The 144,179-nt window shown below is 45.6% G+C and overlaps 5 protein-coding genes and 2 long non-coding RNA genes across 16 annotated transcripts; 6 read left to right on the forward strand and 1 right to left on the reverse strand.

Moving 5' to 3' along the window:
* Nucleotides 1-2,917: 2,917 nt before the first annotated feature.
* Nucleotides 2,918-3,823, forward strand: LOC135373321 (uncharacterized protein K02A2.6-like). The gene has a single exon (XM_064606544.1). It carries the CDS (start codon nucleotides 2,918-2,920, stop codon nucleotides 3,821-3,823), a length of 906 nt encoding a protein of 301 aa, XP_064462614.1.
* Nucleotides 3,824-9,934: 6,111 nt separating this feature from the next.
* On the forward strand, nucleotides 9,935-11,893 carry LOC135373322 (uncharacterized). Its single transcript, XM_064606545.1, has one exon. It carries the CDS (start codon nucleotides 9,935-9,937, stop codon nucleotides 11,891-11,893), a length of 1,959 nt encoding a protein of 652 aa, XP_064462615.1.
* Nucleotides 11,894-22,100: 10,207 nt separating this feature from the next.
* Nucleotides 22,101-58,894, forward strand: LOC135373278 (arylsulfatase B-like). Of its 3 annotated transcripts, none has more exons than XM_064606506.1 (10): nucleotides 22,101-22,211; nucleotides 35,542-35,701; nucleotides 39,998-40,110; nucleotides 40,167-40,277; nucleotides 40,341-40,472; nucleotides 47,406-47,532; nucleotides 55,846-56,139; nucleotides 57,079-57,344; nucleotides 58,418-58,600; nucleotides 58,657-58,894. In XM_064606506.1, the coding sequence occupies exons 1-10, from the start codon at nucleotides 22,119-22,121 to the stop codon at nucleotides 58,783-58,785; spliced, it is 1,608 nt and encodes a 535-aa protein (XP_064462576.1). In that variant the 5' UTR covers nucleotides 22,101-22,118; the 3' UTR covers nucleotides 58,786-58,894. The 3 variants fall into 3 exon arrangements, with proteins under 3 accessions (XP_064462576.1, XP_064462578.1, XP_064462577.1); XM_064606508.1 differs by lacking the exon at nucleotides 57,079-57,344 and having other exon boundaries at nucleotides 55,846-55,871; nucleotides 55,942-56,139; XM_064606507.1 differs by lacking the exon at nucleotides 35,542-35,701 and having other exon boundaries at nucleotides 22,123-22,211.
* A 7,931-nt stretch (nucleotides 58,895-66,825) lies between these two features.
* On the forward strand, nucleotides 66,826-68,519 carry LOC135373347 (uncharacterized). The gene is made up of 3 exons (XR_010416419.1): nucleotides 66,826-66,890; nucleotides 67,459-67,519; nucleotides 67,928-68,519. It is a non-coding gene; the product is annotated as an uncharacterized LOC135373347 (long non-coding RNA).
* A 9,604-nt stretch (nucleotides 68,520-78,123) lies between these two features.
* LOC135373244 (cathepsin B-like) lies at nucleotides 78,124-114,312 on the forward strand. Of its 4 annotated transcripts, none has more exons than XM_064606472.1 (8): nucleotides 78,124-78,228; nucleotides 96,071-96,265; nucleotides 97,859-98,065; nucleotides 98,135-98,244; nucleotides 101,032-101,261; nucleotides 103,023-103,139; nucleotides 106,565-106,693; nucleotides 113,959-114,312. In XM_064606472.1, the coding sequence occupies exons 2-8, from the start codon at nucleotides 96,089-96,091 to the stop codon at nucleotides 114,033-114,035; spliced, it is 1,047 nt and encodes a 348-aa protein (XP_064462542.1). In that variant the 5' UTR covers nucleotides 78,124-78,228; nucleotides 96,071-96,088; the 3' UTR covers nucleotides 114,036-114,312. The 4 variants fall into 4 exon arrangements, with proteins under 4 accessions (XP_064462542.1, XP_064462544.1, XP_064462543.1 ...); XM_064606474.1 differs by lacking the exon at nucleotides 78,124-78,228 and adding an exon at nucleotides 78,322-78,384; XM_064606473.1 differs by lacking the exon at nucleotides 78,124-78,228 and adding an exon at nucleotides 87,961-88,055.
* Nucleotides 114,313-114,395: 83 nt separating this feature from the next.
* Nucleotides 114,396-130,156, forward strand: LOC135373245 (uncharacterized). Of its 5 annotated transcripts, XM_064606476.1 has the most exons (13): nucleotides 114,396-115,903; nucleotides 115,999-116,114; nucleotides 121,882-122,022; nucleotides 124,132-124,282; nucleotides 124,766-124,860; nucleotides 124,965-125,205; nucleotides 125,515-125,639; nucleotides 125,721-125,803; nucleotides 125,968-126,072; nucleotides 127,098-127,205; nucleotides 128,023-128,038; nucleotides 128,102-128,235; nucleotides 130,015-130,156. In XM_064606476.1, exons 3-8 carry the CDS (start codon nucleotides 121,948-121,950, stop codon nucleotides 125,790-125,792), a joined length of 759 nt encoding a protein of 252 aa, XP_064462546.1. In that variant the 5' UTR covers nucleotides 114,396-115,903; nucleotides 115,999-116,114; nucleotides 121,882-121,947; the 3' UTR covers nucleotides 125,793-125,803; nucleotides 125,968-126,072; nucleotides 127,098-127,205; nucleotides 128,023-128,038; nucleotides 128,102-128,235; nucleotides 130,015-130,156. The 5 variants fall into 5 exon arrangements, with proteins under 5 accessions (XP_064462546.1, XP_064462545.1, XP_064462547.1 ...); XM_064606475.1 differs by having other exon boundaries at nucleotides 128,023-128,235; XM_064606477.1 differs by lacking the exon at nucleotides 128,023-128,038.
* Nucleotides 130,157-140,132: 9,976 nt separating this feature from the next.
* On the reverse strand, nucleotides 140,133-141,685 carry LOC135373280 (uncharacterized). Its single transcript, XR_010416398.1, has 7 exons — nucleotides 141,667-141,685; nucleotides 140,687-140,710; nucleotides 140,559-140,585; nucleotides 140,469-140,502; nucleotides 140,390-140,413; nucleotides 140,277-140,309; nucleotides 140,133-140,225 (listed from the first exon to the last, which is right to left on the reverse strand). It is a non-coding gene; the product is annotated as an uncharacterized LOC135373280 (long non-coding RNA).
* Between the last annotated feature and the right edge of the window lie 2,494 nt (nucleotides 141,686-144,179).

Here is a 144,179-nt window from a genome sequence, read left to right on the forward strand (position 1 = left end):
AAACTTCGGATTGGAGGAACCCTGTGACAACTGGTCCCCAGAACACAATGATATTCTCAGGTCATCCCAGGGATGTTCTATTGGGACAGGAATAACATCCCTCGGACATCCCCGTATGGTCCTCAGTTTGTCAGAAAAGCGTTAAAATGCAACGCCTCGGGCCATCCCCAGAAGCTCCTCAGGAAGTGTCCCAAAAACACCACCAGTAAGGTTTTAAGAGCAAAACAGGATATCTCATTGTGTTGATTTATGTATTTATTTATTAGCGAAATGGGGCCCATTTTGAGTACAAGGCCGTTTTTCTCTTTCCGGCACTTGCTCAACCTTAGTCACCAGCTTTTCGTTTGCTGCTTTTTATTTGTTTAGCGTATTTCTCATAACGGACAAAGAGCGCGGCGGTTTAAAAAAGCAAGCAGAAAGAAATATCAAAGATTTCCAGGAGCAGTATGTCCGAGAAACTCACTTCGAAAGGTACTGACTTTCCCCCCGAACAGAAACAGATACTATTTATTGCTTGTTACGCGTCCTCCCGTAAATTTGAGAGCCTTAGTCACTTCCAAATGAAAAACGAAGGGTGAGCTGCTAAGTTTAATTCGATTATGCAAACAAATAACACAACAAACGAGGAATTGCTTAGAGTATTAACACCCCATCAATGCAAATCCTATGTTTCTTACTCCATTTGGTTTGAGACATTCGGTGAGACCTTGGGAGGTCAAAAACAGTGCAAAAGAATCGCGCATTTTTGTCTTTTTCGCGGTAAATGCTCCATGTGTCGTAGACAGTCACATTTTTCTGGGATGAGGAATCTTACAGAGGACCGCACTTCGTTTATGACAAATGCCATTCAGCCCCAGAGATCGACCCAAAAACAAAACAAATGTATCACTCAGTATTTGGGGAATCTTAGCAGGTAAACTATACAAAATATTTCTCATCCAGTCAGTTGCCCACAGGGACACGCACAGGACGTACTTGAATGACTCTTCGCGGACAGTCCGCGAGTATCGTCCTCGGGACGCTCTGCGGATTCATATCGAAGGACGAGGACACGATGACACTTTGGGGACATCCTCAGGACCGCGTGTGTTCTTTGGGGTAGAGATCTGTTCAGATTCGGTGTAACTGACCTCTTCTGTGACTTGATTCGTGTCTCCTTTGCATTCTGTTTTCTTCTTCTTGCGGCAGGCTCTTTCTAGATGGCCCAGCTTCTTACAGAAGTTGCATTGTCTTGTCTTGTACTTGCAGTCTTTTGCAAAATGTGGCCCATAACATCGATAGCACAGGATTTTGTCAGGCTTTTTCTTCGGCTTCCCGGCGTCAACCTGGTCTTGTGTTTTAAATTTGTGCACTTCTTGTACCGACGCTTTGACACCTTGCTGCTCCGCGGCCGCACTCTCAGCGCGTAGCGCTATATCCAGTGCTTTGCTGAACGTCAAATCTCTCGCCGCGAACAAAAGCTGCTGCAGATTTGCATCCCGTATGCCACAGACGAACCTGTCTCTGAGCATCACGTCGAGCGGCAGCATGGTCGATGTGGCTGTCGTTACTGTTGCAGTAGACGCCAGCGTTGTTGACGCAGCCGTTGTCGGTACAGACGCAACTGTTGTTGTCTGTGCCAGTGCGCCAAAATTGCAATCGGCCGCAAGTTTCCTCAGCGCCGTCACATAGTTGCTGACCGACTCACCCGATTGTTGATTCCGGCGGTGGAATTTTAATCTGCTAAAAATCTCCGACGGCTGTGGATCGTAGTGCTTTCGGAGCAGTTCGACAATTTCTTCGTATGTGACGTCCCGCAGCTGTCGTGCAGCCAACAATGCGCGCAGCGTCGCGAACATTTGGGTTCCACACCGTGTCAACAGTTGTGCACGCTTATTCAAAGGGTCTTCGTTTCCTTGAGCTTCAAAGAACATCAACCGTTCAACCCATATGTGGCCCAGTCTGAACCTGCGCCAGAGCCAACATCGAGACACCATCCGCTCCTTCCTTGGAATGCTAGCGTTCTATGACAGATTTTTAAAGAACAGGGCAACAGTAGCAGCACCCCTCTACCACTTGCTGGAGAAGAACACACCATGGAAATGGATGTCTGAACACAAGCAGGCATTTGAGGAACTCATGCGGCAGATTTGCACAGCATCCGTGTTGGCGCATTATGACCCCCAACGACCGCTAATCCTGTCATGTGATGGTGTTGGTGCTGTGGTGCTGGTTCCAGTCCTAGTGACTGGTCTTCCGCCTCGATGCCAATACACGACTGTGTTGTCACAGCTGGACGATTCAGGCAATGAGCAACCTGTTGCATTCGCCTCCAGGGCACTAGGACAAGCGGAAAAGAACTACTCACAGCTTGATAAAGAAGGTCTTGCAGTGATCTTTGGGGTTGTGCATTTCCACATGTATCTGGCTGGTCGTCAATTCGAAATTTATACTGACCACAGACCACTGTTGTGTATTCTCGGAAATTCAAAGCCAGTTCACCAGGTGATCTCACCAAGAATGCTAAGATGGTGCATCAAGCTTGCAGCGTACGATTATGAACTTCAGTACCGTCCAGGGAAACTGCATGGCAATGCAGACCTCCTCAGCAGATTACCATTACCAGTGACAGAGGAGGAGCCATGCCCCCTGCAGACGTGCTGTTGTTTGAGGCATTGGTACAGCCGCCGCTCACAACACAAGAAGTTGCAGCAGCAACTCAAGAGGACCCTGTGTTGTCACAGGTCTACAAGGCTATCCAGGAGGGAACACTGCACAAGTTAAAAGATACTGAGTTCCGCTTCTTTCGTGCGAAAGCTGCAGAGTTCTCATCACACCGTGGATGCATACTTCGAGGGTCCCGGGTGGTCATACCCCACAGCAAGAGAAAACAAGCTCTGGCACTGGTGCATGCAGGTCACCGTGTCATATAGTGGCTATGAAGGCATGTGCCCGCAGCTATATTTGGTGGAGTGGCTTAGACAGGGACATTGAAGAGATCGCCAGAGAATGTAACATCTGTGGTGAGACGCAGAAGGCACTTGGAAATGCACCGCAGCCTCACTGGGAACACCCCAACAGCCCATGGAGCACCATCCACTTGGACTTTGCTGGGCCTGTGGATGGTCACACATATCTCGCTGTGGTTGATGCCTATAGCAAGTGGGCGGAAGTACGGGAAGTTAAGAATCCAAACTCCGCAACAGTGGTGGAAATCTTACGGAGCCTCTTTGCAGCTTTTGGTATTCCCAAAAAGGTTGTGTCGGACAACGGGACAGCTTTTGTGTCAGAGGAAATAAGGGACTTCAACAACAGGAATGGTATCAAGTACGTTACCTCAGCCACCTATCATCCTGCAACAAATAAGCAGGCAGAAAGGATGGTTGGTGAACTGAAAAGAGCCCTTTCAAGAGGAGGTCCAGGGACATTGGCGTGCCGGATTTCAAGATTTTTGTCCAAGCAACACACAACTTGTCATGCAAAGACCGGAAATACGCCTGCAAGGCTGATGTTTGGACGAGAGCTACCCTCTTTGTTGGACGCCTTGAAACCAGCAAAGGACACACCAAATCGATGTGATGAACTTCCAAAATCGCGAACGCCAGTGGATGGCCAAGTGGTGTTAGTGAAGAACTTCACCGGGAAACCAGCTTGGTTACAAGGACGAGTAGTCAGAAGAGTCGGACAACGTTCATGGATAGTTCAAACAGCCAATGGTGACGTAAGGCGTCACATTGACCACATCAAACTACGTCAGACCATACAGCCAACGTGTGACTACAGCTGCAGACCACTGCTGACATGGGATTTACGTCACTGCCTCGTCGCCAGTGTTAGATCTTGATCATAAGTGTGGGTTGGTGATGGCCGGAATCGATCGTAACGCGGATGTCTTGAGATTACTAGGAATCTTTATTCCCTGTTTAAACTTCGTGCATACAAAACGGGCGCCATGATGATATCGCACTCTCTGAACATAAAGACAGTTTGTTTTGCGTAGAGGGTGGCGCTAGTAGCCGACATATATATCACAAGCCGTATATAACAATATCATTATTATTTTGTCGTGTAGACTAGAACTAGAAAAGACTTGAACATATGGTTGCTGTACATACTGGTTATCCTCATTATCATGAAAGTGGTAAACAAAGGCTGTGTGTGTGCATCGTAAGGTACATCGGCTATTACACGAACAGCACGTTTCTGTAAGGTCAGTAAGCTAGTTATGTCCATTAGCGTTCCAGTTCCCCAGACTAAAAGGCAATAGCTCAAGACAGAAGAAATTAGTGAATTGTATACAAGTAATTTCACCCTCAAAGGCAAGACATGACGCAGACGGTTCAGAAGTCCTATCGACCTTGATATTTTGACCTTTACATGGGCTATGTGGCACTCACAGGACAAGACTTCGGAAAAATATACACCAAGCGTCTTAACAACCTTTACAATTTCAATCTGATCATGGCCCAGATATACATCAACTAAGTTATTTACAACTTTATTGTTTGGCTTATATAGCACAGCTTTCGTTTTGTTATAGTATGTATAAGTAAATGGTTAATTTCTGTCCACTGACTTATTGCCTGAGGGGCGGTGTTTGCCGTACGAGTTACTGCCTCAACTGTGGCACCAGCGAAAAATATGGCAGTATCATCTGCATAAATAAAAAACGTACCATCGGATGCCACATTAACAATGTCGTTAATGTACAGGTTAAACAGCAAGGGCCCTAGGATGCTGCCCTGCGGAACACCGGTCAGGATTTTAAGTTTATCGGAGCAATATCCCTCTATTAAGACATATTGCTCACGTGAAGTTAAATACGAATAAAGAAGCAAAATATATATTATATTACATTACCGGTGTCTATCGCGTGCTCCACCAAATGCGTCCGACGAATAGGGTTGTCCTTTCTTGTGAACAGGTGGGAGAATTTTGAAAGCAGTCTGTGTAGCGCGACTTGATCCTGGGCAGATACGTGGGGTCCAAACCGAATGTTTCCGTCGCTTTTTCGCGTTCCTTCTTGGGGTGCGAGTACTCAGAGCTGGGTATTCAATATGGAGGTGGCCAATCCAATTTTGCTATGGGCGTGAACAGAGCCGTAGCGAGGCAAGTTTGCGCCCAGGGCAGAGTAAATCTGAAGCCCCCCCCCCCCCCCCCCCCTCACCAACTGCCCTCAGAAGCCCTGCGATGAAAGGAAATGAAATGAACAGCTTATTTGCACTCCCGAGATCGTAAATTCAAATTTTCTTCGTTTCCGCTTTATCATGTCCAAACAACATGCCAGGGCCTGCCGTTCGGTACCCTCTCTCGCGAAGGCACCTGGGGCGGCTGCTGCCCCTCTCGCACCCCCCTCGCTATACGGCTCTGGGCGTGAATGATGATGGGCGAGGAGGTTGAATTTGCAACGCGTACGAATCCCTTTTGCTGTTGCACGTTCGTGATAGGACGTGTTACTGATAAACCGTTGGACAGTTTAGGGTACGACTCGACAAGTTGTACACTCTAAATCGTTTCACACCTTTAAAGGTGTAAAATAGGTGTATTAACAAAGATCACACCCCTTTCACACCCTACAACTTTGTTTTGGAAGTTCCTGAGGGTGTAACAATGGTGTACTACACCCTCAGGTCAAATATGGTCATAAGTGTGTCGCCTGGGTGTATAAAGGGAGTATGTTTATTTTCGTTCACATGAACAAAAGTAAATATATACAACAACAGGGAACGGGAAATTACATTACAAAAGTGCATGGCGTGGATTTACAACACGTCTACCATCAGATAATATATGCAGATTTAGAAGGTCTGTTGAGATAGTGCTTCCATTTCTTAAAACACGTTGCTGCTCATTGCAAGACAGAACAAATACATGACAGTGCTCATCATACATAACTGCAGTTAATGTTTGTATGAGAAAAATGGTATCAGAGTTAATAACATATATGCCTGCAATCTCAACGAACACGGGTAAGCCCTCGGAAGGTTCTTCTGCAACAACACAGCCAAGAGCAAATGTGTTATTACCAACTGCACTTTTCACATAGATTCTGCGTGTATATCACGGTCATGAATGTAACTCTGAATTGCTTCTGGGGCATGTTGAAGTAGTATCTTCTTGGAACCATCAGTAGATGTGGCATTTCTGATGAAGGGTTGCGACCACACATACATTTGATAAAATTTATGTCTTCTTGCTAATGAAAGGGTTATGTTGCTAAATTTATGTTTCTATGTTTTTCTAGCAACATCTTTAAAATGCTAGTGTTTCCCATCGAAACGCATACACGATAGAGCTAGGAGAGGACCAAACATCCTGATGAGTTGTGGTTAATGAACAATGTAATGCATTTTACAGGGGTTAGATACTTGTAGGTACCACACTGCAAATCCTTGAAGAAACGAATAAATGCAACGTTCTAAGTAATTAACATGCACATGGGGGAGGTGCCTGCTCATGAGAAGGTCTACAATTTCACCAAAGGCTGCATACAGCTGACATGCTTCATTGCCGATGCACAGCTGCCATGCCATACAGGATTTGTCTGTTTGTCGGCTGTGCATGTTTACACACATTTAATCACCTTGATGTGCATACATACATGGACCTCAATGTGATTATATGCAATATGCTGGTAATTGTGAATACACAGTTACCAGCATATTGCCACGAACCAAGCAGTTTTACCAGCGTTACACCCTTTACACCCCAATTGCCATGAGGGTGTTAAAATACACCTTAAAAGGTGTGCGCCATGAACATTTTGATTTACACCCTTTAAGGTGTAAGACGATTTAGAGTGTAGCCCATCATTTTGAACCTTTACTTGCAGAACCACTTCCGTTCCCGGTTCGCAGTGCCGGATTTAAGGGGGGGGGGGGGGCAAACGGGGCGCTTGCCCCGGGGCCCCCACCACTGCAATTGTCACTGCTTCTTCTGCAAACGATAGGGTTCTGGCCAAAATTATAACCAGGAGCATAATGTTGAGGACATGTTCGAAGATTTAATCAGTTTCTTCGACGCACAAGGCATAAACATCAAGGAAGGTATGGCAGCCCTACGACAATGCTGCGTCCATGAGTGGAAGTTACAAAGGTCTTCAAGCACGAGTTGGCACGTGGGTTCCTTGCTCAGTGCGCTGTCTGAATATGTTGGCAAAATTAGCTGCCGAGTGCCCCGCTGATGTTGCCTTTTTTAGGTTTCCCCGAGCAAGTACAGTCGACCCCCGTTTATCCGGACTTCATTTATCCGGATCCCGCGGTATCCGGACAAAAGGCACGGGAACGGATTTTCCTCCATGTATTTTGTTCTCGTTTATCCGGACTTCAGCTTCCGGACTCGGACAAGAATTCCAGGGAACGAAAGTCGAAAATTCTCGTAATCCAGCTTGTTATCCGGACTACCGTGAGTAAGAGGGGACGCTGACTCCGCTTCGTTACCCTTTTCGCTGTGTTGTGGTTATTCCCGTCACACGTCAGGGACCTACATTCCTCCATAGGGGAGACAACCGTGCACAATGACCCCCTTTTCTATTTGTGTGCTTTGGGTCACGTTGACCAGTCGAGTCATTTGGAAATATATCTCGAACTCGAGTAACTGTCCGGTTCTAGAGGGGAAAACTCCAACCCGAGGGCCTGCTGCTTACGGCCCGTTGGCCGATGAAGACATTCCCCTAGCTGAGCTGAGATCCCTGATGCAGAGGCTCACTGCGACTGCCGTAGATGATGCTGCGGTTTCTGACTACGTTGACGTTGATAAGGATGATGACGCGTGTGCAGCTATGGCTGATGACGGTGTGATTGCTGCTGTTGCCTCCGATGATGTGCAGCAAGACGGTGCCGATGACGCCAGTGAGAAACAAGGCTCCGACATTGACACTTTGCGTCCGCACTGACATTCTTCTAGCAGCGCAACAGCGTGGCTCAACTCTATGCAATTGGCAAAAGTTTGCAGGAATCGAGTGCCTACACTACTATGTAACAGCTGTCATTGACGAGATCTCTGTGTTTCAATTAAACCTTGCTCTGTAGGACGTTTCTATTCGGTCGTTTCATTTATCCGGATGCCCCGGTATCCGGGCGATTCCGTCGGGAACGGCACCGTTCGGATAAACGGGGGTCCACTGTATATACGAGATAGACACAAGGTGATTAGTAACATCACCACAACGATGTCCGGCGTCTGCTCAGCAAAGCAGCCTGTTCCGGTACCGAAGACGGTCAGCAGCACACGGTGGTCCTGTAGAGCGGTCGCTGTCAGAGCCGTCAGGGGAGCCGTCACGAAGTTATTGCTAGCAATCGAGATGAAATGACTGAAGTGCGCTTTAAAGCAGGCGGTGTCATCGACTTGGAACGGGAAGTTATGCGGTGTTTTGGGACGATATTTTAAACAGAGTAGACAAGACCAGTAAAATGTTACAAAGTGCAAAAATGGACAGCGACTTGAAAATGCTTCGACCTGAAGGCGTGAAGCATTCGATCACTACCGCATGGTCGGGGAAGGTGTAACTGGAACGAGGGAATATGCTGCAATAAGAAAGCTCAACCGGCTACCCAATGTATGGCTGACGCCACCAGGGTACGGAACTGTCCCGGCAGCACGGTCTAGTATCCCGTCATAGAAGTTCCGGAGAAAGAAGTTTAATGCTGTAGAAGTGCAAGGGTGCAGGCGAGCTGGTACATTGTAAAACGACGATAAAACCCGAGTGTCTCAGATTTTATCGTCGTTATCAGTTTGGTTTCTCTTGATCAAGAGCTGACCGGTATGAAGAATTATCGTCCTGGTTCTCTTCGGAGAAATCTGCATCCTCGAGGTATATACTTCAGCCTCTGTGTTAAAGCATTTTGTAAGACGAGGTCGGCAGCCGAGGAGCGTTCCTCTAGACGTTTATTATAGAGAACGGAGTGAAGGAAGTTTTCCCTTACGTAGAGTTGCTCTTAGTATATATCTCACTATGATGGTAGCAGCAGTTCCTGTGAGCGCTCATTTTCGATACTGAGGCTCATTAAGAACCGTCATCGGGCAACCATGACGCACGGCAGACTTAATACCTTGTCACTGTTATACAAAGGGACTGTTAGAAATGTTTTGTTCTCTTTTTGGTGACTGCCTGGGGGATGACAAAGAAGTGGAGGTTGGGAGAGAAAAAGGACGAAGTTGTGTGTGAGATATATTTTTTATTATGTTTTTTTTTGTTTGGAATAAACAGCTATAGCCGTGTTTACATGAATACGACGCAAGCGTATCGAATCGAGTCGAAACCGGAGAGAAGACGATACGCCACCGTTTACATGAATGCGCATCGAGCCCACACCGGAGGTGGCGCCACGCCGTGTCATATCGGAAAGTTAGAGGCGCCTTTCCGCAAATACTGACGTTTCCGGTGTCCTGCTACCTTCGCACCGAACGCTGAAACCTCGAAAACGTAGCATCTACGCCCCATTTTCAAGCGTACTTCAGAATAAAATCTGCTCTACGGCTGCAAGCCCTGCTGCTTCGGTTAGTGTAGACTAACCTACATATCCAAAACGGAGCGTGGCTGCGAACTCCCTAATATAATCATTTTGTGATCCCGTCTAGGAGTAGCAGACGACGCAACTAGCCCGCAGCCGAACGCCGCTTCCCATAATCCTCTCCTTGCCTTGATGCGCATCGTCTGTTTACATGCACAGTCTGAATGCGCATCCACCGTCTCGATCCACCTCTGTTTAGCGAATTGAATACGGTACGCTCACCTAGCGAAGTGACGCGTTTACATGGGTGGATTCGATTCGACAACTGGATACGATACGCTAGTGTCGTATTCATGTAAACGCGGCTTATGAACGTGTCGTTCCATCTGCGCATCGAGTTTCTCTTTTTCGACTCTGCTATATAACTTTGGTGCCGAAACCCGGGAAGGGTTAACGTCAACGACCGATCAGCGAGAAAGGGAGTGAAAGAGAGATATCCAGAGATGGCCCGACTGAAACGGAAACGCGGAACGATTCGAACGGCAGCTACGAAGCTCATGGATGAGATACAGCAACTGCTGCAAAGACCCGTTTCATCGGACTGCAGAGGTGAGCTTCAAGAGAAACTTGACCTGCTAGCAGTTAAGGAAGATGCACTAGAGCAGCTAAATAGCTCGATTGAAGAATTGACTTTGGATGACGCTGCGTTTGATGACGAGCTGGCAGGTTCGCAGACCTATCAGGATCGGATATGCATCACAAGATCACGAGCTACACAAAGACTAAACGCAGGAGGTAACGAAGGGCCGTCTCGCACGACTGCAGTAAGACAAGGCGGAAGGGGCAATGGAGGTGCAGGAGACTTAACGGAGAGTAGACGAGGAACCTCAGTGAAGCTCCCGAAACTGGAGATTCCAAAGTTCAGTGGTGATCTCAGGGAATGGGGAAGCTTTTGGGATCAATTTGATTCTACTATTAACAGCAATCCCTCGATTTCGAAGGTTGATAAATTCAAGTATTTGAAGAGCTACCTTATAGAGAAGGCAGCCACAGCTGTGAGTGGACTATCACTAACCGCAGAAAACTACGATGTCGCTTTGATGCTTCTGAAAGAGAGATTCAATCGAAGAAACCTCATAATCGATGAGCATATGTCACGACTACTGAATTTACCTAAAGTTGGTGACTCCGGACAAGCAAGAAAGCTTCGCGAACTGTATGACGAGGTTACGACAGAAGTCAGGTCACTGGAGGCTTTAAATGTCCCACACACCTCTTACGGTGTGTTACTTCTGTCTGCACTACGGAAAGCGATTCCCAACGATCTCAACCTCGAGTATGACAGGAAGCACATTGACGGCGATGAAGACATCAAATCATACTTAGAATTCCTGAGAATCGAAGTGGCGAGCCGCGAGAGGCTGCAGCATGTTGGACCGTCAGGCTTTGAAGGTCGCAGGCCTCCCCTAGATAAGCAACGACATCCGAATACTCCTTCAGGACTCGCTCTTATGGTCAGTGCAGAACTACCGACTTGTGTTTTCTGCGGATCGAACGACCACAAGCTGGAACGCTGTACAAAACCTCTGTCTATTCAAGAAAAGAAAGAAAAGCTGAAATTAGAAAGACGACGCTTCCGCTGCGGCAAAAAGTACCATCGATCCAGAGAATGTAGGAATGCTTCACGGCTCAGGTGCGTGAGATGTGGAGGGAGACATCTCACAGTCATGTGTGACCCAGTGGGCATCCAAGAGCAAGTATCTCCGGTGGCCAGTACGACACTGGCTTCATCTACAAGTTCGCGCTGCTCTGGTTTAGCCAACGGTACCGTCCTTCTTCAGACAGCACGGGTTTGGGTTGAAAGCGAGACCAGGCGTCAACTTGTTCGAGTGCTTCTAGATAGTGGAAATCAACGGTCATTTATTAAGAGGTCACTTTCGGAGAAGCTCAAGTGTCAGTTACTAGGGGAGGAACAGCTTACACTTCATACGTTCGGGACTGACTTAGCATCGCAAATGAAATGTCGCCGTGTTCAAGTCTGGCTTCGTAGCAAGTACAACAGAAATGAAGTTCCCATCGAGGCCTTAGAGATGCCAGACATTTGCAACGACGTCATGGAAGGCCCGAATAGCGACTTAGTCTCTGGTCTTCGACTGAACGGAATGCTTGTTGCTGACCTTTTCCCTTACGACTACAATTGCGAAGATGACATTGGAATACTCATAGGAGGGGACTTCTTCTGGAGGGTCGTTACAGGAGAGACGAAGCACATCAGCGAGAGCCTTGTAGCAGTCAACACAAGATTCGGTTGGACGTTCCTAGGACCTTCTCATACGAGCCCAGCAACGATATGCTCAAACGTTGGAGTTATGCGGGTAACAGTAGAAATGCATGATCCCGACCTGTCAAAGGAGGTGAAGAAGTTTTGGGAGCTAGAACATCTCGGCATTCAACATATATAGCGACATCACAGTCGACGATGACGCAGTTCTCCAGGAGTTCAGATCAACTGTGAAAGAGGTGAACGGGAGGTATCAAGTCAGGCTACCGTGGAAGGCCTCCAGATCAAGCTTACCTTCCAACGAGAGCGTTGCAAAGGACAGACTCCGTTCGTTAACGAAGAAGCTGCTAAAGAATGATCAGATCATGTTCGAGTATGACAAAGCGATCCGACAGTACATGAGAGAGGGGCACGCTGAGCAAGTCGACCTATCAAGGCCAAGTGACGGCGTCACTTATTATATGCCGCACCGCGCAGCGTTGAGGCAAGAGAGACAGAGCACGAAGATAAGGATCGTCTTTGATGCGTCTTCAAGCGCAAGCGGGTTCCCTTCACTTAACGACGCACTCGACAAGGGGCCAAATTTGAACCCTGAGTTGCTGGCTATGCTTATCAGATTCCGGAAGAGCAGTATAGGACTCGCTGCTGACATCGAGAAAGCATTTCTTCAAATTTGTGTTCAAGTGTTCAAGTGTTCAATATTTTGGAACAGCATGTGCAGCAAACCTGTGCCAACACCTTAACAAGTTTTGAAGAAATGATTATGTTCCCCATGCGCATAAGACTACGGATTTGTATGCAAGGGCTCTCTTTACATTCCACCATTCACCAGGGGAAAGCGTCCATTGTGTGCCAATGAAGTTGAGCACACGAAACAGCTGGCAAACGTCCGGATCCATGTTGAAAGAGTGATCGGACTGGTTAGGAACAAGTACCTGATTTTGAAACGTTGTCGACTGGTTCAGCTATTGAGGGCATCTAAGGATGGTAAATCACTAATCGACAAAATTGATGTCGTGTGCTGTGCTCTGACGAACCTCTGTACTCAGTGGTGGTCTGGACATTGTTTGCTCGTACTCCCAAATCTTGCTAGCTGGACACACAGTTTGCAACTGTTTTGCTTAGAAATAATTATGCGGTGATGAATACAACAGGAGCGTACTGAGTAATTACTCAGTACGCATGTAAATACTCAGTACGCATGTCGAATTCAACAGCTTTAAAGCTGTTGAATTCGACATGCCCACGTTAGTGGGAAACGCTGCGTCAGCCTTTTGGGCTTGAGGAGGAAGTGAATGTCCAAATTGCACAGTTACTTCCTTTTTTTAGACGACATCACCAACGGCTGACCATGTCATCATTCGGTAGTGACGGTCACACAGAACATGTGAAAATAGGGTGGCTGGTCGTAAAATAGTTAGCTGGCAGCTGACATTCAGGTTTAACTCTAGAATGGTATGGATCGATATCCCTAGCCGCTTCCACATTGAAAACGTGGAATTTGCAATATAGAAAAGAGTGGAAAGTTGAAGTTGAAATTCTGGCGTCAGCACCTTTGAGTGGTTCGAGTGAGTGGTTCGAGTTCGGTGGTTCGAGTGAGTGCTATTCTTATTTTGACGTTAACAGACTTGTCTTGTAACGATATGCTGGCTTGAATGAAAACAACTCTATGTGTGATGAAATGGTTTTTATGATTTGGCACCAATAAAGTCTGCATTACCAACATATCGTACATATTCGCCATTGACTTAATGCATGATGCATAATACACTCAGAAACATCTGCTGCAATCCATGACTTGAAAACCCGAGACGAGGTAGGGACGATAACATTTCGGGTTTTCAAGTCATGGATCGTCACCACCAGCTCGCTTGCTACCTAACTCTCCTTTCGTCTGCTGCAACATAAGGCTTTAATCTGCACGGAGTCCTCCTATTTTCTCTGTTGTGTGAACCACTTTTCCACCACTTCTGAGGAAAGTATGTCTGAAGGACACTTCAGCCTTTCTTATGGCAGCTTCAAGAAGTTGATCATTCCTACAAATCCGTTGCACAGAGATTTCATCTTTTTCCAGAGCACAAAGTCTGCACATTCTACCTGATACACAAGCATTTGACATTGCATCTGATAATAGTAGGCATGAGTATCGCAGGCTATGAGTTCATCAATATTAAGTCATACACAGCTACTACGCTTATTGGGCAGCTGCTCAAGCTTCTCGTTTGCTATGTAAAATGGGCGCTCTACTTGGACTACTCATCGTCCACAGCAAGAACGCTGTGGTATCATATCAGGTGTAGGAGCTGTAAATGGTTTGGCAGATGTGAAATCCATCATTGCAACTGGGTGAGCATTGCCTTTCCTGACGTGTGCAGGGAGGCTCTTGTTCTCAGAGTCTGTGCAGATTTCTTTTTTTTCCAGGATTCCAGGTAGAAGCAAACTGCGGGCAGCCACATGTGGCACGGGCGACATGCAGTCGCAGTGGGGCTGTCACAATTTCTCAATATTTTTAAACAAAATCCACACCTTGAGATGTGGTGCAGACAATGCTTCGGAATGTTTCACCTGCAAAAATATTGGAAACTATGAAACGGAAAACTTAAAGAGGTCTTGTAGAGCGTGCATGTTATCGGTGATTTACTATGACCACACTTTACACCCCCCTTCCTCTCGACATCTTAATCTTGCTTGCTTGCTTTAATTTTTCACGTACATCTAGTGTCATATGAATGTGTCTGCAACAGCGCTGTGCGAAGCAATATGTGCAAATAGAGAAATTAGGAATAAGAGAACTGTTTGAGTTTTGAACACCAAAATATCCAGTGTTTCAGTGAACATAATTTCTATTTGAAAAGTATGTAATTCGTCCGTAATTACTTCGAGTAGTACTCACATGCAATATCGTATTATCGTAGTATAATTATAACGTCGTCGTAAATTTTTGTACGACATAGTATCCTCATGTTGTGATACCTCATTGTGACGATAAGACGTATCAAGGAGTCAAATTAAGGTTGTCACCTGTGAAAGCTCTAGCATGTGATCATCTTGAATCTCTCTCAGTCCGGGTTTCTCACTTGCAAAAAAAAAAAAAATTATGCCTCCAGTGTCTTCTTTGCCTTGAATTGCTTCTCAGAAATAAAGCTTTTTTTCATCACAAAGTATTCGTGGATATCACTATGGTCCACCTGAGGCCACAATGACAAATCGTGTGCACAGTCATTACGCTTTAGAGAGTACGGACTTGGTACGGATCAACGCCAAAGCATAACTCTATTTTCGCTCGATAACGGGACAGATGGTCACCGTCCAAGCTGTCTATATGTTTCTTGCTTGCACTTTCCTCACACATGAAGCCGTATATCCGTTGTGGAAGGAAGCTATCCAAAAGATGGTCCGCCAACGTCGTCAACACGCACAGATATTCCGATCCGGTGGTACCACAATATGGCGTCGGGGCAGACGACGCGCTTCCGTGACGTCACGTGCATAAACCCTATACGCAGCACGCAGGCGAGGAAGCGCGAAGTGCCATTTTCAAATTCGGGCAACCAATCCGAACGCAACTGTGGCGTCCGACCAACGGAGAGGCGCGGATTGCTCCGTGCGCAGTAACACGCATTTTGATACAGATTTTGCGAGTGCTGTGGGGGGGGGCTGACGACACCGCTAGTGTTGCCAGACTACGACGGCTACAGTGAGGGGATGAGGATAGTTAGAGGGCTCTCCCTGGCCGACAGCCGAGACAAACGATACCCGAAACAATAACACACTTCATGATCCGTTCACCGCACTCACATACAGAAACGACCGAGCACTCCGATATTGTTTCTCTTTGGCTATCAACGGGCACTATTGGGCCACGATTGCCAACAACGAACCCATACTGGATGGACGCTCGGCAGCACATAGCCCTCCCAAAACTGACACCTTGACACTCATAACATATAGATGAGAGCACTAACGTGTTAGATCCCGAGCCCTATTTATTACCACACAATTTCTAGGAGGAGTGCCTCACATTAGCTTTTATAGTTTACATCTTCTAAGATCTCGTATCTACTATCTAGCAAGCTAGTCAAGACTACATTACGCTGCTAGTGCAAATTGGAACCTTCGTTGACTTCCTTACTCGAAAATCGGTAATGAGCTCTGTAAAATCAAGCTGTTTAAGAATATCCCTATAGCAGAGTCGAAAAGGAGAAACTCGATGCGCAGATGGAACGACACGTTCATAGCTGCTTATTCCAAACAAACAAAAACAATAAAAAATATATCTCACACACAACTTCGTCCTTTTTCTCTCCCAACCTCCACTTCTTTGTCATCCCCCAGGCAGTCACCAAAAAGAGAACAAAACATTTCTAACATCCTCCCCCGCAATGGGTGCTCCCATCGTTTTAACTGACTTCTAAAGGAAATAGGTTCTGAACTGCACGCCTAACTGTTCCCCCCTGAGGGCGCTGAATCAAGCACGATCGCACACGTGCGTCCCTTCCGGGACACGTCTTCACCACACGACATATTTTCCATAGACTTCGTGGTGCTTTATCTTCTTTTAGTAGGACCAGATCGTCGACTTGAAGAACACTAGATGTTGAAGAGCGTTGCCAGTGCGCAGTCCTCACTTCATGTAAGTATTCGTGTTGCCATCTCCGCCAGAACCGGTAAAACAGAATTTCACGATACCGCAATATCCTTTGTAACTGACGTCGTTCTGAGGAAGGGAAGTCAGTTGCAGGAGAATTGGGTGGCAACCTTGTGAGCCTTTTCCCGACCAGAAAATGGGAAGGTGTAAGGGGCTCTGGCTCGTTTAACTCCAAGTAAGTGTAAGTGATAGGTCTGGAATTAATTTTTGCTTCAACCTCAGTTAAAAGAGTGGTAAGTTCGTCTAGGGTCAGAGTGCTTCTTCCGAGAGCCTTCCGCAGAGCAGTCTTCACAGATCGCACCATCCGCTCCCAGAAACCGCCCCACCATGCAGCTCTTTCTACTATGAACTTCCAGTGTAGGTGGATCTGGGAGAAGTAGTTTACTGCCTCTTCACTCCGTAGTGAAGGAAGTCCATAACCTCTTGAGGTCTTTTGATGCTCGTTTAAATGTGAGGGCGTTGTCTGAGTATATCGTATGGCACACTCCCCTTCTTGCTGTAAATCTCCGAAACGCCAATAGCATGAGGGCCAGAAATGACGGTAGTTCGGTGTACAAGGACACTTTGTTGCGTCACTTTGCAGTGCCTCCTCTGTGAATTTCGTTGCCTTTACTGTGTCTCTAAGCTGGCAAGTTTCTGCACTCTGGTGCACAAGCTCTTCTTCCATCCTTGTGATTGTCAGCACATGTCATTCCAGTTTGGCATACTGCGCAAAGAAAAAGAAAATAACGTGAGATGGTAGTACGTCAGTAGTTATTAACGATCTTCTGGATATCTCGTACACCCTTGTGACATTTGTATAGGAAAAACACAATGTCTCTGAAAACAGGATGTGAACATTGAAAATATCGGACATATATATAAATAATATGTCAAAACTATGGAAGTATTGTACCCAGCACACAGACACATACACTGTGGTTGTCACTTCAAGGATCCTGAAAATATGGTCACGTTTAGTCAATGTCCAATGGTAGTGAAATACAATGACCACAATGCAGGTGCTCAGGGGCATATACCCTTGTACTCGTACTTAGCATGTCATCAGAAAGGGCATCAGCATCAAAAGGCTCTGAAATTTGTTGGTTAATGCCATCAACTTAGTCTGAAATGACATAAATAACATAGGATAATTTCTAATTATATAGTGGAAAGACTTCAGCACCTGGTGAGGCTAGAATTGATGACACTGAACCCGATGTTGCGTCCGTGGCAGTTGTGCCTACAGCTGACTGACGCTGCTTTAGCCTTTTGTAGCGGCTTCCATTAGTGGTAGCATCTCTGCTGTCATAGCCTAAGTGCAGGCAAGGTGCCCAATCAAGGTTGCATTCGCCCAAGAGTAGTTGGCGGAGATCCTGCAAATTGGCCAGTTGCTTATTTAGTTGTGAAGTGTGTAGATGACAGTAGTAAGAGGGGAGCGGAGGAACAGTCAGTACAGACGTGCAAGAGACCCTGAAACTACTCGAGATGCAAACTGTGGAAGATCATTCTTTACATGGGACAAAGGAGCATTTACAGCAACCCGCACAGAGTGTTCAAATATACAGAATGGGGCACCATTATGTTGGTGATGGTCAACCCGAATCACTGAATCCAGGGATTTTCCCAGTATCCACAATGCCCTCCTAAGACAGCCCCAACAATGCACAAAAAAGGGGCCCCAACAGTAACATGCAGAAAAACCTGACTGTGCCTCGGTTTGTAGTTTTAGAGCGGGGACAGAAAAACAACTATGTGTGTTAACAATGTAAATATAACGCTCTAAATAACTGCATTGAACTGCGAGCAACAATGTATAAACTGCATTTGACGTGTTCCAAAGTCGAAATGGTGTGAAGGTGCAACAAAGCATCCGCTTGGACATCACTCTGTTTTATTTTATGCTAATTCAGATTTACCCTTACTTGATATGAAGTGCTGTGAACAAACCTTGTACTTGTCCAAGTCTGGACCGAGGTCTTGTTGTTTATGCGTGACAACCATTCACGGCAGCGCCTTTCTGAGAACTCCCGTGTCTTTTCACTCGTTTAGTTCGGTCTTTTGAAGAAGTGAGGGTCTGGCTGATTGCTCCTAGCCTTCAGCTTCTTCATGTGAGAGCGACTACTGCACCCGATAATGTCACAAAATCCCATGTGTGGAAAGAATCAGCCGGTAAAAATCACAGCGTAAGCCTTGAGAAAGTACGCAGCAGAGCGGCGATGGTACCACAAAATGGCGACCGGTCCCAGCATGCATCATTTCAGTGACGTAGGTGAATAGCTCCTATAGGCAGTGCGTACTCCCTCAGCGGTTTCATTTGAAATCTGAACGGTTGACGCCGGGTCGGCGGTATCTTTCGTTGGGAGGCAGGTGCGTTCGTCGTCTTGTCCGTGTATTATGGTGTCTTTGATCGTGTTGTACTGTTGGTACTGTTTCTCGACACAAGCATCGGTCTACAAACAGTCAATCGGATTTCAAACTGAAGTGTTGTCGTGAATTCTGGCTCGACGATCACGTACGAGCGCCGTCAGATTTGCATAGCGGTGACAGGAAAATAGGATTTAAGACGCAGCATCATTTTATGTTTGACGTATAGCAGCCAAGGACATGATGATGTGCGCAAGTATGTGACAGCAACGGGGGGACATTCCCATAGACTCCAATGGGGACGTTTTTCCGGCAGCAGCAGCGCCAAATACGACCCCAGTGGTTGCAAGACCAATTCTGCGCATGCGCATTCGCTATGATTTTGGATAGGGCGGCGGGGCGGGACGCTGTTTTTCATGCTTATCCAACATGGCGGAGCGCTCTGCGGTCAGCTGCGGTTCTGTGCCTTTCATTAATTATTCGACTGGTTTACGGGGCGGACGTCAGAAAGTGACAAACGTATATTGGAACGGAAATACTGTATTCATTAGGCTTATTCATAGATATATTCAAATCTGATGTCACTACTTTTCTCGAAATCGCTGCACAAGCGTTGCAAAAGAGTATAATTACATAACTAACAAACACATCACAGAGTTTCTTCGCAGCAAGCCTCTTCTGAAGGAGGCATGCTTTGTGACTTGCTTTCTAGTATCATGAAGCTTGGCTTTCAGGCGGTCTTCATATATTTGCCAGGCTCCTTGGCATGTCAATGTGGATTTCCGTACGTACACAACGCTTCCGGGAAAGCAATTTCGGTGTTCTGCACCTCGGAGGACCTGAAAATAATAGATCAAATGTGAGTACTGCAATTCTGGTTTCTGCATGTCCTTCTTCGCAGAGATACGAGTATTCTTATTCTTACCAGTGCGCGTTTGCTTGGCGTATATCCGTGCATCCGGAACTGGTGTCTATCACATTTGTGCAATACAAAATCGCACAACAGTTCACTCACCCACCCAGGCACATTCCTCATAACGCATAATATTTCTACGGTTGCTTACTTTCAAAAATACAGGTTGATACAAAGCGCACACTAACGCACCAGCTTCCACCTTCCGCTGCTGCCACTCCAACGGTCAACGGTTCAAAGCTCGTGCTCGCTCGCGCCCAAAGCAGTGGAGTGCAGCTGTAGCTTCCACAGTTTCGCCACGAAAACCACCGCCCCCCTTGACCACGTGATCATCCGTAACGAATCACGACAAAATAGCCGGAAAACGGCGCCAAAAAGCGCGCGCTGGCTGATCGAACTGCGCATGTGCGCTGCGTGCCCTCTCCACACCCTCTCACTCATCTTCTCTGTCACTTCTTCCCCCCCCCCCCCTGTTCCGAGCGCTTCGCCAGGCCATCTGCTAATATTATCCGGAAGCAGAAAATGAAAATCCAGAAGACGAAGGAATTCACATGTACAAATTTATTGACACGGTAAACATATACACAAGAAGCAACATTTGAATGCAAGTAAATCTACACGATTATTACAGAATACTGCAGAATAAATAGAGAATAAATAGTGCCGAGCAACAGAAAGCGTGACTATCATATTATACAATCCTTAAGGGAACCTATTCGGTTTGGAGAAAGTAGATATTATTATACATATATAGCACGTGATGAGTCGCAGAAGCCATCCGCTTCATCCCAGCACAACTGTCGAATTTTCTGGTGACAGGGGCCACATGCTCGCGGATCGCAGGGCCACGGACAGCTGTCGGTGTCTGAATGAAAACGAAAAAAAAAAAAAGGACAAGGGAACCTGTTAATAATATGGTAAACCCGAGCACAGGCAACGTTAATTGGCTGAATACGCTCTGTAAGACATGCCAGCGTTACGCGTCTAATGCCAAAATTGGAGGAGCCCTGCGTACGCGATGCACGCTGTTTTCCTTTTCATGCACACCAGTGTATTAAACATCAGACACATTCAAATAGCGGAACAAAACGCAACAAGTAACGCCACGCAGAATCATCAACCAGATCATGACTGATAACCGGCAGAAAGTGATGTAATACGGGGCAAGGCGTACCTCCATGCACACAGTTAGGTGACAGTATTAAACGTCTGATCACTGACATGCATCATACGTTTGTCTGCTTACCTTTCATTCAGGCGTCCGTCCATGGCTCGAAGATCTTCGAAATCCACGAAACGAAATCACCGCCTGCTCACATACGTAGACGCGAGCTACACAACGGTCAGACGGGTCGGCGCCTCGGAGAAACGAACGCGGGCGAATCCACCGGTTAAATGAGCCTCAGCCAATCATGATCGAGAAAGGTCACGTGGGGGACCGGAGCCAATGGAAAGTAAATAGCCGGAATTTGGCGGGAAATTTCAGCGGCGACGGCGGCGACACTATTATCGCGGCGGCGAAACTCGCTTACTGTGACTCCTCTGCCCAAAGCTTCGGATTGCCTGCTGGCGGTTGAGGGAATGTGACCACGTGACACACACATTCTAAATCGAAGAGAACGAGTTTACTCAAAGAAACGTAGGCCTGCACTTTGTACAGTTTTTGTAGAAGAAATATACCTATGAAGTCGGGTTTTGTTTTCGTGATGAAGAAGTCTTGCGAAATGATGGCGCCCCAATCGATACTAACGTGGTGACACACTTGGCGCGGCAGCGAAGCTCTCGCAGTGACCCCCCCGTTGGTCACAGTTGTTCGCTGTTGTGAATAGGCTGTGTCGATATGCGTGTTTTGCAAGTTTGAACTTTGTTGCAGTATGCCATGAAGCGCTACGCAATGGACTCAGTACGCTCAGTGCGTCAAGCTGCTGATTGTGTCAGCATAATAGCTCAAACAAATTTATGTTCATGACAACACTTTTCACAGTTCCTTTGGAATCACGGACTAACTTTACGGCGTGCATGGAAGCTAGTAGACTTAGAGGTCAGGGACAGCCCGTACATGCCAGTATGGAAAGCAGAAGTCAGCAAAAGCCAGAACCGGTCAGGCTACGAGCCGGACGGAAAGACTTCCGATTGGAGGATTGAGGAAGCAATCGCTGCATTCTCATTGGTCGTGTGCCCAGTGTTGTATGAATTTTCCTATACTATGGGCTCTATGGGGAGTTGCGGAGAGCTGGTGTCGTGTTGATTCGCACAGTAAACGTTGGGCCTCCCAGTCATATCACGTTGGGAGGCTCGCGTACTGTTAGAATACTGTCCAAAATGCGATGATGTACGAATAAACATAAGCCTGTAGATTTTGGAACTGTCCCACAGAGAAAGTACGACTCAACCATTATTTCGACCATTACGAGCTGTGAGGTCGACAAGGCAGTCTGGTGGACGTCTCGCGATGCCTCGAAAAAGAAGAAAATCGTTTCATTCCTTGTCGATGGCATCATGAATTGGGTGCAGATATTGTGCTTGTGTTTGTTGTTACGGAATGCGGCCTCCAGACCTCCAAACATCGTTTTCATCCTTGTTGACGATCTGGTGAGTGCGTACGTGACAACCTGACTGGTGTCCTACAGTCAGCGCTGGTGTTATATTAATAGGTTGACATCAAACGGTTGGGACTGTCGTGACACCTGTTATATACGAATGTTTCCATCGCCTGTTCTAAACTCTTACACTTCAAAACTAAACCACCAAACGACATTGTGGGAAGGCGCAAAATGCAAGCTAGCTGGTAAATCATCATAGGAACGGAAACCATGAGACAGAGGAACAAAAAGCGACGACAGAATAGAGAAAATGACATCAGGCATATGATATGTGTATAGTCCAGCTGAGGTTTTATCATCAACGTCTTCGCTTACATCATACAGGGTGTATGCTATAAAAGGTCAGTCACATTTTCGCGCGTGACACTATATCTATTTGAGAGACGGACTTGTGCTGCCATACAGTGAATCACTTATGCCAGAGAAACCTACGAAAAAATTGTGGTTACCATTCACTGCCTAATAAAATGAACACGGCCACGGAAACTTTCGTCTTCATGTGTTTCGTATGAGCAATACCGATAGATGGAGGTGAAAGTTTGCATGGTCATATTTATTTTGTTACACAGTGCTAGGTAACCACAATCGTTTCGTAGGTTCCTCTAGCATAAATTATTCACTTTGAGGCAGAGGAAGTCTTTTCGTGATAGAGGTATAGCATCAAGGAGGTATCACTTCTTGCACGAAAATGTGACTGACCTTTTATAGCATACACCCTGTACATGCGAACTTTATACCTCAACCATTCGGGCGGATTTCTAGCTGACATCCAGGGGCAGGGGCACTCACAGAGGAAAAAAAAAAAAGAAAGAAAACCGATGTAAAACAGCATGGCCTCAAATTTTCCTCTTCACACAAACACTTCAGGAAAGTGTACGTCTGTTTCCTGGATATTTTTACATTTGAGTTTTGGAATAAGTCCTGTTGCGCTGCTGTCGACTAAACATTTCGACGTCAACTCAGTTATGAAAAATGGATTCCCTCATTTGCGGAGACAGTACGGAGCCGCTCCTCCCAATATTTGTTCTGCGATCGTTAAAAAAATAACCGCAGTTGGGATAATGGTCCTTCAACTGGTGAACTTACGGCTCGCGAAGCCTGTGGCTAAACGCTGGTCTGAACCAATCTAAATAATCTTGCTCACATGCTAATGGCGAATATTACCAAACGGAAATGTTACGATGAAGCAGCAGATGAAGCTATAACTATAGTTCCAAAAGTTTCACGAGTCACGTAATCGCACAGAACCATCTCTAAGCTAATTACGTCGAACCATCCAAAAAGATTGAAAGTAATGTCTTATCTTGGCTAGCTAGGCTTTGCTAATGTATAAGCTTGGCACGGGCACACAATGTCTGCACTATCACGCACAGCGGTGGCAACACACATAACGCCTTCCATGACCGTTGTATTACGTACTGTTTTAGACACTCGTTGGACGCCTCACAGACAAGTGGTCAGAATCTCGCATGCCTTGTAGTTTCCAAGAAGTGTTCCTTTACGAACAGTTAACAAAAGAAAACGAATGCCAGTTTCCCCAGTATACGAGCCCTCGACAGCATAGTCCGGATGTAGCATTTATCCCAACCGATATCTATTCGGCCAGTGAGATGGTCTGGATCCTTGATCTGATTGAACGCTACGCAAACTTCGTGAAACATTGCCGAGGTCGTATGCGGCATATCTCGTTCCATCTTGTGAATCGGTTTAATAGAAATCAACACAGTCCACAAGTTCATAAAAATCCGGCACATGTTTGTGCGCCACTGAGGCAAGAGGACCAAGCAAACTTCTGCCTCTCGCTCTCCACTGAGTCAGCCTCGGAGCTAAGTTCGCAAACATATCAAAGACAAACATATTGTCTGCTGTGCCTCAAAAATCCACATTGATAGCATTGGCTCACTTTTTTAATTTTATTTATTCGAGACATTTCTGTCTTTGGGGACATGGCAAAAGGCATATTGAAACACACTTGACATAGAAAGCATTAGAGTCTACACAGAATACATAATCGGATTAAAAGAGATCATTTACATGTTTCCATACATAACACAGGTAAGGGTGTGTACAACAGAAGTCTACAGCACCCAAAGGATTTAATGTGGGAACTTTTTCAAAACGAAATTGTTAGGTTGTCTAGAAATAACAGTCCTTTGATAGTTTTAGTGAATTTGGATTGGGAGGCACTATTTTGCAGAAGCTCTAGTATAACAGTTTCCGTTTAACAACCTTGGGATGATCCAGCAGAGTCGTTGGAAGCCGTCATTTTGTGTAACTGAGGCACATGTACTGGGTATTCTCAGAAATCGCAAGGTTTAATTATTTTACTGTATCAATCTAGGAGACTGCGTGTTCGATTTGACGTGACGAAATACATCCAGTGCAAGTTTGTATTTAAATAACTGGTTCAGGCTCAATTTGCGGTACGATACGAAGTAAGGAGCGCTTGAATTTTGCGAGGATATATTTACAATTGCATGCAAAGCTCGTTTTTATAAAATAAAAAGGTTGCTTTGAGCTGCTTGCGTTGTCGTAGCCGATACTAAAAAACTGTAGGTGAGACGAGAGTGAAAAATGGCATAATAAATTTGTCCTTTCACCATAGGAGGCAGGATATTCTGTAGCCTGTTTAGCATACCCACCAGTCCACCACTCGGAAGACGTCAGCTTTTGAGATGTTAACGTGTGGTGTCCACGAAAGAGTTTCCTGGAACAGTATTCCGAGAAAGCTAACCGTTCGTGTCCGCTCAATTTTTATATTAAGGAATTTCAGTTCGGTATCATCTAGAATTATAGATCCTCTTGGCCTAAATATTAAGAACTTATTTTTTTAAATATCTAACTGCAATCCGCTTGTTCCCAGCCGTGTGTTTAGATTTGACATTCTTTCATTTGCTGTACTAACTATTTCGTTCAAAATCTGCTCAGAAAAAGATACATTCGTATCGTCCGCACATAGGACCATATTGGAATAACCTCCCAAATTCACAATATCATTAATATATAGTAGAAATAATATGGGGCCTGGAATGACCCCTGCTCCAAATTTAATATTTCGAGTTTTCGAACAGATTGATTACGGTGTACTGTGTTCTGATACTTAAGTGGCTCTGCAGTAGCTGCAAAGAATTTCCACGAATGCCACAGAAATACAGTTTCGTTAATAATATTTCGTGTTGTACGCAATCAAAAGATTTTTTGAAGTCCAGGAACACTCCTAGGGAGTACAATTTTTTCTATATATTTTCTGATATTTTCTCTTAACCTTGAGGGGCGCCGATTCCGTTGAGCGGTTTTTTCTGAAGCCATACTGCATGTCAGTGATAATATTATATGCACGAAACCCACCAAAACGTTCATTTATTATCTGCTCAGTTATTTTAGCAAATGTTGGGAGTACGGATACCGGCTGTAAATATTTAAGTCGTCAGCCAGACCACTTTTGTGTACTGCCAGTCACTCGTGCAAGTTTCACGTTGTTTGGGAAATCTCCAGTTAGATGAGCTTAGTTTATAATATAAGCAAGCGTGAACTTATTTCTGCACTAGCAGCTTTCACTGGTTTTTGTCTTTATCTAGTCTGCACCAACAACACAATCATCCTTCAACCAATACATATCGGCCATGACTTTGTAGCGCCCTCTGGGGACGCCATCATGATGACGACGACGCAATAAACGCGCCTGCCAGTTGGCATCTGGCAGGTGCACAGCACGGACCTACGTTCCTTGTTATCTGCTAGGTACCCACAACTTCATACGCTTAACTTACTTCGACTTAACTTCGATGTACTTTTGACACCTTTCAACTAGCATTCTTATACCCTTGAAAAAATAGTCCGAAGTTTTGTCCGCAAAATGCTGGAAAACTGCCTCTTGCACCTCACTATCGTTTTGAAATCTCCGTCCTCTGAGATCCCTCTTCAAGTTTGAGAACAGGAAGTAGTCACTCGGTGCCAAGTCTGGAATGTAGGGTGGGTGGTGGATTGCTTCGAAGCCGCACTCCTTCAGTGCAGCCTTAGCAACAGAAGCCGTGTGGACATGGGCATTGTCCTGGAGCAACCGGACACCTCGACTCAACCTGCCGCGCCTCTTTTCCTTGATGGCGTCTCGCAGTCGGTGCAGGAGTGAAGCATAATAAGTCGCATTCACTGTGGTGTTCCTCTCTTTGAAGTCGATGAGGAGGATCCTGTAACAATCCCAAAATATTGTTGCCATGATCTTCTTTGTGGATTGTGTGACCTTGACTTTTCTTGGGGGTGCTTCTCCTGGTTTGCGCCATTCCATCGACTCCTTTTTCGAAAGGAGATCATAGTAGAGCAACATAGTCTCACCCCCTGTGACAATTGACTTCAATATTTATTCTTCAAATTTTCTTGTGTCACCACTTCCACTGGACGACCATCGCGTGGATCATCTTCAATGGACTCTCGCCCCAGCCGAAACTGCTTAGCCCAGTCTTTTACCGTTGTGTACGACGGAGAGGCTTCCCTGTACACGTTGTCCAGTCGCGCTTTAATTTCTCTAGGCGAAAGTCCCTCTTTTGTCAAGAATTTTATCACAGCGCGGTACTCGATCTTTTCCATTTTAACTGAAGCGTGCACCCTGGCTGGTTGTTATGCCGCTCTCCAACCGACAAAAGCATGGAGAGGGTTGAGAGTGGTGCTGCGGCCCTCCCACAGATGGCGCCACGCATCCTTAATCGCATTTTCAAATTCGCGCGCATTTTTTACCTCGGGCCGGAAACTAATGGAACCACCCTCGTACATTTCGTTCGTTATCCATGGCTTTCTAATTTTGTTGCGTTTCTTGCGTTCTTTTTTGGGGAAGCATGAATCATGTATAGTTCCAATTTCCGAATAGAACATTTCAGAGTCCTTATCTGCATCAATTTCCTTTATGATTGTACCCCAGCAGGCTTGGTTCGAAAGCATATTCTTAAATTTACTCTGTTCTCTTCAGGATATTTGTTACAGAAAGTTTCTTATGTGGATGCCGGCATTTGTAGCGAGGCAAGAGGCAGTAAATTGGCAAATGATCACTCAGGCCGCACATCAAGATGCAGCTATCAAATCATCAGTAGTGAAACTTGGTCTAAGATGGCAGCTTTCGTGGGTGTAATCTTAGTCGGTTCGTGGATTACACTTGTACATCCCTACGAATTAAATAATTATTCCTGCTCTACATAAGCTGGGTTTTCACACGAAGCATCTATGTTACAGTCACCGATCAGTACATTCTGGACATTGGACTAATTTCCGACAGCGATTCCATGAACGAAAAAAAAAAAGAACAAAAAGTCACTTTCATTTTCAGATGGCGGGCGATACGTGACCGGGATTCAAACATTGTATCTTTCAATACCAATCCATTCATAATTTACCTTTCCGACCTCATCTATTACGCGGAAAGGCAATCTAGAACGGGCATATACGCCAACACCGCCGCCTCGTCTGTGTGGCCTGCTTACTGATACGCAGGTATATTCGTCGAAAGGCACAGGCGCCTCATTTATACCACTTGAAAAGAAGAAACCGCTGTCCCTTTCATTTCGATCACCACTGATTCCCTCCTTGTTTCCATGTGGAAGTTCCAACGACCATGATGAACGAAAGCTTTTCCGGGCAAACAGCGGAGCACAAAAAGGCCGTCTTTAGGGGACACGGCGCTCTTCAATACCACGTGTGCCGCATGCAGAATGGCCGGAATTGCCATCACTTCAACATACGTCCTTCTAGGTGGAAGGGGTACAGCTTCCAACCCCCCAAGCTCCCAAGTAAAACGAATACAAGCAGCAAATAGATCCCGAAACCCGTCAAACCAACGGCATACAGTAACGAACGGGAGTTCCCCAGGGTGTTTTGTGTGTAAATAAATTGATTGATTCATTGGGTAATTTATGGATTCGTGCCACCCTACCAAAGATGCCTGTTTTTGTTTGTATGCTTTAACCAGAACTTCAGCCTGCTGAAATATAGCTGCAGTTCTAACTATAGTTCTGACAATATTGCATACAGGACTCACTATATAACACTTCAGTGTATACTATCGCACTGTATAACAACAGGTATGTGTCATTCCTACACGTAATCTTACGCGTGTGTGTAACAACGCGCAAACACGTACATATGTACGCATTGCGTAAAATTGCGTAAACTGAGCCTTGGCAAAGTTCGACGCCAGCACAGGTACAAAATGGGAAAGCAGATACGTCAACGTGTCCAGGAAAAGCGGGAAAAGGTGCACTGCATACTAGTTGAAGCAACCAAACGGATACGTACTAGGGCTAAATTGTTTGAAGGAGACTTTCCTTTCGCTGCTTTCGTTCCTTTGCTAAGGAACCCACAAGGCTACTCCCGTCAAAAGGTCACCTCCATTACCTAGTGATAGTTTTGAACTCCTCTTATGCTTTCCTAACGAAAGGAATCTTGAGTGCTTCCAGCAGCGCGTTTGATAGCGAGAGTACAGAGCATAACTTTACTAACCGCGTCCTAAGGACAAGCTATCGTTCTTTATTTTGAACCTAAGAATGTTTTAAAGTTGTATACATGGGTTTCAGAACGGACTGTAGAGGAGGTGGTGTTCCACTATAGGGGCCCCGACCGGCGATGATCGTGCGCCACGGAGAGGCGATGACGGTGGCCTTCTGCATGGCCGCACAGGTGGAACTAAGTATCGGATGCTCCAGGCGAGTGCCCATCCTCGTCGTAGTCCACGAGCCTCCATATCACCCCCCCCCCCCTCAGACGCGGAGCGGCGATAAAGCAGATGATGTCCACGTCTTCACTAGAGGAGGGCAGCGAGGGTGACCGTGGTAGACATGCACGGTTGAATAGGGTGACGGCACGGCACACGTTGGCGAACAATCACAGCTGGTGACGAACGGGAACAACGATCGGTCAGCCAGGGACGAACAGGAAAGAGTAAGGCGCTGTCGGTGACGTGGTCCTGGGGTGCCGCGACCGGCGTGGGAGCCGAAGCTCTGAGAGTCGCATGTTAGGTGAGTGCGGGGAGGCTGTGCGAGCCGTGGTAAGATGCCGACACGCTGGCTGAAACGTACCGTGCCGTCGGCTGCCCCGACTGCCGCGACTGCCAGGTGAGCGTGAGGCTCGAGTGTCGCGGCCGGCAGCGAAAGAGCGCCGGGATGCGGTGAAGAGTGCCGAGGTGCGGCAGGAGTGAAGGCGGATGCGGCTGTGAAGCGGGTGTGTGCCTGAGGGACATGCTCCGCAATATGGCGTCTGCAGTACAGCTGTGGTGTTGCCGAGCAGAGGAAGCCTTTGGAAATGTGACCAGGTCGTGGCGTGTGAACGAGCTGGTTCGAAGGAGTTGAGACGCAGTTGAATGGTCGGGTCGTTGCGTGAACGCAGGGCGTCGTTGGGTTGGGAGGCTTCCAGGATGGGATGCTCAGCACCATGCTGGTGAAGCTGTTACAAAATTTCGGATGGCTGAAGAGGCCGAATTACGCCGAACTTGATGTTCATAGTTCGTGTCACCAGATGTAGAGGAGGTGTTGTTCCTCTACATGAGCCCCGACCGGTGATGATGGTACGCCACGGAGAGGCGATGACGCTGGCCTATCTCTATGGTCGCGCCTTAGGAACTGAGGAGCGGGTGCTCCAGGCGCGTGTCGATCGTCGTCGTTGTCCACCAGCCGCCATAGGACGGTTTCAAGAAATCCCAGTGGTGCATGGGGCACGCGTTGTACCATGGGCGCTTATGGACGTGGGAAAGAGGGAATTGTCGATTGTGTTTCTTTTCCAATGACCTTGGCACGTGAAAAACGTTGACGTAATAACGATACCCATGCGGTGTATTCTGCCAAATACGGCAGCATGAACACCATACGTCACAGCACATCAGACAGTGGCCCTGCTTGATTCAATAAGGAGCTACAAGGCCCCGCTAGTAAATATGGAAACCGATTGCGTATGGGTGGACGGAAAGCGAGAGTTGCAACGAAAGCTACTTTATCAGCCATCTTTCCAAAGGCGTCCCTTTCGTGTCTGCGAAAGGATGATGATGATGATGATGATGATTCGGATGTTTATGGCGCACGGACAACTAAGGTCATAGTGCGCCAAAACTGTGGGTCTGCGAAAGGAAGACCGAAAGGGATGGATTGTTTGAAACTGGACGAAAGGTTCTCTTTCGGAGAGAAAGTGGGATCGGGAAGGAAAGTAGCATTTCGATATTCGGGGCTAGCTAGGTATCCGTGCAATGATAACAACGAAGAAAGAAGAAGAGAGCAAGATTGATAAGCCACTATCAGAGTGTATGTAGTGTATGTTTCGAATGTAACTTGCTGCTGAGGCGCCCCCTTCCCCGTCCAGAAGCACACTTTAAACTGAATTACACAATAATAGCCAGGAGGAAAAGGCACGTAATTTACATAAGTGCTCTTCATATTTGCAGAGATAAAACAAATATTCTAACAACAAGTTTATTTTAACGATAATGATTGGGAAGTTTCATCGCCTGGTGTATTACTCAATCCTGGTGCTGCCGGTAATGTGATGGAATAATGTAGAAGTTGTTACAAAATATTGTAGAATAATGTAGAAAGTAGAATAATGTGTCGCCGCACAGCGAGGACCGAGGTCCTATGCTGTCCAAAACGTTCAGAATTGCTTTTGGGGCAGAGCGTTGGTGGGCTGGTTTCGGGCATGGACCAAGCAATTTTGACATAGTGAGAGCGCGAGAGTCCAGCTGATTGAGAGACACTGAAATTGGGGTTCTGAAAGTTTGGTAGTGCGGGCAACGGAGAAGGATGAGGTCTAGAGCTTCTTGATCTTCCAAATCGCCTTATCGTAATCTATTTTGCTATACAAGTGTTCTGTACCTGCATACAAATACTTATTTTGAAAAATAGAAAATTGGAACCACACAGTATGATTGGGAGAATCTAGGCCTTTCGTGCATGGAACTAACAAGACATATTTAGTGTGGTGCTTACCTTGCTGAAAGAAAGCACGAGAGGTATGCCACGATATGCCAGATATTGATATCCCAGATTTCGAGATCCCCGATCTCAAAATACAATACAACAAAAAACCCAAACTGCTGTATCAGAGCTTGTAGTTTCGAGGAAACGCTTTCCCGCCCTTATACCGCCCTCGCCCTTTTCTTGAGGATGCCATCATGAGCCAATGATAGTTGGCATTATCAGGAACATGTGCCTCCATGTGCTTTAGTCGACTACGAGGCGCCCACGCTGTTCTGCCGTCCTGTTGCGTGCGCTCCGGGTAAGCACAAAATGAATATTACGCCAAACACAATAAGTGTCAATTGACTAAATGCCCAAGTGGTTAACAAAGTTATTGAAATTAAGTGCGGGAAAGCCACGTTTCGCGGACGTCCGTAATGGTAGCGAGATTGTGGTACTTGATTTCTAGGAAGACAGTGAAAGTGGGATGATTATGAGGATGATGAGTAAAAGAAAACATAATCAGAAAGAAATATAGAAAACTGGGAGATAGGTAACCCTCAGTTGGCTTTGTGACTTTTGTGACACCAGTATACGCACACAGGGGATAAGTATGCCAAATTTGGGAAGAGACATACAAGTTTCGTTCTTATGAAAGATAGGCATGACTTCTCATCTCTTCCTTGACCTCTGCTCATCCGGTGGGGAGGAGGTCATCTCCCTCTCCCTTAAATCAATCCCTGCAGCCATTGGTACATAGGTCCGCTGAGAATGATCATCACGGAAGATCATGCCATAATAAAAGCAGGGGTCGGAACCGTTATCTTGGGGAGTTTGGTTCAGGATCAAGCGTATCGGTTCAGTTCAGGTTCGGGTCTAGAGCAGAAAAACTGAAGGTTCGAACCGAAGCTAAAACGATACCGAAGCTGAAAACGATACTTTGCTGATGTTACAATGCAAACGTTGATTTAGGCCGAGCGAGTAGAACTTGCTCTTACTGAAGCGTGATTTGATAACACTTCACAAGAAGAAACTTCGCTGAAAAGTGTAATACAGCGGCAAAGCTATTAATGCATTTTAGATAGCCTTGGTATATAAGTTACAAGACAACAGTGAAAGGGAAAACTGTAAAACCTGCCGGAATAGTACATTGTGCACTGTTTGAAAGAGAGCTCAGAAGCGAAGTTCGCAATTGCCCGAAACGCTATTGTTATCTGTATACAACAGTATCTGTTCACAAACAATTTACATAAATGCAGGATAGAGAGAGAGAAAGAAGGTAGGAGAAAACGCAGGAAATTTCACTGAATGGTTATTGCCTTTATGCTTGCTTGAAATTCAGAATGAATCAATGAAGTCGCTTTATTCTTGTTCTTTATCTTGCTTGCTCTTAGCCTTTAACTGTATACGCTGCCACGAATGAGCTCTGGTCGCGAATGAGGCAAAAGCTTCATGCAATGCATCGCCCAAATCAACCAGGACAACAAACGCGATAAACTACCAGCACCTGCCGTTTCAAGCAGTCCCAGAAACCTGTTACACTCGAAGCAAACCACACTGAAACATCGCTCATGAGCGTGTTCGTTTTGCTCGTGAATTCGTTGAATTTGTTTCAAAATAACACTTTCAAAGCGTATAGTGGAAATCTGCTACATGGTTTGCAAGAGAAATACTGGGGGACTGCGTGCTGAATTAACGTTCCGCCTGAACCGCTTTGCGAACTGGTAGTCGCTTCAGGTCAATTTCGGTTCAGTTCCGCTCAGTTCAGAGGTAGAAAAACTTGGTTTTCAGCTCCCGTTCCGATCCCTGGTTAAAAGAGCACGGAATGAGTCATGTTTCTTTCTCCCGGTGGTTGGGAGTGCAACATCCTATTAGCGATACATTTTTCTTCTGAATATTTGGTGAACCCAGAAAACATGACTGGAATGGGAAAATAATTATAAATAACGTGTTATTTAAATGACTTTCTCTGGAAATATTTATTCTAATCGGACACTTTTTTTTTGGGGGGGGGGGAGGAGGGCGCCGAGCATGGTGCGCATGCACACAGGCACGCATAACATCTGTTTGAGATGTTCGCTGCAAGCAACTCAAGGAGATGTGTTCAAGTATGCCGACTTGTGCTTTTATTTTACGTTTTTATAAATTGACGTTTTTCTCCTTAGTCAGAGTACATGCGTGGGCGCTTGTCCTCCTCTCTCGCCCCCCACGTGTTTTCTAGCAGGTTGGAAAACAGACGCGAGGACAGACGTGGAGCGCATGCGCGGCCCTTTGTCCTTCTCTGCCGCCTCCCACGTGGTTGGTTGGAAAACAGACGCGAGGAGAGAGGTGACTTGTAACAAATGCAATATGCCCGAAGCTCTCTTTCTCTTATGGGCGTGCGCAGAACCATCAACGCTATCCATTACCAACGCAAAGGTGTTGGCGTACGATGTACTAAAATTTTCTAATTTGTTGTTCCTAAGCGCACAACAAACTACAAACGGTGCAAATCTACTAACATATCGAACGCAGTGATTTCCCCAGAAATTCACTGCTGGGGGGGGGGGGGGTGCCGAGCTTTCAAGGGGGGGTATGTTTGGTGAAGGTTCCACTTACGGAATTTTTCCTAGACACAGAAAGAATCGTGGTACGATGGTGACATATCTGCACAGCTTTCCCGTTTTATTTGTACATGTTATTACGTTACAACAGAGTACATTAGAATACAAATTCATTATGAACGGCGTTTCAACATTAACATGCATAATCACACGACCGACAAAGAAAAAAGACTAGCACCTTGTCTCACGAAGCTCAATGAATACCTCGCAACCAACAGTGAAAACCTTAGACGAAAGAAGCAGAATACCTCGCTTGATTGAGTTGGGCGCAATTGGTTCTTGATGATTCACATTGAGTTTGCGTGCCATTTTTACGCATTTTTGCTCGTATATGCGCGCAATATATGCATTGAACAGTCACTTTCAAATGATTTTGGACAAATCCATGCTACGATCATCTGCATGACTGTGGTCCTACAACGGAAGTTTGACAGTACAGGATGTAATTCGCGGCGCCGGACCCACTGTCAGAACGTGTTGTTGGCCGAGCTGGGTGGGGTCACCTGAGAAATTTCAGGGGGGGTGTTGCAAAAATGCAGGGAGGGTGTACACCCCCCCTGGGGGGGGTGTAGGGAAATCCCTGATCGAACGACGTCTACTAGAGGCACTTGGGCTATTTTGATTCAGTAAAATTGCTCGTATGAGAATACAAGTATATGTGGATAGCACACTGCTAATCCAGCCTAAGTTCATGAAAGCATAACTCACCAGATTTGGTGGTATATTTGGCCTTGATCAACCGCAGACATGTACAAAATACTGCGCAAAAGTATTTACATTACGATATAAATACTCCGCGTAGAAATTATTAAAATAGAGTACAAAATACTCGAAACTGAAACGAATTTGAGAATAGTACTAAATACTGTAAGAAGTATTTAAGAGAGTCTTTAAAGTATTTTAGTGTTAGCAGTAAGTGAAACGCCAATTGTGGACGTGGCCGTACAAATGAAAGGAATAAACTTCTTGTGGTCAAGTAATGTTTGATGAACTTTGGTGAACTAAAGTAAACTTTGGTGATATGTTCTAATCCTTCGTAATCCTTCCTGTATGTCAGCTTGGGTCTTCAACTTCTGGGGAATGTTTATTGCTGTGGTGACCAAGGAAGTAAATGCCGAGATTAACTTCTACCTAATCCCGTAGGGATTCACCTGGCAATATGAATAAGAACAGTTTTCTGACGAAGGGCCGGGCCATTGACGAGCAAAGTCAAGCGTGGGACCAGCCTATTGTACATGAGGATAAATGAAGGACTCGCGAATTCACAAAAATAAAAATACAAAAAAAGGGGGAAGTTCCAGTGAGCTGAAAACCTGGACACGGCGGAGAATTGTGCGGCATACGGCTTGACCAGGAAGGAAAGTATTTTGAGTACTGAGTAGCAAATACTGAAAAAAGGATTTCACACACTTTAGTAGAGCATCAAAATACCGAAAATACCGAAAAAATATTTAAAATACTGAATTTTGAGTACGTACTCAAGTAACAGTAACAGTCGTTTTCGTCATGCTTCATTCCAAGCTACGAGCTTTGAACCTTGCCGTCTGACGTGTCGGAAGAAAACGTGCTATGTCACCTTCGTAGCGTAACGTACCCCTCTGGTAGATGCATTGTAAGGTATAAGATAGATGCGCATCAGACATAGCCAATATGGGTATACATATATTGTACATACAAGAGGAACCCTTTTGAAGCAGTACATCCCACAACACCGTTGTAGTGAAGGGTGTGTATTGGAAGAGGGAGATGGTGTGCATTTCAGTCCTCGCTTTGACAGCAATTCTATCCTGACCAGGGCTGGCGGGACGTTAGCTACCATGGCTCTGATCAGATCCCGACACCCAACATCGATGTGCTGGCCATGGATGGCGTCGTGCTAGGCCATAACTACGTACAGCCTCTAGGAACAGCGTCGCGGGCTGCTTTGCTAACGGGTTTTTATCCTGTCCACACAGGTACGTTTTTGGCGCCACGCTTACTCGTGGCTAGAGATGCGAAGCCCCGGAAAAAAAAAACGGAAATTTTTGGGGAAAAACATTTTTTCCGTTTTTTTTCTTCGTCTCCAGAAAGATTGTCCAAAATTTCCAGGCGACAATATTCAAAAATGTAAATGTTCGTGCCTTCGATGCGTTCCAACCCACCAGCAGTGCCTTAGGTGCCTCTAATCCGCCAACAACCAACAACTTAAAGCTCCGTCTGGCTGCTCCAAGCGATCGGCATCGCGTTCACATAATGTCGGAGTTCTGGTCGGAGTCATGGAGGAAGGAAAGAGAGGTGGAGCCCTGTTGCTCTGAGAAGTGAAGCCGAGATTGGGGGCCACTCCAGTGACATCACCGTTCGCCTTCCCCGCCCCTCCCCCTCGGTTTCGTTTACATACATCTCTATGGGAGCCCCAACCCATAGTTTCGGGATACTTGGAGAGGTGTGGTGGTAGCGCGCCGAAGTGGCCCCCAAAGTGGCGTGTGCAAAGCGGCATCATTGGGCAATTCAGGTAACGCGACCCTCTCCTGGCTCCAAAGAAGCTACAGCTCACCTCCTGTCCCCACGTCACTTGCCTCACGCTTCTCTCTTCTGTCGAAGAGCCGTTGGGGCGCCTTCTTTTCTTCTTTCCTCCATGGGTCGGAGTGGACGGGTTGTTCCAATCACCTATCGCTGAGTAGACAGCAGTCTCATGGGATGCTCTGCTCTGCATTTATGCCTAGAGGGTGAACACTACTAAAGTTTCTAGCTCATTGTATGCTGTGGCTTGGCCGGCAATGCTTCGACTCAGCAGTAACCGCGTTTGTTTCCATTTTTTTTTTCAATTTTTCGGAAAAACCCGAAAAGAACGGTGTTTTTTCGAGTGATTCAAAATTTCCGGAAATTTTGCATCTCTACTCGTGGCGCGTTTCCACGATCTTCCTGTTTTCACGGGCCTTGCCCCGTCGAATAAACCTTCAGTTCCGATCCAGCTGCCGTAGAGAGCACTTTTTTAGCTTAGCCACTACAATCTGGGAACCCGAAAAGAACTCGCCCATGGACAACCCCGGCCATCCCTCAGGCACATCTGAAGAACCTCATTTTCTTCCTACCTCCGCTCCTGCACCTGCCCAAGCCATCCAGCCAACCACACCTGCGATGGGCCCCATCGCTGTTCGACTTCCACCATTTTGGTACCGTAGCCCGTTCATCTGGTTCCAGCAAGTTGAGGATCAATTTCTCCTCGCTGACATCACCAACCAATTGAAACGGTTCCCGCACATAGTCTATTCTCTGCCGCCCGAGATCTCCATGGACGTCTCCGACGTCATATTGTGCCCGCCCGGCACCACTCCATACGACCGGTTCAAGGCGGTTCCCCAAGGTTCTCCAGCGGACCACACTACCTGACAGAATGCGACTTCAGCAGTTGTTAACGGCTGAAGAGCTCGGCGACCGAGCACCGTCTCAGCTGCTGTGAGCCACGCAGAAACTCCTCGCTTGTAAAGCAGCCACTTTTGATGAATCCCTGCTCCGGGAATTGTTACAGCAGAGGTTACCGACTACTGTCCAGATGGTCTTCTCCACCGCCGGCGGTTGGCCCCTTGCTCAACTGGCTGAGCATGAAGACAAGGTAATGGAGGTTGCTTTCCTTGGATTAAGCATAACCGGGGTCTCCGGCACCAACAGACCGTCTCCGGTCCGGATCCACCTCTGCACAACCGTCACCCGCTCTCGTCTTCACCAGCTGCGCTCGTGGCAGGGGTACCTGCCATGCGCACTGAGTTTCAGCGCAGCCGATCCTTGGGGCGGACTTCTTGCGCCACTTCGGCCTTCCTGTTAATGTCGCCCGCCACCTGCTCGTCGACGACAGCTCCTGCCTCTGTATCCGAGCCATCCCCACCGTCCCTACACCGCCCTTGTCGCAAGTCGGGACCCTGCCGAACACGTGGAACACCTTCGCCTACTATTTTCGCGTCTCGCTGCGCATGGCATCGTCGTGAATCTTGCCAAGTGTCAGTTGGGCGCCCCTTCCTTGTAGTTCCTTGGCCAGCAAGTCTCTGATGGCGTTTTGGGCGTTGGTGTTTCGCCCCTCTCGCAGAAAGTCGCCGACTTCCCTCGACCGCTGTTCGTGCTCCACCTTCGACGCTTTTCGGGACTCGTCAATTTTTGTCGCACTTTATTGCTCACTGTGCGAGCGTTCTCCACCCTCTTGAAACCCTGCTGTCACAAGACCACTCTTCCCGCCAGGGCAAGCGCTGAAAGACCTCTGCGAAGTCCCCGGACTCGTCTCCAACCCTCGTTTGGACCGACGCTGCTATGAACAATATCCGATCCGCGAAGTCGCTATTGCCTTCTGCAACGCTCCTCGCCCGTCCCACCGCTGGAGCTGACATCGTCCTTATGGATAGGATCTCGGTCACGGCTGTTGGCGCGGCGCTCCAGCAGCAAGTTGGGGCAGAGTGGCGGCCTCTTTTCTTCTTTTCCAAGGCCCTAAAAGCCAGCCGAAACCCGGTACAGTACATTCGGCTGATAGCTCCTTGCCGCCTATCTTGCCATCAAGCATTTCCGCTATTTCTTGGAGGGCCACGACTTCACCATCCTGACGGATCACAAGCCCCTGACATATGCGTTGCTCTCAGCTCGTAGCCACTATTCACCTCGAGGCACATGTCATCTAGCTTTTTTGGCTGAATTTACCTCTCACATCGAGCATGTACCCGCATCTCAGAATGGTCCAGCTGATTCGCATCGCGGTTGTTGGCATGCTGTCGTCTGAAGCCCTTGTTCGAGCCCAGTCGGAGGATTCCGATCTTGAGCCCTTCGGTCTTCCTCCACTTCCCTCCGTCTGGAATATGTCGCCTACCTGACACGGACATATTTCTTCGCTGTGACAGCAGCACGACGCCACCACGCCCGTACGTGCCTCGTAGCTGCCAGTTTCGTCTGCCTGAAGATGCGCTCGCATCCACTCATGGGTCTCCTCCTGTCCTGCATGGCAGTAATCCAAGGTTACCAGGCACACACCTGCACCGCTTGGACGCTTTTTGCCGCCCGGCTCCCGTTTCGACGATGTCCACACGGGTATAGTCGGGTCGCTGCCTGTCTCCCCTGGTCAGCGGTATTTCCTGACTGGTACTGACAGTTTCATCCGTTGGCTCGAAGCGGCCCTCATGCCTGCCGCTACCGTCGCCTCAACTTTTTTATCTACCTGGGTGTCCTCTTTTGGCGTACCTTTTGTGGTCACGACAGACTGTGGCGCCAACTTTGAAGCGAAATTCCGAATTCGTCAAGCTTCCGGGTGCATGCGCATCCGCCCCACATCGTATACCATCTGGCATCCGATGGTATGGCAGAGCGCGTCCATCGCAACTTAAGGCCGCCATCATTGCTCATCAAGATCCCACCAACTGGCCATCCATTCTTTCGGTTGTCCTCGTGGGCATCGGTGTACCCTTAAGGCCGATCTCGGATGCAGTTCCGCTGAGTTGATATACGGCACCACCCTCCGTCTGCCCGCCGATTTCTTCGAGGTACCCATCGTCACCACCGACCTCCACAGTTACGTCGGCGTTCTCCGTCGTGTCTTGCAGCACCTCCGTCCGGTTCCGCCGCGCACACCCTCGTCACGTCCATCCTTCGTCCCGTAGCAGCTGCTTTCTGCCACGCATGTGTTCCTCTGCCGGGACAAGGTACGCAGGCCTCTCGAACAGCCCTACTCTGGTCCGCACCCCATCTTGCGTCGTACGGAGCAGTTTCGGACGATCTCTGTGAACGGCAAGCCGGACACGGTTAGCCTTGACCGAGTCAAGCTCGCTTTCGTCGAGCCTCAGCTCCCGTTTTCCTTCTGCGTCGCCGCACCCGACTCCATGGCTCAAACCAAGCCGCCTCTAAAAGTCTACAAGCATGTGTCCTGGGCCGATCACTCCTTCGGAGTCTAGAGGGTGGTCCTGTGGCGCCCCGCTTCGACGAAGTTGGTGCCACGCCTTCTCGTGGCGCGTTTCCACCGTCTTCCTTTTTTCACGGGCCTTGCACGGCGGCCGAATAAACCTTCAGTTCCGATTGAGCCGTCGTAGTGAGCACTTCTTTAGCTTAGCCACTACACGTTCATATTCGCTTTCCGTGGGTCGAGGCACAACCAGAAGAAGCGTTTCACAGACACACAAAATAAGTTAAGTGAAGAGACATTTTCTATATAATGACCTATCCTTACGCCTTCCCGCCAGTATGTGCCTACTTAAAAATTTGTTTTTGACATGGAGAGCTTACAATGACGAACCTTTTTCCCACAGGCATGCAACATTTGAGCATCGGGGACACAGAACCTAGAGGCCTTGGTATGGAGTTCAAGCTTCTGCCGCAGTTCCTAAAGGACCTCGGTTACAGCACGCACATGATTGGCAAGGTAAGGCAGTCGTCGGGTAGTTCAGCTTACAACGCTGTCATATTTTCCTTTTTCAGTGGCATTTAGGATTCTTTCGAGACGAGCAGAAACCTTTGCGTCGTGGCTTCGATACTTTTTACGGGATCTTCAATGGAGCAGCGGATTTTTGGACGCACTTCTCACGAGACGTACAGATCTATAGTTAAGTGACTATACGCGCGTTTTTTTAAATTTCGTCTCTTTTACTACAGCCAACCATGGACTTGTCTGGCCACGCGCTCAGGAGCAACGAGGTTCCTCTGCTGAATGAGACAGGCCGCTATTTGACGTCCCTGTTTGCTCGTCAAGCTGAACGAATTATTCACTCAAGACCTAGGACCAAGGTATGTACAACTGCGATACATTGTAGGTAACCTAGTTGTATTGGGTTATGGGTTCCCCGTTGGCGTCGTTCTCAACATTAGCGTTCCACGGTCATTTACTATTTCAGAGGTACGATCTCTGCTTTGTGTTAATGTGATAAAAATACCCCGCTTATGGAACAGTACACGCAGATGAGGCAATGAATACGCGTTCAACGGTTGGTTTGCATTCTTTTCTTTAATTTTGTGTCAGAACAGCCGAGCTTGGGGGACTTGGAGAAGGCCTTTGGGCAGGGTGGCTGCCCAACGGACGTCTGCAGCCCCATTTCATTTGTGTGCTTCTGAGGTTTATGGGGTGTAGCCGCTAGTAGCGGCTGCATATGCCGCTTTCTTTTAGGTAGACACACCCAGTGCCTTGAGTGTCTTCATGTTTTATTGTTTTGTGGGCCATCTTCCCATTACTTTACAGTAAAAGAGTGGTGTTTCGTCAAGTGTTTGAACTGCCCTGGTCAGCCGTTTCCTTGCGCCTTCTTGCTCTAGCCACTGTATAAGTACGTGTAACGTGTTCTGGGACACTTTGCAGATGTCACACAGACTTGAGGCCGCCGTTTATTAAAAACTGAAACAGATGAACATAATTCGGCTGACACCGCGTTCACTACGCTCGCTTCGCTCCGGAAACCTCCTTTCGTCCGCCATCTTGGAAGTTTGGGGCGCCACCTGTAGCTCATTGGAATCGCGAATAGCGCGCCGACGCGAATCCTGTGAGTAGCAGTGTGGAGGCTTCGACCGATCTCATGTTGAATGAGTGCCGTGAGACCGGGTTCTATTTGGGACAAGAAATCCGTGTGCCGGAGGGCTTGCTTCCAGCTTTTCTTGGACCGTCTCATTGTCCAGTTCTGGACGAGATCGCACAACGTCAGCACGACGATCAGGAGCTGGAGCACCTTCTCTCTGGACGTTCTTCCCTCACCCTACAACGAGTACGCTATCACGGAATTTCGGAGCCTATTTTCTGTGATACATCTACGGGTTTGGAGCGACCATTCGTTCCTAGGAGCGTCCGGCGCCCAATCTTCGCAGCCTTCCACGGGCTTTCCCATCCGGGTATCAAGGCTACGCAGCGCCTCGTGAGCGCCCGTTTTGTCTGGCCGTCCATGAACACTGACATTCGCGTGTGGTCCAGGTCCACATCGATATAGTCGGGCCACTTCCTCCTTCGAACAACCATCGTTACCGTTTGACATGTATCGACAGGTACACGCGCTGGCCTGAGGCAGCCCCGATGCAGGACATTACCGCCGAAACCGTCGCCCGCACTTTGTCTCAACATGGATCGCCCGCTTTGGTACCCCTTCCCAAATCATAACCGACAGGGGTAAACAGTTCGAATCTCATCTTTTCACGGCCTTGACGAAGCTCCTGGGTACCAACCGCTGCCGCACGACCGCGTATCACCCGGCAGCTAACGGGCTTGTAGAACGTTTCCATCGGCACCTCAAAGCAGCGATCATGGCACGAGAAGACCCGTCCCGGTGGCACAACTCCCTTCCCCTCGTCCTCCTCGGGATCCGGTCCGCTTGGAAAGAAGACCTCGGGTGCGCGGCTGCTGAGCTCGTTTACGGTACGACTCTTCGCCTTCCGGCCCAGTTTTTCTACAGCCCCTCGCCGGTGTACTTGTCCCGCCTCCGCGAGCAGTTCTCCAGGATGCGGCCGACTCCAACACGTGCTCAGCAACCCGGAACAACTTTCGTGTCACCGCACTTGCGCTCCGCTTCGAAAGTTTTCGTTCGCACGGATGCGGTCCGCAAGTCTCCTTAACCTCCATATTCGGGCCATTACACCGTCCTGAAGCACGGGCCCAAGCACTTCACCATCGACTTAAACGGGAGACCAGACACCGTATCTATCGAGTGACTCAAAGCTGCCTTTACCGAAGCCGACGTCTCGGCCTCCAGTTTCACATTTGAAGACTACGAGTGACTCCATCCATTCTAAGGGGGGGGGGGGAGCCATTGTTTCGAGAAAGACGAAGTGATCTCAAGGCTCGCGGCCGAATTAAAATCACGATCAGTTTCGTAGCTGATCACGTCGCATCTAGACGTCTTTGTTCTGATCATCCAGCATATGCTCGTTCAGCCGGTAGCGTAATACCATGTTCCACGCGAACTCACACTGGTAAGCGAAAGTAATCGTATTTACCGAGGCTTTTCACATATAATACGTTGCAGTAGGAACGCCAAGCAGACGTGCTCGGTGAGAATCTCCTGCGCTGAGCTCCTATTCGTGTGCCTGGGAAATGTCATCGTGATGTAACCTGTCGCTGGGGCTTCCTTAGCTAGACAGGGAGTGCGAATCTTTAAAACTCCTTTATTTAATATCTAAGCTGTTTTGGGAAGAGAAACTTGGCCAAGTAGACAGTGAAGTAGTGCAGAACACTCACGTACGGATTTAATACACACGATTCCGGATGCGATATCCCTTTACGGGTATGGTACTTGAAGCAGCAAGAGCAGTGGGAGCCGTACCACGACTTTCTGTAAAATAAATAAACCAAGAATGAACTATGCTTATCTCATATCCAGTTTGTGAGTTTCTACAGAGAAGAACACTTCTACGTGTCATTTACTGCAATTTTTACGTTGCGGCGAAGACTGACAAATACACTTTTCTCGAAGAGCTGTACTGCTCTCCTATGAGCCGCATTGACTAACTGCGTGTTAACCTTGGTAATATGCTTCTGTTGCTCTGCTTTCATAGATACGCGACGTTACTACTACAAACCCGCCTTGGATATCTGCATTATTCATGTTGTGGTCATGGTATGTTGACGAAAGCGTGATATCCTGATACTGTAATTGTTAGCACACATGTCCGGCAATCTGAAATGAGTGGGTTCCAGTCTTGGCACCGGCGCTCGCTGAATTTTCGTCAACTGCCGTCCTTCAGACTCGAGTGTGCACAATATTCCGCTTCTTGGGAATGTGTCGCCACACATATACTGCCCTCAATAGGTACATTTCAAGCAGTACAAATATTAAGATTTTTTAAAATATCGGACGACTTATTTTTGGAAATTTCATATACAGGGTGTCCCAGAAAACTCGTCACTGAATCATAATGATGATAACAAATACACCACACAGAATCATGCGGTGAACGACATTTGTTCTTACTTGATTTTTGCCACCCCTAATGTGAATTTCATATAACGTAAGTTTTATTATGTAAATGCTTGCGAACTGAACTCGGGAATTTGCCAAGTATAGGTCACTTTTTTACCCACCAGTCATCTCAACCGCCCCTACCGTCTCAACGTCGTTTTACCATCCTATCAAAATTGCTTGGTCCATGGCCGAATCGAGCCCACCAACGCTCTGCGCTCAAAGCTCTTTTGACCTTTCTGGACGCAATCGGACTTCGGTCCTTATTGTGAAGGGGCTCATTATTCCATTTCCCACATCATCACTGCGATGGGGTAGAGTATCGCCTCTGGCGATGAAACTCCCCATTTATCGTCTTCAAATAAAGTTGTTGTTGTTTTACCCCATCACTGTGAAGAGCGTGCCGAATTTACTCAAATTCATGATAATTGACACGGGTATTGAGGAGCTATCTTATCGGAAAAAATAGACGAATATCACTAATACAGGGTGTTTCAAAAAACGTGTCATTCGGACTTTATAAAAAACGGGGCGACGGAAAAATACGGGGTAAACGGCATTTGTGTGGCAACTGAATTTGCCATATTGCAAAAATATTTTCATTTGATTTTAATTAAAATAAATTAAATTTATTTAATTGAACTCCAAAATTTCCCAAGTCAACGTAACGTTATTTTTACAGAATTAGAGAGCCCGTAGCGAACTTAGTCAGATCCACCAAGAAATCCGCTCGATATTGCAAATGGAACTGCCCAAAAAAAGTCTCGAAATTGAGGCTTCGAAGTTTCGGGTATTCAACGGCGCACCAAATCAGTCGCAAAGATTCGTGGAGAGGAGGACTTGCTCCTGCCCCCATGAAAGAGAGAAGGTCGAAAAAAAACGGGGCGGGAAAAAAGAGGCGGAATCATTTTTGTTTGCCGCTTATCAACGTATGGTGGAATGTCACCCGCCTTGTTATCGGCGTGTCTTGTGCTGCACGCCGGTCCGGCGATAAACTGTTCTTCATGGGGGCAGGGACATGTCCTGCCCTCCGCGCATCTTTGCGACTGATTTGGTGCGCTGTTGAATACCCGAAACTCTGAAGCCTCAACTTCTGGACTTTTTTTGGGCAGTTCCCTTTGCAATATCGAGCGGATTTCTTGGTGGTTCTGACTAAGTTCACTACGGGCTCTCTAATTCTGTTAAAAAAACGTGAGGTTGACTTGGGAAATTTTGAAGTTCAATTAAAGAAATTCAATTTCTTTTAATTAAAATAAACTGAAAATATTTTTACAAGATGGCAAATTCAGTTGCCACACAAGTGCCGTTTACCCCGTATTTTTCCGTCGCCCCGTTTTTTTATGAAGTCCGAATGACACGTTTTTTGAAACACCCTGTATAACAGTATCTACTATACTCTGTGGGCTGGGTTTGCGACCTCTTTTCGTCGGACAGACAACGATTGCGCTCAAAAAGTCGTCGCGCGTTATGCTCGAGTGCTCCGAAAAGCATTGGAGAGTTTTAATACATGGTACGCTGTCGCCTTTGGGTACGTAAGAGATAGCGTTGGCGCTTCTACGCACTGCGCAAAGCTCTCTTTCTGTTATGGACGTGCGCAGTAACATCAACCCTACTTCTTATACCCTGTCACACGGGCATTTTCGATCCTGCTCGACCGAACCTGCTTGAACCCAATGCAGATCGGATGGTGCTACACGGCCGCTTCCAAGCTGGATCGAACTTTGATCCTGCTTGACTCAAGACAGTGCCCATAACAGGATTGAGAATTTCAAGACGGCTCGACGGACGCCATTTGCATCCTCGACCCCGGTGAACTGTCATAACTTAAGACGGACATGCGCGCGAAGCTACAAATGATGCTTACATCGGTATACAATAAATTACCACTAATATCGCTGTTATATAGGAAACGCGAAATTAATGAGTTCCGTTTATTCATTTGCCTATATTCTCGACACCGCGCGACAACAGCCGGAACAGCTAATCGGATACTGTACGTACTCAGACGGCGACGGTTGCGCCGCCTCTCGCGCCACAGGTCAACCATTCAATGCGCATTGAAAGTGGCCGTGTAGCAGCGTCAAAACTCGAGCGTGCTCGGGAAGTTCGATGCAGATCGGGTTCGAGAAGGATCGAAATGCCCGTGTGACAGGGGTATTACGTACGCAAAGGCGACAGCGTACGATGTACTAAAACTCTTTATTATGTTCGGCTATTTTCCCCGATGGAATAGCTCCTCAATACCCTGTCAATTAACATTAATTTGAGTAAATTCGGCACGCTCTTCACATTGGTGAGGTAAAAAAGTGATCTTTACGTGGCAAATTCCCGAGTTCAGTTCGCAAAAATGTACATAATAAATCTTACGTTACATACGTACATGACATTCACATCATGAGGTGACAGAAGCCTAGTAAAAACGAATGCCGTTGGCCGCATGGTTCAAGGTAGCGTAGATTGTTTATTATAATTCAATGATAAGTTTTCTGGGACACCCTGTAGAACAGTTTTGCTGTAAAGCATCCCGTACTCTAGGGTTTCTAAAATGCACGTTATACCTGGCACTAGCTGATGTTAAACTATTAACATCGAATTCATAGTACGCTCGAGACTCCAGGCAGGGAAGCGCAGACGAGTAGCTACAAACCGGACGGGCGCTAACTTCTAACAGGTTTATTTTGGAAAACGCACTTGGGTTATATATTGTACAGGGTTAGGGTGATATCAGAAAAGCAAGTTCTTTATCAGATGACGTCACTGATGGGGTGCTGACGCACGATGTACCGAGCGCTGCAATCTTTTTGGCTTCTATGATTTCGCTAGTGGTCTTATTAGCACATTTCGCTATGACATCACACTCACATAGAATAAGTTTGTGTCTGTCAGACTGTGTCTTCTCGTCTGCGCTTCCTTGCCTCGTTATGCTATACCAACAAGCCCAAAGGTTCGCTCTTCTCGAGACTCGAGTTTGCACCGGTTGTTTTGAATCCTTATGAAAAATATCTTATAGACATGCTTGAACACTTGGGTGATGGTAGAAAAAAAATATACACAGTCTAGTCTTGTAGTAGCGAGAACACAAGTCCAAGGAATGAAGCACTCTTCACCTGATGAGATGCAGGTTCTGCACAAAAGCTTGTGAATATCAAGGTTTTATTCCAAAGAATGCTTCATTCCCTGGACCTTGGACCCTATCACGCTTGGTCGCATACAAAATAACGCTATAAGGTTTTTTCTAATATACGTGACCCTAGTGTGAGTATAACTCAAGAAAGACTCAGAGAAAAATTACTCTGCTGGCTGTAAGACATTTCGACTCGTTCTCTTGTTTAAACCCTAATTCTAGTTCTTCGTATATCGTGCCGGCACATTTTTCATCAAATCGTCTTGACCACTCTTGTCAATTACAACAAATGTTTATTCACACTGATGCCTACATTACACTTGGGCATTTCTGCATGAAACCATTTGCCAGTAGAAGTTGTTACGATAGCATGTTTGTTGGACCATGTGTGTTTCTTCCCCCCCATATGTAACGCCCTTCCAGTGCCTTTGAGGTATAATAAATGGAATTAAATTCAACCTTTTAGTGTCCAGTGCTTTCAGATATTCACAGTAATGTCCCGTTTTCGTGTGCCCTCTTCTTTTGAGAAACTTCATTTCGCCTTTCTAGAGCTTTTCTAGATGTTGATGTGTCTAGAACACAGTTTAGGTTGCCCTGCTGACTTACGTACCAACGCATCAAAGACTCACACCAATTTCACATCTGATCACGAGTTTCTTCTTTCAGCCCTTCTTTCTGTACTTGGCTCCGACAGCAGTGCATTGCGCTGGATCCAACGGTACTATCCAGGCCCCTTACGAGTACTTGTCAAGTTTCTCCTACTTGAAAGACTACGACCGGCAGATGCTCGCCGGTAAGACGATTCCCTCGTGTGCAGAGGAATGGCTGAGCTCCTGTGGAGTGGAGGGATGTCATAGTGCACTCCTGTCGTTGAGAGGTTGTACAGGGCCTCTACTGACGGCTCTGTCACGCGGCCGGAGTGCACGAAAAGTTTAATAATAATAATTCGGGGCTTTACGTCGCGAGACAAACGCGATCGTTCTTAAAGTTTCCAAATCTCATAAGGATTGGAACCCTGGTCACGTTCAAGTGATGCCACCAGTATGCACTTTGTGTATGCTTGTCCTTCGTAAAATCTTACCACGTTATCTGTTAGCAAAAGTCTATTACATTTTGATGCATGTGCAGTTCACTTAAGATATTCTAGGACCTAATTAAATACCAGCTTCTGAATGAATATAAGCATAATGAAGACTACCATACTTGAAATAGCCTTTCTGAGTAAGCTGCGAAAAGTCAGCAACACGCTTTTTAGTACACGTTTACTAGACAGCACCAACTTTTACTATAACAGGACAAAGCATATACTCTCAAGGAAAAAGAGTTATCTTGTACCGATGTCAATACAGGCCTTAAATAAGATGCACACAGGCTACAAGATGGTCAAGAACAGAAGGGAAGTTTTATTCATTTCACAACTAACATATCTATAACTTGGAATAGGTCTGTCCTCCGACAGATGCTCGTCCTGCCTGTCCCTCCGTCCCTTTGTCTTCTGCGTCGTGTTTACTTCATTATGCATTCGCACCAACTAGCCCAATTGCTCGTCGTGTTGAATAGATGTGAACGTCATTTTGCATATTTATCCAAGGTTAACTTCACAGTGTAAGATCCAGCTGTATGGATCTGTACCTGTACTTCTCCATATCGTCGACCTATGCCACTCAGAAATACTGCAGAACATTTCGTGTTACAGTTGAGCAGTCATGTCTAAAATGTAATAAAAGAAGCATGTGATAAAAATGTGTGAGCACAGGCATTTATCAATCTATAGGGAGCTTTTGAAACGCGCGGTTGCTGGGTTCCGCTCGACTCTCCGGCAACTTAATGCGGGTTTTTCCTGCAGCTACCATTGCACTAGATTACGTATTTTGTGTAAATCCCCAATGTGCTTGATGACCTTGGCAAGAAAATGTTACCCCAGCTAGGCGTACACATTTCAGGGTTGAATTAAAGAAGTTATATTCTTTTAATTTGATAAAAAGAGTTGTAGTATGAGGCACCAGTTCCTATACATAAAAGACGTTGATGGCATATTTTTCTGTAGCGCTCTTTCTTATTATGATTTTTGGGATGGTTGAAACACCATGTATACTATACCCGCACCGACTCAGGAGTGAGGGCATGATCGAATTGGATGACATGGTTCGCAATTGACACATATCCTCTAGTCATGCAGCGGCAACGGCCAAAAATTATTTGCACATTTGGCTTCACATATCCTTACTGCAGGTGGCGAGAACCAGGGATGGGCATAAATACATTTTTTGAGTATTTAAATATAAATACAAAATACTTTGTTGACAGGGGTATTTAAATACTCTTCATAAATAGTTTTCAACATGAGTATTTAAATACAAAATATAAATACATGTACTGTATTTAAATACCGTAACTACTACCATAAATACTGTGAGGAAGATGTCATCTGGAATTATAGAAATAATTATGATCATAAGGACAAATCAGCAAGAAAGAATAGCATTTATTTGTTAGATTATCATGGCGATTTTAATATTAAAATTTTCTCGAAGACTGCTTCTTTTAGGCATCTTCTGTTCGGCCGTACAATCAGATTCGTAAAGGAGAACAGCATCTCCACAGGTGACCAAATGCTTGTATTGACGAAGATGCTTCGTAGAACAAAGTAATCGGGTAGTCACGACCGTTGTCCGCAACAACAGTGAAAAACTCGCCATCTAAAATAGTTCGTCGCATGCGCATGCTAGCGCAAACCGGGCATAATTGCGCCCCAAACTCGCCCTTCTTCCCGAAAGGTCAAATGCAGGGCAACTTTAAGATATGAGTCAGTATATTCTGTATGTAAGAGTATTTATAAAGTATTTACAAGAATAAATACCCGAAAATTGGTATTTAAATATAATTATAAATACATTTTTCAAGTCTGTATTTAAATACAAAATATAAATACATGTATTTATATTTTAAATAGTATTTTAATTACAATGTATTTAAATACTGCCCATCCCTGGCGAGAACATCATGTATACTCAAGGTCACTGCAGTGAAAAAGTGTTTCGCAGCCTTCGCTGTTAATTTTTACAGCGATACACTCTTAAAAATGAACTTCACTGCATAGCATGCTCCTAGCCAACCATCATCTCGAATGATATCGTTATCTTCCCTGATTTGTTGAAAACGGGAGGCGTACGCCTATTTTGTGACACTTATGCGGTTCATAATTGTCACAAATAAGGCGTACGCCTACCGTTTTCAACAAATCAGGGAAGATAACGATATCATTCGAGATTATGGTTGGCTAAGAGCGTGCTATGAGGTGAAGTTCATTGCTAAGCGTGTAGCTGTGTGCTTTTGTCAAGGTCGGCGTGATTCCCGACGTCTTATTCTGCGCGCCTATTCAGCAAATCGGAGAGCGCTTGAAAATAGAAAGAAAAAAAAGAGAGAAGCGGCAGCCGTGCCAGGCCTCCAGAGCTCCCATACACTCTTAAAAATGAACTTCACCACATAGCACGCTCCTACACTCTTAAAAATGAACTTCACCGCATAGCAGGCTCCTAGCCAACCATCATCTCGAATGATATCGTTATCTGCCCTGATTTGTTGAAAACGGGAGGCGTACGCCTTTTTTGTGACACTTATGCTGTTCATAATTGTCACAGAAAAGGCGTACGCCTCCCGTTTTCAACAAATCAGGGCAGATAACGATATCATTCGAGATGATGGTTGGCTAGGAGCGTGCTGTGCGGTGAAGTTCATTTTTAAGAGTGTAGCCAACCATCACCCCGAATGACAACGTTCTCGCCCTAGATTTGTTGAAAACGGGAGGAGGAGCCTATTTTGTGCCGTGCATAATGGCACAAAATAGGCTCCCCTTCCCGTTTTTAACAAATCAGGGGCGAGAACGTTGTCATTCGGGATGATGGTTGGCTAGGAGCGTGCTATGTGGTGAAGTTCATTTTTAAGAGTGTAGGCACAATGGTAACGCTCTCTGTGGCAAGGAGGACTGTAAAAGTGGAAAAAAAATGTACCAGTTGGTTCGCCCGCTCCTCTCAACAGATGGCGCTGAAAAACGTGCGATATCACAGGCTAGGTGGCGCAATATACCGCTCGCCCCAAGGTCAAGTATCTAACACAATATCCAATCCAATCCGTTTCCTCCTTCTCCTTCCCCTCTCCCAGTTCCTGCCATGGCGCGCCGCGATTTCATGATTTTGCCTTCCCTACGCGCTGAAATGTAAGAAATGCGAGATGCAGTTGTAGATTGACAAACATTTTTTATTACCAACGTACATGTCAGATACAACAACAAAAGCACAATCACAATTGTTTGCACGAAAGGATTTGCTTATTTTCTCATGTACACGAACACATAACAAAGAATATCACATATGTAAATTGCGAATCCAGAACTATCATCGTAGAAGAGTGTGCTAGGGAATAGAACAATGAAATTAATCGAAAATATGCAAGTGGTAAGCAGCAACGATTTTCTGTATCACTGGGGAAAGACTGGAAAGTATAAAGTGCACAGAGCAACAAGTCTACACATTTGTAAGCGAAAAACAATGCGTATATGCAAATACTGGTTGCTCCATAAGTGATGCGTAACACTTCCAAATTTATTTTGTGGTATCGTAATGTCACATATCAAAGTTCGAGGATCTTGTATTAAGTTTGAACTTTCGCATTATTCCCTTACATTTGGTTACCAGCCTCCCTATCATAAGATGAGAGCAGCACGTCATAATCTTGACTGTGGTAGAAAACAGAGAAACACAACAAGGGGCTAAGCAGCACAACAAGTATTCAAGGGTCGCATATTTGGTGTCACCGCTACATGTGGCATATCTAAAGTTTCTGAGCCTTACTTGGAGCAACTGTTCGCTTCCAAGTGGACACCTTTACAAGTTCTCAGTCTTGAAGCTGTAGATGCTACAGTAAACGAAGACGACAGACTTCAGCACAAACTGATCTTTACATGTGTCACTGAAAAATGGAACTCCATAGCTGTGATCACACAAACGTGCAGAAAGCAGAAGATTGCAAGATTGAAGCAAGAAGTTTGTTGAAGGTAACGTGACGCCTGTAAATAGTTCCCAGGTACATTGTCAGCAACAAACAAAGCAAGAAACTGGTTGTGCAAAACAAGGCTGTGGTCTTCGGAAACCGGTGCTTCTGAACAACTGTACATGATGATTCCTTCAGGAAAAAGTGAACAAGACGGCCAGCTATGTAGTAGTGAGCATTGTCCTGTATGAGTCTGTGTTCATCTGTGAAATACTCTGTCGTGCCTGAATCCACATCACTCAGCATATCCCTGCTCTGTTCTTCATGTTGAGTGCTCACAACCGACGACACAGGATGATGCAGCAGCTTTTGAGGCTCAGAAGGTTGTGCGCGACCTACAAGAAAAAATGCACTTCAATGCAGTACACAGCACATGAGGAACCTAAACGGCAACCCTAACAATTACTGCTCCTTGCGCTGACTCACGTAAACAATGTCATGCACAACATTTGTGTGGTAAAGACAGCTATATGCACATTGTGGCATGTCACAAATTATGTGTGACACAGGGGAACAAAAAGCAACCCTGGACAGCCGCCACAGAAGCAGATGGCAGGTCAGTGGCACGATTTGGGTGCATAGGACTTGCTGCACAGTACACTGCTGGGAAATCGGAAGGCATGTTTCATGTTTGTTCTGGGTGTAACGTCTCCTCAAATCACCAGGAAACCATATTTGTAAGATGTGTTTTTGATTGCCAGAGAGTAGCATTCGGCTCCTTGTAGTACACTCAAGAACTGCAAAATACAGTAAATCAAAGCTCACGAACAAAAAGAACAGCTGGTCGCACCAGTGAGATCTACATTTTCACGTTTTTTCCCCCTACATGTATCTATCTATCTGAAGCTCACCGAACTGTTCGTGGCTTCATCCAAAGTGGGTTTCCCACAATGGCCAATTGAGTATCTGAATGAGTAAAACAGGGGGCTATAGCACATGTCATGAAATATTATGCAAAACATGTTACCTAGAGGCAAGACTCTGGTAACAATTCCTGAGGTACATGGGGGCCGACATGGATGTCACGTGTTCGTCACTAAGTACGTCTATGAAACGATTTGGTCGCATTGTGCGTAGTCGGTACAGTGCTGTAGGTTATGTCACATTACATTTAGTATTAAATGTAATGTGACATAACCTACAGTACTGTATCCACTATGCACAATGAATAAACAACTGGGCAGTGGACAATCTAGAACAAAAATGATAAAAACTTTGGCTTCATATATGATGTCAGGCATATGTGGTTTGCAGAAACAGATGTACGAATCCCCATTTTCTCTCTCTTACAGCTTTGTTTGTCGGTGTTGTTATACTTTCGTCATGCTATAACCGAGGAGGCATCCAGCCTGTGTTTGGGCTTCTGGATGTCTTCGGCTTTCGGTTATGGTATGTTGTTTAAGTCCATATAGTTTCACTTCATTATACTGACACAGAGAAGGCTTGGCGCGACGGAGCTCCTGTAACTAGTCGAAGAATTCTGCCGAAAGCAATACAAATCATTGCGTACATGTTCGGAAAATCAGCGACTGGCTATATTTGAGTTTAGGCACCAGCATACCTACCTTGCGGAACCAGCATACCTACCAAAGAACGGAGCCGCCGGTCCGTCACTCGCACAGATGCGCGAGCGTTTCCACGTTCTGTTGCTCCGGCGAACTGGTCTTCGGTGAAGTGTACGCAGCATAGCCAACGGTTCTTTGGTCGGTGTTCGCCAGCTTCGGACAAGTTGGCGTACGTTTCCGAAGAAAACACATTGAATTCATATCAGAGCCAATTTCAAAAGTGCACAAACAGCGCCCAACAAATGCGCTTGACAACAAACGCGTACACACAACCCTTCAGACGACCCTACGCAAGGCTAACGCAAGACAGCTTTCGCTGCCAAACGAGCCTTCCGGGCTTACTCCGTTTCAGCTTGGCGGCGCCGTCTCGCAGCCTTCTTTCGCCGCCGCTGCTTCGCACAGCTTTCATAAACCATAGCGTGCCCACGCGGACACGTCGGAACCTGACGACCACCACAGCTACCCTGCCGACTCGGCAGTGCCGATTGACGACGCCGTGGCCAGGCCCCCATAGCTCCCCCTCTTCGCGGCTCTAAAAAAATTAACGATGAAAGATGAAAGTCACTGAAAAGGTTAGCCAGCTGTAGGACTCGAACCCACATCTTCTGATGAGGCCTTGAACCCACATCTTCTCATGAGGCCTTGTATGTGTTTGTCCCTTCTATGTTGTTCCAGCCTCAGAACATCAGTTATCTCATGTTCTAAAAAAATGTTTCCACGTCATAAACACGTGGTATTACTCCGTCAGGCATCATAGTTGATACCCATTGGCCGAAGGACATTGCCCGCTCCGCTATTGGTTGGCAAAGTTTCAAAAGAGCATTCTTTCGCGGGCTGCCTGTGTGGCGGGCAGTTACGAGAAGAGAAGCGAGAGAAGTGGCAGCGGCGTCTCGCGTCTCGACGATGTCAGTTGACAGCACCGCATGACTGCGTTGTTCAAAGAGAAGTCGCAGATTTGTTAATGTGTTAAAGTGACTCAGCGCGTGTTGTGGTGTTTCCCGACACAAGTATCCTACGTACGAACAGTCTCTCGAGTTCAGAACGGGAATGCAGTGGTGAGCTGACGCCTGAGGAACACTTGTGAGCGCCGTCGCATTTCCAAATGCAGTCACAACGGAGACAGGATTCGGTGTCCGTGCGACAAGCATTTCCCGCTTCGTTGAAACCTTCACACTGCGACCGACGAAAGGAGATGCTCACCGTGAAATCGAATGCACTCGTGTGAGCGTCGCTCGCTTCTGGGAGTAGAGTGTGTGTTGTTTTGCGAGTTGGAACTTGGTCAACGAACGCAACGATTTGGACTCTGTAAGCTCGGTGAATATTTGTGTCGGACTATTGAGTCAACGATGTTTCAAATAAATGTGTATTTTGTCCAAAATTGGCCTATAGTAGTTCTGGAATACGGAATAACGAGCGTCTGCATGAAAACCAGTAAAAGTAAAAGCCGATGGTAGCCAGTACCGGGCCGAAAGGCGAGCCAAACTGAGAGTCTCCTGATTGGCCGAATGGTAGGCATCATAGTTCATTTTCATTGGTTGCATGCCCAGTGTTGCCTGAATTATCTCAAACTATGGGCTCTATGGGGAGCTGTGGGAGCCTGCCGTGGCCGTGTCGCGCGTCGCACTCTCCACACGCCCTCCCTTCCCTCTCTACTCATCGCGCATGAGCGCAACGCCATGGCTATAAAAAGACCACGCCGCAACTGTTGCGTAGCGAGGACCCTAATGCTAACGCATTAAAAAGTACAGGGCACTGACATAATCTTTGTGGGGCTTAACACATTACTTCAACACTGAAATGAAGGAGCAGGGGGATTTGGCTCCATGCCTGAAAGCTGACGTTGAGACGTTCGAATTCGCCGCGTTAAGCGCTACCAATCTCACTGTGACAGGAATTCTATACATTATGCATTACGATGCAGCTTGGTGTTCCCCCAGTCGTTAGAAAGAATAATAGAAAAACAGAAAGAAAACATGGAAGCCGTCAGCTGCGCGCCGATCGGTAGCACCGGCTGTGGCGCACAGCCGGAATAGGAATGTGTCACCAGTAGTTAGGACCATGGTGTGGGCGGAGCCATTCACCGAGCTGCAGTGGATAGCCCTTGGCTGACTCTGCACTCAACGATATATTAAAACGAAAGCCTTTCATTATGTAACATTGTGGATAATTACTGCGTTATTCGTTTTATTACTTCGTGTTCGTTCTGTTGGTGCTGCGTGAGTAGTGGGTGAGAACAGCCTGCCGTATCACACTCTGGCTATACTCCATCTCGTGTTTGAACGACCGGCACAATAACTGATACACTGCGGAATTTACAGACGCCACTGTGTAAATTTATTACATATAAAAGAGAAAAGGGAGATGGTGCCCTTCACCATGAGTATTATACATAACCGTCTTTACCACTTAATTTTACAGAGTTTGTTTTTCAGTGTAGAACCGCCCTTCTGAAAAGCACTGTTTCCCCCATTGGTTATCTTTGTTGTGCACAGGAAGCCTTGCTGAGCTGGACAAACTGGTGGGGAAAGTTGTACAAGCTCTCTATGACTCGGGCCACTTGAATACTACCATCATCGCTTTTTCGACAGACAATGGCGGCGCGGCGTTGGGCTTCTCCAATAACGTCTCCCCAAACTGGCCCTTGCGTGGTTCGAAGGGCACTGTGGCAGAAGGTGGAACACGGGGTCCTGCTTTCCTGTGGACGCCGTGGCTCGCATCGCGCGGTCGTGTCGCCAAGCAGCTCTTTCACATTACAGACTGGCTTCCTACACTACACAGGGCTGCTGGTACGGTAAAAAGATTACTCACTCTGATTGCTTAGTAGTGTGACTATCCGCGACAAAACGACGTTGATCGTTCAAGCGTCTTCCGCAAACTTTGCACTTTGGAATCTGGAAGACACACGTAAGAGGTATTTCATTTCAAACAATCCGGGGTTTCAATAGATCTCTCTGCAACATTCTAGTTGGCACTGGCTAGGGTTGGAATCCCGCGTCGTTTTACAATCCCGGGTTTTTGGTATTTTTATATGTATGTGGATCACGGGAAGGGATAGGATTTTTTTGGCAGCTATTCCCAGGATGCCGTTTAGGACTGTATCCACCTGCACGTCCATGCCGCCACAAATTGCGGTACAGTGCGTGTTACCTGTTATCTTCGCGGAGTCTTCTAGTGCTACTGGAAGAAAACGCACACGCACGCACGCGACCGACAGACACACAGAAAAATAGTCAGACAAGCAAAGAGACAGATAAACAAACGGACAGACGAACGGACAAACAGACAAAAACTCGCTGGCTCGCTCGCTCGCTCGCTCGCTTGAAGGGGCCAGGGCTCAAGTAATAACTTACCTTAAGTTGTGACAGTTGGTTGTGAGAAATGAAGGACCTCATCCAAGTACACTGGACTCGAAAACTAGTGAGTTACGCACGGCGGTTGATCAACAGGCAACTGAGTGGTGGGTGGGGTCGACCGATTTTTGGTCCGAGATGCTATTACTAAACGCTCAGAATCACCAGGACAAGTGCTCAATATCTCAGCACTCTATTTCGAATAGTCCCCGTTACTACTTCTACTCACAATTTTAGTTGCACCTGTCATAAAAGCTATATAAACATGTGATTTTCCACACTGAAACGAGTGTGGAGCCAAATAAGTTTCAGTCAGAGAGAAGGCGTGTGACTGCCAAAGTTTCAGGGCTCATCTTGCCCGTGTATTCGTTTCAGGGGGAGAGGTGAGGGATCTGCCTATGTTTGATGGTGTTGAACAGTGGGACAGTCTGACACGCGGCTCCCCACCCCCTCGCAAAGAGATCCTGTACAATATTGACCCCGTGTGGGATCAGTATGCCATCCGAGGAGAACGCTTCAAAGTCATCGAAGATCGGAACAATACCCTATTCAACTACTACGATTGGTATGAACCCCGAGGTGCACCACAGCAGGACCGCGGAGCCCTCAACGAGCAAAAGAAATCCTGTATAACGGCCCAGGTGGGTCCACTTTCGACTTTCACTCCCGGGCGGGTGCTTGCTTGGCATGCGATGTGCAGATTTGAAAACCAGAACGACTCCAAAACGTTAGATCGCTGTTTGCCCATGGAGCTATTCAAACAAGCGTATTCTTTTGGAGCTGGATGCATTGCAACGTAAACACCGGAAAATAGCCGAGACAGGCTACATTCAAGGACAAACACAAAACGTAAGCACCCAAATGTAAAAAAAAATCATTCCGGTGCGATAAAGGTTAAAATGTAAGAGGAAAGGAATAAGAAAAATAGTGTAAGAAAGAAAAAGTATGGTAAAAAGTTTTCGTGCCAGGAAAACGAATGTCCTTTGAACTGACAAAATGTGTTTCTTGAACTGATGTGACACTCCACAATTCAGGTGAACCAGGGTCTTTAGGTATAGGTTATTTGATTCACGAAGAACGAGATTTCCGACACTATCGTACCCACAAACCTTTCTGTAACACGCGAACCACTTCAGCCGTCCACGTGACGGAGTATTCGTATAATCGCTGATTTACATATTATCGGTGCTAATGTGTCATGCATATTAACCTCCCCCCCCCCCCCCGTAGCAGCCACAGTGTAAAAAAGAAACATACATGATCCGTAATTATACACAGAAGTGACTGCTTAGTGTGTTGCCGCCATACGTGCCGTCCAGTAGTTATTGCAAAAAAAAAAAAAAAAGAGAGAAATCGTTTGGAGTGCACACTGCACAGCTCCCATAAGCGAAGAGAGCCGCTTACATTAAAGGGATATTAAAGTGCGAAAGCCCTGTCCGTAACCGTGTAATGTTCCTGCCATTACTGCTGTGCAACGTAACTGTAGACTAACTACAGTTTCTAAGTAGTTGCATTGGTTTAGGAAATAGACTCAACAAACAAGCATGACTGCACTATCAAGGCCAGGAAAGGATCCTGTGGTGACAGTGTGTGTCCTGTCTGTGTACGCCCGTGTTTGTCTTCGCAATTGACTGCGAATACTTGATGTGGTAGTGCTGTGTACGAAAAAGGATTACGTGGGTTTGGGCATGCAAGGAAAATGTCTCTGTCGCAGGTTCTGTCTTGTTTTCATGGTAAGACCCTCGAGACACCACGGGAGATCCCGGACGCTGTGCTTGCCGAAGTGATGGCGACTGCACCAGTGGGGGGCTATTGCCACCCGAAATTTGCCACCTGTATGTACGACCTCAACGATGATCCTTGGGAGAGATACAACTTATACCGTCCTGATCATCCAGTGCGTTGTATTTCTAAATGTAATTCGGCATCCTCATAAAGTAAGATTACTTGCAGGAATACATGAGGTTACGTGCTCGCATAGAGGAATTCAAGCAAACAATGAAGCCAGTCACCTACACAGGTTCTGACCCACGTGCCGACCCTATGGTTCATGGTGGCGTCTGGAATGCTTGGCACGACTGAACATCTTTGTTTTTGGACAATTTTACTTTGGGACGATAATAGATAAAATAATGATACAAATTTTAGGAATGTGTATAAGAGAGGAATATTTAGAAATAAATCTAAAATGGTGTCACTTTTGTCACTTCTTATTACGCCACTGAACTTACTGCTTATGATTTTTGCTGTCAAATATTGCGGTATGTGAATTAGGTACAGATACCATACAGGTGCATGCGGGTAGGTTGCAGATATCAAAACAGATCGGTATCCGACCGGATGCGGATAAACCGCAAGGGAGTACCGAACTAACCACAAGTCCCACGGGCATTCCACTGTACAACATACAGGGTGTCCCAGAAAACGTGTCATTGAATTATAATAAAAAAACTAGGCCACCTAGAATCATGCGGTTAACGGCATTTGTTCTTATTAGGATTTTGCCACCTCCTCATGTGATTGTCATGTATTGTAAGTTTAATTATGTAAATATTTGCAAACTCAACTCGGAAATTTGCCAAGTGAAGGTCACTTTTTTACCCCACCAATATGAAGAGCGAGCAGAATTCACTCAAATTCATGGCAATTGACAGTGATACCCATGAGCTATCCCATCGAAAAAAATAGCCGAACATCATGCTTTTCCGGGCACCAGACCATAACGCGCGATGACTTTTTGAGCGCAATCACTCACAGTCCGACGAAAGGAGGTTCCAAAGCCAGCCCACAGAGTGATAGTAGTAGAAAAAGAAGCAGTTCCTAAAATTGGGAGAGGGCAAGCATTATCCCAACGAAAGTCGGACGTGATAAGCCATGCCTGTGTTATCTCTTTCTGCGATGCCGCGGTAGGCTGGGTTTCCAACCTCCTTTCGTCGGACCGACAAAGATTGCGCTGAAAAATTCACTTTGCGCTATCCTGTGGGAGCTGCGTAGAGCATGCTGTTCGGCTATTTTTTTCGATGAAATAGCTCCTGAATATCCCTGCCAATTATCATTAATTTGACTAAATTAGACACGCTCTTCACATTGATTGGTGGGGTAAAAAAGTGACCTTTACTTGGCAAATTTCAGACTTAAGCTCGCAAAAATTTACATAATAAAACTTAGGTTACGTGACATTCACATCAGGAGGTGGCAAAACCAGAGTAAGAGCAAATGCCGTTGACCGCATGACTCTTGGTGGTGTAGTTTTTTTTTATTATAATTCAATGACACGTTTTCTGGGACACCCTGTATGTGAGGACAGCTGGAGAACGCAGCTTGTGGATGCGGTAAGCGACTGCGCCAAGAAACGAATAACGAACGTTTTAGGAGAAGAGGATGCACTTGAACGGATTACGTGTCAGCGAAAGGAAAGCTGGTTTTATCAACGTTTTAGAGAATAAAGGGCATACGTTTAAGAGAGCATCGTTCTCGCGCATGAAGTTTTGGTTTTGGTTTCAACATATAGATCGAACATATAGTTTTAGGTTATCAATGATATTTATGATTCCTGCTCGATATATTGTGAGCTTACTCATGGGTGTTAGGATGCCTATGGGGGCCGTATAGTCAGGTATGACAGAATCAGTATCATTAGTGAAGACGCTAGCGAAAGCTTCATTGAACTTGGCAGCACACTCTATGCCAGTAACTTTGTAACCGTTTGAATCCAGAACGTGTAGCTGTTCGGGTTGTGATGGATTAATAACCTTCCAAAATTTTCGAGGGTTAGAAGAAAGCAAGTTGGGGAGGTGGGTGGTGTAAAAGGCACGTTTGGCCTTGCGTAGGGCGCTTAAAAAATGTCGGGAGCATTCTTGATACCTTAAATGAGCGGATTCAGTGCCAGTACGCCTTGCCAATCGATACAAGCGCTTTTTCTTATTGTTCAGTTAGTTTAGGCAATTTGAGTACCATGGTGCTCTTGCGGGTGCCCGGATAACCGCTGATGGAACGTAAGTCTCAACCAGATGGTTGAGTGTACTGCGGAAAAGCAGCCAATTCTCCTCTACTGAACTCGTGTCGAACAGACTAGGAAAAGTTGCATAGTATGAAAAAAGCTCATTATTAATGGATGAAAAATCAGCCCGCTCGTATAACTTTATAGTTTTAGGTACTCGCTGCCTGGCATGATAACCTTACAAACGGTCTGCTAAAACTGTTTTTATGCGCTTGCTATTGATAACCTGAAATAAGAGACTTCAACTAGCAAGCAACGACAGTTATCGCAGTCCCATATGAAGACACTTTATAATATGCGAGAAGCTGTAAGGAAAAACGCCGGATGCAAGTACAAGTTTTCACACCCGTCGGAAGCACTGTAATGCTTAATCCGCATTCTCCGTGGGACGTGCATGACTTGACATGACAGTTTGATTAAAATGCATGGGAAGCCTTGTGAGTGCGCACGGGAGCACATTGTTACGCGTGAACAAATACAATTTAAAAAGAGAAATAAGAATTTCGACCCCACGCGCCGGATCCAGGACAATTGCTCACCGGATAATTGCTCACCGGACAGTTGCTCACCGGGCAATTGCTCACCAAAAAACTGCTGAGGACGGACAATTGCTCACCACAGAACCGCTGAAGCCGGATACTTGCTCACCGCCTCTTTCACCGCACTTATATGCAATTTTATTTCGCGTTTTTATGTGATGTGATTTTATTTATTGTTTATGGCGCTCATATACTTGACTTTTTTATATTAGCTGAACTTGGGTTACCTCGAAATAAAGTGATCGAAATCCCCATGGCAAAATAAACTACTGTAAATAAATGTTATCTGACTACAAAATGCAGAGTCGCGCGCGGGAAACTGTCAGCAGCGAACTTGGACTAACCTGGTCATAGCAATGCAAACACTGATCTTGGACTAACCTAATACGTGCTGTTCAGTCGTGTCCGCCCTGCTAAGCCAATCGGGCGCTAAAATGTGGCTTGCGTTGCTAAACCGACTTGGTCAGATATAGAAAATTCGTGAATTTGAGTGGTTAAATAGAGATGTGTTCTTAAATCTCCCCCGGCTTGTGTCTTGGAAGATCCTGGTGACGCAGACATGGGCGTACCGAGAGGGGAGCAAGGTCACTTGTGAAAATTTTGCACCCTTTATTCATAGGTCATGATTTTTTTCTAATAACATGAACCTGTGAACACCCGCACAGTCCGCAGCGTCCGCCCCAGGGAAGGAGGTGAGGTGGATGCACGCTTTGCCCCCTGGAAGCACTTTGCTGTCCACCCCTTGGAAAAAACTCCTATAAGAACGCCTCATGGACGCAAGTCCTGACAAAGACGCTTCAGGCGTGCCTGCAAGTGAACGACCTCTCGCCTCAGCCTCTTCACTGGGGGATTTCCTAGATCTATTTGAAGCAACTTAGACATCTAAAAAAGAAGTTCAGCTAACATAAAAAAAGTCAAGCGCTATAAACGAGAAATAAAATCACAATATAAGTGTGGTGAAAGAGGCGGTGAGTAATTGTCCGGCTTCAACGGTTCTGCGGTGAGCAATTGTCCGACCTCAGCAGTTTTTTGGTGAGCAATTGTCCGGTGAGCAATTGTCCGGTGAGCAACTGTCCGGTGAGCAATTGTCTATTGAGCAAGTGTCCGCGCCCCCGCGCGGTCCTGTGCTCCGCGGAAAGGTCAGCCTGACCGAAGGTCGGCTTGCTATTCCTAAAACAAAAATATAGCACAAAAATGGAGCGAAACCGAATATAAGATAACGAAGGTGGGTTAAGTGTAGATGACATGAAAGGTCAACTCGCAATTTCTTCGTGAGGGGACTTCCTATAACGATGTACAGTCGACCCGCGTTGATCCGGACTTCGTTTATCCGGATCCTACACTATCTGGACAAAAAAGCATGGGGACAGATTTCTCCCCATGTACTTCAGCTTCCGGACTCTGAGTAGAATTCCAGGGAACAGAAGTGACTACTACCCAACAATCGGCTTCAGTTTTCCAGTCATTGTCCATAGGAAGGACACTTGGCCCACACCTAGTCAAGTGAGGTCGAGGACCCTGGTCGTGGCCTCCTTTTTACTGACACAAAGAGGGTGTTGCTATGAAGAATTTTCTCCCTTTCCGACTTTGCACGTTACACAAAAGTAATCCACTGAGCAGTCTGGTCATTTCAGACTGAGAAGGTCCGCAACGAGGACCCCTGCGCTGCAATCACAGATGGCGACATCGTCGGTGTCGTCGCTTCCGATTGTGTTCAAGAAGAATCTGATGATGAAAGTGGGGATGGGGGCACCAGCTGTGACGGTAGAAAATCCGCGGGCGGCGCTGAGAACAGCGCTAGTATTTTCCGAGCAACGAAACAATATTTCGCAAGTTGACGCCATTAGCAAAGGTTTGCAAGAACTGAATGCGTGTATTAGAATGAAACAGATGACAATGGATAGTTTTCTGTGTAATGGTCAATAAAGATGTGTCAATGGTGAATGTCCTTTTAGGATCACTCTGGATTTTCGTGTTTCACTTATCCGGTTCCCCCGAAATCCGGACATTTTCACACGAAAGGAGGCCGTCCGGATAAACGCGGGTCGACTGTAGAAGGTTCGGATGCAATGAAAAGTGGTCTACCTTTCACATACTAGTCATGTTATGTCATAGTGCCTAATAATAGGCCATCCAGGATAAAAATTGTGATGATCTTGCCTTGCCGTAATCTTAAAACTCTATTTATAAAAAAGAAGAAAGGCATGACCCTCAGATCGAAGGCAGGGAACATGAAAGCTAGAATCGACGTCTGCATCACTGAACCACCAGCCCAGAATGTTGTCATCGTGAGAGACCAAGACGCAACCGCTTTGGAACGCACACTCAGCAGCCGTTACTTCTTTCGTCGTGTAAATAATAATAATGATAATAATTATTTTATTTTTGTTGGGGTACCCAAAAACAACCACAAGGGTAAAAAAAAAGAAAGGGTAAAAAAGAACAAAAACTACCTTTATAATGAATCTTCACAATTCCTGAAAACAAGTTTAACGCGCAATTCTAGATTTGTAGAGCACAAGCCTGAGAAGTCTATTCAACCAGAATCGAAACAGTAGTACTTTTCTGTGCCTTTAAAGAATATGATAATATGCCCTATCGTCGAGAGATGGGCGAGTTCGGCGGGCGCTTTTTCCTGTCGTTCTCTCACCTTTGACAACACTGACATCAGAAAAACATGGGGCACCCCCGCTTCCTAGCGTCCTTGTCGATATCGTCGTTTTTCTTTTCTGTCAGAACGTACACACTTATCGAGCAGCAGAATCGGTGATTTTATTTTTGTTATATCCGTGGTACATTGGTAGTTTTATTGCGTGACAGTGGTCACATCAAATCGCGAACTGCCTTGGAAGGTGCTGAGCAGACCAAAAGAGATAATGACGGAAAGAAGATCAAAGACGGCATGTTTTATGATAACATAGACTGAGAAATGGCATCACGAATTCCCCTCACGCTTACTTCTGGGGACAAAGCGGGCTGTTCCATGATTTCAGGAACAACCTCCCAAGCAGCACAATGTACTGAAAATCGAGTGCAATAGGGGTGGATGGTATATGTCTTATCAAAGTTCTTTAGCTTCACGAGTCTGTTCAAGGCCCTCCACCTACCTGTCCACCCCTATTGCACTCGGCTTTCAGTACATTGTGCTGCTTGGGCTGATGTCAGTTGAAAGGGGGTGACACCGAGACAGGGAGAGGAGAAATTGGCCGCAAAACCCGCAGAATGCTGAATTATTTTGTATTTTCGCACATTTTAATAGAGCTAGCATAAAAAGGTGCTGTCGTGTCGGTTCTTGTGGGGTAGACCCTCCAGAGTTGTACTCTACATCTTTGCAATCCCACAGTCAAGGTATTATCATTAATTACAAAGATTAATTACGAAAGTTAATTAACGGCTGCGCTATTTACTGATAACCACCACCATTGAGTAGATCCCGTCGGGAATACTCAATATATTCAACGACTTTGTCGAAAAAAAAAAAAAAAGTCAATCGCGGATTTAATAAAATTTTGTTGTAAGTCACGTACCCTATATATATGACAATAAGCCCGCATGTATTTTTAACATATTCATTATTTTGGTACCTAGAACGAGTTAACCCGTAAGGAGATTACGGCCTTGCGCAATGCTGAGAACGAACGTTTTGACGAGTTGGGGAATAAAGCAAGCTTAAGCCATATGTTCGAAATTTATGCTAAATGATTGACATGTATTAACACTGCTAGAGACACGCGTGGTAGTTTGTCCATCTTAATTCCCTTGACCATTAGAGCGCGTCAAAGTTGACTCGCATAATTGGTTCCGTCGTCACATCGATCTCGAATGAAACTTTGATGAGTTGCTCCTTCACAGAGAACAAAGGACGTTTAAGCCACAAGTCCGAAATTCATGTTAGAGGATTGAAAAGTCATCTACATTATAACAAAAACGCGCGGCACTGTGCGAAACGGAGATTCCTGTAACGGTGAAGTAAGTCAAAACGAACAGCATGCAGTATCACATAGAGCCAGTACGGCATTATTAAGCCAAAACTCTGACGCTCTCGCCCTGCCCTTACTCTCATAACTCCCTCTACAAAAAATAAAAAATAGAAAATACATGAATATAATAATAATAACAAAAAAAAAAAAAAACACTAAGCAGGCCGCGGACCGAACCACGGCCCTCGAAAGCTATAACCAAAATCGTCACCAGTGTGCCAACACAGCCCGTTGCTGTCACCTTCAGGAATGAAGATACAGACGTTTCGCAGGTCACACTGAGCTTGTCAACACTTCTTTTGTCGTGGGAACAACATTGGAGAGGCCCACAGTTGCGCACACAGTTGCAAAGTGTAAGAGACAACTTCACCTTTCATGTCTGACATGGGCATTTTCTGCAGAACCCATTCTTTTGGCCAAGTGCGAGAAAAATAGCACACCAATGCATTCTGCCACGAAGCCAGCACGGCGAAAATGAGTCCTCCAGGAACAAGACTGTGACGTTCTTGCGCTTCCATTCCACTTGTACGCCATCGAAGGGCCTCTCACAAACACCCATGTGTGGGCATTTCTTTCCCAAGCTCAGGATCAACAGATATTCTAACAAAACCACATGGGATGCATTGCTTCAATGGAGGGCAGCGAGTACGCCGGTCAAGCCAACTTTAAGAAGCTGTGTCATTGTCAGTGTCATTATCATTATCAGAAGCTGTGTCATTATCACTGTGTGCAATATAATTGCGTGAACATGCACTGTTGTGTTGTCAGATGTTCTTAAAACCGAACGGCAATTGGTGATAAACAAAAAGTATACTGCTGAAATTTTCTCAAATACGTTAACACAAACGAATTCATCGAACAGCGACATCTTAATAATTAATATGACAAGAAATAACGCTTCAAAATTCGTGTTCCACCCGCGGGCGCATAATGTACCAACCATGCTCTCAAAATTATATCTAACTCAAGAAATGAGGTCAAAAGCAGTTACTAAATCTAAATAAGCAGAGAAAAGTTCAACTGACGCATAAAGGTAACTTCCCTGCAACACACCGCTGCAACGCGGAGAAGCCACTTTGACTGTTTCCGAATTTTGGCATTTGGGCCAAGTTCGCCGTGCAGGGGAACCGCAGACGATTGAGTGACTCTGAAACTTTTTCTAAATGTTGAATCTAGAGGTACCCTACAACGCATATCCACGGGAATATTACAATGCATCATACATTATCACAGATATTAAGATGAAATCGTTTCCTGCGTGAAAATCCCCATACCTCCCATGTATTCACGGTCCGAAAAGCGGGATGTCTGGGGAACCAAATGTATTTAATGTATATCGATATTTTTCGTTTGTATAAGCTTAGACTAGATGTCTGAACGTGTATCCTCGGGAATATTACGATACCTTGGATAGAACAGCTGCTACAGCACTTTTCTATTGTCTTGGCGGCAAGTTTCACTCAACGGTTGCGAGAGGGCGCAAGGCGTCGCTGTCCACCACTGATCTCGATTGTAAAAGGCTGGATCGCGGATAGGGAGCGCGAGCGTGAAGAAACCGGCCGCCATCTTACTGTACCCACAACAGTCGCCGCAGCGATCATGTCAACTTCTTGCAATTACGGTCGTACCAACCGTACTGGCAAGGTTACAGGGCCTAAATTTATACAGGTGAGTCACTCTTTATCGAGGAATAAATAGACGTCCATTCTGTATATTTAGTTGACCATTATGAAGTGTTTTTTTGCCCAAAACGAGCACTGGATGCAGGTTGCTTGATCGCTCTTCCGACGTTCAATCGAGCACACTTGCATTTTACTCGGCGACAAATACAGTTTGAGTGCATAATATGCTTGAGAGAACATGTTACACTACACAGGTAGTGTTGTCATCAATATATGTGCGAGCACTCGAGCGCTTTTTTGCATGCATTGCTAACATGGTACACGGTGTTCCCTGCGGAAGCAAGTGCCACATTCATTTCTTTGAATTACCCTCACGCACAAGTTCGGTATTACGTCATAATGAGACCACGATTGTCACCTTTTTTCATGTATTGGTATAGTTTCGTGCCTTGGTTTGATTTGTGACAAAGAATCCTACGTAACGGTGGTGTGGCGCGATTTGAATAACGCCTTTGTGTCTGAGCTGTATCGTCAGCTTGTTACGATAGTAATAATTTGTAGCGCGTCGTGCTATTTGTAGCAGTTTTTAAGGCAAAAGTGGTCTCTCAATACAGGTTTCGTCATGAGGGCTACCCAGTGAATAATCTGTGCAGAGTGATACGGCTGGGTGTACAGGTAAGTATCACATTCCTCATTCACTGGTTTCTACTTTACAGGAAGGAACAACCTCAGTGCACACACTGTGTTTAGCCTCTCTCAGTTTTGCATATTTTCTTACATGTTCACATCAGAAACACACCTTACACTTTAGGCTCCTTCACCCAGCAATATAATAATTAGAGATTATAATTCTTTTTAGAAGAGTTCCCCATATTCTTTTTAGAATAGTTTTTAATCTTTTTAATTTTTAGAAGATACAGGGATTGTAAACCATGTTTTAAACTGATGTTTTAACATTTGTCCAATGCATTTATTAAACAACATATTCATTTTTAACTGGTTGCACCCAAACCAATCTTCTGATGTATTATTTCCTTTGTTGTCGATGCACCATAAAAATTGAAATAATCACCATCAATGCAGGTTACTTCACAGCTGCCTCGACATACTCAAGAAATGGGTGCAGAACCTGCGTAATGCCCACAAACTTTGACTACCACAGCACCTCCAGAAAGTAAAGGCATATGTGTCACATGGGATTTTTAAAGGCATTCACAGTATATAATACCTTCGTAACATGAAAAACGGTTAGGAGCAACTAATATTTATTCGAACAAGAACTTTCGTGCAAGAGACTGCACTTCTTCAGGTTACACAACTACTTTTGAACTCTTTTGAACCCCAATTCTCCGAATGTCTCATTTACCCGTACACCTTCTCTTTCCTGATTCTTATGTGACGGTTGCTCACGTGATGCATTGTATTACTGTCTGGTTGTTTTGTGTTTACTTAGTTCTGGAAACCTGTTTTATTGTATCTGTTTACTTGGTATATATACTCGTGTCGCACTTAGTTGTGTAACCTGAAGAAGTGCAGTCTCTTGCACGAAAGTTCTTGTTCGAATAAATATTAGTTGCTCCTAACCGTTTTTCATGTTACGTGTGTGATTCCCTCTTCGCGGGCTCCTTGACATTGTTTCATTTTTCCCCTTTTCGACGTATATATAATACGTTGTATGAACTGTTGTAGATCTAAGCAGCCTCTACAGTACACTCTCAGAAATTAAAACTTGTCAGGGAACTCTGATAATTGTTTCAGTTAATAGGCATGCACATATACGCTATAAGAAGAAAATTATTTATTGAGAATGCACTTGTCTGGCTACTCATGTTGTTTACATCTACTGTTGATCACATTCATTTATCACATATTATATTCTTATATATTATTATATTATCACATATTCGATCGCACTAAATTTAAAATTTAGCATATACAGTCAAACTCCTTTATAGCGAACACCTTTTTAACGAAAATACAACTACTGCAAATTTTTTTTGTGGTCCCGCTGGAGCCTATAGGTCCAATAATGGACATTCTTTTTAACGAAAATACCTTTACTGCGAATTTTTTTTTGCTGTCCCTGAGTTTCGTTGTAAAGGAGCTTGACTGTATGAGAAAATATCAGGAGGGAAGTTGCTATTCATTGCTCATTCCAACCTAAAATTGAGTGCTACAAATTTAGAGAGCGTACCTGACCATTGTCATTCCTAAAATATATATTGCCATTGTAGCAAGGTCACAAAACAATAAATGTAGTCTTTTGCGACCTCCCTGCACGTTCACTGTATCCTGAAACGCATAAGTGCAAGGAATAAATCTTGAACTTGAATAAACTTGATGTTGTATAAACATGACATAAAATGTTGAATAATATAATGAATGATATAAAATATTGAATAAACTTGAACTCGTATAATCCCTTTACTCATCATCAGTGATCTTCATTACAAAAGCATATCGTGTTAGACTTTTTTTGTTTGCGTTTCACAGACTGTGTACACGAGGGCCAAAATGACAAAATCACAAATGTTTCAAGCTCCAAATAGTCCTGTTGCAATTTGAAGACCATACGTGGAGCTGCATTTTTTGGAACATGCTCCGCATAACAAGCATGACAAAGTCAGCACTGGATAGCAGGACCCCGTCCCCACGCAGCTTTTCTCACGCTGCAGTTGTATTCAACAAAAGCATGTGAGTGCTGGAGAAGGACATTCAGTTTGGCACAACCGCGCCTGCAAATAATCAGAACAAATAAAGGAAGAAGCAAACAAACATAGAAGGGCTGTACTTCAAAAAGAGATAAGTCCTGTGTCTCAAGGAGGTGTTACCACTTTCTAAGTAACTTAAATGATTAAGCTTACATCACAACCTGATTAACTGTCCTAACGAGTGTGATCTGTGATTTGAAGTAATTATTTGGGCTGCTTCAGTGTGTCCATATTTGCGAGGCAAAGCACCGCTGTCGTTTACTAAAAGACTCTTTCTAAGGCGACGCTTTATATAAATCGTACTAAACGCATACACGGCTAAAACAACGGCTGTGATTCTACAGAACGATCTCTTTCTGCCATGCGAGTATAACTTTTCCCGGACCGTTCTTCATGGAACAATTTTTGTCCAAAATGCAGTACGGGATATTATATACATGGTTGTTGTTAACCTCTAGTCGTTTCTTATTGAAATATTGGCTGGGAAACATACTGTAGTACAATCCCCAGCGCTGCACTGCAGTGACGGTCTAGTTTCGGAATGCAAAACATAACGTAATTAAGAATCGAACGGCAGGACACCTGTGAAACACTGTTAGGATATATCAGTATACTGGCACCTTACAAAATTGTGTGATGACAAACAACGACAAATGCTTGCAGCGCAATAAATACTCACAATCTCTGTTGCCTCCCATTGTTTTCTATGGGCACACACAGCACTTTAGGGCCCACCAACATGGCGGCCCGAAGGCACGCCTCTCCCCCACGAGCCCCTCTCCCATGCGCGATCCAGCCTTTATACATAGAGATCAGTGCTGTCCACGAAAGCTTGGAATGGGGTGAGGGGGGGGGGGGAGTATTGAGAGATCATTAGTCCACAGGATCAAATTCTTGCACAGATCCTTCATCACACATGCTGTGGTCATGCTTCTTCGGTTATCATGCCGTATTTCAGCCTTCGCTTGTGCTTGTGTGACAAATTCAATTGCAGCGGAATTTTGCAATGTAATTCGAACACACCTCATTGCAAAGTCCGCTGAGACGGGCTCACTTCACCTTTCGTGATGATGATTCTTGTTCTTGTCACTACGACACTGATAATGTGCACTTTGCCTGAAACACAATCCTCATGATAGTCAAACCAAACTGACGTATGTATTCCAGCGGCGTACGGCATAAAAAGGGCAGTTATTGTCATTGTGTCATATATGGAGACCGGATTTTCATGGAAATGCACATTTTTTCCTGAACATGGTTTACATTGGGGGTGACATGAAAGCACATTTGAGCCTTGTCCCAAACGATTTGCGGTATGTTTTAAGTGCATGTAAATGCATATTTCATACGTTGCTGCATATTTCCCTGCTCGTCAGATATGACGTATCGATCTGAACCATATTTCGCATTGCAAGCCGCCGATTAGACACTCGGCATCGTGCCGTCTGCTGTGATTCCTTCCCTGCGAGCGTCGACGCCACTCTGGCTGTGCCGAACGCAGCTTGTGCCCTCTCTGGCTGCCACAGAGAACATGAATCGTTCTCTTCTCTGGCGCCTACCATGCGTCTGCCGCTTTTGCGTCGTTTCCTTGCGATGCCAAGACCTAAGCCATCAATTTCATGCCTCTACAAGAGATGGACGACAGAGAATCCAGAGTTGTGCCCCGACGGAAAAATATTATTCTGCAGGATTTGCGAGAAGAAGGTAAGAATGGAGCGCGCATGGAACGTTCAACTATAGACGAGCAACACTTAAGTTTCATCCCTTGCTATATTTTTGCTTTAGGAATAGCAAGCCGACCTTCGGCCAGGCTGACCTTTCCGAAATAAACATATATCCCTCCCCCCCCCCCCCCCCATCCATTGACGTTTACAAGGCATGGGCTTTCATGTATTGGGGAGGATTACGAACGACAATATCTCAAGAAAATATGCGTAAATGGGGCTCGCTTTGCGACGCAATGTACGCGCAAAGACGCTTATTGACGACGCAAAATCAAGGTCGTTCTTTAGTATTTACTTCACAGAAATTCATTGCCACGGCTGTTTATGTTTCCTGACTCAATTTTTCTTTTTTTCTGTCTCTTATAGGTCAATGCAGAGAGGAAGTTCCAAGTGGACCAGCATGTGAGGTCGCAGTGCCACATTTCTGAAAAGGCAAAGAGGAGCAGGACTTCACAACCCCTACTTGCCCACGCTGCGAGCTCCCGCCCTGAGTTTGACGAAGTTTGCGCGGACCTCTCTGAAGCCTTTGTCGCGGCTAATATTCCGTGGTGCAAACTCGAAAACCCGACGCTAGGAAAATGCCTTGAGAAGTATACTCACAGGAAGATACCAGCAGAGTCAACTCTCCGCAAGAATTACCTGCCTCTTTTGTACGAGAAAGCCGTGAACGAAATAAGAGGTTCTGTTGGAAACGGCCCAATGTGGGCTGCTGCAGATGAGACGACGGACGCTTGCGGTCGCTACGTAGCGCATCTTGTTGGAAAACTTGATGAAAATCAAAGGTCCAGGCGTTATCTGCTTGCGAGTCGAACACTTGAGAAAACAAACCACGGCACTGTAGCTAGATTCGTAAACCATGCTCTCAAGCTACTCTGGCCAGATGGGGGCAGATAGAACTTTAGGATATTCTACACAGATGCAGCTGCGTACATGATAAAGGCTGCTGACACCCTGAAGGTTTTCTATCCAAACGTCGTGTACGTAACGTGTTTGGCGCACGGCCTCAACCATGTGGCAGAGGAAGTTAGGGGGCTCTACCCACTTGTCAACGCGATGGTGTCAGTCATGAAGAAATTTTTTGTGAAGGCCAGACGGCCAGACGTTCCCCTGCCCTTGAACCTGTTGTCACAAGATGGGGCACCTGGTTCGAGGCAGTCGACTTCTATACAACTCACTTCGACGACTTGAAGGACGGGGTGAACACGTTCTGTTCCGAGGACAGCAGCGCTGTCAGAGAAGCACAAGCGCTCTTTGAAAACCCAGTGCTAGCTGTGGAGGTACAGTCAGTGAAAACGCACTTCGTCTTCCTTGCGCGAGCCATCCGGAAGCTTGAAACGGGAGGCCTCCTGCTCGTGGAATCCTTTGATGTGGTGAAAGGTGTACGCGAGGAGCTCGCAAAGATTACCAGTCCAGTTGGCGCAAAAGTTGTTAGAAAATTTGACGCCGTGCTACAAAAGAATCCTGGATTTGCCGTTCTCCGAGTAGTCGGCGATCTGTTTGCTTGGGTTCCTAACGCCACCCTACCGGAAGTTGTGCCCGCACACCTACTTTCAGCCTTCAAGTATGCTCCACTCACAACGTGCGACGTAGATAGGTCATTTTCGAACTATAAGAACGTTTTGACTAACAGGTGCCAGAACTTCACTCCAGACAATATTGAACGGTATCTGGTGGCAAACATCTTATTGCCGCGAATGAGGTAAGAATGATATGAACGAGATGCTCGTCACGTGAGGGGGAGGCAGGTGATGACTCATTGTCGTCTTCAGCCATGGATTCAACATAAATAGGCCTTCGAGTGGCCAAGTGCCTTGGCCACATACAGTGCCTTGCAGTCATGATAACATTCCTTTACAGTTACTGAAGGTAAGAAGTGAAGCTGCTGTGAGTAAAACGTGCATCAGTATGCTAATGCCGTTCCTCGTCAACGATGTGGTGCGTATGTTTTGCTATTGGTCGAGAAAAAAATAGCAAGAAAGGAATAATCCGGTAACAAAGCAAGAAACAGGCAATGCAACAAGCAATCGCGTACCTGTTGAAGTAATTAATGGGTCATTCCAGCTCAAACGTCCTAGTGGTGTAGCTCGACCAACGTCGATTTCTGAGAAATAAATATGTGATGTTGGGACATGCGTAAACGTGCACCAGAACTTTTTTTTCCCAACGCAGTGTAGAACGGCCGTATAGGGCCAGGTCGAATATCTGCTCCGGGCCAAAAACCAAGACGCGCTTTTGAGCTTGTGGAAGGCATACGACTAAAAATCAATAAAAAAACTCTAATTAGGTCATTTTGAGGAAGGATAGTTTAGTCTCTGACAGCTTCCATACCTCAAGCGATCAGCGCATTAAAACATACTGGACAAGCAAAGTCAGCGCACATTGTGCAAAGTTCGGAATTTTTTCCTTAACAACGGTTAGCTAAAATCCGCCGATTATATTTTTATCCGAGAACGAAGTATCAACACATTGCACGGAAAAATATTTTAGATCATGTGGCAAATGGTTTATTTTCTAAAACATTGCGAAGTTGGCCTTTTAAGCAAATATCGGCAAATTCGGCGCATAAAAAAGGCCATTGGTGGACGAGTTACGGATCCGAATTTGCCACCCAGGTACTCATCAATATCCCAGCTACCAATGCTGAAAATATCTCTAGGGCGTTTTTTGTTTATCGCGCGCGACGAATTTTTAAAGTTGCTATAGTACGAAAAACATGAAATGGCGCGGAGCAATGCTTTCGCGACATGCAGCGGCGTCACAAGTGGTCTTTTAGAGCTTTTTTTTTAACTGTCGAAAGAATGAAAGCACACCAAACACAAACTTTCACTTGTAGCAGGCAACATTGCCAGATTACTAGTCTTGTAGCATTGCATGCGGCAAGGCAATGGTTTGCGCCAAAGGAATCCGTTTATGGTCCCAAGCATCAGCGGCTTAGGTCTTTTTCGTGATGCTTGCGAGCTGTCAGCTGTGTCCTTCTTGTAACTGGACAATGAACATTGGATTATGACAACGTAATAATAATGGTAATGGTGCCGTGATTTTACACGTAAGGTGTGTCAGCCTATTTTTGTGGCGACATCTTGCACGTGTCGAAAGATAGGACTGCGGATAATTTCAACCACCTCCCAAGCAGCACAATGTACCGAAAGTCGAGTGCAATAGGGGTGGACGGGTAGGTGGAAGGCCTTGAACAGACTCGTGAAGCTAAAGAGCGCTGATAAGACACATACCGACCACCCCTATTGCACTCGACTTTCAGTGCATTGTGCTGCTTGGGCTGGGGTTCTTTTGACGTGCGTCGGAAATATGCGACACACGCAGCTGGAAGGAATGCTTACCTCTCCCACATCGCTACCGTACTCGATCTTGATCGAACCTGGTATCTTGAGCTCAGCAAGCCGACACGTTACCGTTGCAACGTCGCCGATTTGTTTTGTTTGGAACCCAAGATAAGACAGGACATGTGGCGAACCTTCACTGATGAGTTTGGGGGACCACACATGCGCGATTACCTCACACGAAAGTGTACGTTGTATGATTTGTGGAAGTGCTTTCCCGATCTGTGGCTAGCTTGTTCTCGTTTTGTGCGTGGTGACTATGGTACGCTTGTTCAGCGACACGGCTGCCCTCGCATCAGATATTGTGGTTCCCCGGTTTAGACCGGAAAAGTGTACCGCAACGTCTGCGCGTTCGTTGATTTTTCTATCCTGCAACTTGAGGAGCAATTCATGATATAGTCAAGATCTCGACGAGACCCGAAAGGTATCATCAGAACTTGTGGGTACCACTACCCACAAACGCGAAATGCAAACACCTGCAACACGTGAGCGAATACCCTCACATTTTGGCTTCGAGGAACCGTGTTTAGCCAGTTTCTGTCCATAACAAGAAAGTAAAGGGCGCGAAGATGGTCTCCTTGAATTTATCTCGAAGGGTGCCATCACTGGGTCTCGTCCTTGACGACCGTGTTTGTCTCAACCTACCACAAATGGTGCCTCAAGTTTCAGGAGGAGGGTATGGTAGTGCAGCCTGTAGCTGAAGCCTCTTCCACATCAGAGAGGGCCCATGGTAATGAGCCGCTGTCGCTGTTGAATACCTCACTGCAGGTACGGGGTGAAAGACCAGTGAGAAGAAAGAGGCCGATGGCCCGACGGCAACGGTACGCAAGAAAAATGCTGATGAGGTTGCAAACGCGCGCAGAGTCTATCGTGGCCAAAGGGCTCGGACTGGAAGTACCTGTTGCCACAGACACAGATGACAAAATAGAGCTGACACATGATTACGAGAAGCTCCTGCACGAACTCAAGAAAAACTATGAAGATGACGTTTCTGTTGGTAAAAGGACTGCATTATTTACACTGGCGCCTGCCTTGTGGTCAAAACAAATAATGGTATCGCGATGTCACACGTATGGTTTGTCTGCGCAGTGTGGCGACATGTTGCATGTGCCGCAAGGTAGGACTACGGATAATTTGCGGATTTGGACCACCTGGGGTTCTTTTGACGAGCGCCGGAAATCTCCGACACACGGTGCTGGAAACAATGTTTAGCTCCCCCACATTGCTACCGCCCTCGGCCGGGATCGAACCCGCGATCTTCAAAACAGCGAATCATGAACTTTTCTGGAGCTCCGGAAAGAATGGCTCGCAAAGCCAGGAAATTAAAGGCCACAAAAGGAGATCTGAAACCAAATATGAGTACTACTCAAACGACCCACGGTTGTAGGTCCAGAAAGGCTTAATAAGGGCGTGGCTGTTGAGGTCGTGGTGGTGAAAGGGCTCGCCGTGTAATAAGGGCGTAAGTATTGTATAACGTCCGCAGTATGCCCCAGGAAATACAGGGGTCATGATGCCTCCACTCTGCAACTCAGTTGTTTGATACAGATTAAAGTTTGTCTTTCATCATGCTATTCTTCCGACAGTTTCAAAAACAAAAACAAAAACAGTTGAAAAGGCCACATGTGACGCCGCTGCATGTCGTGAAAGCATTGCTCCGCGCCATTTCATGTTTCTCGTACTATGGCAACTTCAAAAATTCGTCGCGCGCGATCAACAAAAAACGCCCTGGAGATACCTTCAGTATTGGTAGCCGGGATATTGATGAGTACCTGGGTGGCAAATTCGGATCAGTAACTCGTCCACCAATGCCCCTTTTTTGCACGCCGAATTTGCCAATATTCGCTCTAACGGTCAACTTCGCTATCTTTTAGAAAATAAAACATTTGTCGCATAACCTAAAGTATTTTTCTGTGCAATGGATTGGTACTTTACTATCGGATAAAAATATAATCGGCTGATTTTATCCAACCGTTGTTAAGGGAAAAAAATCCAAACTTGGCACAATGTGCGCTGACTTTGCTTGTCCAGTATGTTTTAATACGCTGATTGCTTGACGTATGGAAGCTGTCAGAGATGACAGTACCCTTCCTAAAAGCGATCTAATTCAAAATTTTCATTTATTTACAGCCGTGTTCCCTCCACAAGCGCCAAAGCGCGCCCTGCTTTTTCGCCCGGAGCCGACATTCGATCCCGCCCTACGGCCGTTCTACACTGCGTTGGCAAAAATATATTTTCTCTGGTGCACGTTTACGAATGACCCAACATCATATATTTTTTCTCCGAAGTCGGCGTTGGTCGAGCAACACCGCTGGGGCGTTTGAGCTGGAATGACTCTAATACGTTTTCTCTGCAACAGATGGTCGAGTAACAACCTTGAAACGTGTTTGATACCGCAGTATTACTGGCACCTAAGACTAACGACGAACTGTCACATGTGCCCTATACTAAAAGTTGCGCAGTTATCTTAGCGTACTGTGAGTGCGCGCACAAACGATTCTCGTTCAAATGCGTCGTTTTGCACCTGTCACCTTATTCAACCGCACTATGTCGATTACTGACGTGAGATTCAATATATATATTTAAAAAAAACTTCCGCTTAGGCGAGGGGAACAACTTTCTTTCTTCTTTGTTTCAGAATGTGTACTCATATCACGCTCGTATAAACAAAAATCTCGTGTGATATCAGTCTAAGAAAGCTCACATTCTACTCATTACTGTGTGACGAAAAAAGACACAAGAGGCAACAAAATTTACTCGTAACGTTTCGACGTAACAATGCGGGTGTCCTCATCAGACAAACACAAAACGAAATAGTACAGATCCGAGGCCAGCTTTATGCCTTCGTCATGTTCCTGTAGCATTCCGATAGGGGCCCCTTGTGGCTGTTGCAAGCACTGTTATCAGCATGAATGCACCAAGATTCCCGAAATTTTCGTACCCCCACCTATGCTCACATGCCAAAGTTTCCGCCTTTTCGAAGTTAAGGTGAGGGGCCAGTTTTGAGTACGTGTTCAAATCAGCTCGGTGCGATGATTCTCTGTTGGTGACTTCTCATTCATGATTATTATTCTCATCATTATTCTATGAAAGTTTTGTGACGAGAAAATCAGTGAGGCATGCTGAAATGGACAGAATAAAGAACCCGCGGGTATCGCGCTTATTGTGTTCTTCATTCCCGAAGATTACTTGCTTTGATGGGTAATACTCGTCCCGTCTCTTGGTGTTTCGTTTGTTCATATCTCCCAGACTTGGGCAAGTGATACTAACAAGTAGCCTACACAAGCTTGCTCGCATTTTATTTATTTGTTCTGCAGGCAGTATATGTTTTATCGACATCTTTGCGTCTCGAATAGTATTTCTAGAGTGTTCGACGGATATACTGCACGTTTCTGTAACTAAAGAATAAAGGGTCAGGCAATATCTCATGGCACAAAGTTCAGCAGACAAGATGTTTAGGATGTTGGCGCCCTGCTTGGACGATATCATCCAAGACTGTATTCTGATAGGCCTGCTTCGGCGGATAGAGCTTCGCATCCCATCTGCTGTTTCTCACGTCAGATAAACGGTCACAACGATAAAGCAGTTCTCGTCGACTTCAAGCGAAGCAGCACGTGTGAGTACAACGTCCGCTTGAAAATGAGTAGTGCTTGGAGTGAGCAGGATACATGTGCGTACGTAGCTATGAAAATATATTTAATGCCGGGCCCTTTATTTCCGACCACGAATGTCCTATTTTCGGTCCCCCAGTTTGAAGAAAACATCAGAAAGTGAGTAAACATAACTACTGAATATAGTGATTTTTTTTCCCTGTGTGCTCTGGAGGGTTTCGTCTTCAGACAACTCGGAGACCCAGGGTTTTCAGGCTAGGTTAAAGACTTCCTGTACCAGCCGCATATATGTGGTCCAATGCTCTAGGTCCAGTGGAGCTACGATAAAGATACATGGAAATAACATTTCCTCAGGATTGTTCGTATCGCTGCGCTTAGCGTTAGGACGTGTTCGCTAAGAACTGTGAAACGTTGCTTATACAGAACTAACCAATAATTTATTTAACTTCTGATTAACCGAACAAACAAGACACGAACACTGCCGAACGATAGTAGATGACCTGCACTTATTGATCAAGGGACACACCACGACATAATGTTTCGAACTGTTGCTTTGGATATCGCGTGAATCTGAACATCGCGTTAGAGGCGTCGGTGAGTTTGCGAATAGTGCAACAGTGTCCATTAAACTGAAGAAGGGCTCTGTGTCACAGCCACTGACCCAACAATGGCTGTCAAGTCACCATAGTCGAGAATGGCTGAGCAACTTGATTTGGGATGCGTTGAACCACTGCGCGTACCAAAGAAGTAAATTTCATCGGGGAGCTCTCGGTGTGTGTGTGTGTGTGTTCTTTGTGTTCCTGCTTCCTTCAAGAATTTGAACACTTCTAGAGCCCCATTCTCATCAAAGTAATCGACCTCGATTACTTTAAATCTCACACATGAATGTCACACGCTGTCGACCAACGCTAAAGCGCTAAAACATCAAATTGTGTTACTGAAGCAGGGAATTCTATCAAGTTTGCGATGTGGTTTTTCAAGGATTCTGTGATACAATGAAAATGAACTTCACCGCATAGCATTCTCCTAGCCGACCATGGTATCGAATGATATCGTTATCTGCCCTGGGGGCTTAATGACTTCCATCGTTCGCGAGCCAACGAGAGGCGGAGCTCTCGTTAACACGAACATGTGACACGTTTCACGTGACACGTGACGCGCGTTTTTCGTTAACGGGACAAAAGCTTAATCCCTTGCCCGCGTAACGACCGACGGTGTCGTCTGCCTAACGAATGTGTTCACGTACTCACAGGATTCATCGCCTACACGGCTCATGATCTAACGAGGCGCGACGCACCCGGGAGCTGGAGCACGTGGTGTATGACGCGCTCTTTTCATTAAAGTGACAGCGGCGTAATCTCTCGGTCCAGTTACGATCAAATTAAATCGTTTGCCTAACTAGTGGGTCTACCCACTCGTTAAAATGCGAAACATCTTCATTTGGAGATTTGCCGAAAAGGAGTTTCTTCAGAAACGAACATGTATTGCTCCACGACTGTGTACAAAATGACATGCTCCCCCTTTCATCGTATTTACACCAGTGGTTACATGAGGGCTGTGAGATATTCTCGAGAAGATGCAGATGAAGACGAGAAAGAGACGAAGAACTAACAACGACGAGCCATAGACAAACCATAGACGAACCATGCGAGCTATTCAAACAAAATTAAACAACCTCATTGGTCGACAAGATTGCAGCCTCGTTGGCAGCCGTAGTTCGTTCAGGGCGGTGACATTACAACACGTAACGGCTCGTTACGAGCACGATAGCCTCAACGAAGAAGCTAAACGAGGAGCAGAGATTGTGCCACAGCAGGGCGTTGATAAGTTTCTTCGTTTCGTTATTCGTAACGACTCGCTGACGTTGAAGCTGCCCACGAAAGATGGCGGAGGGATTCTTCGCTTGGGCGATCACACAAGCGGCTAACTGTGCCCCATGGACGTGATGGCGTCAGGATGCCTTTCAACTGGACGAGACAGATTTTGTAAAGCTCTTCCGTCCGCCAAGAAACGCTCTCCGCACCGTTTGTGAGGACTTGCGACCGTGTACTTCACACCGTCTTGATAGCTACGGGTGTTGTGATGAACAACAAAGGCGAAATGAATGCATATAGTAGTGTTCGAATTGTTCTCTTTAATAGTACATTGCGGACATAGTGTTGATGTAGTAATGAACGTGAAGAGCAAAGGATTCTGTGGATTTTCTGAGGTCGATTGTCTTGAATAGTTCCATAACATTCTCTTGCTTCGCGGTACTAACATGGAATTAAAACTGTTCACTAACGTTCTGTTTAAGCTCACTAGAAAAACGTTGCACTGCGAATTTATTTTATTTTAGGCGTCAGGATGCCTTTCAACTGGACCAGATAGATTTTGTAAAGTTGTTCCGTCCGGGAAGAAATGCTGTTCGCACTGTTTATGAGGCCTGACAGTAAGGCTGCGCGTTGTACTTCCATGCTTGAAGGAAAAAATTACATAAAGTTAATGATCGAAGTGTACACGTTGAGGAGAACGGGCACCTCCACTTTTTTCTTTTGATACTGCTGATACCACTACGTCTTTCCTTTCTGGTCTCGGACTCCCACGTGCCCTAGAACTCAGCACACACTAGTTCTCGTATCATACTTAAGACCATTCTCACCCGACACCATCGTCAGGGTAGGAAAATGATTTACAATCTTTTGCGTATTGCTCGACGATTATCTTTACAGTGACGTACATGTTTGTTCATTATTTTCACACGACTAGCGAGCCATATATTGAGACGGGAAGAAAAAGAAGATGATGAACGAGCCTGGGAACGAACATTGGAACGCAATGAACATGTACACTCTAAAAACAGATGGTGGTGGTGGTGGTGAAAGGGCTTGCCGTTGTCGGCCTCACGTATATGGGCAACGTCACGACTGACGCCCTGGGGAAATGTGCGTCCTGGGCCGACTTCTAGGGGAGCTGTGCCGACATATGTCTGAAAGCGTCTGAGGAAAACCCAGGAAAAACCCCAGACAGAACTTCACCGGATAGCACGTAGTGCGCCAATCATTGCCGAGAACGATAGGACTATCGCTTTTGATTCGAGGAGAGAGGGAGGAGTACGCCTTTTTGTGGGAATTACCATATACCCAAATTGCCACAAAAAGGCGTACGCCCCATGCTCTCCTCGCATCCGAAGCGATAACCCTATCATTCGTGGCAATGGTTGGCGCACAGCGTGCTATGCGGTGAAGCTCTGTTTTTAGAGCGTATGAGAGCACGAGAATGCGAGCTATCGGAACAAATGACGAACGACACGACTGAAAGTCCTTTTCTTTTTTTTTTCTTGTTCCGATAGCTCGCATTCTCGTGCTCTCTCTAATACATGCTCGTTCCATTCCAATGTTCGTTCCCATGCTCGTCCATCATCATCTTCTTCTTCCCGCCCCATTATATGGCTCGCTGGTCGTGAAAAAATAATGAACAAAAAAGTATGTCACTGTAAGTATAATCGTCGTGCAGTACGCGAAAATTGTAAATCATATTCCTGCCCCAACGATGGTGTCGGGTGAGAATCGTCTTAAGTATGACATGAGAAGTAGTGTGTGCTGAGTTCTAGGGCACATGGGAGTCCGAGACCAGAAAATGAAGACGTAGTGGTATGAATGTTATCAGAAGAAGAAAGCCAAGAAGGCTGCCCTTTCTCCTCAGCGTAAACACTTATTTGAGTAACTCTCTGTAAATTTTTCCTTCAAGCATGAAAGTAAAACGCGCAGCCATAAACAACAGACTGTCAGGCTTCATAAACAGCAGACTTAAAATAAAGTTACAGTGCAATAATACGTTTTTCTAGTGAGCCTGCACATAGCGTTAGTGAACTTTCTGGAATTCGTGTTAGCGCCGGAATGCAAAATAACGTTATGGAGCTATTCAAGAGACTCTACCTCAGGAAATGTACAGAATGATTTGCTCTTCACATTCATCACAACATCAACACTATTGAACATGAGAGAACTGATGTTCTGGGGCTGGAACAACATAGAAGGAACAAATACATACAGAGCCTTAATTTGCCTAAGAAATTAACGATGAAAGACGAAAGTCACTGAAAAGGTTAGCCAGCTGTAGGAGTCGAACCCACATCCATTCAGATGACGCACCCTGGAAGTCGCAGAGAAGGCGTGTTAGCTTAGCTCAATTGGTAGAGCCCTGGACCGGCAATCCAGAAGATGTGGGTGCGACTCCTACAGCTGGCTAACCTTTTCAGTGACTTTCATCTTTCACCGTTAATTTCTTCGGCAAATTGAGGCTTTGTATGTATTTGTCCCTTCTATGTTGTTCCAGCCTCAGAACATCAGTTCTCTCATGTTCAACAGTTGCCGCCTGCGTCGATCCCGTCGTATGAATGTGTGTATGAGTGAGCAAAAATGTAAGAGTGAAAGGAGGATGAGTGGGAGAGAGTGGCTGGTTTGTCCATTCAGATGACGCACCCTGGAAGTCGCTGAGAAGGCGTGTTAGCTTAGCTCAATTGGTAGAGCCCTGGACCGGCAATCCAGAAGATGTGGGTTCGACTCCTACAGCTGGCTAACCTTTTCAGTGACTTTCATCTTTCATCAACACTATGTCCGCAATGTACTCTAAAAGAAAAGAGTTCGAAAACTACTAATGACATCCAATTCGCCGTAGCTGTTCGTCACTACACACGTAGCTATCAAGACGGTGGGAAGTATGGTGGCAAGTCTTCACAAACGGTGCGCACAGCGTTTTTTGGCGGACAAAACAACTTTACAAAGTCTGTCTCGTCCAGTTGAAAGGCATCCTGACGCCATCGAGTCCATGGGGCACGGTTAGCCGCTTGTGTTATGGTCCAAGCGAAGAATCATTCCGCCATCTCCCTTTGGCAGCTTCAACGTCAGCGAGTCGTTAGGAATAGCGAAACGAGGAACCTTATCGACGCTTTGCTGTGGTCACAGTTTCTTCTCTTCGTAGAGCTTCCTCGTTCGGGTTATCGGGCTCGCTACGAGCTCTTACGTGCTGTGATGAAACCGCTCTGAACGAGGTATAGCTGCCAACGAGGTTGCAATGTTTCTCACCAATTTCGTTGTTTGATTTTGTTATGGGGTTGATATGGGAGGAGTGGGGCGAGGGGTATATGTTTATTAAGAAAGAAAAAAAAAGAAAGGAAAGAAAGGTTTGGATAGCTCACATGGCTTGCCGTTGTCACTTCTTCATCTTCTTTGTCGTCTTGATCTGCATCTTCTCGAAAATATCTTACAGCCCTGATGTAACCACTGGTGTAAATACGATGAAATGGAAAGGATGTGATTTTGTACACAGTCGTTGCGCAGTACACGCTCCCGCAGGAATTCCGTTTCCGCAAATCTCCATCTCCAAACGAACTGTTTAGCATTCGAGTGGGTAGACCCACTCGTAAGGAAAACGATCTCGTTGGATCGTTACAGGACCGGGAGATTACGCCTCTGTCACGTTAACGAAAAGAGCGCGTCATACAGCACGTGCTCGAGTTCACGAGTGCCTCGCGCTTAGTTAGATCATGAGCCATATAGGCGACGAAGCCTGAGAGCACTCGTTAGGCAGACGACACCGTTGGTCATTACGCGAGCAAGAGATTACGCCTTTGTCCCGTTAACGAAAAAAGCGCATCACGTGAAACGTGAAACGCTGCCCATGTTAACGAGAGCCCCGCCCCTCGTTAGCTCGCGAGCGGTAGAAGAGATTAAGCCCCCTGGGCAGATAACAACAGGATGGAAGGCCTGATGAAAGATGAAATGATGTAATACATGATGAAAGGCCTTCCCCGAGTCATGCAGACCATCGGCTACGCACGTGATCTGCGGTCACGAACTCGCAACTGTTCAAGATCGGCTCCAGGGAGGATTCCGGCTGCGGTCACGGTTATGATCCGGAAACTATCGAACATATACTGACAGAATGCCGCGCATACCATACTATGCGAAAAGCTCACCTTTCACAGTCCAGGCCTGACACAGTGACGGGCGTCCTCTTCCCCGAAGGCTGTTATGCAGAACGAATTACAAAAACTCGCAACCTCGTGCGTTTTCTTCAAGAAACTTGCGTCGCGGAAAGACCGCTCTAGTGCACTTCTCATCCACAGGGCACCTTCGTCCCATCAGTATTGTTCATCATTCCAATGCCTGATATCGATCTCATCAACTCTAATGTATATTTTTTGTCGGCTATAGTCGTGACGACACTCGTGTGCTGGCAACAACGGAAAGCTACTTCGACGCCCCCCCCCCCCCTTGACTTGTGCCCGTTACTCGAAAAAAAGTAATTGATTAATGTTACCAATTACTCGACTACAAATGTGTTTGAGTCACGAGTAGAAAATTAACGTGTTATTGTGGTCGTTACTCTGCATTCACGCAGATTATACCCGTCTTTGTGTGCGTCAAAAACCCGGGTGACAGGTGGGCGAGCACACAGAGAGATAGCGAAAGAGCAAGCGTTCTCGCTCAAGATAGTACGAGGAAACATACAAATGCGAACATATTTCTTTGAAATACAGGGTATTTCACCTAAGGTGATAAAAAATTATAACTGGCGACGTACTCGCTGGAGGACTGTCGGACTTTCGGCATTTACTTTCTGGAAACTTTTGCCATCATTGAGGAAGGCTTTAGACAATTTTTAATTGATATAATTTTATTTTTCAATTGAACGTTGAAAATTGCCAAGCGAACCTCACTTTTTTACAGCAATAGGATGTCCTCCACAGATAACCGCAGACTCCCCCCCAAAAAACAAAACTATGCACAGTATCGCAACAGAAATGGTAAAAAAAAAAAATTAGTAAGAATTACGCTTTAGCCCTGCCTGCCTGCTTGATTTTCCCAGAGAAGTGCACGCGAAATCTGCGTCTAGACGAAAAAGTGTCCCCGCCTTCATTTGTCTTGGCTTCTTTGTGGTAAGACGGTTGTTTTGTTTTCTTTGTGATAAGTCGGTTGTCACCAGCATCAAGGTCAACGCGGCGCAAAGGAAGGTAAAACAAGAGGCGGGAACACTTCCTCCTCTCCCCGCAAATACCGTGCGCTTTTCTTTGCGACAATCAAGCAGGCGGGGCTAAAGCCGAATTTTTACGAATTTTTCTAGACTATTTCTGTTGTGATACTGTGCATAGTTCCGGTTGGGTCTGTGGTTATCCGTGGAGGACTTCATATTTCTGTAAAAAAGTGAGGTTCGCTTGGCAATTTTCAAAGTTCAATTTAAAAAATAAATTTCCCGCAATTAAAAATTGTCCAAAGCCTTCCTCAATGGTGGCAAAAGTTTCCAGATGGTAATTGCCGGAAGTCCGACAATCCTCCGGCGAGTACGTAGCCAGTTAGAATTTTTTATCACCTGAGGTGAAACACCCTGTATATATGTCACTTATTCCGAGATGATTTAAATAGCAATATAGCATATGCCGAAGGGAACTCCTTAGGAGGGCATTAGCAAACTCCTAAGGCAATGTCTTAGTTAACTTTCAATAATTACTGACTTTTTAATTATAAAAGCTACGAAGTTGTCCCAGTGAGAACATCTGAGTTCTTCGTTCACCTGATACCGGAGCCATTTTCAGAACAAAAATCCGTTCGATAGACCGTTCGCGAAAATACACGTGAAGGAAACAATTTTTTTTCTTTATTTTGTTCATTGCGCATCTTCGGAGACGCGTCTTTCCTTCACCCCCAATATGTGAGGCTGAAGCAGCACAGTGCCGCCTCATGCGTCGAAGATGAGCTTTAACTTGCGGAAACAAAACAAACACAAATGTATTCAGTGGCTCTATCGGAACTGCCATTGTCTTGTGTTGCATTTTCTGTTTTCTTTTAATCTTTTTCGAGGACGCAAGATGCGATAGTGTGCTCTTTCACCCTCTCATATCGGGGGTGAAGGAAAGGCGCGTCTCTAGAGATAAGCAATGAACAAACAAAAAAAAAAAAAAGAAAAGAAAAAGGTGTTCCTTCACGATCTTTTGCGGACGATCTATCGAACGGATCTTTGTTCTGAAAACGGCTCCGGTATCAGGTGACCTCCATTGCCCACACCTTCCCGAACCGTACTCTCCGGATTCATTTACGAGCTGGAGTCTCGCCCCTCTCTTTCACAAAATTGCTTGGTCCCTGACCACATCCAGCCCACCAACGCTCTACCCTCAAAGCTTTGTTCACCTTTCTGGATACCATAGGACTTAGATCCTTGTTGGGAAAGGGCTCATTATTTCATTTGCCGCATCACCACCAGCAATGGGGTAGAGTATCGCCCCTGGCGATGAACCTCCCCATTCGTCATCTCACAATAAAGTTGTTGTCTGTCGAGGGCAGCGCGTTGTGGTAGACGCTGAAGAATGTGAAACTCTCCCCTGCGCCAAGCATCCGCCATATTTTCGTTACATCCTCCACTGGCACAGTTCTATGACTGCAACTTTTCAGCTGTCTCGGACTACATTTATGAAGTGGTGCACTGTAACAATTCCGGATTAATTGACTACAAACTTATAGAATAAAGCAGTTTAATACAGTCTATACAGTAAAGCTGCAGTCTCGGGCCTCGACTGATTTTGAGACTACAGTGACCCTCCAGCATACAGGGTGTCTTTAAAACAAATATGAACAGCATGACCACATTCTTTTTCTCTGGCTCTCACGGTAACGTAAACTACTACGCCTTTCTTGATGTCAGGATAAATGGCGGCTGACGACTATGCGGAGATATGATAAACCGATACGTTATGTTGCCAACTGGTGACGTAATTTAAATGAATGAAGAAACTGTGACGTCACGTCAATGAAAGCGCTGAACATAAAATTCGATTGTAAGTCACTGGTGTCGAACTTCAACGTTTTCTTGCATTCAACATCTCCTCTGCACTCATTCAAACATTATTTCGTCATTTTACAGTAGTTTTCCGCTTTCCCATTTAAGGTTGAATGTCGGCGTCAGACTGGCCGAGGAGTTTTCATCATTAACCATAGGGATTAGGGAACGTGCAATGCAAAATTCAGGTCCCTCGAAATATTCTATTCGTGCGTTGCGCGTTTCTCTTCTATAGTGTTACCTGTCTCGTATATTAGTGACCATTATGTAGTTCCTGTAGTATGTAGTGTATGCTTTTTACGATATATTTTGCTTTGACCGTACGCAAGCACGGTGCCGTGTGCATTTGTGCATAGTTCATATCAAGTATTTTGCATATTCTGTAAATACGTGCATTGTACAGCAACTCATGATTTCACGCCGAGACTTGGAGAAGACCCAGGTTTGAATCCGGGCTCCGGCTGTGCTTTCCGGGCGTTTTCCCCGGGTTTTCTCAAACGCTTTAAAGCAAATGTCGGCACAGTTCCCTGTAAAGTCGGCTGAGGATGCAACTCCTGCGATAGTCGTGACGTTGCCCGCCTAACCGTAGCCCACTACGGCAATAATTCCATCACCACCACCACCCGCACGTAGAAGGACTTTCATATGAGCTGAACAGAATTGTCAACAAGCCGCCAACCCTAGGCGCATCATTATTTTCTGTGTTGACATGCATAGAAAGGGCTGGCGTAGGGATACGCGAGCTTATGGGAAGGAGTGTGACGTACGGCATATGTGCAACATCCACGCTCCGGAAAAACCTGCACTCTTAATGACGTTCGGAAGGAGCGAAGAAAAGCAGTAAACAACGCTCTCGTGTTACAGGAGCGCATCATATCACATGAGACTTCTGCTGAGTGGAAAAGGCTACGTTAGCGACCGGATGTGAATAAATGAACGCATAAGTTGGACTACGTTCATTTGCAGTCACGAGCCAGTTGAATTCATTTACGAGACAACGAAACGCACGTTACAAGGTGAAATCAATTTATGTACAACTTGTTTGAGGTAATTCAATTTCATTCTGCCTATAGGCACATCGAACCTTGCTGTTAAAAATATGCTTTAACCCTAGTCTCATATGCAACCTCCATCAGTTCTGCATGCGTAACGAGTAGGGTTTTTAACGAGTAACGAGTAGGTAAGATTTTCGAGTGTATAGTATGGAATATATATATATATCTACAGGGTGTTTCACGAAAATCCCCCGGCTGAATAATTCTTGAACAGGTGGCGCCATCGAAGAAATTTCTTTTTGGTAAAGATCCATCGAACATCGGCCGTGAACTGTGTAGTGAACGGCTCATTTGCATACCCTCACTAATTAAATAAGCATCTTCACTTTGAAATTTTATTTCGCACGCTTACGGAACCTCTGTTTTACTCATCGGGACCTTCAGCAAAAAATATTCAAAGAGAAAAAAGGCGTCGAGACTTAGTGATTTTTCCGGGTAATTAATTGGTTTCGGTTTACATAATTCTTGCGTGGAGCAGTACACCAATGCGCTCTTTGGATCAGCTATCCGGCTGTCAATTTCACGTTCATCCGCCTGGTTGACACCCGGGTGTGACGGAAGATAAGGAAGGATTTTTTGCCATTCAGACAAACATGTCTGACGATCCTCCTGGATTTCAACGATACTCTCACTAGTTAATATAGAATGACACAATTGTCCACTAGTATCAAAGAGCTATCAAATTTCAACTATACTCTCATAAGTTAAGCTCAGCTGAGTGTAATAAAAAATGACGCAATTGTCTTCTAGCACGTCAAAAGCAATGAGATTTTCTTGCGTGTATCCGTGTACTTTTCATCGTTTTGTGAAGCTCATAGCCGTACGTGATGTGATGTGAATGGTAACATGAACAATGGGGCTATTTCTTAGTTTTCTCGCGACTTAGAGCCACAAATTATTAGAATTAGTAATTGTTCAAAGAAGCTGCAAATCTACTGTATACCTGTTGATGATGTACTTCACCTGTTTTTTTTAAGTTGTATGTTTCGCCGCCGGTAAACAGTATGTTGCGTCCTGCGCAATAGGGTCGTATAGTGAGAAACTCAACAAAATGTCCCTATGCACATATCACGGATAAAAAGCTTTGCATTAGGCCGGTTTCACACTACCGCTTTTCTCGCCAGTGTTTTTCACGGGCGAGAAACGGGCCCTTTATGGTGCTGTTCACACATGCACGTTTGTTCACAGACCGTGTACCCGTGCCGAGCAACTCTCGGGGTGTCGTACTCTGGCTCGTTTCCCTTGGCTCGCTGTGTAGGTGTGCCCTTTCACACATCCAAATTCCTCGTCCGTGTGCATCGTGATACTGATAAAAGAGGAGCAAAATGATGAAGGGGAAGAGAGTGTTTTTTGACGTAGGCGAAATACCAGCTTCTGCTGTTTCTGTAGAATTGTAAGGCCCGTCTTCCTGGCCTGCCGTTTCGCCATTCAGTGATTTCAAGTTATTACTCTCAGACGTTCATATCGCGCCATTTTTGCCTTCCGTTTCTGTGACAAATGATTTACGAGAAGAAATATTGCAAGCTGGACCATGTTGCAATTTATTAACTGCAGGCTTTTATCAACACAGAGGTGAAAATATAACTTGTGCATAAAAAATATATGTACAAATTTCAAAAATACTGTAATATCCATGACATGACCGCTAATGGAGCAACAGCAATATGTATGACTTGAAAACCCGAGACGAGGTAGGGACGAAAACAGACATACACAAACACGGTCTCAAGACCGTGACTTGAGACCGTGTTTGTGTATGTCTGTTTTCGTCCCTACCTCGTCTCGGGTTTTCATGTCATGGATCGTCACTACCAGCTCGCTTGCTACCTAACTTTCCTTTCGTTAGCAATATGTACTTGAAACAGAGATGTAAACAAAATTCCAACGTCCTGATATCGTCGAGGAGCGGGAGCGACAGAAGCTGCATGCAAAGCGGGGGGGGGGGGATACTCGACAAACCCTAGCAAGAAACGGACAATCAGTAATTTTCACGGAGCGGGCACACGGGCTCGGACATTGTAAATAACGGCCAGGCCTCCCCGAGTGATCAGGCACCCAAACTTGACACTCTCTATAACACAACTGCACCACAAAAAGGAAAGCTCACGTCGCGAAAGCAAACAGCAACCCAACTAAACACAACAAAACCTGTATTAAAAAAATCTCCACTTAATCTCGTATTGCGTCTCCAAGGGAACCGAATCTTTCCGCCTTCCTTCATGTCACTGCTTACCAGTGATGGCCATTAACTACTTCTACAGTAGTTTAACTATAACTACTAACTACTTCGTGATGGAGTAGTTTAACTAGTAGTTCAACTACTTTTCAGGGGAGTAGTTAAAACTACTTCTTTAACTACTGCAATGTAGTTTAACTACACCTATAACTACTTAACGTTGTCCATCAGCACCAATCCCTTGTAGTGTTCTTGGACACCTAAATATGAATCACAAACAATGATAAACTTTGGCTCAAGCCACTGCTACGGTCGTCAAATACAAAGCTTGCGGCGGGATTCTTTCTGTGCCTACGCGATAAACTAAGTTGCATAATTATTTCACAGCAAATGAGGCTTCACTGGACATTGGACAAGCATTAAAAGTGAAGATTTAGTACACATGCACGACACAATTGCTCTGCACCTCCGTTCTCGTCAAACAAGTATGGTAAAAGTCGGAAGCACAATCGTGCCGTAAAGCTTGCGGCAAAATCGGAAGTAGTTCGCGCCTTCAGTAACCTAACTACTGTAGTTAACTACTTAAAATAGTAGTTTAACTAGTTGTTGCAACTACATTTCTGCAGGTAGTTGATAACTACTTTTTAACTACAATCTGGTAGTTTAACTAGTAGTTGCAACTACATTTCTGCAAGTAGTTGATAACTACTTTTTAACTACAATCTGGTAGTTTAACTAGTAGTTTAACTACATGTAGTTAACTACTGGCCATCATTGCTGCTTACACTCTTGCTTGCATTCCGTCATCGACCAGAAAGAAATGCAAATTTAGGGCCATCAGATTAATGCGATTGACACTCGTTAGCATTCACTCTTAAAAATGAACTTCACCGCATAGCACGCTTTTAGCCAACCATTATCTGGAATGATATCGCTATGTGCCCTGATTTGTTCAAAACGGTAGGCGTACGCCTTTTCTGTGACACTTATGCGGTTCATAATTGTCACAAAAATGGCGTACGCCTCCCGTTTTCAGCAAATCAGGGCACATAAGGATATCATTCGACATGATGGTTGGCTAGGAGCGTGCTATGCGGTGAAGTTCATTTTTAAGAGTGTTACTCCCCCCCCCCCCTCCCGTGTTGCCCTTTTACCATGACCCCGTCTTGTGCGGAATGACATACACACAGTACAACCCAATACACCGCTACCACGACTACGGAACGCGATACATTGTCCAGGCGTGCCCGGGAGAGAAGCGCATCTGCTATGGCGACGGCCAAGCGCCAACAGCGCATAGCCGCACAAATCGGTGCAGCCAGGCGAGCGACTTGTATATTTAGACCTGCGTGCGCCCGTTCCATTCCATGGCGTATAACCGTGAGGCATTCCTTCAGCGGTGCTTTGAGGTACATCGTCGTCACCTTGCCCTGTTGGGTTGAACTTCAAGTGTCACGGAAAGACTTTACCGAGGCGGTTTGTTATTATTCCATGTAAGTATTTCACGTTAAGTGTCACGGTGAAATCTTTCATTATTAGCTCGCTATCATCATACCAGTGCCATATATAAAGGGGCTGCTCTGCCCCTCACATTTTCACCGTGGCACTACCTTGTCTAAACAATTTTCCCATCTTTTTTCGTGGCCTACAGCTCACGCGAAGTCGGCCCAGTAGTAGCGGTGGTCGTTGTTGAACTGAGCAGTCTGCCTCCCTGATAGCCGACCCCGATGACGTGAATGTTGCGCACTATACATTTTTCTACTTTTTCAACTTCATTAAGTGTCTGTCATCCATGTCCCCAAATAGAAAGTCATTTAATGTTCTTTTGTGGCCGGGGTCCAGTAAATGTTGCTGATATGTTGTTGCCTCGCTGTTTTCTTCTCTCTGCTGATCCCACTGCTTGCCGTTGCCTGTTGCCTCCGTGGTGTTCGATGATGAAATTGGGCAACGTCTCGGTCACTGCACGACAGGTTTATTTACAGGATGGTATTTACAAAGTACAGCCAAGACGTTCGTCCTGGGACATCCGTTCGCCTTGGAGTCCGTTAGCCAAGTCTCTCTTTTCCCCTTTTCCCGCTCATGGCGTTGTTTTTAATAGTCGCCAATGCTGCCCTTGCTTTCGCACGGCTTAAATTACACACCCAATGAAAATAAGACAAAAACAATACCCCCTCGTACGAAAGTTAGCTGGGCTGACCAAACCGTCTTCGAACCCTGAAATTTATAGCTTCCTGTTTGCTGTACACAGCCATTTGGAGAACCCACCACTATAGCCTGATCTCTCGTGTTTCTGCGCCAAACTCTAGGAGCACTATCCAGACACCATACATGCTATAGGTCGAGGGTGGCAACCTTCAAAGTGTCCGGCCGTGTTCTCCGAAAGCGCGGGGGCACATAGAAGTAAAAATATAAGAGGAACCAACCATTTCAGTCGTACAGCAGGTCGCAACTTTACACGTTCGCTGCCCGAGGGTTTTTTATGAATCGCCCCTACATGTCATTAGACGTGGCGCTCTCTAGCTCGACTCAGCTACACGAGGTGTACATGATGTATAGTGTAACCAGGACTTATTTGGTTTTATATGTGCCGGAAGTCGCGCGCCCATAGAACGATATATGATTGAGAAGAGTGCACCTCCTGGTGAAGACGGGGGCAGACAGAGCGGTACTTCCGCCAGTACGGAGGCTTCGACCCGAGGACTTCGCAGTTAGAGCATGATACGGAATGGGGCCTTCAAAATACAAAAATCAAATGAAAGGTCACTCAAATGTCACACACAGCAGGAATATCCATTACCCGAATTTAATACAGGATGAGAATTTTCGTTTCCGTTTCTGTTTCCGGTAATAGAGGGCCGTTTTGGTATGCGTTTTCGTTTCCGTTATTGTTAACATGTCTAATTTCGGTAATATACCGTTTCTGTTTCCGTTACCACTGCCGTTACCTTTTGCTGGTCCCAAACACGGCAGAACCATGTGGCGCTTCTGCACGGCCACAAAGAGCTCGCCCGCAATTAAAGCTTGATGCCATTGCAGACGAGTTCATAGGACGGTCCGCAGTGCGAAGGAACACATTTTTCACCACGGCGCAGGAATTGTTTCCAATCTTATTTCGTTTCACTTTTATCTATTCACTTTTTATCTATCGTTTCTTTTTTTCGTCTTGTACATGCCCACTGGGTTATTTATTGTGCATGTGTGCTGTTGCGTTGTTTCCTAATATTGGAAATTAAATATAGTAGTATACAATGCAGAACCTGTACCTTGATAATAGACTTCGTGGACAGAGTGGAAATTGATACCTGTCATGACCGCATAATTTATAGTCACAAAATACCCAGCCAGAAAATCTACACACAGTGCACAGAAAATATGCACCCTTTCATCTGACGGGAAGATACAGGAGGTCTATAAGAGTTATACAGAAAGTCTGTGCACTTGGTATACAGAAAGGAAGAGGAGGCATGCAGATCAGGAGGTCTATAATAGTTATGCAGAAAGTCTGTGCATTTGATGTACAGAAAGGAAGAGTTTACTGAGTTTACATAGGGTATACAGGAAATACAATAGATGTCTACTTCACATAATGTTCCACGAGCAATGAGGTAGGGTACCGCACCACCGCGGTGAAACACCCCATCTCATCGTCATCATCTATTGTTGTTGTAGCTGCTGTCTACAGAAAGGCCGAATTTATTGTTGTAAGTGCATGCTCTTGTCACCCCCCCCCTCCCTCCCCACAGACACGTATACACTTTGCGTCCGCCCCTGGTCCGAAGTCCGCTGCCCCACCCCCGCAAAATGAAAGCTCGGCGCCTATGGCTGATCTGTTTTCTAGCCACTACGAATTTCGGCATGACACGGAGGAAAAATCTCTGTAGTCTGAAAAGGCACGGAGTTAAAGACGAGTTTGTTCCGTGAAAATCGCTTAGAATAGGGCGTGGGGGAAATTTATCGTCACGGACATGCCACTCGCGAGGAAATACGGCAGTGTGTATTGCCTACCTGAACACGAGTGGAACCTGTGAAAAGTAAAAAAACAGACACACGTCTCGAACACGGTAAGCACGCGGATGATCACCGAGAAAGAAGTACATTCATTTCTCTTTTTTAACCAACTGGACGTTGGTTGAAAAAGAGAAACGAATGCACACACACACACAAAAACGTATACTGTATCATTTTTAGTGGCTACGTATAATTTTGTAGCATATTAGAACCTCGAACCGGTTCCAAACCGGTTTACAGCCTCTGAACGGTTAATCGAATCGATATAGGTGAACTCCGGAGCCGAGCCTTTATGGCCGAACCCGAACCCGAAACAAACCGAAAAACGTTTCGGTTCGACGCTCTGATATGAATGGGGCTATTGTTTGGGGGACCTGCTAGGTTGTCAGCAATAGCACGACCAACAAAAAGCAGGCAAATTTCGCTCAACACGGTGGCTACACGCGACCCAATGCACACCCAGGCCTTTTGGGTGAATTTAACGACCGTATCCTCACCCAAAATCCAGACTCCGTCGCCTATTACCACGCGTTATCTGTTCGTTTTGTGTTGTGTCTTTTCCTCAAGCTCAGGGACATATTGCTCACGTCAAGTGCTCCAGCTCGCTTTTATATTACTTTTATTTTCACGTTTATCACACTTTGCCATTCCAATCGTTTGATTTCTTCCACAGCCTCCACCAACATAGCCTGGTTGCCGAGTGTTCAGCACGTGTGACGTGAAACCGCCACCGTCATATTTTTCGTTAAAAGTGCAAAAATTTCTATTCGCCGTATGAAAGATCCCGTCGCCATAAGGGTAACACAAAAGGAACGGTGTTCATCCGTGCCATTTCTTTCCTTCCGCTGAATAGGCGAAATGCGTCAAGGGAACGTCACCTCCAGCGCACCCAATTGTCGAAGGAAATATATTGCGGGAACGTCCGCATTTCTTTGTTGAATCAACGCCGTACGAGAGAAGTTTCGACTTGGTAGCGTCATGTAGAGGTACACCTCACCGGGACGCATATAGCAGTGCCACCCACATGCGAAGCAGTATTGGTCATATTTCAGATGCGTGCGCACAAGAAGCTAATGCAGTGTTGGAACTTATAATAGTGCTGTTGTGATATCTTCCTGAGAAAAGTACACTTTCAAGTGGAACAATTCTCACTACCACCATTCTGGACCACCGTCCTCTAGTCTTTGTGAAGCTCCTCGGAGAATGACCGAGGGATCTTAGACAGCGTGCGACAGCTGCTTTAATGACATTTCTTGTGGACGTTGCAGCGCCTCTAACTTTTTAGTCTTACTGGTTTTTATTTCAAGTGTTTCGGAGTAGCCGGCTCCTGTGTTTTGTAGGAGCCACCATCTCCATATTTTTCTTTTCCAAATCCAACTCCAACTCCAATTCTCATTACAAATCTATGCCATCTTCATTGGTAGATAAAACATTGCGTCATTCTGATGTATTCCTTGGTCGTGCCCCTCCACGTTCCACACACCCCACAGTCAGCTCGCATTGTAAAATAGTGCGTAATTGTACTCCTTCCTGCGTAGCAGTACGAGTGCATTCGAAATAATGAGCATTGAGTATAGAATATACCCGATCCCAGTAGCCTATAAGACACACAAATACAAAACCCTTTAAAAGCCCCTTTAATCCTGCATATCCAGTCGGTGCTGAAGGGTAAACTGGACGGTTTGGTACATTGTTAATCCCATCGACTTCATGATCTTCATGATTCCCCTGCCGGTGTCTCTTGTAGGATGACACCGGTATCATTGACACAGTTTTTTTTTTTTTCTGACAGAGTGCAGTATACGCTGACATGGAAACCTGGAGGCTCAGGATGCAAATGCTGCTGTGCCTGCTTGCGGTGCTGTTGCAAGGGTCGTTTGGCGCTCGGCTTCTTCCCCTAGAGCAGCGTCATATGGTACCAGAAAATGTGCACCCGTTGTCCGACAAAATGATCGACTTCATCAACTACATCAACACTACATGGAAGGTATGTCTCCAGAAAGGGAAGAACTTCAGAGGGGGCTTCTAGACTTACGGAGTTTCGAGAAGAGTGAATGCTTTAGAATGAAGTTGCCTAATACTAGCGAAGGGGAAAAGTTTGGCTAGCACAATTGACTTCCTGTTTTTTCAGTATTCAGTATTTTTTCTAGTTTTTCAGCGATAATTTATGCAATTGAATCTAGGTAAAATTATTTTGCAAGAATGGTTAACAAGCAAGCGAGCTGGCGATACATGGTGAAAAACCCCCGAGACTATAGATACGACGGAAAACGGACACACACAAGCACTGAAACTTGGTCTGTGTGTGTCCGTTTTACAAAATCAGCTGTTAAGGGCAAACCCACCCGCGATATCGTGATCGGCGTCCGCGGAAAGCGCGCGTACCGTGACCCCCGCAAACTGTGCAGTGTTCGGCAGCCTTATTGATTTTTTTCTGAGGCACTCCGTGCAAATATGGGTGCGGAACGTGGTGTGGTGCGACTGGCATTCTCCACAACAGGCAAACTCGGCGGACTGCGCCCTTGGGTGAACAGAGAGAAGTCGTTTGTGGAATGTCATAGTGGGGTCGTTTATGACATTTCGTTGACTTGTGGTAAGTCGCACGTAGGGCAGGCGCGGAGGTGGATAAATGACAGTGACACATCGTGAACATGTTAATTACCTGAAATCAGGGACAGGAAGCAATCTCGCGCTCCGCTAAGCAACCTATGGCTGTGGGCCTCAGTTAGAGAGCACTCGGGTTATCGCCAGACATAGAGATCTTATCGCAGCACAGAGATATAGAGGCTCTCAAAACAAACAAGAAAGCTCTGCTAGTGCACCATCCGTTGAAGTTCAAGGACGGGAGATTGCTTATCCAAATGCGTCACCTGTGTAGCCACTGTGCCTTGAACTCCTTCGTTCCCCTCCCATTTGTATTGTTGACTCTATGAGATGAGCCACAGAAGATCGTGTGGTCATCTTCCTAAATGTTCCCTAACCATTTAGCCCGCTTGTCATCCATATCTTGTGATCCACTGTTCCTTTTCCTGAGGTTGGCAGAATAAACTCCAGTTGTTAGTCAGCGCCTGTGTTTGTCTGATTCCTGCTTGCCTTCGTTGTTGGGCTGTATTGTGTTGAGTTACGAAGGCACGAACGGTTAGGCTGATAGACATCGTGTGATGATGAACAATTTCTGCCATCGTTTTCTAAGAACCATTAAGCACTGATTCAAATACAGCTGACGCTGAACCGTCCCTACAAGTTTTTCGTCGTCTCCCTAGTCTCGGGATTCTTTTTTTTTTTTCGTCAACAATCTTGTACTTACGGAAGAGAGTGAGAAAAGCTTCCTAGAAAAACCCATGTCCGTTTCTTCATTGCGCTTATGGTGGCCAATAGTGGTAACATGCGTGGGTGTTTCTAGCTCACCATACTGCAAGGTCACAGCTGCAGAAACACGGAAGCTTCCGACGCTGTGATGCCAAATGAAGTTTGTGGAAATGAAGCGAAATTAATGCGAGAATACAATCTGGGCAGTGGATCTGTTCTGAATTTTCGTTGTAACTAAGCAGCGAATATTGCTTCACTCTTTTACTTACAGGCCGGACGCAATTTTGCTGACGTTCCACTGAGCAGCATCCGCAGGAGGCTTGGTGTAGCTCCGGATAACCACATGTATCGCCTTGCGGAATTGGTGCACGACACAGATGGGTTGCCCATCCCAGATGAGTTCGATTCGAGGACGCATTGGTCTCACTGTCCCACTGTGTCCGAGATCCGCGACCAGGGCTCCTGTGGTTCCTGCTGGGTAAGTGAAGAGAATAAGAAAAATAGAACGGCATAATTTTGTTTCGGGGATTTAGAGAACTCTTTACAGGCATTTGGAGCAGCTGAGTCAATGTCGGATCGACACTGCATTCATAACGGTTTACACGTGCACCTAGCGACGGATGACCTTCTAGCATGTTGTTCTACATGCGGCGATGGGTGAGTAATACCCTGGCCGCACGGCAGACTTAGTTCATTAAACGGAATAGCAGTAACTTCACCTACTAACCAGCCGAAATCTCGAATGACATCGTTCTGTCCCTTTAGTTGTCGAAAACAGGTGGTGTACGCCTATTTTGCTACAACCATGTCCTGCAAAATTCTCACACGAAAGGCGTACGCCTCCTGTTTTCAACAAATCAGGGGAGAGAACGATGTCATTCGAGATGATGGTTGGTTAGGAGGTGAAGTTACTGCTATTCCGTTTTATGCAGTAAGTTTGCTGTGTGGCCAGGGTATAAGCAGTCAAACTTATTGAAGCTAAGGTGAGATAAACAGAAACTCCTCTGCACTTAGTTCATTTGAAGGTCTTGCATCAGCAATCTGGTTGAGTGTCGGCTCTGGCGATGAAACTCTCATTCAGCATCGTAAATAAAGTTGTTGTTGGAAGTATTGCAAGGGTAGCCTACAAAACCACCGTGAACAAATGAAAAAAAAAATGAAAAAAAAAAACTAGCGGCTTCTCTGTTGAGGCGATGAGGCGAAAGAGAAAGGCACATAACATAGCTGCAGATTTGCTGAACCACTGACAAATTGCGCGTATATTTTGAATTCCGTCCAAAGATTTCTAGATATTTGTGAAACTTTGAGGACGGCCACCTGTGTCAAGGGTGAGTAGAGCAGGTTTTGCCACAGTAACAGTATCACACGGAAACGTTTGTAGATTTCAGTAGCCCGTAATGGTGGCATTTGACGAAAATAGCCGCATGCAATGATATAGATCGACGATAATCGTCAATCATCGCCATAATTGATGATCAATTATGACGAAAATGGATGCATTTCATCTGCTACAAACGACCACGGGCGGATACAGGGAAGCTTCTCGCTCGGGGGGAGGCCAACTTAGAAAAATAAGCCCAACCGTTCCCCACCCCATGATGACCTGCAGATCCACGAATCGAGTTGCATCGAGCACAGATGTAATCCATCGATTGAATGCGTTCACCCACATCTTGTCCCCACTCGGTTCGATAGATTATTCCGAAGTGAGAACTAAAGTTGGTTTGGCAGTTTGAGACTCGTTAGTTGCTCAAAAAGCTGGGAAGCTCAAAACGAAACCGAAACTTCTGAAGGTTCCCTCTCCTACCGTCTGTACCATGCGTGACGTCACCGGTAGTCTCGTGCGGGCCACCGGCTGTTTTTCGGGCACGCGCTTTGTAACTTCTTCGTGCCACGTTGGGCGCGTTAGGTTCGTGCTCCGGGAACGTTCCCTCTTTCAGGGGATCACTTAACACCTCCAAAGTAACTTCCGGTGCACGTTCCCGGCCCCTTCTTCGTAGTCGGAGAACGCTGGGGAAGAGCGGGGCCAGTTCCGGAGCGTGACGCATGTTCCGGTGTACTGTCTTTCGAAATGGCGCAACCGTTCCAACACGTTGCAACCGACCATGCTTTTTGTGTTTCCGGAATCATCGGATGTCGGCAGTGAATAGCGATACGATTCCAGAGGACTGCTATGGTTTACTGCTATGTTTACTTAAAAGCAGACGACAGATGAAAGCTGGATAGGTGGCGCGCGCTCAGCGGCTCTGGCGCTCGGTTTCCGGATAGCCTCACAAACACCATTAAGTGGAGACACCAAGGGTACATTCCCCTAAGAACCCGGGATATGGCGCTCGGGAGCATGCTTAACGCGCCCATAGATGACCAGTCATCTGCTCCATCGATTTTGTTCTAGAATATTCGGTAGCTGTAAAAGCAAAACGTACAGAAAGCCGTACAGGAGGAATACCGGTGAGGTAAAGCCAGTGTTGGTCGACTGTTTTTCTGTGGAGGAGCGCCTAAACACTCAAAGTAAAATATTCCTGTTCTAATTATGCATGCCACCTGGGGATGAGAAACACTATTCACTGAGATATCGCACGGTACGCACTGATGTCGCACGGTCATCTCAATACGTTTTTGGTGCGGAGTCTCCCTTTAACATTACAACTGATAGTTCAAGGCCTGTTCACAAAATGTCGACGTTAATTCGAGATTTCGAGATTCCACGTGTTGAGGGTCCTGAAATTCTTGGAAGGATCCATTTTCTAGGTCCGTTCGAGTGCTTTTGCGCATTGTGTTGTATTCATCGTTCAAGCCCTTATACCCAGCAGCGTACTCTTTCGTCTTGATCATGGTCATCACTATGATAGTCCCTTTTGTCGGTCAATATGGAGCACCTACCTTTCATACAAGCCGCTGCTTGGTGTGTATACCCTCCACATCGACCTCTGCGTTGGGTTTTCAGTTGTTCAAGGAGAGCTAGTAACCTCGACTAGCAAAGCTACGGATATAGTCAGCCTAAGGAACATTGTAAGGCCTTCCTAACTGCCAAATCATGGCGAAAACATATCCGCTTAGCGTTGCCACCAATAGTACAATCAAGTCTGAAATGTTCTTCAGGAAGATAAAGTTACCCTCGATACCGTTCCTAGTAACGATGTCGGCGTTAGGTGCAGTTCGAAACGCGCTTAATGATGTGTCGCGTGATCGTTAACCGAATAATCTTCATCGCCATATAGAGGACAGGACCGTGCACTCGCCCTCTAACTTCGCTAGTTCCAAGATCAAACGGCGAAATATGTGCACTTGGATTGATCATTATCAGCTAACCAACATAAACTGCCGGAAATGGCAATTCCTCTGCATGTTTATCGAATGTACAGTGCCTAGTCATTCTCTCAGGCGCTGTTATTTTAACCGATGCTAGCTAATAGCATGCGTGTTTCACGATGTTTCTTGTAGGTGCAATGGTGGCTACCCGGCAGCCGCTTGGTCTTACTGGGTTGACAGCGGCATCGTGACGGGTGGCAACTACGGTTCTAATGAGGGTTGCCTTCCATATCCTGTGAAGCCCTGTGATCACCACGTGAACGGTACCCTGGGTCCCTGCGGAAAGGATCCTCCAACACCCAGATGTGTGCATGTCTGCCGGCGTGGCTACGGCAGAAACTACCAGAATGATAAACACTTCGGTGAGTCATCCACATAGAAAGGGAATAGGCAAAGAACCTGATCTGTGCACACGGTACTTTAATTTCGCTCTAATCTAGACACTAGAAATTGCCGTATAAACCGTATTTGGTCTTCATTCTGTTAAACTGTCAGATCAGGACCGCTTTTTGGGCATATTGGTGCAACAATGAATTCGTGTTCAATTGTCTAAAAACCAGCGGCATGGCCGAGCGGGTTAAGGGTGGCGGCCGAGGTCCTGCTGAAGACTGGGAGGTGGCGGGTTCAAATATTAACGACTGTGGTGTCTGGGGTTTTCTTTGGTCTTTCCAGCAGACTTTGCAAACGAGTATCGTTACAGTTCCCCCTGAAGTCGGCCCACGAGGCATACGAACCTCCTGTCGCCGACTGACTGAAGCTGTCGCCTCTCCATCTATTCAAGTTTATTCGGCGCACACAGCCAGAGTTGCTTCGAGGTACAGCCCTGCGCGGATGAGATTTTTGGCATCCGCATCTGACCCGCATCTGCGCACACGTTATCCGCGTCCGATCCGCTTCCGCAGCATACACAAGTTTACATCCGCATCCGATCCGCTGAGCAAAACGCACCATCCGCATCCGATCCGTAAAATCCGCACGTTTCGAAGGACACGTAAAGACCGCAGGAAGCATGTTGGTATCATTTCGGATGCCTCCATGCTGTCACGGAAGGACTCACGACGACAAGCAATGGTAAAAAAAAACGCGATATGGAGATACTTTTGGAACGCGTGGAACGCTACCTCGCCGGTGCTCGCGTGGTTCGTGATGCCAGAATGCGTCCTCTCCCGCCTTGGCCGTGCATGATCAAAGGTGAACCTGAGCATGCGCTCGCTGTCGGCGAGCAATACAAATAAATTCATGACTTGTCTCTCGTCTCTCGACCTACCTCGTCTCGGATTTTCAAGTCATGGATCGTCACCACCAGCTCGCTTGCTACCTAACTTTCCTTTCGTTACAAATAAATTGCTGGTCGAAAAATTACAGCACGCGGTATATCCGCATCCGATTCGCTACCGATACGCTGCTTTCACATCCGCATCCGACCTCCAGCGATCCGCATCCGATCCGCACACCGCAGGAAGTGCTAAATTTTCATCAGAATCCGCAAGTATCTTGCGAATATCCGCGGATATCCGCTTCCATCCGTGGATGGTGCAGGGCTCTGCTTCGAGTCGCTAACACGGCATGCAAAAGGAGCACACACTATGGAGTGCATCGGAAGTGCTCTACGAAAACTCTACGACAAAGGAAGCTGCCGCTCAAAGATCAAAGACGGAAATAAAAAATCAGCAAAGTTTCCGTAAAACCCCTCCCCAAATACCCAAAATATTTTTCTGGCTACGTTACTTGTAGAGGCACTCACGATATCAGCTCACTCCCGGTAGCTACGCTCTGCCTAGTGGTAAATCTATTTTATTTGTTTCCATGTCGCAGACTGAATGCTTCTGAAGTCTTATTCTTATATGCTCGTCCGCAATAGTCCTAAGGAGATCACCAATTTGGATGTGTGGTACAACTGCTAATTGTGGTGTCCTCCGCGGGAAAGTTTAAGCATTACCACCCGTCACGATCGTTATGGAACCCCAACTAATGAAATCCACGAACCACGGCTAGTGCAATGGCCGGCGATGGGCTTCCTTCCAGACGATCTGTGCTGTAGATTTTCTCATTGGGCAGAAAGGAATTTCCTAGTGTAACGCCTAACTAAGAATCGCTCTAAATGTGACAAATGTTTGTTTCAGGGCTATCGTCGTATTCCATCTCTGACAACGTGACTCAAATTCAAGCAGAAATCATGAAGAACGGACCAGTCGAGGCATCCTTTAGCGTCTACTCAGATTTCGTCACGTACAAGTCGGGTATGGCAATATACCACTTTTATTTTATTTGTATTTCCGAGGCAGCTTCAGAAATGAATGAGAAGGTACTATGACAACAATGGTACATTAGTCAACAGCGCCGCTCTCGTCTCGGAGACGGACGAGTATTGGGCTGCGGAGAGGAGACCGTAGAGTCATTCTTCGACGTCTCGTGACATTCCTGGCTTCCCGCCAATGGACAACTGACATTCTTCCCCAACTATACTGCGAATAGTTGATCCAACGCACGCTTTTTGCATGTCACGAAACACCTCTCGTCAAGATGCTGCATTAATTCATCGAATGTGACTGGGTGTGGCTTTTACAGCTGAGTGGCGTTAAGGTCTGGAACAAGTTGACTCTCCCAGATGCTGTCACTGCGGCGCTCTATAGAAGATGCAAAGTGTCCCAGCTGAATGCGAACATATCTTCTAAATATATATATATATGTTCGTAAGTCAAACGTCGCCATGCCAGTACTGGACAGCTGTTTCGGCCTTCTTGGGCCTCATCAGCAGTACGCAGGCAGGCAACGTTTGAGCGGATGGCTTCAGAAGGTTACGGGGCACGCGATGCCTCCCGTCAGGGTGCCTGCCTGCGTACTGCTGCCTGCGTACTGCTGATGAGGCCGAAGAAGGCCGAAACAGCTGTCCAGTACTGGCATGGCGACGTTTGACTTACAAACATATGCTATACGTGCAGCCAAAGAGCACCTGCCAACTTTTTCCCGTTATACACTTGACTGGCTTTGCACTGGGCTTTCAGGGGTGTCTTACGACACCCTGACGGGAGGCATCACGTGCCACGTGACCTTCTGAAGCCTTCCGCTCAAACGTTGCCTGCCTGCGTACTGCTGATGAGGCCCAAGAAGGCCGAAACAGCTGTCCAGTACTGGCATGGCGACGTTTGACTTACAACATATGCTATACGTGCAGCCAAAGAGCACCTGCTAATTTTCCCCGTTATATATATATATATATAACGGGATTTCGTCACGTACAACTCTGGACCGTGACGAATTTGGGTGAAGGAAAGACACGTCTCCGAAGACGCGCGATGAATAAAATAAAGAAAAAGTGTTCCTTCACGATTATTTTTGCGGACGATCTATCGAACGGGTTTTTGTTCTGAAAACGGCTCCGGTATCAGGTGACCGAAGGGACCCGATGTTCTCATTGGGAGAACTTCGTAGCTTTTATAATTAAAAAGTTAATTATTGAAAGTTAATTAAGACATTGCCTTAGGAGTTTGCTAACGCTCTCCTAAGGAGTGCTCTTCAGCATATGCTATATTGCAATTGATTTCGTCTCCAAAAAAGTGATGTATATAATAAATATATTATAAATTAAATATATAAATATAAATTTAAAAAAATAAAGTTAAAAATATAAAATATGTTCGCATTTAGCTGGGACACCCTGTATAGAGCACATCCGCACACCCCGGGTCGCTTATTCAGCTGGAGTCTCGCTCCCCCTCTCTCAAAATTACTTACTGACGAAATCGAGCCCACAAACGCAATGCCCTCAAAGCTCGTTTGGTCTTTTTGGACAGCAGAGGACTTCGGTCCTTATTGTGAAGGGACTCATTATTTTATTCCCCACATAACCACCAGCAAAGGGGTAGGGTATCGCCCCTGGCCATGGAGCTCCCCATTTATCGTCGCAACATAAAGTTGTTGTTGGTACTTCGTGCGACGTATGTTGTTTGTAGGTGTGGTTGGTAGTCCTTCTGCCGAAGACGCGTGAGGTGCATATAGAGTGTCAAGGGCACGGTGTGTTTGCAATATGTCCCAATCGGTTCAACTAAGTGACCTGTACGAATAACAACACGAACTTATGACCTGACTGGTACGAATGTGTGCAGCTATGTTCAAAACTAGAGTCGGAAAAGGGCGCTCATCTTGCACAGAGAGTTTGACAGCGACAGGAATTATTTATTATTACAGGAACGATGCAGAAATTACTACAGGAGTTTTTTGCGACGTTGGGGATTACGTGAGGTGTGGTGATGCAGGTGTCGGGAGTAGAAAGCAGAAAACGGTAGGCCTTTCGCCAGGATGGTACCGCCGAGGATAGTTTTTTGTAGAGGTTCCTGTCTTGATTACTTGCAATACGAACTCGTTTAGAAAATATCGTAAATATCTCTAAACGTCTGAACAGGGATCGGGTTGCAATGCATTTGTAAGAGATAATTTCGAAATATTAACATATGATCTGTAAAGAACCCTCAAACACAGAGAAAGAATCGTGTTAAAGTGTGCCGAGAATGCGTAGCGACACAGCTGCCGCTGCACCAAATGTTGCACTACCACTCGGAATTTTTTTCCGCTGGACAACGGTTGTACCTTGGCATAAACTTTCTATAATCGAAGTTAACAATTTGACGTTGCGAGGCTTCAGCGTTACAGGAGCTTCGTGAATGTTTTTCTACTTGTGGGGTGGGCTCTTAGGAGGTGGTGTCACCTTTTTGGCTACGTGGATCTCACCCACTAAATGCAAGTTACACACCGTAACGTGCTGCATGAGCCTTGTTGTGCTGTTTCTAGATTATCGGTTGCGTTTTCTTCGTTCCAACCAGCAAACCAACAACAGCTTCATTTGATGATGATTGGGGAGTTTCATCGCCATTGCTGCTGGTGATGTAGGGAATGAAATAATACTTGAATGCCAACAATATTTGAGCGCTGGTAACCATTACACGGAGATCTGTGCTGCAGTTCATATAGGTACAGTTAAAACAAGCATTTGAAAGATGCTAGTTATCATCGTCAAATGTCTCCCAGTGTGCTTCTTGCTTGTGAACAAACACGTCGGCATCCTTGTAACGCGTGTGTGTGTCTTGTTTCTTGAAATGCATGAAGGAGCAATCAAATTATGTTTCCAGTATAGTAGATGAACTCATTGTACATGTAGTTAATGGTGCATATCTGAATTTTGGCCATAGATATATGTCGGATACATACAGTCACTTTGCACTTTGACAAAGGGACGATGAATAGTAAATGAGATGAGCTGAAGAAAATGCGTAGTTAGGCCCGGTTTCACCAACGATGGTTAACTCTGAACCGAGATCAAGCGTTGCTAAAGCTTCAAGTTATCGGTCAATTCTTTTTTGCAAACGCTAGTTGGCGACGTGATGAATGTTCCCGTAATAATAACTTCCTTTTGTGAAGCACACTTAAGTGTTAAATTCAAGTTAAAGAACCGTTGATCTCGGTTCAAACGTTAATCGGCGGTGGTGGAACCAAGCCTTACACTGCAGTCGGAAGCCATAACGCAGGATATGGTGTGCTGCATTGTGAGCATTTGGGAGCGGTTGAACGAGGGCGCCCTAAACATGTAATTTATTGTAAGATGCTGTCTTCACGCATTTATTTGTCGCCTTTCGTTGAGTGAAGCACAGTAATGTACGCTGTAATGCAGGAGTGTACCAACAGCACAGTGGAATCCTAATGGGTGGCCACGCTATTCGAATCTTGGGTTGGGGCGTGGAGGACGACGTCCCTTATTGGCTCATCGCTAACTCCTGGAACCGAGAATGGGGTGATGGCGGTAAGTATCATACAGAGTCATAGTGGTATCACTCCGTATCGAGAATCAGTCGACACAGGACGTATATTTCCCCACCCCATTTCTTCTTCGTGTCCATCTGACTACGTCTACATGCCGCTAATATCCACAGTTGCTTCGCGACGCTAACACGAAAGAAATATATATATATATATATATATATATATATATATATATATATACAGTGAACCCTCGTTAATATGACCCCCGATAATCTGACATACGCGCTTTACGACCATACTCCTGGGGAACAATGCAGTGTAACCTCTGCAAATCCCCCCCGTTAATGTGACAATTCTGCATTATGACCAAAATTTTCAGGAACGACCATGGTCATAATAACGAACAACAACAACTAAATCATGACTATGGCCTGGGGTGATTCACCGCTTGAGAGCAGTACCCTACCCCATTACACGAGAAGCATGAGATGTGAAATATTAAAATGAAGTTATGTGCAAGTCCAACTCGAACTCCCGTCGTCTGGTTGCGCAACGCTATACGTCGCACAAAAGGAAGAAGCACATGAAAGAAGCGCCAATGGTCCTTGAGATGCAGGGGTGGACCCTACAGCGTCTGGAGCAAGCCGGTAGCCAAGAGGAACTCCAAGAACATTAGAAGTCCTCGACGGTGTTGGACATGGCTCTGACATGGGCCAAGAATTGCAGCCAGGTTGAACGTCTGCCGGCTAGCACCACTCAGCTGAGCACAGAGTTGCCGCCTCTCCGTTTCGTAGAGCTTACATTCTATTAGGACGTGCTCAATGTTCGCTTCAACGCCACATTTGGAGCATAGGCAGCTGTCACAGTATCCGATTCGGCACTTGAATTGGGGAGTGAAGGCAACGTTGAGACGAAGCCTGTGCAGGAGGGACGTGAAATAGCGTGGTAAACGGTCAGGAACTGAGAAGGACAGAGTGGGATCCACAGAATACATGAGAGACCTGTCAGTGATGTCCCGACTCCACTGCTGGCGAGCTAGTGGCTGAATGAGCTCATTCAGAAGTGATCTCCTGTCTGCTCTTGATAACACCGTTGGTACAACAGCCGGAGACTGTTGGGCAGCCGTTGCCGCTCTGTCGGCTTCTTCGTTTCCGCTCAAACCACAGTGACCCGGGACCCACTGCAGGGATATATGATGACCGTGATCGCTTAGAAGCTGAACCTGATGGAGGATATCAGTGACAACGAGGTCAGTCATAATAACGAGGGTTCACTGTATATATATATATATATATATATATCATGGGAGTATCATGCTATGGCGTCTTTTTTATCTTTCACAGAATGTTTACAATAAAGCCATGACAGCTACCTAGATGCAGTTTTCGCAGGTGGGGTATGTGGCCAGGAAAGCCACCCTTCGGAGAGCGTATGTAACTACTCGACGATCAACCACTGCGTAAAACTGATTAATTAACTTGCTAATTAGATGTTTTCGGGTAAACTAGAGATAACAGAAGTCGCGAAAGATATTATTCAAATACACCCTCTTTTTTAGATATCCTGAAACAATCGCAGTTATAAATTGTACAATTTTGCTCTGCAAATGAGCCGAAACTGAAACCGCCCGCTTCTGGTGCGCGAAAAGAGGGAAAGGGCGTTAGCGTCGGAGGGCCACGTGTTTTGAAGCGATGGAGCTGATTGGGGTAGGCGCTGATTCAGGTAGACCACATAGACGGCTTCCGAGCCCAGATATGCCGAAAGTGATGTCGGGTTTGCGCTCGAGAAGTGCGTAGTTCTAGTTTCAGCTCATTTGCGTATCAAATTTTGGCGATATATATCTCAAAGTACGCGCTCGTTTCAGCATTTTTATGAAGAAGAGCAAATTTGCATAACTATTTCCCCCCGTTTTGCCTTCTCGCATTTTCCGGAAAGCATATAATTAAAAAGGGGTAATTAATTAATTTGATGTAATTAGTCATCCAGTGGTTACATGTGCTCTGTCACAGGATGTCCGCGGCTGCATAACCCGACTGCAAAAATGACATCATTCCGACTCTCACACCTTCTTTAAAAAAATGGCAAATGATAAAAAAATAATCACTTTGTATGAGCCCCACAGTGAACACGGAGGTAGTGATGGGCAAAACGACTCTTTTTAGCGAATCGATTCATTTGATTCAGTTCGTTTTAGTGATTTGTTCAAAAGATTCGTTCAGTGATTCAGTGACATCACGACACCACGTGACGCGATGGCGTCATCAAGTCATGTGACCGGTGGCCTCACATGTATTATTATAAAGAAAGTGTCAAGGGAAGAGAGACGCGCTTCCGGCAGTCATCGCGTTGCTATGGTTATCTCTGCTTGTTATAACATACTCGCAATCAGCACGGCACTCAAAAGAAACGAAGAAACACGAAATAACAAATGCGGACCAGCAGAGAACAGTTTAGTTTTGCGTTCCCAAGTCCACATTGAGCTTTCATCGACTCAGCTACACTAGCTTTCACGCCCTTGTCATATGTATTGTATCACACAGTAACCAGGAATCTTGACGAGCCACATATGATGCCTAGTAATTTCGAAAATCGACATATGCCTACTAGCGTTCACAGTTCACAGCCTGCACGACCACCCTGCCTTCCAAACATATCCACGAAAATTCAGTCCGCCCACCGGCACAAACGCGTCCTTGAGAGCCCGGCAGCTCACAGAAGATAGCACACGTCGATGAACATACCCCAACCTCGAACTTCAGCCTGGGACTAGCCAACACGAAGCCCTTCACAACGAGCACGGCAACGGTTGCGTCCACTTTTGAACGGACGCGTCAGAGCTCCTACCTAATTGGTGGTGGTGGTGGTGGTTGGTAAAATAACAAGGGGAGGTTGAATTCGCGCAAGCGAATTCTGCTACCCCCAGAAAAAGAAAGACGGTACACCCCAAAGCAGAAAAGAAAAAGGAAAGGAAACGGTACGGTTGCACCACAGAATGTGCGAGCGCATCGCAAAAGCTCACCGGGGTGAGCGCCTCGACCGCGACAACGCAGGACCGAGCGCGCCGTTCACATCCGCCATAATGTCCACGCTCCGTCTAGTATAGAGTTTCTAGTCCACATTTCACAATGAAATTGACAAGAGCATTGAAGGCCGCGTCCCTGTGGTTAGCGTCCCATACGCCTAAGACTTTCTCTATGCTGAAGTCTCTGCTGTCGAGATGGCCAAGGGTCAGCCTCAAGATGCCTCTTTGTGCAGCATGTTTTGGACAATGCATGATGATATGTTCAGTGTTTTCCACTGTCCCGCACAGTAGACAGTTGGGCGAGTCCACCTTGCCCACTTTATGAAGAAACTGGCGACCATAGGGCACATTCAGGCGTAGACGATGCAGGAGAGTTTCTATGTGTCTGGGCGTTTTTGAAGGTATCGTAAAATTCAGCTCCGGGTCCAGCGTGCGCAGCAGTGACGGACCACTGTCGGTTTGGTGCCATTTTGTCCTGCGGATGTCATCAGTCATAGATTTTAAGAAAGATTTGATGTCCTGCTTTGAAAACGTGACAAGATATTCTGTCGATGACAGGTGTGCGATGTTCGCCATTTCGTCCGCCTTCTCGTTACCACTTATGCCAATATGGCCAGGTATCCACTGAAGAATGACGTCGTGACCGATGTCTGTGCACTTGCGATACCCTAACAGGAGGTCTCGTACTGTTGAAGCCGTACGGCCTTTTTCCAAGAACGATGAGATAGCTTGAAGGCCGGCTTTAGAGTCGCAGTACACTATCCATTGCGCAGGCAGCTCGAGCGTGGCAAGGTAACTCATGGCTAGCTGTACGGCTACCAGCTCCGCTGCCGTCGATGAGGTCCTGTGAGACAGTCGTGCTATGCCTTCCCTCTTGTGCTCTGGTATTACAAATGCGGAGGCAGACCCGGATAGAGTCGTGGACCCGTCGGTGAAGATGGCTACACGGCCTTTGTGCCTTTCCATCAATTCGAGGCAGTACTGTCTCATGGCGAAAGGCGGGAGGCTTGACTTTCCCTGGTTGATCCCAGGCACGGTGGTACAGATAGGAGGTGTCTGTAGCGTCCATGGAGGGTGTGGGTCCGCTTGTTGCGGCCGTGCTGTTGGCAATGTACGTCTATATGGAGAGAGTACTTTTAAGAAAGAAGAGTTTCGGCGAAGCAGCTTCCGCACCAGGGGATGGTGATCATGCTGAGTGCACAGGCGAAGGTAATGCCGAACCGTTTCACGCACCCTTAGTGCCTCGAATGGAGGTTCTTTGGCCTCTGCTATGGTCAGTGTGTTAGAGGTGGCACTTGGTACCCCAAGGCAGACCTTCAAACTCCTTGCTAAGACGCCTTGCAGTATATTCTCCGACGTAGCGCAAATGTTGTTCAGCACTGGAAGGTGATACGCTGCCATTTGCTGGATGAGGGCTCTGTGCACAGTGAGTAGTGACGACGTTGACATTCCCCACCGGGGCCCCGTGAGATGCCGTAGTATGTTAATCCGAGCGTCGGCTCTGCCCTTCAGATACTTGGTATGGGCGGCCCATGTTAATTGTGCGTCGATTATAACTCCCAGAAAGCGATGATGTGAAACCCGCTGGACTGGCTGTGTCGAGAGCTGCAATTGGAAGTTGTTCATCTTTTTCCGTGTGAAGGGTAGGAAGACCGTCTTTTCGGGAGATATGTCCATTCCCCTCTGCGTCAAGAATGCTACCGTACAGTCGAGGGCATCTTGAAGCCGTCGTTGCAGCGCTGGTAACTGTACGCCCGATGTCCTACCTAATTAAGACCGCTCAATGAGATAGTTACTCGTTAGGTGCCGAACGGATCCATCCCCAGTGAAGGATCAGCCAAGGAACACCAAACATCAGCAAACTAATTCATGCCCCGTCCCCCTCACACGATCAGGAGCGGCCAGACCACTCCGTGGATCACGCCAGGAAGCGAGAACGAAGAGTGTCAGAATAGCCCGAAGAGAACTAATCCCGTCATGAATCAGAAGCGCAGACTGAGAATTATTCCCCAGCGATCGGCGCGAAGTGAACGGATCGGAAAACTATTCAGTGAGCCGCACGGGAACAGCGCACAACGGAATCACCAAACTGACTTCCATCGCAAATGGATCACTCAATGAATCGGTGAGCCCTCGAACTCGAACTGTCCGAAGCGAACGGACTGCTACATGAATCAGTGATCCAAGACGCACAGCAAACGAGTGAGTTCGACTCGAGGAGAGCAGCGCAGCAGCCAGCCGTGATCCATACGACTCAAACAACTCGAACTGAACCAAAAGGCACAGACCGATTCAATTGATTCGTTCGTTTGATTCAGTCTCGCTTGCGCGCTGCCGTCCCCTCACCATGGGTGGCACAAACCCGCCATTGTTGTAACTACCTTCAAGCGGGTGCTTTTGGCAAAACTGCCATCTTGTCCTGGTCGCAAGTCATAGAAAATGTCATTTTGAGGTCATGTTACTTTGTTTACATATGTCGTTTTCCCGCTTACCGACATATTTTCGTCGTCATAACGCCAAGAGATGAACGTATTTTGCGAGCGTAAACTATGCGGTGCTTCTTCCGCAACATGATAGCCCATTTCTCCTTAGTTTAACTACATCACATCGGCTCGAGAAGCCTCAACGCGCGGTCGTTATCACATCTTTGGAAATCATCAACAGTACGAGGCCTTATGTGTAAAGCTGCGCGTTTTACTGCGAGATTATCGGATGAAAATAATTACCGTGATCGAAAGACATCCAAAACATCGCGCAGAAACAACAACCGCATTGTTTACAAACGGTTTGGTCGCCGATCACGGGCGCCGCCATCTTCAAGGTCATGTGTGCCTTGACGTTAGCTGTGACATGCGACCAGGAACTGTCCAGGATGCATTGCGTTCACCCAGCACGCTTTCGTCTACGGAGCAATACATTGGATGCCTCCCCTGTGCTCAACATAGAGTACCATACGACCACACCGTGTGCGCGCATGCGCGCGTCACTAGGGATGCGAGCTGTGATTACAGTTCGCATTCAGAGATAGAGCCGCGCCTACCTCTGTTAAATGTTTTGAAATAAGAATGCTTCCTCTTTTTCTTTGTAGTCTATGAGGACCCCCATTGAAGGTGAATCAATGAACGAATCTTTTCAGGGCAGGTGAATCGATTCACTCAGTTCAAGCTGCTGATTCGTTCACCAAGAACAAATCATTGATTCTCGGCTCATAACTAACGGAGAATGTCCAAAGAACACCTGGGAAGTCGTTCGACGTGTTCAGGTTCCTGGAAATCGAATATGTTAGTGGCAGATACGGTGTAGACGAGTGTTGCACGGGCTAGGTTGCATGTAACACGAGCAATGCTTATCACTCGCACTTTGAAACGACACACGGAAACTGCCCAAGCAGCAAAATGTACTGAAAGTCGTGTGCAATAGGGGTGGACGGGTAGGTGGAAGGCCTTGAACAGAAACAGGTCGTGAAACTAAGGAACATAGATAAGACACATTTCGTCCACCCCTATTGCACTCGACTTTCAGTACATTGTGCTGCTTGGGTGTATTGTACTAAGGCGATAACGGCCGACTGCTGGAGGAGCAGTGCAAGCCTCTCTCTCTCTCTTTGTTGTTGTTAATGCAATGACATTTTTGGGCCTAATCCTCAGCAATTCCTCAGCGTCTGTGTCTCTGCATCGCAAAAACACAGCTCAGGCAATAGATAGCGCCATAGGAACGTAAGCATCAAAGTTTATAACCGCTATGACAAACAAAAAATAAATAAATAAAAAGGAAAAGAAAGAAACTCAGCAGTCGCAAGATATCTACGGGTGCCGCGGATAAAGCTAGTTTATGGCTTCCTCAAAGGATTTATTTATATATATATTTATTTACCCTAAAGGTCGTGAAGCAATACAGATGGGAGTGGTTTGCATTTAATAGTACGATGTTAACATGAGCGGCATACACAAAGATTTACAAAGTCCACACGAACAAATTGCACTGACACGAGCAGGTAACGCCGTTTCATCGTACGCCAGTTCGTCGGAAATGGACGTTTCATCGAATCGGTGCCCGCCGCTTTTTCTTGCGGCAACGTGTGAAACACGAAAAAGGCTCTCCTGACCTAACCTTCGTCTTGCGTTCGGTGAAATAGGCGGCCACCGCTATCCGTTGCACGCCGCACACATCCTGCAGGTCCATTTGCATTAGTTATGCTTGTCCTTCGTTTATTAGTTTGTTGATTCTGCAGTGTGTTCTATGTCGATACGAATGTTACGATATTTTATTTCTTTTTATGGCAGGATACTTCAAGATCCTGCGCGGCTCCAACGAATGCGGTATTGAAGATGACATTGTGGCAGGAATACCGATGCGTTAAAGCCGCTCACTGGAGGCGCGAAGCACGCACATGGGATTAAGCCACGTAACTGGCTTAATCAATGACTGCGTCGATTGGTGCCGAGGCTATACGTAGTCGAATGATCCGATATGAAAGTAGTTTGAAAAACGAGAACAGCGCCTAGTTTTCTTGTGTTAGATTAGGCATAATGATGCTTGCACTGTTATTTCTATGTCTGAAACTATTAAGAAAATCTCTGTATGTCTGTTGCACGCGGTGCATTGTAGTAGACAATAAAGCGCCTTGGCTTATGTTATGACAGGTGTTCTTCAGAAGAACAGAGGGACCCCGACAATAAGCTTTCTATGGCAGCCATCATTTATCTTTACGTATACCCTGTTGGAAAAAAACAACAACAATGAAGTCCATACAAAATTACGCACGGAGTGTATGGATTTGAACGGAATTGCTACGGATTCCAACGGACCTGAATGGCCATCTATGGATCAGCTATGGTCGACTTACGGAGACCATACGCTGCTCCTAAGGACTGTTGGGCCGCTGAACGGAGTCCATGCACTGCTTCTAAGGGCTGTATGGTCGCTGATAGGTGTCCATACGCTGCTCTTAAGAACTGGTTTGGAAGCTATACGGTCGCACATTCAGCGTATAGACTGGCCGTATGCCCACGGCCCATGAACACAGATGTATGGTCATTGGCGCGTGTTACGCAACAAATACGAACTGCCACCCGTGTTATTTCGTGTTTGCCGATAATTTGAGGTTATTTCGACTATAATTTAATAATTTCGCACGGCATCGCGTTGCGATATGTTACAATTAGTTCCGTGCGGATATTCGAAGTGCAGTATGGTTCCGCATATTCGACAGAAACTAATAGCACCCGTACACTTCAAATACGTTTGAAATAACGCGAGAACAAAATTTCCAAAATATTGCAGCCGTGGCATATCCGCAAGTTGGCTTCACCCTGTCCATCAAAGCGTACGGCGAAGTCCACTATAAGGCACTGTCGAGGTTCGCGTGGAGCACGTGATTTCGTCTTTTGTTTTGGCTTCTACGTGTCTATCACCCGAGTTTTCGTAGTGGCTTTTTGGTTTATGCCTCTTTCATTTTATCGTCACTATCCTGCAGATCGGGTCCTCCTAATGTTGCGAAGTGAGATAGTTTCATGATGTTATGCTAGCGATGGATGAGGAACGAATGAGGCACTCATTCATTCTTTTAATTTATTGCACTTAGTTAAATAATTATTAATAATTTAATAAATTACTTTATTATTACTTAAATTAGTTTATTCCGTTAATGCACTTATCTTTTCCTCACTTACGCTTTCGTGAATAAACATAACCCCTGACTTAGTGCACACACAGAGAAGCTTCTGTTTGTATATGCCCTTTATGGAACAGACAGATGCGCTGAATCTCAGGAACAGGGGTCGCAATGAGTGTGTGTGTGTGGGGGGGGGGGGGGGGCAATGGCCCATATACCCCAATGGGTATACCACTTTTTTTACGTCCTGTAAAATATTTCGTGGAAGGATCTTTTAAATAATTACAATACACGAACATTTTTTTTAGAAAACAGGTGGCACAGGGCAGAACCATTCTCCCTTAGTGAAATGGAAATTACACATGCTCTTCAGTTAATGCGTGTGCATGTGAAAATTAACAACTGAGTTACAGGACGCGATACTCGTCCTGCCCTGGGCATTGGGAGCGCATGCTGCACCACTGGCTGCTGCTACTTTGGACAGAGGCCACTTTTCAGCTGCACTCATTGAAGGGTTGCCTATGAAAAGGTTGACATTATGAAACAACCAAATTGCATCAACATATCCTGCGAGGGCACATAACTAGATGCAGTCTTTGGCACTTCCAAAAGAGGTGAGCAGAGCTGATGACACAGTGATGAATGACGTCGCCCACTTAGTCGCGTTCAATCAGGTTGGGTAGATCACACACGTATGACCTTTCCTCAGCAGGAAACGTGATGAAAAGCACTGGCGGAATAATGTGGTCTACATCCAATGCCTCAAAGTTTGCCATGGGTGACACAGAAGCCTCCTTTACATGATGTGGGAAGGTTACTACAGTGGTATGTGAAACAATGACTGGTTTGCACAGCAGCACACACTTTTCAACATTGTTCACCACTATCTGGAGAATCTTGCGAATCCTATAGTACTAGCATCCACTGGCTGATCTTATCACACTACAGTCAGTTTTTTTTTTTTTTCCCTTGTATATGAGGTGATGTGGTAGATCTGTCCCTTTAACACAAAGCGAAAGAATTCCATTGCTGAGCTGGGCACAGAGCCATGCAGTGTAACGTAGTTTATTCAGACCACTTAAACCGTCCAGTGCTGGCTACAGACTGTCCTGATGTCCTTCTCCCCCTCTTCCTCTTCACCTCGGTGCCACTTCTTTCTTTTCCGCCACATGACGTGTATGCGGCAACACACTTCCGCCATATGCAGGTGCTGGATGGCTGTTTCTTCAGTGCGTGAAAAGCTGCCGACAATTTTGGGGTCCCGAGCATGCATGCTCCTCCAACATGCTGAACGCTTTTCAGCGGTTCGTATCCCAGCATGCTCTGACACAACTGTTTCGTGGCACATGACAACAATGTGTTTGACAGCACCATTCCACGTTCTTGTGACGTAGCCACACGCTCAATCATTTGAAGAGGTGCACCCTTGGCTGCCTTCACAGTCTTCACAAGTGTGCCATTCCCGCCCTCAAATACAAAGGCAGAATGTGCCCACAGGGGTCCCAGGCATTCGGCTGTCTTGGCAAGATGAAGCAGCTGGTGCATATTGTAGGTCATGCTTGTATTCCCGTAGAGATCCCTTGCACGAGCAGCAAAATGTCTCAGAAGATTATCTCAAAAAGCATAGGTAGTTAACTGATACTTCTATGACACAATAGGTATATACCAACATCTGCAACGTTCTGAAACTATGTTGATTCCGTTTTTATACATCATATAAACGGTGCAACGGAAAGTTAATTCTGCAATAAGGCTCGATTTCTCCCCGAATTCAGTCTGATAATTTTTTCCACCTGAATTCGCGTGAATTTTTTTATGAAGATATTTGCCCAATTTTTACCCCCAGACTTCGAAACAAAAAAAAAACGGAAAACTTCAAACTGATAAACCATGACCTACCAGCACGATCAAGTGAGGTATTCGTGAGTTCCAACGAGAGGAGAATGTGAACAGCCTCAACAAGCCTAGCAAAGTTCTTCCATGCATTGACCGGGATGAGGCCCAGCATACATGGCATACTATAGAAAAGTAGCCAGTGCCCCCATTCGCTTGCCTTCCAATGTGCCCTTTCGCTTAATGACCGTGGTAGCCTTGTGAAACAGTTGGGTGGAGTAATGACCTCCAATCGTGTGGTTGCTGGGCTACCTGCAGAATATATATATATATATATATTCTGCAGGTAGCCCAGCAAGCAATATATATATATATATACGCTACAAAATTTAGGTTCGAACGACCAGGATGTTGAATATAGATAGGGGAGAAAAGACACCAGAGACTGAAGTAGGGAGTAGGGGAAGTTATTTATTAAGCTGGCATTTAAACTAAGGGTCTTGGGAAGTCTACGTTTCGGCGGAAGCTCCGCCTTCTTCGGGACTGAGACGAAAATCTATGTACAAGGTCTTTTAAAAGGTTACAAAAGTCTGGGAGTCGCCAAGTACTGCGACTGTAGGGGCGTAAAAGGGATACTTCCTAACTATCTTCTCTCCGTGTCTTCTGCTGGCCATCGTTGGGTAATACGCTACAAAATTTAGGTTCGAACGACCAGGATGTTGAATATAGATAGGGGAGAAAAGACACCAGAGACTGAAGTAGGGAGTAGGGGAAGTTATTTATTAAGCTGGCATTTAAACTAAGGGTCTGGGGAAGTCTACGTTTCGGCGGAAGCTCCGCCTTCTTCGGGACTGAGACGAAAATCTATGTACAAGGTCTTTTAAAAGGTTACAAAAGTCTGGGAGTCGCCAAGTACTGCGACTGTAGGGGCGTAAAAGGGATACTTCCTAACTATCTTCTCTCCGTGTCTTCTGCTGGCCATCGTTGGGTAATACGCTACAAAATTTAGGTTCGAACGACCAGGATGTTGAATATAGATAGGGGAGAAAAGACACCAGAGACTGAAGTAGGGAGTAGGGGAAGTTATTTATTAAGCTGGCATTTAAACTAAGGGTCTGGGGAAGTCTACGTTTCGGCGGAAGCTCCGCCTTCTTCGGGACTGAGACGAAAATCTATGTACAAGGTCTTTTAAAAGGTTACAAAAGTCTGGGAGTCGCCAAGTACTGCGACTGTAGGGGCGTAAAAGGGATACTTCCTAACTATCTTCTCTCCGTGTCTTCTGCTGGCCATCGTTGGGTAATACGCTACAAAATTTAGGTTCGAACGACCAGGATGTTGAATATAGATAGGGGAGAAAAGACACCAGAGACTGAAGTAGGGAGTAGGGGAAGTTATTTATTAAGCTGGCATTTAAACTAAGGGTCTGGGGAAGTCTACGTTTCGGCGGAAGCTCCGCCTTCTTCGGGACTGAGACGAAAATCTATGTACAAGGTCTTTTAAAAGGTTACAAAAGTCTGGGAGTCGCCAAGTACTGCGACTGTAGGGGCGTAAAAGGGATACTTCCTAACTATCTTCTCTCCGTGTCTTCTGCTGGCCATCGTTGGGTAATACGCTACAAAATTTAGGTTCGAACGACCAGGATGTTGAATATAGATAGGGGAGAAAAGACACCAGAGACCGAAGTAGGGAGTAGGGGAAGTTATTTATTAAGCTGGCATTTAAACTAAGGGTCTGGGGAAGTCTACGTTTCGGCGGAAGCTCCGCCTTCTTCGGGACTGAGACGAAAATCTATGTACAAGGTCTTTTAAAAGGTTACAAAAGTCTGGGAGTCGCCAAGTACTGCGACTGTAGGGGCGTAAAAGGGATACTTCCTAACTATCTTCTCTCCGTGTCTTCTGCTGGCCATCGTTGGGTAATACGCTACAAAATTTAGGTTCGAACGACCAGGATGTTGAATATAGATAGGGGAGAAAAGACACCAGAGACTGAAGTAGGGAGTAGGGGAAGTTATTTATTAAGCTGGCATTTAAACTAAGGGTCTGGGGAAGTCTACGTTTCGGCGGAAGCTCCGCCTTCTTCGGGACTGAGACGAAAATCTATGTACAAGGTCTTTTAAAAGGTTACAAAAGTCTGGGAGTCGCCAAGTACTGCGACTGTAGGGGCGTAAAAGGGATACTTCCTATCTTCTCTCCGTGTCTTCTGCTGGCCATCGTTGGGTAATACGCTACAAAATTTAGGTTCGAACGACCAGGATGTTGAATATAGATAGGGGAGAAAAGACACCAGAGACTGAAGTAGGGAGTAGGGGAAGTTATTTATTAAGCTGGCATTTAAACTAAGGGACTTTTGTAACCTAAGGACTTTTGTAACCTTTTAAAAGACCTTGTACATAGATTTTCGTCTCAGTCCCGAAGAAGGCGGAGCTTCCGCCGAAACGTAGACTTCCCCAGACCCTTAGTTTAAATGCCAGCTTAATAAATAACTTCCCCTACTCCCTACTTCAGTCTCTGGTGTCTTTTCTCCCCTATCTATATTCAACATCCTGGTCGTTCGAACCTAAATTTTGTAGCGTATTACCCAACGATGGCCAGCAGAAGACACGGAGAGAAGATAGTTAGGAAGTATCCCTTTTACGCCCCTACAGTCGCAGTACTTGGCGACTCCCAGACTTTTGTAACCTTTTAAAAGACCTTGTACATAGATTTTCGTCTCAGTCCCGAAGAAGGCGGAGCTTCCGCCGAAACGTAGACTTCCCCAGACCCTTAGTTTAAATGCCAGCTTAATAAATAACTTCCCCTACTCCCTACTTCAGTCTCTGGTGTCTTTTCTCCCCTATCTATATTCAACATCCTGGTCGTTCGAACCTAAATTTTGTAGCGTATTACCCAACGATGGCCAGCAGAAGACACGGAGAGAAGATAGTTAGGAAGTATCCCTTTTACGCCCCTACAGTCGCAGTACTTGGCGACTCCCAGACTTTTGTAACCTTTTAAAATACCTTGTACATAGATTTTCGTCTCAGTCCCGAAGAAGGCGGAGCTTCCGCCGAAACGTAGACTTCCCAAGACCCTTAGTTTAAATGCCAGCTTAATAAATAACTTCCCCTACTCCCTACTTCAGTCTCTGGTGTCTTTTCTCCCCTATCTATATATATATATATATAATGCAGGAAAAAAGGCCATTAAATTAACGAATAAATGATACTAGACGTGTTTGAAATTCAAACTTACAGATTAACATGGCTTCTATGGCTGCACGCAGAGAAACATATACTCATGGCTGCCGCACCGTTCCATGAGTATATATATATATAAATGTTGAGTCCCGAAGAAGGCGGAGCTTCCGCCGAAACGTAGACTTCCCCAGACCCTTAGTTTAAATGCAAGTTTAATAAATAATTTTCCCCCACTCCCTGCTTCAGTCTCTGGTGTCTTGTCTCCCCTATCTATACATATAAATGTATATATATATACACAAAAAGTGAAAATAGCCGAAGCTCTGGAACCGTCAGAACCGAAACTCTGGAAGCCGTCACCGTGGAACATTGACGTCTCGCCGAGACGCACTGTTAGCGCCGACCCAAGATCGTGTCACTTCCCTATACGCCAGGCTGACGAGTCCCAAGTAGGACGAAACAGCTGTACTTGGCTGGGAGTGCACGATCAAATTGTAAACATATAACATATATATATATATATACTCATGGAACGATGCGACAGCACCAGAGGACACGTGTTTCGCCGTGTTTGCGGCTCGTCAGCTCTGGGTAGCTGCGCATCGTTTGGAATTGGCAAACCAGGGGTCGCTCAGCGAGCGATATACACCTGGGAGGGTTGTTGAGCACTCCTCAATGCCACAGTGCAAGCCAGTGAATTATGAAGTGAAGAAGCCACCTCAATCTGTAATTTTGCATTTCAAACACGTCTAGTGTCATTTACTTGTTTCTTTAATGGCTTTTTTTCTGCATTATAATTCACTGGCTTACACTGTGGCATTGAGGAGTGCTCAGTCACCCTCCCAGGTGTATATCGCTCGCTGAGCGACCACTGGTTTGCGAATTCCGAACGATGCGCAGCTACCCAGAGCTGACGAGCCGCAAACACAGCGAAACACGTGTCCTCTGGTGCTGTCGCATCGTTCCATGAGTATCTGTTTCTCTGCGTGCAGCCATAGAAGCCATCTTAATCTGTAATTTTGAATTTCAAACACGTCTAGTGTCATTTACTTGTTTCTTTAATGGCTTTTTTTTCGGCATTATATATATACATACATATACAGGGTGTCCACGCTAAGTGTGAACAGATTTTTTAATGGCGTTCCTTCACGAATTTTTTGCGGACTATCTATCGAACGGATTTTTGTTCTGAAAATGGCTTTGGTATCTGGTGACCGAAGAGATCAGATGTTCTCATTGGAGCAACTTCGTAGCTTTTATAATTAAAAAGTTAATTATTGAAAGTTAATTAAGACATTGCCTTAGGAGTCTGTTTATGCCCCCCTAGGGAGTGCCCTTCAGCATATGCTATATTGCAATTGATTTCATCTCGGAAAAAGTGATTGATATATTTTAAAAAATCTGTTCGCACTTAGCGTGGACACCCTGTATATGTAACACCACAGTGAGCACTGTGACAACTAGCTGGGCTAGTGATTGAAAATGTGGCTGGGTACACTTACACAAGTTTATCATAGATTCTGTGATTTGTCTTGTGACGCTCAGGAGCACACAGTGCATATAATCAACCGTTTGGCCCCACAGCAAGTCAACAGAGGTGAAGGGCCTTTCACACCGTTGATTGGCACGCCTCCTTCGAGTGCAAGTTCCATGTCTCGCTTCACCAAGGAATGCGTCCGTTTTGTGTCCGGCAAAGAGGAAAGAAGCCTCATGCTGCCTGCAATGGTAAGATTTTGTAAATATGACAGTGTAACGGTTTAAGAAAGGAACACGAGAACTGCAAGCAGTAATATTAGCCTCAGTTACCTTCAATGTGTTCTCCACATACAAGGCACCAAGTGCAAGGGAAGAACCCGTTGAGGGATATATGGCTTTGCACTAATGCACGTGCAGGGGTGTCCACACAGCAGCACATGCAAACGGCACGAGTTGAAAGCATCTCGGAGCCATGGCGCCAAGTAACTGCTGGGGAGCTGTTCAACTCTTCGACAAACTTCGTCAAAAACAAAGTCATGTTCGGATGAGTCTTTCCAAACCACAGGCCTATTAGGACACAGTTCTTGAATCTCAAGTGAGGTGGAAGTTCATTAATAATGAACTGAATTGGCCAAATTGATGTCTTCTAGGAATTCCAAAGTGAACTTCCGTCGGTGTTGAATGTGATGGTAATATCCGAAACTGTCATTACCCCATCTCTTCTCAGCTTTTTCACAGCTTAGCTGTCGTTATATCATTTATGGGGCCTGAAGAGTAAGCTGATTCTATTTTTTTGAGGTTGTCATGAAGTGCGTCCCTGGTTTTCGATATAACAAATTTCAGCTGATTATGGAAATTCAAAATGCTGAAAAAACTTCCTGAATCTCTGATGTCTGACGTGTCACTACGCATGCCACAGGTTCTGCAATCCAGGAGTGACGTTTCATTATCTTGTACAAGTAGAGACCTGCAGTCAGGGCAGTAGTAATGGTGGTTGACAAATCTTCCCTCCTTTGGTGCCCAGAGCTTCCGAAGCAGGTACTTTGTCCGTGGCAATACATTGCTTCCAAAGAGCATGTTTATTAATTTAAGCAGGTCTTCCACACATGTACATGTGAGAGTATAGTCAACGACAAAAGACATCAGCGCAATTGCGTCAGCCTTCTTTGTTGGCGAGTTTGGGAGTGTTTCATTTCCAAATTCCCTCAAACAATTTGCCAGCAGCTCTGCATCTTCAAAGGTAGACAGCCTGTGTTCTTCCTCAGTTGGCATTTCCTGTTGTTCATAGTCGTTCTGATGTGGACTGTTCAAATGACTCTCATCTGGCCCTGCTGATTCAGTGCTTGATTGTCCATTGCCATTCAGCATTTGCTCATCCTGGTCTGGAGTTGAAACCTTCTTCAAAGTTGTTGCTGTTGTGGATGCCTTGAGTAAAACCTCCTACAGGCGATTGGTCAGTGCCGAATGATGTGTGATCATTCATGGGTCCACTAGCACCGTTATAATTCATCACAGTCCCGTCATTGTTGAGGAAGACGTCGTCGGCGCTGGGTCCATGGAGGTGCCACACAGGGCGCGTTAAGTGACTGTTGTGAAGAAGAGAACTTCCCACGCTGATATTTTCCCTGCCCGGTGTGCTCGTGCTCGGTGGACTGTTCACTGATCCAAAGCTATCGACGTCGTTTGCGCTGGTTGTTGCGCGAAGTCGTGAGCTCTTTTTCGTCCTGTAGTGGAGTGTTGATCGCGGAACTTCAACTTGTCTGCCTCTGTACATGTACAGTTTTTTCTTTGCAGTTCGATTGCTTCTGTCCATCGTACGCTCGTCTTCATCTAATAAGGAATGTATGAACCGGTACTACAGGTATTACGGGCGAAAACAAACGCAACTAAAGAAGCCATTAGCGCGTCAACTGGGGGCCGCCATGTTGGATGACAAAGCTTGGGATGGACTAACAACGCTACACTTCAATAAGTACTAAGCTGCACTGTTAAAACGCAATCAGCCAACCTATTTAAGGTTGTTATTTTATAATTCAATATCGTAGTATATCTGAGATGCAGATATGGTGTCACGAAAAGTTTTGTTTCATGACGTGCAAATAGCTTCAAAGAATGTCGCCGTTCCACGTTTTGATACCGCTGGCGCTAGTTTGTATTTGTCAGTGCGTGCTTATTTCTCCACGTGTATTTGGATTTTGCTTCAAGTTAGCGATTCATGTGATTTTCACTTCTTCAGACAGATGTAAGCAAGTCTCACTTCAAGTAATTAGTCGTTTGTGGTGTCCGCGTGCTCGACGTAACTTTTATCTGCGACTTTTACCTTTGAGGAAGTTTGCTATGTATGCGTACATAAAATAGTCTGACGGAGTGGAAGCTGTTCTGCCTGTCTCCAAGATCAAGAATTTTCAACCGAAAGATAGGAGTGACATTGGGACTGCCGCTAAGGATGCGTTTTGGACTGACGGCGTTGTCCAAGGGTACTATCGTGCCCAGATTCTCTTTTTAGGAGGTGAGTTTCCATGTCTGTTTCTATGACGAAAAACTTTGCACACGATAAGCATTGGTCATTCTGCATGTGCCCCATGATGTTCGGTTCGGTTCTTTTCGGTTACCATAGTGTACATGACCACAGCGAGAATTAGCACATTAACAACAAGGAAAGAAGGGCAGTCTCCTTTGTTGTGCCCACGTTGTTTAGCTGCTGTTCCTTCTGCTTCAGAAGAAAATTCTTTAATACAGCGCGTCTCTAAAACATATTATTGGATCTTTAAGAAAGGATATCAATGTTTGCTCTGTTCCCTCAGTATTCCTATTCCTCATCTGTGTTCAGGTCCTTTTGGTAGCTCCCGTCCTTTTCTTTTTCTCCTCTCTGGAACGTGTTTGGTCAGATTTTTTTCAGCACGCGGTTTGTGCATGTTTGTGAAATGAAGGATATTTCACGCGATGTTCACCTCATCATTATGTTACATATGATGGTGCTCTATTTTTGCAGAGACAAAGAAGCAACTGCTTGCAGCACTTTCACGGCAGCGCAAGCCGATACCAACAATCTTTGATAAAAACCTCTTTGATGATCTGCCAAGCCAGGTTTGTTGCCTGGGGTGCACCTGACCTCAGCACTACAAAAAAAAAAAAAAAAAAAGATAAAAGGTGTTTGAAAAGCACAGATTGTAACAAGTGCATTCTTACAGCCATCTCAAGCACCTTCAATCAACGAAAGGCGGGCCAACGCTCGGACAGCACAAAACAAGGGCCTTAGGGAGATCCTGCGGAAGAACACCCCAGATGATGAGCTGGTACCAAAAAGGTTGCTCGATGAGGCACACCAGGAAATCACAAGGCTCAAGGATGAAATACAGCAGTTGCATCAAGACTTAAAACGTGAGAGAGAAATATGCCACCGATTGGATGATGCTCTTCTCAACAAAATAGGTATCGTAACACGTCATTGTTGGCTATATTACTGCATTTCCTAGTGATTTAGTGATTCAATGAAGAGAGTGCTGTGGTACATCAAAGCTCACTATAACATGTTCATAAAACAAAACAGCACAAAACAGATGGCGATGGAGGGAAGGAAACAAAACAAGTGCTCTTGTCCTCTGTGGTGTCCTCTTGTGCGCTGTCTTGTTTTATGAACATGTTCTGACTTACCCAAGTCAATGCCTTAACTCTGTTACATGCTGTCCAGTATCTTGTATAGTTGTGTTACAATGCGCACATAAATATTTTATTTCACAGATGCTGCTTTGAGAACACAACATATTCCTACAAGCCCACTGCCAGGAAAAGGACGTAGCCCCGTCACTTTCACAAACCTTCAAAGTGCATTAAGGTGCATGATTGAAGATCCCTTCACGGGTCTGGTAAGTGTTTTAGTTGACTTCGCACCCTGGAACCTTTGTCAGTTATTGCGTAGCTCTCAGAGAAAACCTGTCTTCGTTTAGACCGAGACAGCTCGCAGGAGTAGTCAATGTTCTCAAATGCACCACTGCCAAGCCAACACTGTGCCCCTATGAGAGTTGATGAGGTATGAATAGTTATTGTTGACTCTACTACCTTATAATCTGCATAAAGGAATGTGTATTATGAAAAGGGGCTCTTCAGATCGCTATGTTTATACGTGTGGTATGTTACACGTATTTGCACCAAAAGCAATGTTGTTTTTCACAACACTGCCATCCATGTCATCAGGGTCACGGAATGTCAGCCGAGCAGGGTTTTGACACACTGGGCTCCTATCCAGGCACTGGAGCCATAATGGACACCAGAAGTACTTGTCACGCTGGTGAGGTGATGGTAAGTGTACAGACAAACAGCAGAATTAATTCTTGCACCTGTATCTGTGGCAACCATGAACAAGGCCCTGCGAAAGGGTCCTTGACAATTCCCATGGTACAGGCACCTTTCGCTGTCATCTACCTTGCGCACCTGTTATCTCAAGGGCAGGCTTCCCATTAGAGTGACATTGCTGAAGAGGGTATCTGCGTCGCTGTTAACAATTAAGTGAATTCTTAATTTTGTGCTTCATCTTTGATGGGGTAAAGCCTGGTTCCCACATGCAGCATCTCGGCGAGAGCTTCGTCCACGTCGCATGCGCTGGGATCTATTTTAATGCGTCGCAAAACCACCACTGCTCTTATACAGGGTGTCCAGTGCTAAGTGTAGAAATGGGTTTTCAGAAACAGAGCTGCCAAAGGAAAGCTGATCGCCTTCCCGCAAGACTTGAAAAGCAAACAGGCGAGTCTCATAATGGAGCACCAGTTTGCTAAAGCCTAACAGGAGAGACATTAGTTTTCCTTTTCCTCTTGTAGCTCTGTTTCTAAAAAATCATTTCTATAGTCAGCATTGGACACCCTGTATGCTAAATGCTTGTATTTGCCTATTTAGGCAAATTTCTGATCTTTACGTGTTACGGCCAGGTGATAACATAAGCAAAGGAGGAAAGCAACTTCTAATACTGAGCGAACGTAGCCTTTACAATACCAAATACTGCTGGGTGCTGTATCAGTAGCTTAAAAATCCTGTCGTAATAACCATTAAGTTATGCACCACCCGAATTGTTGAAATTGGGCTGTCGATATCCAGAACGGTAAGAATCAGTATTTCACTGCCCACTGCACTGCACGGCTTGCTGCATCAGTATGCAGCACCGTACCACCTTTTAAATGCTTTGATCTCAGATATACGTGTTAGGTTGGAAAAATGAGCCGCTTTTTCTGATTTAATGCCGCCGGTTCCAAACTGAGCCATCTAGGCACGACTCGTTTCATATGTTTTTGCACAGGTGTGTCAAATGATCACTTGAATTGACATGTCGACAGGGCCTGAACAATGGAATGCCACCACAGCAGGGTCCGGACACAGTGAGTCCAGGAGCTGGCGGGGATGTCCTTGGCATTAGCCCTACCTGCCCTTCATCTGAGCCACAGGTAAGCATGTAGGCCGGCCTCATCTACATTTGTGGCACTCGTAAGTTGAACACCTTAGAGAACTATGGAACTTATGACTGGAATGGCAAGGTGGAAGCTTGCCATAGTGCGCCGAACCTGCAAAGCTTATCCTTAGTATGGGGAAGAGCGATGAAACCTGAGGGAGAAGATCTTTCTCTGATGTGTTTTGTGGTTTGTGTTCTATACTGTTTGGCCTGCACAGAGAAAACATAGAACAAATGGCTAGGTATCACTGAATGCATGCAAGGAAACACGGGCATTTTTTAATTATTATTGACGAGATAGCATTAAGGAGCCTGTGAGGCGAAAAAAGCGCGGAGCCGCTATGCGGTCAAGAATCCCCATTCTCCTCTCTCGGCGAGGACAGATGCCGACTCGTCGCACCTCGTCAGTCGCCCCTATAGCCTCGGAAGCGAGAAAACACTCTGCAATGCACATCTCCTCAGTTATCTCCCAGCTGCAGACGAGATTGGACGCACTTGCGCATCGCTCTTCCACACTGTCTCGCCCGGCTTGGCCTCCCCGCGTCGCCGTGGATCGCTACCGCGTTCCACTCTTATCATTATTATTTTATCATCATCGTCATCATTGTTACATTTAGCCTGTCTGTGTGCCACGAAAATAAATCCCTATTGTCTATAAATCTATATTGAAAAGGAAGTCCTGTACTGAAAGTACTGTCACAGAATTGTGCATTGTGTGCTGCAACACATGGTGTAATAATGGGTGCTGTGCATCATGCCACGTTGTCATTCTGTGTCTATTACATAGTGATGTTGTTCTTCCTGCATTTCAGGCTATCTTGGGCGATGGTATCTTCATTGCTGCTGAAAAGCTGTCGCTTGCCATGGACTCTGACTCTGTATTTGTTACAGAAATTGCAAGGGCCATGTGGACAACAGAAGAGCTTCAGGGCAGAAGCCTTACAGGAAAGCCGTGTCAGTGGTTTTTAAAGGAGGGGCCACAGGCAAGCGGGCGCTTACACCAAAGAAGGTTTCTGCACTGAAGCGTAAGCGATGTGTTTTCTACGAGAGTGCGTAGCAGTGGCCACGGATGCTGTGTTGCATGTTACTTGCTTTGAGATGGAGCCACTTCTGTGCAAACAATAGCTTTAGCCATGCATGAATTGTGCTTTCTGCGTGGATTACAGTTACCGGTGCATTCCTCTGATGTTCTTGTGGTCTGATCAAATTTAAGTAGAAGCAAAAAATCTACCAATTTTTAACCAAATAAGATTCGTCCTACAGAGGGTTTTATGGATGTGGAGGGTGGGACCACAAGTCTTCGTTTATAGTCACAATTAGCCTGGATAACCTGATTAATGCAAATCCTTCTCTGCGGTGCTGTTGTGTAGCCGGATAACCTGCTTTTCTCGCCAGAACGACAAATGCTCACTGTGCGTGGATGAGACAATCTGAAAGAAAGATAGGTGAAGTGTGTATTGAGGCTGTTATACTTTTCTGTCAGCACTCCCTGTTGCCAAATATGCAGAAAACATGTAATTCTAAAAAGTATAGTGCTGTGAAAAGCTTCTCTTTGCGCTCCTGCACGAGTAACGTATGTAATCCGAAACAAAGTAATTACTGGTAAAGATGGCCTGACTCAGCCTAGCTTTTTTATCTTAACAGACTCAGGGTCCCCAATGGTATGGCAGGTGTTGTGATACCTTGTGATGACGCAGTGCTGTAATTGTCCAGCCAGGGGTTGTATGCAGGTTGTGTCACGAGAAGCTGATAGGCATTTTTAAAACAAGGCCCATTTTTTCATTTCTCACATGCCCTACTCAAAAGTAATTTCAATTGAGGAATTAGTGCAGGCCCTACTTTGCTCCTGTAATTAGTATCGCTAATTAGGATGAATCGATAGGTTGTCTAAAATGCAAAGTTGTACTGTATGCCCTTGGAATTTGTTTTCCAAAAACATGAGCATTCAGTGACCCTCCCATGGCCAGTAAAATATCTTCGGGCAGATTCAAATATTTTGTGCATGCAACCGACCCCACTTGTTGTGCCACTCTTCTTGCTCTCTCAGTTTTGGGCTTCTTCCTCGTGTGTGTTTGTATGATGCATCCACCTTGTAAGGGTTTCTGAAGTTTATAACCGAGATGAATGGTAAAAGAGGAAAGGACATGTGGCGATTATATCTGCATTCTCGCATAGTGGGGTTCAATATGTACAATAGAAGCAAAAGCACCAATAAGGGAGAGGAAAAAAACTGCTTCACAGCACACAGGAGTCCGTTGCGCACATGTAAATTTCCTGTTTCGTTATTACTTTTTTTATAACCCTTTTACTGACAAATGGAGGTTGCTCAATGCCCGCGTTTGGGGAAAAATAATTCCATAGGCACATGCTGCCTTTCTAATTTACACCACCTACTGATTCTTATTACCTAGACAAATTTAATTAGTAATGCTAACTAAGCGCTACATATCTGATCATTTGAAATTATACTGAGTATATGGAAAATTTCAAGGGGTAATACTAAGGAAATCTATTTTTACAAATTCTGGTCAATTTTTCATGATGCACCCTGTCCATGTCTTTCACGGGTAATTAAGTTTTGTACATTACCTGTGCCCTTACCCGCCAGGCGTACAGTAACGAGGATGGACTGTATTGATACTGGCTGAGGCATTCAAAACTGTGTAAATGTGAGGCATGTCAAATGTTGGCAGATGAGAGCAGGCTCGCCAACTTAGCACCTTTTATCGTGTTTGTTTGGATTTGTATGCAGCTGCGTACTAAGAAGAGAGGACCGAGAACTAAAAGCACATCCTTAATTTCAGGATGCTTCCAACAATATCCGAAGGAAAAGAGCTGTTCCAGAGGGAGAGACATGGTGCAGAGGCTTCACAAAGTCAATGGCTACCTCGCCGATTTCTTGAAAAAAAAATGTGACGTGAAAAAAACATTAAACGGTATTGAAAACACAAACAGCCAGCATGTGCACATCATTTAGATTCACATTCACATTCTGTGATGCTTGTGGAGATTCAGCATGTTCACAGGTGTGCGGTCCACCTTTTTTATGGCCTTACGACCGTACGTGTAGGGACCCCGAGCAGTGCCGTACAGCTGGGGTGCGTAGAGAGCGGTGTATGGTCTGGGGGCTACGGTCTATGGCCTACGGCCTATGGTCTAGGCCATAGGGCACCGCAGTCCTTTCGGGTCGTTCAGTTATGCCGTACAGACTCCGTTCAGAGATTTGTACGTTTTTTTCCAACAGGGTAGTATTCAATACGCAAAGCAACTGATCAAACAACCAAGAAAAACCAACTGTTATCGAAGTACGGCAGTCATCAAAAAAGCCACACAGAGGTGGGATTTGAACCATATCGTATTGGAGAGAGTGGGAACCTGCGTTCACCACGACCGGAGCCTGGAAGTCGGCCGTATCAGCCGCGCATTGGAAGAACCACAAAGGAGACTTACTAACAACCGCCATGCTGCAGACCACTCTTCCGAAAGAACTGCCTGAGATCAAGCTCCCTGCTGCCCTTGTACCTCCCTCTTAAATACCTAGCGTAACAGAACAGCCAGCGGCCCCCAGGGGCTACAATGTCGGGGTAACCACTATCGCCCCCACATCGCCCCTTCCCCAAGTTCGTTACACAAAAGTTCAGAGGTGTCAGAGGAAAACTCCATGAGCAATTCTACCTCGAAAATCGAAGGCGGGGCACCGGGCGGTTCAAGCGGTTGGCGGAGCGTGTCGCGCAGGAGCTCGCGGAGCGTCTCTGGCCGCATGCGACGAAGAACGCTTACAGCAACCTCCAAGTTGATGGCGCTGGAGGAGGATCCCTCAGCCCGTGTTCGGTGCAGGTGTTCCCGCTGGTGAGTGGCCCGGTGATTTTCAGGAACACGGCAAAGCGGGCACAGCACTTGTTCTTCGGCCGAAAGGGGCAGAAGAGGGTCCGGGGGATGCATGTCAGCTATAATCAGTCCTCGGAACGGCGGCAGAACGGTGGCCGGGTCTTATGTCCGAAGGGGACGATGATGAGAAGACCACCTGGAGTGGCTAGCCCAAGAAACGGGATAACCGTCGTGGACAGTCCATGTCGAAGCAGATCTCAATCGGAGTCGAGAAATGCAGCAGGAGGAACTGGGGACCGAGAGCAGGAAGATCCACCAGGCGGCCTTGATGATGGACGGATCGTCCTCCATGGTTCTCGTCGACTGGGGCCTGGAAGAAAAGAAAATGGGCAGTAGTGAAAGGGTAGCCCCCACCACGAACGCAAGGACCGCGTAACGGAAGTTAGACTAAAACGTACTGGATCGTGAACACCTGGTGACCGAAATCCAGTACTGACGGAAACATACGTGCAGAAACCCAGATGGTCCGTATTGGCAGGTTGGGCCCCGCACGACTCTCGCTGCAATGACGAACCTTTGCGCAAATACAAGGGTGCCAAATATTCAAGGAAAAGGCGACATCCGGGAACCGTGACGTGGCCTTAGACCAGCTGAAAGCCGGCTGCTTCCAAAGTTCACCAGGCATTTACATCAAACCGTAACCCCTCTGCGCCATCTCTTGCAAATCCTAAGTGATAAGCGTACTCAAGGTTGCGGGCGGTCTTAAATCTGCCCGAAATGCCGTTTTGCTGGATAGATCGTCACGTCACCTTATCACCCTGACATCCACGTTTTCGAGGAGAGCGCGCAAGGTTATGCCTACCGCGGCGAACCGCCTGACATCAAAACGCGAGCCCGTGCCGTGCCATGCACGGTTACACCAGTATCGGATTACAATTGTCAGGCTGCGGCCTGCAGGCTCCGGAGTGTGACAATTATGCGAACAAGGGCGCTGCTAAGGTACCTCAAACCTCGTCATCGGCCCTGCAAGGACGGATAGCTGTCCACGGGTGTCCACGGACGGGGAGCAAGCAGACTGCGTCGGGTACCGAACACGCGAAGGACTGCAACAGTAGGGTCTACTAAGAATTCAAACCTAACAGTTTCCAAAAACGAGCCAAAGCCTAATAAGGTAAAAAGCCGGAGAAAACCCAAACCTACCGTGGCTCTCATGCGGGCGACCGAACGAGAGGGCTCTGGAACACAGGGCGCAACCCGCACATTCTGCCAACAGGAGTAACGAGGCCAGCGAATACTAGAATTGGGATAAGATAACTGGGCGACCCCGCTGCACCAGGCCGGTTGAGCTAATTGCCCCCGAGACAACAGCACAAGGCTGCTTCCGTCTCGAAAAGAACGAACACACAAAACAACGAAAAAAGAAAACCAATGGTGACGCTAATGCACTATGCAAAGTACGGGCACTGCTATGGAGACAAGAGCACGAAGCTCCTTCCAGCCTCCAGAAAACACCAAAATCACAAAGTTACAAACAGGCCTCGCACCCTCACCAGCAGCAAGCGGAAAAGGCACCATGTAGGGCGCCAAATTGTGGGAAGCTGCGTTGACCACTTCCGGAGCCCCGAACTCGCGCATCAGCCGCGCATGGGAAGAACCACAAAGGAGACTTACTCACAACCGACCTGGTTTATTCCCTGCCATGCTGCAGGCCACTCTCCCAAAATAGCTGCCTGAGATCAAGCTCCCTGCTGCCCTTCTGCCTCCCTCTTAAAGGGTCTCTGACCAGAACCTGGCAAATGTTTTTGTTTGTAAGGATAACGAACCTACATGGTGTCTCCAAGTTACAATTGAAACGTTTCGTCCCTGCGGAGCCGCGAACTATTCTAAACAAGGAGCCGAAAAGCGGTTTCGCTTTCAACCCTCAACTTGTCCGATCAGCGCAAAAGTCTAGCTATAGTTATTGTGAACTTTTCGTCATTGTTCGTCACTTATTCAGAAAGAGTGCGGCTGAAATAATACTCGGCGTCCTACTACCGTTAGCTTTGTTCAAAGGTTGCGTTGTCTCATACAGTAAATACAGATACACTGCATACCAAGAGTTTGTGAGATGGGTGTGACACAAACTTGGAAAAAACGAGAGAATGGTTATACCAGCCTGTGCGGTGAATAGGATACACCAAGCCTTTCCCACAGAATATACTACAGGCTTTAAATACCAAACATACTAGGTGAAGGTACGTTTTACCATGCATTGGATTCTCTACACGAAAATGAAGGATAAACTGATCTACTTTGATTCCTTCGGATTGCCGCCCATTGAACCCAAGCTAAAACGTCTCGCCGTCGACGAATATAATGATGTCTGTATTCAAAGCCTGTATCCTCCAATGTGTGGTGTGTATTGTTGTAGCGTGGCGACATTGTTGGCGAAAGGGAAACCACTGAAGAGCATTGTATCCCTGCTTTCCAATAATCTCGCCGCTAATGGCCTAAAATCAATAAAGATGCTACACCAACCATGCTAGGCTTACCATGGGCCAATCAACGTGAAGTGGGCGGAGCTAAGGGCGACCAATCAGATGGCTTCGAATTGGCTTGTGTTGGATTAGAATTGGCTTCTGTTGGCTTAGCATTGGCTTAGTATTGCTTAAGCACCTCAAGTATTTTAATGATCGTTATGTGCAAGGAAATCAGACTGTTATGCAGGTTACCCTGTGTGTGACCTCCGGTTCATTCCGCTCTCAGTCCTCCAGAAGTGCACACTACACAAGTTGACTATCCAAAACCTCAATCTTCCTTTTGTGCGCAAAGTGTGGGCTAAGTAGGAGTAGGATGTAGACCTTGAGGAACCAAGCTTTGTATCTTGGGCTGCTCAAATACTCGAATATGCATGTTGTAGTCAAAGATGATGCAAGATGAAATGTGGTTCATATTGTGGTTCATTGTGGTTCATATTGTGGCACTCAGATAATATCTTTGTAATATGTTTGCAGAGATTGTTCCAAAATAGCATATGTGATGCCGCGTCGTACATTATTGGGCTTCTGGGAAAAAATCATGTTTTATCTGAGACAGAAGGCAGCTTTGGTAACGGTGTCTGACACGTTTTTCGCAGTCATTGTTTTAAAATAATGTGCTAAAAAAATGCTCCAAATGTGAAAGTATGACGAAGTTATTTTATTGGAGTTCGAAATTTACTTGAGCTCTCTTCAGCAAGCCGCTGTATGCTGCCCTGTGCTTGCTCAGTGGCAGTCACGTTTTATGGGCAGGAGAATATTAGTCACTGTTATTGTTCAGGCATAACTCTCTGTTCAGCCTGATCACCGCGGAGTACATTTGGAGGAACTCACAGGTACAAAACCTGCATAATAAATATGTAATAACCTCAAACAGCTATTATATATAATAACTAGGACATGGAACTCCAATAGCAGATGGTCAGCCGGTGTAACACAGGTAATCTTGCCATCACCATGTGTTTCCGAAAATGCTGAAAATACATTAATATTAATATAATTACTGTAATGAACTGCTCAATTTTTCACCTTCGATACATTTTTTAGCACTCTGTCTTTCACGTTTCAACATTGTTTCGCAGAAGTTTGTGTGTAAAAAAGTGTCACACACCTCATGTGCAACTGGCAGATCTAAGTTGTATTGAGATATGTCAAGTCCGTGCGCATGCTCACCACCTGTGGATTCTTTCAAAGGGCACAATTTTTTTTGTTAGTAACAAGCTAGCGCTATATACGACATTTAAAAAAAGAAATTGGTCCCGTACCTGACAGTCAACTGTCATGACCATTGCAGATGTCTTCCTGTCCTGTTCCTTCCACGTCCATGAAGTCATCACCCTAACATTGTTAAAAAAAGCCATACAAATTAATGAGGATCTCTATTTTCAATTCAGTTCAGTTAATTTAGGTTTTTCATTTTATAGAAAACGAAATGAGGCTACCAGGCACAAAAGGCATCAGCCTGATGAGGTGCCTGACACAAATACAGTGTGCGATAACTGAGATATTGCCACTACAAGCATACAGCAAATCACAATCACATAAATAAAATACACAATTGCACCAAGCTGTGCACATATTCGCAAAAAAAAAAAAAAAACATAACAGTGTGGCCTGTCTCTAATAAGATTTCAACAAGTTTGTGTAACTCTGTTTTGAAACTGGACACAGGAAGGCCATTTCCGATCAGCTGACCAAATTTGTTCGGAAAAGTCGGAATGAGGAAGGGTGTCTCCTGACTTCCGTAGTTGGTCCGTAGCAGTGGAACTTTGTAAGGGGGCACGGTGATGGATTTCATACTGTAATGGCAAATGTTTGGGATGGCGCTAAAAGATCCTGAATTTGCAAGGCGAGTTTGTGTAACTGTCTAATTTCCAAGTGAACACTTTGTCTTCTGCAAGTACCCGCATGTCTTGGAGGAGCTGAGGGGCATGTGCACATGTAGACATGGTTGTCGTACACCAGGCTATCTGTTTTTGGTGCACTGCAATTTTATCATAGTTGCCCTGTGTGGTGTTTCCTCAGATTAGACAACAATAGTACGGCTTGGGGTAAGCTAAGGATTTCAACTGTGTGTATTTAGAAAACAGAACCCTCCTTTGCTATGTGCAGCGTGCTGCGTATGAAAAGGAAAACAAATAAAATAAAACTTGTACCTGATTCCTGCTTTGTATTTCCAACATTTGGTTCCACATCTTGTCCGAAGAAGTCATAAACTACATTGGTGCACATTGCTGCGACACACGGAATTGTACAGTGATATCTTTTGATTTAGTGCGTAAATCTCAATTGGCTTCCATCCTTATTTTTCTTAGTTGCGTAAATGACCTCCTAACATATGCAGGCCACAACGTAATACTCACAAGTAGAGTAATCACTGTATAAATTATTCAGAAGACACTAACCTCGTCACGTCCAGATGCAACAGTCTTGGAAGGTAGATTCAAGGAAGGCACTACGGGCTGCTGTAGGCGGAGGTTCTTTGTACCCAAACCCAGTTGTTGCTCAACTGGCGGTTCCCTCCCATAGTCTGCATTCTACAAATGCGATTGGCAAAATCGGCACTTCTCTACGTCGCTGTCAGGACACCCTCCAATACTGTCAAGCCATAGCTGCCGCTGCGGTTGAACGCGCAGTATCGTATGGAACTGAATGCACGCCGAGAACTCTCGCTTTCACGACACAACCGAGTCGCATGTCAAATGAAGTCCAACAGTGTACCTCGATAGATTGGTCGGTTTTTCAAAAAAAAAAAAAAAAGAAAACTTGGAAATACACACACTATACACTAACTCTGTGAAACAGCGCGCTGGATCCCGAAAGTCGTCGTAGCTAGTTCCGCTTTCCAGGGAAGTCGCTGATTGGATTATCGCAGTTATAAAACAGGACGCAGATGTCGAAGTATGTACATACTTTTTATTTCCAGACATTGTGACAGCAGTATATTGGCGTAGAAATGTTCGTTCTTGCAGAATGTTGTTGTTGTAGTGTTTGATCACGTGGCTGCATTCTGCGCGTTGATTGCATGGGCGTTTGACGTCATCCCAGTGGGATGACCAGATGAGTTTTCTATATATTCGTACGTTTTCTTGGTTTGACGCTAGGTGTGCCAGCGTCGGAGTGAACCGCGATGTTTAAAATTCGAGTTTACGAAAAGTACGAGGGGTTGAGCCATGCAGTTTCGTATGTTAAGTGGCTTTCGTGTATTCTATCGGGTGCCACTGCGGAAACGTCTCTCCAGCTTCTGGTCAGAGACCCTTTAAATACTTAGCGTAACACACCAGCCAGCGCCCACACAGGGGCTACAATGTCGGGCTAACCACTAGCGCCCCCACAAAAATTTTAGTGTACCGTACGCTATCGCATTTGCGTACGTAAGGGATAGCGGTGGGGGTTCTGCGCACTCGCAAACCATAAAGAGAGCTTCCCGCAGTGCGCAGGACCAGTACGCTGTCCCTTCCGTACGCAAAGGCGATAGCGTACGATGCACTAAAACGTACTATTGAATCATATCTCGATTAGCCGTCGAGTGCCTTGACCATCATCTTCGTGGCATCAAATGGTAGGCCCTGAAGAGGGCTTTTTTGTTGAGATGTTCTTCTGGTCGTTTAGGAAGATCGGTATGCCTCAACGTGTGCGTCGCGAACATTGATGCAGCGACGGAGACTTCCTCTCGCATGCCATCATCAATGGAGCCAAACGCTACACAATTAATTGCCTTAGATACTCGACCGTGTTGATGGTGCCGCGCACAACCTTGGTTGTTTGCGGACCAATATCGGCAGTTATGGCGATTTACGAGGCCATTGAGATGAAAGTCCGCCTAGTCGCTGAACAAAATGAACTACAAGTGAGCTGTACTATCAGCAATGCGCCGCACAGTCTAAAAACAGAATTTCACGGCATAGCACGTTGTGAGCCAACCGTTGCCACGAATGATAGGGTTATCACTTGTGATTCGGGTAATCCTGCTTCTTGTTCCTGACATAATCTTCCTCAGTGAAGCGCTCTGCACACTTCTTCTGGTGTGTTCGGACGACGCAGGGCTGAAACGAGACAGAAATTTGCAATTGAGCATGGAATTTTTATTGTTCATGTAAAAAAAATAAAAAACTAGCCATAGGCACATGCTCAGAGGTCTAGAGCTTCTGACATGTAAATCAGAACGGACGCAGCCGGTTCTAAAATAAACACGGAACAAGAAATTGAAAAATGCAGACTGTCTCATCTTGCCCCAACCCTCAAGGAAAGACGAGAAATCGCGTGGAGCAAGATGAGACACGCCATGATAATGAAATATACAAATTATTTTTTGCAATCCAAGCACCTGCACAGCTCCCTTGAGCCCCTGGCTCACATGATGTGCAATAAAACCACACAAAACCCGGTGCTATTTTGCTCCACTGTCCTTTGCAAACAAGGCACCGCCAGTCTGATGTGTCGCTGGTCACTCGCTTTTGAGTGAGCTTCTGCTTTGCTGGAAATATCCCAGGAAACAGAAAAAAAATGCAATATGCAAAAAAGAAATATCTGATGAACAAGCATAAAGCTACCGAATAGTTTACTTATCAGTTTCTAAATGAAATTAAATTTAAAGTGCATTAATTTAAATTGTCGCGTCTTGCCCCGTACATGTAATCGGTTTAATTAATTTTCGTGTTAAACACGGGGTAACCAAGAATGGCTATATTTTGCATATATCTAGATGAATGAATAAAGAAATAGGATACGGACTTACATTGACAGAATAGTCCTGCGAAGCGCTGCTGCACAGATGACAAGAAAAAGGACTACAGAAAATCGGGCCTTTTTTGCGGGTGTTTATATTCCAGGCAGAAGTAACCGATTTTTTTCTCTTCAACGCAAACATCAATCCGGATAGTACTCACGCGCAATAAAGCAGACATGCAGAGCCACCTGTGAGTAAAGTTACAAGCGCGTGGAGGAATACGTCTCTGCGACAGGAGGCGTCGAACACAAAATGTCCCGTGTCTCATCCCCACCTGAGCCGAAGACGGTCTGAGTTTTCTTCGTACGCGTGCAACACGTCTTAGCTCCGTGTACCAGAGCACTACGTTTGTGCGCTCCTGTACAGTTAGTTGGCGCATCGTACATATCGCGAACAAAGTGGAAACGCGGGAAACGAGGTACACACAGGGAGAGACCGCAGCTGAATACACGGAGAAGACAGTGTACGATAAGACGAAAAGTAGCGCACGTCGAATAACTCGAAGAGATTTACAGACGACTGCTGCGAATACAGAATCGCCTGCTTGGGTGCTTGCTGGATGCCTTCATTATTATATTTCGCCTTCGAAGTTTTACGTTACGTGTTGGAATCTTTTTTTTTTCTGCGTACAAGGCGCTTTATACATCAATTTTCTGCACAAGTTCAACACACCCCATTGCTTTCAACGCCGCTACCCACTGTGGTGTCATCTACCGGAAGGAACGGAGCCTGCATGGGCAATAGAAAACGTTAAAGGAGCAAGGAAAGAGGGGAGAATTTTTTTTCTCTCTTTGACCGCGTTCAAATGTGTCACCACTGTATTATGTTTTTACACCATAAATACGGTCCTAGCGAACATATTACGCCCACGGCAGACGTTTAAATCCCTTGCGACCTTCGGTCGGGCTGACCTTTCCGAAATAGACTTATATCCCCCCTTGCTCGCGCGATACTCTCTGCTTTCTGTAGAGGACACGTGTCAAGGCAGGGAACACGCGTCACGTTGTGACGAAGCGCCTGCATCCACTCAGGGGAGCGATCGCGGTGTGATGTCAGCCGTGATCGGTCATCGACACGGCGGAGGTGGCGGAGGTCGGAGCGTTGTCTGCTGCGTACGTTTCTCGCAGTTTTTTCCGACAGACGCTTGCGCTTGGCAGCTCGGTGCAGGTGCTTACTCTTTCTTCTTCTTGGAGGTTAAGTGAGTTGTATGTAGGGGTTGCGAGAGAAACCGGTGGCGAGTTAGTTCTATGGGTGTCTGGTTCGTCACGTCTGGGACACAGCGTCTGGGACACCGTCACGTATTTTCCCTGCGGCGCGTGTGCGGAGGGTTGTCCGCGCGCTAATAACATGCAGAGACATGCAAAGAAGGGTCATACACAAAAAAGTACAAGTGAAAATATATTTATTAATGCCAATCAAGTTGAGATATATTTTTTAAAGCCAATTGTGCTGGGAATTGTGCCAATTGTGATGCCAATCAGGTGAAGGAGAAAAACCCAGCCGAAAAACCTTCACGACCTGTAACAGAAGAAACACAATACGCATAATAAAGAATATATACATTTATTATTCTCTAAATATTTCTCTTAATGTCTCCACGATAACACTTTTTACAAACTCTTTTGTTTCAGACCCTGAAAGAAAACATAAAATTAACGTCGTCACATTGCTTACCACACGATAACTCACGTTGGACACAACACTGACCTGAAAAAGCGGATATTGTTATTATATGAAACCACACTTGTATTTCAATAATGCATACAATGTTGTGGCGGCAGGCCCCAGTAATCTGTAAGGGAATCTAAATTAATATCAATTTATACATTTCATTAATACATACATTGTGGCGGCAGGCCCCAGTAATCTGTAAGTGAATCTAAATTAATATCAACTTATACGTTTCAATAATACATACGTTGCGGTGGCGGACTCCAATGATCTGAAAGAGAACCTCATTTATTATTGTAATTATGCTACAACTTTTACTCACATTCAGGCGTTGGCCCTGGTACAGGCGTGTAAGCTGAAAAAATATATTATCAATTAATAATACACACACACACAACTACACAACAACTATATACACAACACAATAATACATACATATCGGTGGCGGCGACTCTGGAGCTGAAACAAGAAATCAAATTTAAACACCTTTTTCATATTCTTTATAATTCTTTACCGTTTCGAAAAAAATGTCGGGCTCGAGCTAAATACTGAAAAAGACAATAGTCATGAGAAAAAAGAACTACGTTGCAAATCAAAAACTTACTGCTCTCATCCGACACTGGCGTGTAAGCTGAAAATATATTATCAATTAATAATACACAACGCACACAACTACACAACAACAACTATACACAAACACAACAACTATATACACAACACAATAATACATACATATCGGCGGCGGCGACTCTGGAGCTGAAACAAGAAATCAAATTTAAACACCGACCACCATAGTGGAGCTTTAATTACAAGTGCCAATAGATGTATGTGAACAGCAGAGAACCTGGAAAACCATGGGACACGAACACAAGAGGAAATAAAACCTATAACACTACATTGGTTAATCAAAACAACAGAGGAGGAGAATAATCTATCATTTTAACTATCATAAAATCGTCCCCGTGACTTAATCTAGTCGAACGCCATACAATTTTCATTCCAAGAGACACTACAAACCTTACTTTGTTTTATGAATCCAACACAGAAAATATATTAAAAATGAACTTCACCGCATAGCACGCCTCTAGCCAACAACCAGCTCTAATAATATCTGCCCTGGTTTGTTGAAGACGAGAGGCGTACGCCTGACAGTTATGAACATTTTCGAGCGCAATAGGGAAGATAAGTTCCAACGTTACACAATTAATCAATTTCTTATTAAGTAAACAGCATAGACATACGGAAATAGTGAGAAACAGAACGATCAACAGCTAATGGAGAACCAAAACCCATCACGTAAACAAGAGGTACACAAAGGATTAATAATTGAAAAAGAATCTATCAAAACGATAAATATACACGAATGAATAGCAGAGAAACAATTTGAACGGCACACCATCCACACGTAAACAACAGACAGGAAAATATTATTGAAATACAATCAACAGCTAATAGAGCCAAAATCCAACACGCAAACAAGAGGTACACAAAAGAAAATAATTGAAAAACAATCTAAAACGATAAACACGCACGGATGAACAGCAGAGAAACGCTTTGAACATGTAAACAACACACAGGAAAATAATAGCGACACAAACTATCAAACATTACAAATAGAAATGGAAATAATATATCTTTTGAACTATCATAAAATCATCCTTGCGACCTAACAATATACAATTTTCATCCTACTCAGGCACTATAAACATTACCTTGACAGAGGTATCCGAACACGCAGTACAGACAAGCTTTATATAGTACAACCAGACTGGAGCCAGGCGGGGTCACTCTCTCCCTCTATACAGCCCAAAGCAAATAATCTGTTGTCAATCTATGGGGTGGGGAAACCCTCTCTCTTTTTCACATTCTTTCCTCCAAAAGGAAATATTCTTAGGACCGGTGTACAGAGGCGAAATTTTTTATTGATCGCAAATAGACATTGGAATTATTCGATTCTCAAGAACACAATAAGAATTCTATCAAAAAAGAATAGCACGCAAAAAATCTAAGAATAGACTTTTATGCCAGTGCAAACGAGTTTTAGAGAAACATTATCTAAGCAAATGAGAAATATTATCGGCGCAAACAATACTCAACCAAAACGAGAAACGTTGCATTTTAATGTATTTCAAATCTGACACAACTATTATGCACACATTATTCTCTACTCACAAAATATCAATCGAGTGAACATCTGAAGCAAAGAGAGAAAGTTAAGTTTACTACGTGATAGAAACAATACTCATTCGAAACGAGATTCAAATTTAATTACAGCGTTTTATGACAACTTTGCAATAGTAATTTCTACACGCAGAAGCCACAAACAACTCATCCGAAATGCAAATTAATGTAAAAGCTTTCTATAGCGGAAATCAACGCACACAACTTAAAAATACATTCCCAACTAGTAGAATATTTTTATTAATATAATTGAGTGATCATCTGAAACAAAGTCAAAAGCAGTAATTAATTTAGGCAAACATTTTTCGTAACCACGCAGCGCAAATATACATCACAGAAACATGTCTTTCTCATTCAGGGCCCACTAGTGGAAACGAAGTGAGAGAGGGAAGCTGAGTTCCCATACACTTTCGTTAAGGTTACCCCCCAGGGAGTAGGGGAATCCAACAATGGTCTCGGTATACAAAGCCATAAACTGATTCCCGCAAGTCAAGCTAGGGAAGGAGGGTCTCGAGCTCTGTCTTGTACGTAGAATCATTGAAAGCACACGTTTTTTCCTTACACATCACATCTTTTTGTAAATTGAATTTCATAATTCTCACGACAGGTGGAACATTCTAAACCTGATAACATAATAAATAAGATTAGCACCGATATGATTTAATTAAGTGTCGAGGCACGCTACAGAACAGAACAGACAATTGCTATACATTGAAGAGATGGACGGATTTTGTACTCAGTACCATAGGTCATGGGAGGACCTGATAAAAAGCTGCTTCGAAAAGGAGGAGCCTCGAAACGATTCAATTATCACTGCATTTCAATACGTCCTAGACATGGTCGTATTCGGAGATATGGCGCAAATTATGGAATTCAAGATGCGAGAACTTGTATGCCGAATCTACAATAGTTATAAAAATATTTGCACGTCAACATCGGAAGGACCATTGGGGTTGATGGTGGAGTTTTTGAGGTTTGCTAACGAAGAATTGAAATACACTAGACCAAATGTAATTGTAATCATTGCAATGGGCATTGCATTAATCAAGAAAGCAATCAGATCAAATTATCATATCCAAGCAGTCTACATCGCAAGATTCATTACGGATTTGTTGAAATTACACCTAACGGTTGAAATGAAAAGTACATACAAAATCTTATCACGTGATATATTCCACCCTAGAACCTCTACACATTTATTTTATTCTACCAGTCAAGGATGTCGAATGAACAGAAGTTCAATATTGTCGTGCAAGGTCTGATGTATCATCACTTATTGAAACTCAACAAACATATCAATTGCGGTGGACCACCGGACGATTTTCATCTAATACTCTCTTGTACGCCATTCAAGAACCTTCATACAAAGAAAGGAAACATCAATAAGAGATTGTGCAAGTTCGTCGCAACAAAGTGCAAGTTGTTGAAGCAATACAAACACGGGACAACATATCACCTGCGTTAATCAACGGTGGATTCAAGCGCCCAATAATCAGAATAAACTACTTGATGTCTTCGGAATTCATCAATCAAGACAACAAACGCAAACTTCAGAGTTTGAAATAGAATTGTAATTTAGCGAAATAAACAAGTGTATAACTGAAATAATAAATGCATTCTTTGTCATCATTGTAATGTATTCTACACATCGCAACGAAAACAGCTTATGATTAGTTCGAAGATTGCTAAGGAGACACTATGTACAAGGATCTTCGCATGGAATCAGCGCTGGCAATCAAAGAGATTTTTACACGGCCTCACTCTATACAACACCGACACCGAAGGAAAGAATTGTAGAATAATCGCTAATAGAAATTTAGAGGCACGTTACATCAATCTTTGTTTACAAAGAGGATCACTAATATTTTGCCTATAACGACGTGGATGACCATTTCTTCGAGTTTTAAGTAAATTTAGTTAGAAAAATATTGGTAACTTTTACTATCCACGTCATGGAGAATTCACATTACGTTACAGAGTATATAGAAAATATCAATACACTCGATTAAATTCTTTGTCATCGTCAAAGAGTTCTTAAAACCTT

The sequence above is a fragment of the Ornithodoros turicata genome, unplaced genomic scaffold, assembly GCF_037126465.1.
Source record: "Ornithodoros turicata isolate Travis unplaced genomic scaffold, ASM3712646v1 Chromosome23, whole genome shotgun sequence".
Taxonomy (NCBI): Eukaryota; Metazoa; Arthropoda; class Arachnida; order Ixodida; family Argasidae; genus Ornithodoros; species Ornithodoros turicata.

What these genes read in the sequence shown, in the direction of transcription:
- LOC135373321 (XM_064606544.1), top strand. Translation starts at nt 2,918, where the DNA reads ATGAAGGCATGTGCCCGCAGCTATATTTGGTGGAGTGGCTTAGACAGG.
- LOC135373322 (XM_064606545.1), top strand. Translation starts at nt 9,935, where the DNA reads ATGGCCCGACTGAAACGGAAACGCGGAACGATTCGAACGGCAGCTACG.
- LOC135373278 (XM_064606506.1), top strand. Translation starts at nt 22,119, where the DNA reads ATGAATTGGGTGCAGATATTGTGCTTGTGTTTGTTGTTACGGAATGCG. An exon ending in TCATCCTTGTTGACGATCTG is followed by an intron (nt 22,212 to 35,541) that starts GTGAGTGCGTAC and finishes TATCCTGACCAG; the next exon opens with GGCTGGCGGGACGTTAGCTA. An exon ending in CGACCGGCAGATGCTCGCCG is followed by an intron (nt 47,533 to 55,845) that starts GTAAGACGATTC and finishes TGTTGTGCACAG; the next exon opens with GAAGCCTTGCTGAGCTGGAC.
- LOC135373244 (XM_064606471.1), top strand. An exon ending in GCTCCTGTGGTTCCTGCTGG is followed by an intron (nt 98,066 to 98,134) that starts GTAAGTGAAGAG and finishes AACTCTTTACAG; the next exon opens with GCATTTGGAGCAGCTGAGTC. An exon ending in TTTCGTCACGTACAAGTCGG is followed by an intron (nt 103,140 to 106,564) that starts GTATGGCAATAT and finishes GCTGTAATGCAG; the next exon opens with GAGTGTACCAACAGCACAGT.
- LOC135373245 (XM_064606475.1), top strand. Translation starts at nt 121,948, where the DNA reads ATGTCTCGCTTCACCAAGGAATGCGTCCGTTTTGTGTCCGGCAAAGAG. An exon ending in CCAGATTCTCTTTTTAGGAG is followed by an intron (nt 124,283 to 124,765) that starts GTGAGTTTCCAT and finishes CTATTTTTGCAG; the next exon opens with AGACAAAGAAGCAACTGCTT. An exon ending in TGCTCTTCTCAACAAAATAG is followed by an intron (nt 125,206 to 125,514) that starts GTATCGTAACAC and finishes TTTATTTCACAG; the next exon opens with ATGCTGCTTTGAGAACACAA.